The 144,179-nt window shown below is 36.7% G+C and overlaps 8 protein-coding genes and 1 pseudogene across 10 annotated transcripts; 1 reads left to right on the top strand and 8 right to left on the bottom strand.

The window, feature by feature from the left end:
* The first annotated feature begins 36,015 nt into the window (after nt 1–36,015).
* Nucleotides 36,016–47,923, top strand: LOC145582947 (uncharacterized). Its single transcript, XM_081640015.1, has 15 exons — nt 36,016–36,154; nt 38,009–38,651; nt 38,793–39,105; nt 40,398–40,544; nt 40,632–40,720; nt 40,873–40,965; nt 42,339–42,465; nt 44,037–44,101; nt 44,228–44,402; nt 44,679–44,870; nt 44,968–45,015; nt 46,537–46,683; nt 46,775–46,857; nt 47,236–47,351; nt 47,539–47,923. Exons 2-15 carry the CDS (start codon nt 38,062–38,064, stop codon nt 47,622–47,624), a joined length of 2,271 nt encoding a protein of 756 aa, XP_081496141.1. The 5' UTR covers nt 36,016–36,154; nt 38,009–38,061; the 3' UTR covers nt 47,625–47,923.
* A 1,138-nt stretch (nt 47,924–49,061) lies between these two features.
* LOC145582948 (mogroside I-E synthase-like) lies at nt 49,062–53,250 on the bottom strand. 2 transcript variants are annotated; one of them, XM_081640017.1, is made up of 2 exons: nt 52,449–53,250; nt 49,062–49,943 (listed from the first exon to the last, which is right to left on the bottom strand). In XM_081640017.1, exons 1-2 carry the CDS (start codon nt 53,094–53,096, stop codon nt 49,221–49,223), a joined length of 1,371 nt encoding a protein of 456 aa, XP_081496143.1. In that variant the 5' UTR covers nt 53,097–53,250; the 3' UTR covers nt 49,062–49,220. The 2 variants fall into 2 exon arrangements, with proteins under 2 accessions (XP_081496143.1, XP_081496142.1); XM_081640016.1 differs by lacking the exon at nt 52,449–53,250 and adding an exon at nt 50,884–51,695.
* A 5,792-nt stretch (nt 53,251–59,042) lies between these two features.
* On the bottom strand, nt 59,043–61,210 carry LOC145580797 (peptidyl-prolyl cis-trans isomerase, chloroplastic-like). The gene is made up of 4 exons (XM_081637898.1): nt 61,180–61,210; nt 60,699–60,752; nt 60,414–60,499; nt 59,043–59,419 (listed from the first exon to the last, which is right to left on the bottom strand). Exons 1-4 carry the CDS (start codon nt 61,208–61,210, stop codon nt 59,264–59,266), a joined length of 327 nt encoding a protein of 108 aa, XP_081494024.1. The 3' UTR covers nt 59,043–59,263.
* Nucleotides 61,211–65,469: 4,259 nt separating this feature from the next.
* Nucleotides 65,470–76,423, bottom strand: LOC145581898 (disease resistance protein RGA2-like). 2 transcript variants are annotated; one of them, XM_081638934.1, is made up of 2 exons: nt 76,389–76,423; nt 65,470–69,435 (listed from the first exon to the last, which is right to left on the bottom strand). In XM_081638934.1, exon 2 carries the CDS (start codon nt 68,824–68,826, stop codon nt 66,202–66,204), a length of 2,625 nt encoding a protein of 874 aa, XP_081495060.1. In that variant the 5' UTR covers nt 68,827–69,435; nt 76,389–76,423; the 3' UTR covers nt 65,470–66,201. The 2 variants fall into 2 exon arrangements, with proteins under 2 accessions (XP_081495060.1, XP_081495059.1); XM_081638933.1 differs by lacking the exon at nt 76,389–76,423 and adding an exon at nt 69,663–69,866 and having other exon boundaries at nt 65,470–69,493.
* A 179-nt stretch (nt 76,424–76,602) lies between these two features.
* On the bottom strand, nt 76,603–80,772 carry LOC145582946 (uncharacterized). The gene is made up of 7 exons (XM_081640014.1): nt 80,619–80,772; nt 79,735–79,950; nt 78,850–78,991; nt 78,297–78,385; nt 78,149–78,203; nt 77,863–77,948; nt 76,603–76,982 (listed from the first exon to the last, which is right to left on the bottom strand). The coding sequence occupies exons 1-7, from the start codon at nt 80,655–80,657 to the stop codon at nt 76,827–76,829; spliced, it is 783 nt and encodes a 260-aa protein (XP_081496140.1). The 5' UTR covers nt 80,658–80,772; the 3' UTR covers nt 76,603–76,826.
* Nucleotides 80,773–82,102: 1,330 nt separating this feature from the next.
* LOC145581896 (protein POLYCHOME-like) lies at nt 82,103–85,722 on the bottom strand. Its single transcript, XM_081638932.1, has 3 exons — nt 85,383–85,722; nt 84,080–84,440; nt 82,103–82,791 (listed from the first exon to the last, which is right to left on the bottom strand). Exons 2-3 carry the CDS (start codon nt 84,419–84,421, stop codon nt 82,465–82,467), a joined length of 669 nt encoding a protein of 222 aa, XP_081495058.1. The 5' UTR covers nt 84,422–84,440; nt 85,383–85,722; the 3' UTR covers nt 82,103–82,464.
* Nucleotides 85,723–119,646: 33,924 nt separating this feature from the next.
* On the bottom strand, nt 119,647–122,849 carry LOC145580795 (UDP-glycosyltransferase 74G1-like). Its single transcript, XM_081637896.1, has 3 exons — nt 122,208–122,849; nt 120,049–120,140; nt 119,647–119,749 (listed from the first exon to the last, which is right to left on the bottom strand). Exons 1-3 carry the CDS (start codon nt 122,847–122,849, stop codon nt 119,647–119,649), a joined length of 837 nt encoding a protein of 278 aa, XP_081494022.1.
* A 4,020-nt stretch (nt 122,850–126,869) lies between these two features.
* On the bottom strand, nt 126,870–127,436 carry LOC145580794 (UDP-glycosyltransferase 74E1 pseudogene; annotated as a pseudogene).
* A 5,851-nt stretch (nt 127,437–133,287) lies between these two features.
* On the bottom strand, nt 133,288–133,800 carry LOC145580793 (uncharacterized). Its single transcript, XM_081637895.1, has one exon. The coding sequence runs from the start codon at nt 133,798–133,800 to the stop codon at nt 133,288–133,290; it is 513 nt and encodes a 170-aa protein (XP_081494021.1).
* Nucleotides 133,801–144,179: the final 10,379 nt, after the last annotated feature.

The raw sequence follows: 144,179 nt of genomic DNA, 5'->3' as shown, positions 1-144,179 counted from the left end.
TTGATTAATAATTAGGGAGGAATCTCCAAATATCCGGAGTTTCTTTACGCCTAAGGCTAAAGCGGTTTCGAGGCCTACCACACATGCTTCATATTCGGCTGCGTTATTGGTGACGTCGAAATCCAATTTAATGGATATAGGGACATGTTCTTCTTTAGGTGATACTAACAAGACTCCTACGCCGCATCCCTTTTGGTTTGAGGCTCCATCAAAATATAGAGTCCATGTATCATCCTCTGTCATCATTAAACTTTCATCTGGGAATTCATTCTCTTCTAAGGGTGCCGAATCTTCTATTGGGAAATCTGCTAGAAAATCCGAGACCACTAATCCTTTAATCGCCTTTTGAGGCATAAACCTTATATCGAACTGGGCCAAATTTACTATCCATCTTGAGATACGCCCGTTAAGTGTAGATTTTTCGAATAGGTATTTAAGGGGGTCCATTCGTGAGACTACGTAAACGGTATGTACGAGCATGTAATGTCTTAATTTAGTTGTGGCCCACACCAGTGCGAGGCACAGCTTTTCCAATGGTGTGTAGCGTGTTTCATACTCGAGCATCTTCTTACTTAGGTAATAAATAGCATTTTCTTTGCTTTCTACCTCTTGTGCAAGCATAGCTCCCATTGTTTCCTTTGTGACGGTTAAGTATAGTCTTAAGGGTATTCTGGGGAGTGCTGGAGCTAATACAGGAGGATTCGAGAGATAGGCTTTGATCTTTTCAAAGGCTTTTTGACACTCATCGTCCCATATGATTGGTACATTTTTCTTAAGCTTCTTGAATATTGGTTCGCATATCGTGGTTAACTTGGATATGAACCTACTTATGTATTGCAACCGGCCAATAAATCCTCGAATTTGCTTTTCGGTTTTGGGCGGTGGCATGGACATGATTGCCTTAATTTTGGTGGGATCTATCTCTATTCCTCTAGAGCTTATGACATATCCCAAGAGTTTCCCTAAGGTAACTCCAAAAGCACATTTGGAGGGGTTTAATCTCATGTTGTATTTTCTTAGTCTTTCAAAGAACTTTTTTAAGGCTATTGGGTGTCCTTGGCGGTCTTTTGATTTTACAATCATGTCATCCACATAGACCTCCACTTCTTTATGCATCATATCATGGAGTAGGGCAGTTGCTGCTCGTTGGTAAGTAGCACCCGCGTTTTTTAACCCGAATGGCATTACCGTGTAGCAATAAGTACCCCAAGGTGTTATGAATGTTGTCTTTTCCATATCTTCTTCAGCCATGAGGATTTGATTGTATCCTGCATACCCATCCATAAATGAGAGAAGTGCATGATTTGCTGTGTTATCTACCAAAATATCGATGTGTAGTAAAGGGAAGTCGTCCTTTGGACTTGCCTTGTTTAAATCTCGATAGTCGACACACATTCGAACTCTACCATCTTTTTTCGGAACCGGGACAACATTGGCGACCCATTCGGGGTATTTGGATACCCTGATAAAACCTGCAGTTATTTGTTTTTGTACTTCTTATTTTATTTTAAGAGCCACGTCGGGATTCATTCGACGTAACTTTTGTTTTACAGGTTTCATTCCTGGAATTAATGGTATTGTGTGTTGAGCTATTTCTCTATTAATGCCCGGCATATCTTCGTATGACCAAGCGAATACATCGATAAATTTTTTAAGTAGATTAATTAAATCGGTTCTTTCTTCTTTGTTTAGTGTTAGTCCGATTTTAACTTCTCTTTTAATGGTTGGATCTTTTGAGATATCAACCGTTTCTGTATCCTCAATTATCGGTGTCTTATTTTCAAGTGTTTCCATTGCTTTAATTATTTCTTTATCATTTTCATCATTAGTTAAGCAATGCTCGTCATCTTTAGAAGAACAAGAAGAATACGGGGAAGAAGACATATTATTAAATTCAGAAATCATTATATCAAATAAAGAAATGTCCGTCGGGACTTGATTGCTAACTATCCTAGGAGTAGGAATAGAAGATGAGGGTGTTACAACTAAAGACTTAGAAGACTCGATAGGGGAAGACTCTAACTCGGACTCTGACTCAGACGATTCTTCGAACATTGGTCCTTGTCCTGTAGTTATTGAAATCTTCTTTCCATTTGTAATGGTTACCTTCACCGTCTTGCGCCATCCACGCTCTTGATCTTTTATTGGAGCGATAAATTCGGAGGGGTCAAAACTTTCACTTTGGAGAACCGCTTGGATAAGTGAAGAATCATCCTCCGTGTATCTTGATTCATTCTTTTGTCTTCCAAAGAGGAGTCCCATGAAATTAAAGTCGAAACAAGGAGGTGCTTTCTCCTTATAAATTGGAGCTGGGATCTCGTCTAGGAAGCAACAATCCAAAAAGATTTCGAACCCAGGTTGTCTTATACCATTTACAACGAAGGGTTCGGGAAATTCATGACAAGGATAGTCCTCTCCTTCTCTTATAAATTGTCCATTTAAAGTGAGAGGATATTGATCCATGGGTATCTCCCTTTTTTGTGCGCGGGCATTTCTTCGTGCTCTTGATTTTTCCTGGGCCCGCTTAAGGTCTTCGCGAGTTGGTTCAAAACCAAGTCCGAAAGTATCCAATTTAGGGAGGCCAGTTAAGCCCATGTGTTTAGCTATTCCTTTCTTCTTTCCTAGAGTCATTCCAGGAAAATGTCCTTGCTTTCTTAGGATAGCATTCGTTGTCATGTTTGAATGGAGGTCGTAATGAAGAGGGGTCCTTTCATCTTCCTCTATTAAGGAGACCTCTTCGCTAAAGCCCCACAAATCTTCATCATTTTCATCATGTTCCACATTAATTAGTGGATTTTCTACTGTTTTGATTCTCATAGATGAAGCATCAATGGTAATTGGAATGCCTCCAACTATGGCCTTTACTTGTTGATGAAGAGATGAAGGGACGGCCTTTAAATCATGGAGCCAAGGGCGTCCCAATAGCAAGTTAAAAGATGCCTTGATATCTACTACTTGAAATGTAGTGGCATGCTCAATTGCACCCGCCGTTATATTCATGGTAATTGTCCCTAGTGCTTGACGACGTGAGTTATCATAAGTTCTTATGCCCTGGGTTGATGGGGATAAATCCTCATCTCTTATTCCCAACATTCTTGCGGTTCTAAGTGGGCACACATTAATTGCTGAACCGTTATCCACAAGAGTCATGGGGACATTCATTCTTTTGCATATGACTGTGAGGTTTAGAGCTTTATTGTGTTTGTCACCTTCCGGTGGTAGATCTTTATCCGAGAAAGTGACTAAATTGATTGGACTTGGAAGGTCACTCGTGAGGAAGTTAGCAAGTCCCTCAGGAGTAGTGTCCGAATCTATGCCTACTTTAGCCAACGCATCCATGACTGCAACTCTATGTTCTCGAGATGTGGCTAAAAGTTTCCATACATTCATTTCCACTTTAGTCTTTTTTAACTGTTTGACAACATCGTTGTCTTCTATAATAGGCACGGGAATTTGCTGAATAGAAGGTATAGGTTGTGTTGAAATGGGAGGTTGTATTCTCCCGGACCTAGTGAGGACATCTATGGGTGAATCCTCCTCGTCCCAAATGTCACTTACTGGGTATATTGTTGATAAAGGAGTTTCTTCAATGTCTTTAAGGTAAACATCCTCGTCGTCACTGTCCCATACTCCATTAATCATGGCATCTTGTGGAAGTTGAACTAGCTTCTTCTCATCAATTAAACGTTGGACCAAGTCCTTAAACTTGAAGCATTGCTCTATTGTATGTCCCCCTGATTGATGATATGAACAATAATATTTGTCTATTCTTTTCAGTGATTCAAATGGTCTTGGTTCGAGAGGTTGAACTTTTCCATTCTCGAAGAGCATTTTGAACATGTTTGTGTATGACGTCCCAATTGGAGTATATTTTCTATTATTCTTTTTGGGAGTGTCAATTACTTGGAGAGAAAAAGGTTTCTTTTGTTTAGATGGGGGTCTACTTCTAAGTAACTCATTTTTCTCTTTTATAGCCTCAAAGGTTTGTGAGATCAACTTTTTCAATTCTGTCAATATTAATGTCAATGCCACTACTTCTTGCTTGGTTGCAGGTTCCTGGCCATGGAATTCGAGAGCATCTTCGAAGATTTCTTCTTCAATGGTCTCGATAGGCTCTATGAGGCTAGATGGATCCTCTTGGTTTTCTTCGTCGGAAATAGCTAAGGAATCCGACAGCGGTGCGGTATTGATACTTGGTTTCTTACTTGCAGGAGGCAATGGGAGCTTGTTACTATCGATCAAGTCTTGAATGGCTTCCTTTAGTCTCCAACAATTTTCTGTAGGATGACCCCTACCTTGGTGATATTTGCAATGTGCATTTGGGTTCCAGCTAGCCGTTCTCCTTTTGACAGGTGGGTCCCCAAATGGTCCAATAGGAGTTATAAGACCTTTTGCATGTAAGCGATCAAATACGGTGTCATAACTCATACCAATAGGAGTATAATTCTTCCTAAATGGTTTCTTTTGTCCTTGATTATTATTCATTGCCAAAACTTCATTTAGAGGAAAAGTGCTAACATTATTTGAGTGGGTAGATTTGGATGAAGAAGGATTGTCGTTCTTCTTATTTTTCCAGCCACTACTTGAGTTGTTATTAGCAACTTTTTGTTTAGCAAGGTCATCTTCAATACTAATTCCAATATTATATACAGCTTTGAAAGTGTTTAAGTTGCTTTGGTACTTAAGGTGCTTAGAGTATTTTTCTTGGAGGTTCTTAATGAACATCCTAACGGATTCTTTTTCACTAGGCACTTCAACCATTTTTGCAGTAGTTTCCCTCCATTTATTAAAGAAGGAGGTGAAACCCTCATTTTCTTTTTGTTTTAGCATTTCTAATTCTCTATGATCGGTTTCAACTTGTATATTGCATTTATACCTTTCAATGAAAGCGCTCACAATGGATTCCCAACTAGAGGTTTTTTCTTTATCAAGTGAAAAGTACCACTGTTGACATACAGCTTCTAAGGATAATGAAAATACAGAATGAAATGCTTTTCTATCTATCCCCTTAATACTCATTACAGTTTCAAAAGCTCTTAAATGAAAATAAGGATTGTCCATAGCCTTGAACTTAGGGATGTCATTGGGATTGAACTTTTGTGGGAGAAGGTCCTTATCCACCGAGACCCCTTGGGAGCTAATCTCTTGAAATCTAAAGTCGTTGGACAGTTTGCCCAAGCTTTCCTGGATTAGGTCCATTTGTTTTTGTTTTTCAGGATTACTTATTTGCAGCGATAGGTTTTGCAACATTTCAGCCAAGTTGGCTACCTGTCCCTTGACTTCATTAAGTTCTTCTTGACTAGCCATTGCTTTCTTAGCTTTCCTTTTCCTACCGATTGGTTTGTCAAAAAGTAAGACTTGAACAAAAGTGTTGTCCTTGATTAAACGCCCTTCCTTTCTTGACCACGCGCTGTAATTTAAACCATATTTGTTTTAATACTCGACTCTAATTGACTTGACTTTATGTTCAAAAGATTAAAAGAAAAAAAATGAATGGGGGTATATATTTTAAAAATTGGAGGATTAATATCCGACTTACCCCCCTAAAAAAAATGACGGAAAACACGCATTCAAAGACTCTCTAGACATGGTCATAATGTGACAAACATGTTATGTGTGTGCTTTATGTGTATGTGAGTGACATGCTTTGACTACTAGTGTATGACCATGGGACTTTAAGTGCCTAAACTCAGTTAAAGACTTAAACATGGTTTGAACCATTAATAAATTGATTAACCAATTAGTAGACTGTTAATTAGACTCGTCGTGATGACTCGAGCAAAAGAACTGGACTGTCGCTAAAACAACAGGACTGTCGCCACGGTTTAGAGCCTGTCGCCAGGCGACAGACACTAAACTGCAGTGCCACAGTCCAAATTCCTGCGCCATTGCTGGAACATTAATCTGGACTGTTTCCAGTAATTTTACTTTAAATGGATATACCTAAAGTCATACTAAGTCGAAATGATTAATTTATTAACCTTTAATTAATTCAAAATTAATTAATTAATTAGACAAAGTCCTTTTAGTCATTAGTCAATTTATTTAGTCTTTAACACAAGTCAAACAAACGGTTAACACATATATAATACATACAAGCAAGGGTGCACAAGTAGTTCACATAGTCACAAGATGAGTTTGCAACCTAACCATGGCTCTAGTTCTCTAAAGTTCGAGGATATGGGTTAAGTCAAAAAGGTCCATGGTTAAGAATCCATATGCATTGCACACAAGCCTACCGGGAGGGTTGGAGCGAATGGACAGGATTCCGCGAGTTCGTGATGAAATCGAACTCGACGCCATGGTTTGGTGGATTCACAAACATTACACGTACCCAAATCTGAACTTTGCACATGATAGTGGAATATTCCATTGGGCAGGTGAAGCAGGAACCCCCAGAGGGTTATTTCCATATGTAGAACACATATGGGTTCAGAAAAGTGAGAAAAGGACTCAATCAATAAGCAAAATCAAGCCAACAATGCTAGAAATGGTCAAAGCAAGAAGGCAGACCCCTGGCTCGGTATTGGAAGAACTTGGCACCAGATTACAGGGACTGTCCCCGCAAAAAAGCTTCTGTCGCCAAGCGACAGAACTGTCGCCAGGCGACAGAAACTTTTTACGGGCGACAAGCCCTGTTTTCTAGACGCTGGTTCCTACATGCCTTGGCAAGTTTCTGTGTTCTTCGAATTTTCCAGATTTCGCATTATCTTTTCGATTCTAGTCATGAAAGATATTTCTCAAATTTCCTACGTGTAAAATTCCTATGGATTGACTCATGGGGTGCTCCCATGAGGACCTTTTAATGCATATGACAATAATGTTAATCAAATCACGCACATGAAATACTTAGAATTTTTCAAGTCTCATCCGCTCATTCTAAATAATTGCCAAAATTAAATAAATTTCAGGAATATAAATAGAAATCCTCCCCAATGGAGTCGCCAAAAACTGTAGGGAATATTTCAAGCATTACGATAACCCCAAACTTGAACCCCACTGTGATCATACACTAAAGTACGGTGGCGTTCCAAAGGGAAAGACAAAGAGCAAAAAGAGTCGCCAACAATTTTTAGGAACTTGTAAACCCAAAAGACAATCCAAAAGGACCATCAACTACTCCATAAGGTCTTGAACCAAATAGGGTCCGGGGATGAAGGTACGAATCCAATCTACAAAAGAAAGGACCCGCCCTATAAAATAGGCCTCTACTTTGTTCTGCTCGTATTCATGCGCGCTTTTCGAATAACATACAAACATTATATTGAACATAACCTGTTTATCTATGTTGGTTGAATATTAATGCACAAATAAATCTATTATTGGCGATCACTTTAGTTAAAATCACATTAGCCTAAACCAAATTATTAATTATCTTATTAAGCGTGATTTCAAGTACAAATTCCCTTTAACAATCATAAAAGGTGTGATCAAGCAATAACAATATGAAATATAATCAAGCAACATAAGTAACAAGGCAATAAATAATAATAACGATGATAATAGCGTAATAAGGCATAATAAAGCTTGATAATAATAGCAAGATCCTAGGCATGATACTAACAAGGTTAATAACAACTCCTAGCATGTCACTAAACAATAAAGATCAAAGCTTTAAACCTAACATGGCACTAACATGATATTAGAAAAGAGTAAAAGCACCCTAAACATGATACTAGAAAGCATCCTAACATGATACTAGGAATTATAAGACAATAATAAACAAATCTAAACATGCTTTCTACATTGAAAGAGAGTAATAAGATTACATACTTTGAAGCCTCGTACCTCTTTCTAATAACAAAATACACAAGTTAGTAACTTCAATGAAAATCAATAAAGAATAATTAAAGAATTAAATTAAAATCAAATTAAATAAAGTTTAGACTAGTTTTGGACCAAACCCTCAGAAATTATCAACCTTTCACGTCTAGGGCGAAGGCAACTTCGAACTTGGCTAAGAGACTCTAAGTCTTGTGAATGCGGAATATTGTTTGTAAAAAGCTAGTTTAGAAAGAGAGAGAGAGAGAATAAGAGAATAATTGAATGTGAATTGATGATTGTGAACCCCCTTCCTGAAAACAGGGATTCGGACGCTATTTATAATGAAAATAATCTGGAAAAATCATTGAATTTGATAAGGAATAAAACTCCACGCTGTCGCCAGGAATTAACTCTGTCGCGACGCGACAATGTCTGTCGCGAGGCGACAGGGTCTGTCGCGTGGCGACAGACTTGTCGTTTGGCGACAACCTGTATTAGCGCGTTTTTCTTCACGCGGAATCCGATCTTTAATCAACTTGATCTACGGAATCCGTACAGAAGATAAAATATATATTTTTAAGATAATAAAACGATATTTTATTCCAAATAAAAATCTATTAAAAATAATTAATTATTAAATCTAATAATATTAGAATTAAAAAGAACCTTCTAGAAACTTCTAGAAAACTATAATTAATCCTAATAATTTTAGGAATAATAATTAACATTGGGCCCTCCTCTAGATCATTGGGCCGTATTTAAAATAATTAACCAGGCCCAGTTTAGTATTTTGGCCATAACTTCCTCAATATTCATCGGAATCGGGCTTATAATATATCGTTGGAAAGATCTTTTCGAGCCCCATCCAACTACACTATTATTGGACCTTAATTATGGACCAAACTAAACTGGTTCGGCTATTTTCAAATAAACAAAGTCATTTTCAAAAACAGAGAGAAAAGAATTTAATTAAAACTAAACCGCAACACTTGACTTTCAAACCACTTTCACCTAATTCGATAATAACACAACGTGAAAGACATTCATCACTGGGTTTGGTTTTGGGGAGACACAAATGGGTGTCTACAACAACATATACTAAATTATTAGCACAACGTGCGGTGTAAAAATATTAATTACAAATAATAAATCACCTTTATATATAACAAAACTACTTCAATTAAAGTAGATGCTTTTTGTATTATTAGAGACAAGAACAATCCATAATTAGAGTATTTTAAATACTTTTGGTTTATGGGTTGATGTTTGATATACATATATCATATTGTAGCTTTTTGTTATTAAAAAAAAATCGTGTTTGAAGCTATCCATTCAATAATTGTGGTTTGATCATTTTTATTCACCGCTTTAAAAGTTTATAAGTAGATATTTGCGCGCGCGCGCACACAAAAAAAAAAAAGAAGGATGCATTCGGAAATTCCACTTGTCACTATATCAAGTGTGTCTTTTAATGTATATATACTGCTTTAAAAGTTTAACAAGTTTTGACCCGAGCGATGTCCCGGGTCATTGTTTGTAAATAAAAAAGAATAATAAAATAAAGTGCAATATACTGGCGGTTTTATAAAATAAAAAGAAATTAAAAAAAAACACTTGTTTATTTTTGCTAAAATTAATAAACATTAAAATTCATTAGTCTAGCAACCTAAATTTTATGCTTAGTATTAGATTATTTTTCATTTTTCATAAAAATTCCATCAATTAAAGTAAACATATATGTAGTTTTTTAAGAACAAAGTAAACCTATCTTGTAGTTAAAAGAAAAAACCTTTAAAAACTATGCATTTTTGAGTAACATATTTTAAATACATATAACCTATATGAATTGTAAATGAGTAATTGAAAGAAATGGAATTAATTTTGTAATCATATTGTTGTTAAAATATACACATATAAGTTGACAATTAAAATTTAAGAATTTATGAACATGAATAACTCATTTAAATACACCTTTATTACTCCATACCAAGTATCATAAGATGTGTCATTGGTATGCCACATGATTTTTCAAACCATAATGACACATGGCGAGATTGGCGACACATGGCAGAATTACAATCCTTGCCATTGAGTTTTAATATATATACTAGTTTTTGGGCCCGGACGATGCCCCGGATTATTACATGGAACTGATCATTAATATACGTTGTAATTTATGATTAAATTTTCTTTTAATTAAATTTGTTGTTCAAATTGTTATTTGCTATATATTAATATTTTTATATTTAAAAGATTGCATAAAAAATTACATAACTTAGTGGTAAGACACGTAGTTGTAGGATTTGAGGTTGCGCGTTCAAATCTTGGTGGAGAACTTTTTTTTTTTTTTTAATTATGATGAGTGCATGACATGAAATGAAAAACAAATAGAAGGAGAGCCACGTGCTATAATGAGTAGTTGAGTAGGTGACGAGGCGTAGTGAGTGGGGTTTACGTGACACGTCGACGTTCTTAGAAACACCTTTTAATAGATTAGTATAGATTGATGATAGTGGTTGATTAAGATTTTACATTTCCTTGTTGGAGTTATTTTATATAACCGTATCCAATACTCCGTATGTCTCTAATTTGTAATAATATATATGTAGTGAAGTCTCTCAGTAGCTAATTGTCATTTTATACATATTACTTGATTGTATAGTGTAAATAAAAGTTGTTTAAAAGTATTTCAAATAATTTTTAAATTAGCTTATATCTTTATTTTTACTGTATACCAATATTCTAAAAAAAATGTGGTGATTCAATTAGGAATTTTAAGGGAAAAAATATATTAAGAACTGACATGTGTCATTCTTGGTGTATGTTTTAGTTATTTACATTTGAATGACACAAAACCTAAAGCATTGAAGTCCCATGCAATTTTATGAGTATCGTGCCCTAAGTTCAGGTCGGAATAATAAACATCCAATTATTGATCGATCTTCTTATTTATAGGGGTGAAAGTAATTCGGATTAAAATCGAAACAAATTGAAATACGAACAAAATTAGTAATTCAATTTGGTTTATGTTATAATTTGATTTGGATTGGATTGAAAAATTAAATATTTGGATTTTCAGTTTGGATTCAAGCTATTTTGGGCTATTAAAAAAAATCAAAAATCTAATTTTAGGCCCAAATATATAAGTTCATCTCACCTCTTTACATATATAACTTTAGCCAAATATAATTTTAGACTGGTATTTGGATCTGAGGTTTTTTTTTTATTTTTAGAATTATGTTATTCATATGTCAAAATCATTTGTCACAAATTTAATCTTTCTACAATTTAATGCTATATAAATAATGTTAAGACTATTTTCAATTTATGTTTCTTGTTAATTTATCTTCAAAAATTATATAATTTGCTTTTATTTTTTTTCCCTTTCTTTCTTTCTATTAATGTTGTAAATTAGGAATTAGGGTAAAAAAATGGTTGGATATGTTTTGAGTATTAGAAATTTGTTTCGGTTTGAATTGGACCAAATTCCAACTTGGTTTGGTTTCAGTTTTGGGCCATAATTCAAACCGTAAATCGAACTTTTACCTCTACTTATTTAGATTGGTGAACCAAAGTTATAGCTACTGGTAACTTGTTAGTTGCATTACTAGGAATTCAAAAGTGTTAGAAAATAAATTAATTCCTTATTTGAATTTGTTCCACATTTCCCTAATTTGATTATCCTAACTCGTTGAATTATATTTCTAATGACACCAAAAGACGCATCTCTATTGAGTACTTACAAAAAGGTTCCAAAAATAGAATTTAAACGAAAGATCGAGTACATCTATGTTCATGTTCAACCTTATTTATGAAACGAGGTTCAAAACTTGTGCAGCCCAACGCACTCGCTAGTTTTAACCAACTCAATTGTTTATTGAAGGTCTTGACCATTAATATCTCATTATCAATTAATAAGATTAATCTTGATAAAAAGTATATTAACATAGTACTTCCCTTGTTTCTTTTTAGTTGCATTACTTTACTTTTTAGTTAATTAATTATCTCTATTTCTCCTATCACATAGATCCATTATTTTTATTCTCTATCTCTGTTATTTCCAAAAATGGAATTTTTTTTTTTTTAGATTCGAACATGCAACTTCTAATTGTAAAACTTAGTGTCCTACCACCAAGCTATGTCACACTTTATGTTGTGTTTTTTTTAATGTAAAATATTAATATGTGGTGAATGATAATATGAATAACAAATTTAATTACAAAATATTGAGTCATAAATTAAAAGGAAAAATTATTCAGAATAATCCCACCTTTGGGGCGTCCGCTAAAAATAATTCCACATTTGGATTATAAATCCCTTCTTTACCCCGCGATATTTTTTAATGGTCCCATTTTACTTGGAACCAGTTGAGTAGGTAATTTTTGTAAAAGTTTAATTTACATGTGTTGCTACTTGATTGGTTAAAGAAAAGTAGTAAAAAAAAACCCCACCACCACCCACATCCAAACCCTAGAACCACCATCCACCCAAGCCCGAAACCACCGCCACCCAAAAACTAACCTTGCTGACCGGAATTCCACCCAGCCAACCCAACCCCAAAACCCCATTAACCTATCAACTCCAGACCATTCGAAAACGCATTAAACCAAATCTGAAATTGGATTCGACACGGAATCGGGGCAGGGGAGTTCGACGCGACTGAAATCGGGGGACGGGGGAGGTTGGCACAGCCAAAATTGGGGGACGGGGGAGGTTGGCGATGCCAAAATTGGGGGACGGGGGATGAGGGAGGTTAGCATTGGACCGTGGAAGTTTTGTGGAATCGGGGGACTGTGGAAGTTTTGTGGTTAGTGCTGGCCTGGGGTGGGGGTGGTGTGGGAGGAAATTATGGTTCGTTTGGGGTTGTAGTGGTGGTGAGTGGTAGTTGTAAGATTCATGGTGAGTAGAGGTGGTTGGTATGGTGAGGTTCGTGGTGATGTTGGTGGTTGTAGGTGTTGTCGTTGGGTAAGTTGGAGGTGAGGTGAGGTATTATTGGAGGAGTTCGGCGTGGCGGGATCTTGGGACAAGGGAGGTCGGCGTAGCAGGGATCGATGGTAGGGGAGGTGGTTTGGCTGGTGGGTGGTTTTTAAAATTTATTAATTGATTTTTTTTATAACTTTTTTTTTAATTTTGTTATTTGGACCAATCAAGTGCCGACACGTGTCAAGTAACTTGAAGAAGATTGGCACCATTTGAAGAAGATTGGCAATAAAGGTGAGATTATTTAAAAATAATCCAAAGGTGGGATTTTTTTACCGGACACCCCAAAGGTGAGATTATTTCGAGCAATTTTTCCTAAATTAAAACGTATTTTAATGTCAATCTATGCAATAACTCAGGGCATTACCCGAACCCAAATACTAGTTTTATATTGAACCAAAGTGACAGATACATGCTTTCAAAATCTCTACCCTTTCAAAACCCACAAGTAGTGTTACTGTTTCAAATCTACAGTGTAGATCCGTTTTTTGCCCTTGTTGTTGTTGGTTTTTTTTTTTTTATAATATATATATATATAAAACCCGAGTCAACATACTTTTCCCTAGCTAAGCATTTGTGTGTCCACTTGTGTGGTTGTCATTGACGTAGATTGTAATTTGTTCCTTTTTTTTTTCCCTTCATTTCTTTTTTTTGGTTTGCCGATTCAGCATGTGTTCTATTTTTTTTTTGTAAAAATTTGTCTTTTATTTTTCTTCCTTCATTCCTTTTTTTTGGGTTGTTGAGTTGATTATTAGAGTTGAGCACATCTATTTTATGGTTTGGCTACCATATGTGTCTGCTTAATTTAGTTTTTAGCAAATTGTTTTAAAAAATGTGTCTCTACTTCAGTTTAGATTTTTAAAAAACTGTTTTTGGAAAAAAAATTTTTTTAGAGACTGCATTTTTTGAGCTTGGGTTTTAAAGGGTTTATTTTATTTTATTTTATTTTTATACCCGTTAACTAGCTTAATATTGCTTAGCACTTTTAAGCTTGGGTTTTAAAGGCTTTTTTTTTTAAATTACCCATTAATTAGCTTAGTATTGCTTAGCACTTTTAAGAAGAAACAGTAGATGGGTTCACTTTGATTATTATATTATTTATTATAGGTGGGTTAGTGTTGTGAATATCAATTGTTACAGAAGGGGTTAGACTAATGCAGTCAATAAGAATGCTTGCTTGTAGAGATGTGGTCTTCCATATTTTAAGGTTTATTAGAGATGTGACACTTTTTTGTTTCTTTGACTGCCAATAAGGCTTGAATATTTATGTACTTTAATTTATCAACGAAATATTTATTTATTCACTGAATGTGTCCTTATATTAGATGTATATATATTGAATTCATCTTGTTTGTGGTTGTCTAGAGCTTGCATTTTTGCATCTAATTGTTTCTTTCTTTTCGTGTTCTAGAGGCTTACGAAAGAGTGATTAGTTTTAGACAAAGAAAGCTCATGTAACTTAAATCTTATTAGTTGTTTGAGATGGATATGTTTCCTACATATGTATCTTAATGATTATTGCATTGTTATGATTGATGCAAGAGCTGCCAACAAGTTAATGGACCAAGATTATGATTATCCATGACAAATGACAATTCCATGCACTACAGGACTGTGATAAGGACAAACCAAATATTTCATTATGTTTTGTATATTGATAGATATATTGTCTATGCTGTGTATTCTGTTCATGGAATGCAGTTTATATAGTGAATCATGGTTTGGCTTTCTAAATTTGGATATGGAATAAGTTGTTTTACATGAATTTTAGACAATCATGTTCATGTATTACAAGTTAGTAGTTGTTGCAAATAGTGCTCATAGGTAGGATTTTTAGTTTGTTTTGTTAAGTTTTAGGTTCTGATCTTTCTGATTTTGTCTAGAAATGTGCCTTTAGGTTGTCATGGAATGTGGTTGTTAGCTTACATTTTTGGGTTGGTGCTTTATGGCATGTGTTGTGAGGACAGAAATGTATTTCATTTGATTTACTTCTTCTTTGGGGGGGGGGTCTTCTGTTTGGAATATGGGTCATTAGTTAATTGTTATTTCAAGTGAGTTGATGAATAATGATGTGTGATCTTCTCATGTAGTGCAGTTTATGTGATGGCTCATTGTTTGGCTTTTAAAATTTGGTCTATGAAATAGGCTGTCTTTAATGGATTTTAGAGAATCATGTTGATTTATTTCAGGTTAGTAGTTTCCAGTGTCTTCATGTATGGGTTGGATGTTGTAGATAATGGTCATAGGTAGGGATTTTAATTTGTTTTTAGAGTTTTAGGTTCTGAACTTTGTGATTTGTTCATGAAAATGTGGCTTTTAGTTGTCATGGGATGTGGCTGTTAGGCTGGATTTGTGGGTTGCTGAGTTTATGTCATGTGTTGTGAGGAGAGAAGTGTATTTTATTTATTTTGGTTTTTTTTATTGAGGGGGGATAGAGTATTCTGTTTGGAATAAGGGTGATTAGTGGAGTGTTATTTTGAGTGAATTGATGAATAAGCTGGTTGAAGGTCATTTAGTGGAATGAGATATATATTTATACTTGCTTTTTATGCTGATATAAGGTCATTTGTTGGTAAAAGAAATGTGTGTTTTGTTTGATTTCTTGTTTATTGATTTTTTTTTAGATGTGTCTTGTTTTAGGCATCCTGTTTTAGGCATAGAATATGATTGTTTACCTATGCAAATGTATAGATGGTTTTATCATGAAAAAGTGTTCATTACATGTATTTGTTGCTATTGCTTTATGCTTCTTTTTTCGAGCTGTTTGGAAAAATCTTTGATGTTGTTAGAGGCTCGTTTGCTGCTATAGGTTTAAAAACAAATGGAATTCTTAGACTAACTGCATTAGGGTTATAGCGAAATTTTTAGAGTAACTGCATCGTAGTTGTGTTTTATAAGATTCATGTCTTCATCAATAGACTGATTGTCTTATAATTATTTACAGGTCATGGACTTGCCACCCACACAAGTAGTGATGCCTTTCCGTCCTCTTCTGAAGCAAATTACTGGTTACTTGAACTTCCCTGATCTAGATTACCAGTTTGTTGATGAACCAGGAAGCATTGCTTGTGTGGTCATAAAGACAGATTATGGCCCCATTGCTTCTGTTTATATAGGTGGCTATACTAAGAGTATAGAAGAGTCTTGTGAAGTGGCTACTAGAAAGGCTGTCTATGATCTTATGAAAAAGTATGACATTGTTGTTGAGGATGTGACCTACTTAAGGAAACAAATGTATGACCGCTATGGTCAATTGATTTGGTTCAAGAAGGAGGAACTAGAATGCATTGAGAGGGAGGAACCTAAAATCTGTATGCATGAAGATTGTAGTAGACTTTGTTGTTATTTTAAGGGCTATCTTTAGAGCTGTTGATATAAGATGCACTCCAATCAAAACCATTGAGCATTCCCCTGGCCAGTTTACTTCATGGTTTACTATCATGCCTCACAAAGAAGGAGTAGGTTTCTGATGTCTATTTAGTGATTATTGCCCAACTGCAGCTACAACAAAGCAGAGTTTAGCTAGAAAGGCTATGGACTATCTTGCTGATGTCTTTAACCTTGTAATAATCGATGCTAATTACAAGGTGACAACAGCTAGGTTTGATGCCATCCTATGTACCTTAGAGAGGGAGAGCTATGTAAGTGTCAAGGGACGAGTGTTAGGCATTAAGGAGTAGCTAGAACCTTCCACAGTTCGTTCTCATTGAGCAGGACTGTGTTACTCCTCTTGGACAGGAGTTTTAGGTTCCCGTATCTATCTTGCATGTTTTGCCTCCTAAAAAGCTCCTTCTGTGACATATCTATGTAAAAACTGCTCCTGTTCCTGATTCTGAATGTGAGATGGTCTCGGTGTTTCCAGTACTAGAAGATTTCAGTGGTTGTTTTAAGCGTGCAAAGTTTGTTAGGGATTAGGAGCTTTTAGTGTGTGTGTAGAAATTAGTACTACTGCGGATGTATTGCTTAGCTCTTTTTGCTTGTTTATTGAGCTAGGGTGCTGGTATGCTACTAGAACTATGTTAGGCCTATTTTATATGCTTTTGTATGATATCAGGGCTAACTTAGGTGCCATTATGTAAGGCTTCTTTTGTGAAAAGCTTTTTACAGCTAAACTTATGTATGATATTTGCTTAAGTAATGTAATGCAGTTGCTAAAATCCTTCCTTGTATGAATTTTGTTGAAATTAATCTTTTGGTCTCTAAAATATTCAGTTTTTAAATATTGCCATTCTTTTATTATTTTGTTACTGAGCTTCTTAGATTGCTATTAGTTACTTACTTATTACATGTTATGTTTCGGAGGCAGGATTGATGTACTGCAGCTTCTTAGCTCTTGGAGTTACAATTAAATACATGCACAATACAGTGCTGTCTGCAATTGATACAAGGCTATTTAAATACGAGTATGTCCTAGAATATATTGTCTATACTTCATAACTAATTTCAAGTTTCAGGCTAATTTTTCTAAACATCTTATTTGAATGAGCATCTTATAGATCGGTTAATACGAGAACCATCATCTTCAAAAGGATATCGCACCAAACGACTTAAAAGTTTAGACACTGCATCTCAAGATGGATTGGAGAGGTGAATATACAGAAAGAACTAAATCTCAGTAAAATTATGCATGCATAGTGATGTTTTATTTAAGTTGCACATCAACTAGCATTAGCAGTATTTGCTTTTTACACTCACAAAAATGACTACAATGACAACTGTATGTTGTATTGCTTTTTCTTTTCTACGATAGAGGCTCAGCCACCACAAAGCGTCCAAAGATACCTAAGACTAGGATCCAATTACAAGTAATTAAATCTATGCTGATTCTTATAGTATTTCATCCCAATTTTATATGTTAATCAGTATATACATACATGAATGTTTTATAAGCATATTGTGGTGACCAGGGGTTCCTGATGCAACAATTAGTAAGAAATTACCTGCAGAACCCTACCAGCTTCCTTCTCATACTGAGTGTTCTAAGTGTAGGGCACGCAAATTTACCTTTGAAACACCCCACTTCTGTTGCTCTAATGGTGAAGTTAGGATTGCTACAAATGAGTACCCTACACAGCTTGTGAGGCTCTTCACTTCTATGGATGAAGATGCAAAGCATTTCAGGCAATACATACGCTTAAATAACAATATGTTTACATTTACGTCATTAGGTGGAAAATATGATGCTAAAACCAAAAAAGGGATCTATGTTTTTAAGCTACATGGTCAGCTATACCATTACATTCCCTATTTACTTCCTGGAAAGGAAGGGCCTAAATACATGCAGCTCTATTTCTATGATGGATAACTTGAAGCTCAAAAACGGTTAGGTTGTTTTCCAGAATTAAGGGAAGATGTGTTAGCTATTCTCATGGAAGTTACTAAGATAAATTCCTTATGCAAGGTTCTTTCGTTCATTAAGAGAGATTCAGGTTACTGAGGCTACACAGATTTTGATAAACAAGACAACTGTCCCAGATCAGTGTGTTTACAATGCTCCTTCCACTAGTGAAATTGCTGTCATATGGCCAGAGAATGTATCTTCCAGTGAGGCAGAAAGTCCCTATATTCTGGTGACAGCAAAAAAGGATCCATCTCAAAAGGATTCAACTCAGAATGAGTCATCTCAAAGTGATTTATCTGAAGAAAAAAAGTCATGTCATAGAATTATGCATTATTACGACTGTTATGATCCTCTGCAGTATCCACTGCTTTTTCCATATGGTGATTGTGGGTGGACTCAGGGCTTAAAAAAATTGTCTCAAGGTGGGATTCAGCAGCTGCAATCACAGCCCGATCCTGTTTCTTCATGCAGTATTCATACTACTGAGGAGTTACTGGAAGAGGAAGCAAGACGTATGTACATTCTCTTACCTTCACCATTTAGAAAAGTCAAACATATATAAAGTACATGGCTTAAAAGAAAATGGAAAAAAAAAACCCCAAAAAAGGAGGGATTAAATAGCTAGATATAGTTATACAAGAGGTTTAGATTTCTTCTGCAACTTAAATAAAATATCTATATGTATTAGTGGTCCTGAGATGAGAATAAAGGATTCTATGGCACCAATATTCTCCTCTCAATCATACTTTCTATCCTCCTTTTCCCGAGTTTCCCATGGTATGTCTAATGCCAATAAGATTTGGGGTTCATGAAGATTTGGTAGATTAATCATCCTTTTTTAATCACATTTTGAACCAGGAACTAATTGTTTAATGTAGCCGAGGCTGAATTTTTTCAAGCCATAGGGTGTTGTTGCTTAAGTATATGTGTCGAAGTGTTTTAACATCAATCTTATGTTGGTTTGTGTGTATGTGGGAGGGATGTCTGTGTCCACACTACAATACATCGTATCATTGGTTATTGTGGGATTACATGAATGATTAGTATTACTGTTGCAGTTTTTTATTAGAAAAAAATATGCATTTGTAGATGCAAATGGAGGCTCCTAAAAAACAGATAGGAACATTTCAGCAAGAGAATACTATGCATACAAGCTTCAATGTAGATCCAATAACATGTTGCTAAGAGCAGGAAGATGCTTTCAGCAGTATATAGTGGACATGTATGTAAAAGTGGAGAATACACGGTAGATTTCTTTCGTAGAAATCAGCAGACTATAAGAGCAGATCTCTATCAAGGAATCCTAGATACTATTGATTATGGAGAAAACTGTGCAGAAAATGTGGGTCGTAAGGTCATCTTGCCTCCAACATTCATTGGCAGTCCTCGAGATCTTAAAAAGAGATACCTAAATGCAATGTCATTAGTTCAGCGGTTTGGTAAGCCCGATCTATTCATTACAATGACTTGCAATGCTAATTGGCCTGAAATTAAACAAGAACTTGCTATTGGGGAAAAGGCACATGACAGGCCAGATATAGTTGTAAGGATCTTTAGAGCAAAAGTTCTTGCTTTAAAGCATTTGATAAAAAAGAAAAAGGTGTTTGGAGAGGTTGCAACAATGATCTATGTGATTGAATTCCAAAAGAGAGGTTTACCTCATGCTCATTTTTTAGTCATTTTAAAGCAAGATTACAAGATCAAGTGCCCTGCTGATTTTGATAGATTCGTATGTGCTGAAATACCATCTGTTGACAATAGTTATCTTAGGAAAGTTATACTCAAGCACATGATGCATGGTCTATGTGGTCATTTGGATCCAGATTGTCCTTGCATGAAGCACAAGGAGAGTCGTGGTCGCTGTAAATATGGCTACCCAAAGCAGTTCTGCGATGAAACCAGGATTAGCAGTGATGGATCCAATGCACCAAAGAAGAAACACAGGAGAAATTGTTACAATTCGAAAAACAATCATGGATAATAAATTGGTGATTCCATATAATCCATATCTCTCATCGTATTTTGACTGTCACTTAAATGTCAAAATTTGCTCTACTATAGAGGCGGTCAAGTATCTATATAAGTATGTTTATAAGGGTCATGACAGAAAATCTTTCAATATTGTTCAGTCCAAAGATGTTGTGCCTGTCCAGGATGAAATAGAACAGTATCAATCACGTCGATGGCTTTCTCCCTGTGAGGCTGCTTGGCGCCTTTTTGGTTTTAATATGTACGAAATGCACCCAGCAGTTTTGCCTCTTCCTGTACACTTACCCAATTCACAATTGATCCAGCTTAGGCCCCATGAACAGCTTACGTCAGTGATTTCAGATGATAGGCATTCTAGAACCTGTCTTATAGAGTTCTTTCGAATGAATTCTAAGCTACCTTCTGGGACAGGATTGTTATACAATGAGTTTTCAGAGCACTATCGTTGGGATGCATTTGACAAGCATTGGTATAAAAGACAACATAAAAAAATAGTCATTGGTAGGTTGGGCCTTCAGAAGGAGAAAGATATTATCTCAGATTATTGCTGCACAATGTTAGGAGTCCAAAGTCATTTGAAGATCTACGTACAGTTAATGGTCATCTATATGGCACCTTTCAACAAGCTGCACTTAAATTAAAGTTGTTAGAAGAAGATGATTAGGTTGATTTATGTTTGAGGGAAGGTTGTGTTGTTCAGATGCCACTTGCAACTCGCAAGCTCTTTACTACTATGCTTATATTTTGTCAGCCTAGTGATCATATCTCTCTTTGGATGAAGTATTTTAGTTTTCTGTCTGAGGATTTTAGACATAAGTACACTTCTGATGCACAAAAAGTCAGACATCTTACTGTTATATCAGTTTAATGGTTTTTAGAATCAATGGGGAGCTCTCTTGCTGTGTATGGATTAGACCATTTAGTACAACCTGATGATGATGAAATATGCATAACAAAAGATATAGAGGATGCATTGGATGCTCCAATACCAGAACAGTGTTTGCAGTGCAAGAATCAGTTGAATCAAGCTCAACGAGAGGCATTTGATGTCATGGATCATGTTACAAGACAAATGCCTGGAGCTTTTTTCATAGATGGTCCTGGTAGAACAGGAAAGACCTTTTTATATAATGCTTTGTATGCAAAAATAAGACTCGTGAATAGGATTGTTTTGCCAACAGCAACATCGGGTATAGCTTCATCTAATATTCCTTCTAGAAGAACTGCACATTCGCGCTTTAAAATTCCACTGGATCCTCTTGAGTCACTTGCCTGTAATGTGCCTAAACAGGGCAGTCTAGTTGCACTGCTAAGAAAAACAACACTCATCATTTGGGATGAGGCTTCGATGGCAAAAAAAGAAAATGTTGAGTCACTTGATCTGTTGCTCAGGGATATATGCAATCATAACTTATTGTTTGGAGGTAAAATTGTTGTCTTTGGAGGAGATTTTAGGCAAGTTCTTCCTCTTGTCCCCAAAAGAACACAACGTGAAGCAGTTGCTGCTAACTTGGTTAGTTCATCTTTATGGCCGCTATTAATTAAATTTAGATTAACAGAAAATATTCGAGCTAGACACGATCCAGCATATGCAGATTTTTTGTGGCACTTGAAAATGGAGAGCTACAGGATAGTGAAAATGCATCAGTTCAGTTGCCAGCAGAAATTATACAGCCTTATGATACTGCTACACCTCAGGATATGCATTTGACTTCAATTGCTTTTCCAAAAATGGACATGCCTCCATTAGTGCAGATATATTTACCACTAGTGCTATACTAACACCAGCCAATGACAATGTTGATGTTATAAATACTATCTTGATAGACAAGTTCCCTGGTGAAGTAGTAGCCTACAAGAGTTATGATTAATGATCGATGATAATTGTTCCATCTATCCCATTCCTGAATAAGCTCTGTCCTGGTGGCATGAGTCCTCATGAGCTCATATTGAAAGCCAATAGTCCAGTTATCCTGCTGCGTAACATCTTACCATAATCTGGTCTTTGCAATGGAACGCGGCTGATATGTAAAAAATTCTTTCCAAATCTCATTGAATGTGTTATTGCTGTTGGCCATCATAAAGTAGAACATGTATTGATACTAAGAATTAATCTAAGATCATCAGAGTCTTCAGCTTATCCTTTTCAGTTTCAGGGGAAATAGTTCCCCTTAAAACTTAGCTTTGCAATGACTATCAACAAAGCTCATGGGCAAACACTGAACAAGGTTGCTGTTTATTTGCCACGATCATGCTTTTCACATGGGCAGCTCTATGTTGCACTTTCTTGGGCTAGACAAGCATCTAATGTCAGTGTTATAACTGATATGAATGCTAATTAGCCAAGTTTGGGTCATGTAAGAAATGTTGTGTCCTATGATATTCTTCGTATAGCTAGCATCATCTAGCTACATCAGTGAGTGATGTCTTTCCATTTCTTGTTACTATAATTTTTTTTAGATGGATTTAGTGCTTTTATTATTCGGTACATAATTTATTGATTTACTTCACTTCGCTTTCCTGCTGCAAGCTATCCTATTCTGCAACAAAGGATCCTTTTTAGACATGCCATCGATCATCAATCAACATAATGATTCTCCTTCAGAGAATGGTATGCTATTTATTTATATTTAAGGCTTTTAAATCTATTATTCTTAGTTTAGGAAAACTCTTACAAGATGTTAACAGCTTCTGCTGTATATTTTTTGGTTATGATCTCTGTAGTGTTGAACACAAATTTTGCTGATCATATGCTTGCAGGGAAACAAAGGTTCAGCTGGTTTTGTTAAGCATATATATGTAGTTCAGTGGATCAACCAATACCTTCTGATTAGTGGGTTATTTATAATTGTAACGATCAAATAATATGCTGTAATGTCTATTATTTGTTTAGATGCCTATATTTGTATTTTGTAGAACCTGTCATATGCTATTAGTATGATTTTCTGACTAAAATTAATCTCATTAGTAGTGTATCCTAATACTCTTTCGCATATGACAGGCTAATAAGCTTCGAAAAGGTAGCTTTAAAAATAATAATACAAAGGAGGATTTCTTTACAAAAAAGGGCCGCACAACATCGGTTTTAAAATTTAGATAGAAAAGGTTTTGCAATGGCTTTAAAAAAAAAAAACAAACACTATATAAGATCCACAATCTTGTAGCTACCCAAGACATTCTAAGTTCATATTAATTACCAAACAACACTCAATTAATGGAACAAAGGAAGAGCAGGGAAAAGAGTGTGGAAAAAAAAAAGCACCACATATACAATAAATTAGTTTTATGCTTACAAATGGATTATATCTCATAGGAACAGTACATTCCATCCTTTTATGATTCAAACTGCTATTTCAAGTTTATTACACACATGGTTAGTAAATAAAAAAAATAAAATGTAAGGCATATAATTTCAACCTAAAGATATCAATGTAGATATGCAACTCCATATTTAAATATTATTCAAGTACATGCTATATCTATAAAATATGATCGAAACAAGCTATTTCTATAGGAGTAAAGCTTACTGATTTTATGGGAAAAAATACAACATAAGACTATTACACCAAACAGTAGCTTTGAATTCTTGCCTTTTCCTTTGATTTCCATTTTTTTTAAAAAATCAATATGTACTATAAAAACACTACTGACATTAGGTCTTTTTATTCCTCATGCAATTCACTATCTTTGCAGTAAACCATAGGAAGGAAAGCAAAGAATAGGCACACAAAAAACATACAAGGAGGAGGCTACAGTCTACACCATCAGCATTAAAACCTCTGCTTCTTGACAGGTATAATCAGTCTACACATCATGATACGTGTCGTTTACCGTATAAAATTAATTAATAATTTACCTCACTTAAACCTTCAAAAATATTAACAACTAGTAAAAGGGTAAGTAAGGGTCGAACCCACGAGGAGATTAACTAACTCTATAAACTCAAAATCAACTCGAAACGTAAATTATATATACATAAAGAATCCTATTTACATTATTTACATGAGATTGGGGGGGGGGGGGGTTAACGTGAACGATCAACTAAACTAAACAAGAATTAAATCATAATCTAAGTGATGACACACTTAACCAATTCCATTCATAACTTTACTCAAACTAAACTATTGATAATAATAATTGACCGATTCTGCAAAATTACTCAATTTAACGATTAGGCTAATTGTAGAGACTTTAGTAACAAAGGCTCCCTACCTCCCTTACTCGAAACCAATTCCGAACTAAGCCGAAATCGACTCTAAACCAACCTATTTAACACAAATATGGTCGCAACTTGTATTAATTAAACTTGGAAGCATTGATATCTAGGAGACCTCATTAGTCCTAACCAATATATACACATAAATGTCAGATTACTTAGATTGAATTTGCTCACTAATTTAAACCAAATCGTAATTGCAGACTCGATATAAAATTAGACACTACTTCACTATATGATGTAAACTAAGCCAAACCATATAGATAGCAATAATTCACAACTAACAACATGAAAGATAACAATCAATGTCGAATTGCAAATTTGATAATCAAGAACAAGCAAATTTCAAACAACCATTAAATCGAAAAATAGTACTATTAAGAATCAATTATAATACCAATAATCCAATAAAAGTATATCATCAAATTAGCAAAGAACATTAAATAAATCAGTAATATGGAACAAATAAGTTAAGAAGAAGACTTATGAAATATACTCCCAAGAACACCCGAGTAAACCCGGCTTCGACCCCGCGATTCACCTTCGTTCTCGCTTTACCTTAGATGCGAGACTAAGCTGCCCTCCAATGGCTATCTTCTCTTCACCAATTGCCCAATTACGAACTCACTCGAACTATCTCGCTCTTTGTATAATTGTTGGCTAAGTTGTCTGTTCTTTTTTTGAAAAAAATACAAGCTAAATTTATAACCAATTGCATGAACTGATTTTGCGAATTTTCCTTGGACAAAACTCTATCTTGTGAATCTGGTATCTTCATCACATTACTCATTGGAGGATTTAGATCGAATTGCGAGATTAATGGGATTTGGATGATTATCTTTTCTTTGTTATTTGGGTCTTCACGCCTAACTCCTTCTTATCTTCTTATTTTTTTTTCTTTTTTTCTTTTTTTGTTTTGCTTCTTTTATTTGATGATGAAAGAGCACGTGAATGTGAGTTAGATAACCACACAATTTGGGCCTTCTTTGATGCTCTATACATTAGCCAAATCCACTTCATACTCCACTTTCTTTCCTACCAAAAACAAACAAAGTATTATTAAGTATCAATTATTATAAAATAGGTATAAAATAAAATACTATCATAATATAGAACTAAAAATATTAAAGTGACTAATTTCATAAAATAACTAATAGAAAACGATTATAGGACTAATATTAGGGACTAAAAATATGGTATATTATGCACTTATCACATCACTTCACTTCATTTATGTTACAATTTCAACTAATTTGATTCGGAATTATAACTAGCTGAACATTCAACTAGCTATTGCATCTATGGTAGCATTTATTCTTCAAAAGACTTAAGCTTCAGTATATGAAAAAAGTCATTATTTGTTATACATAGTTACATGTATATAGGTCTTTCGAAATACTTGCTCATGTTTAGTCTTATTACTGGGTGTTTTGTATGTAAAAAGAGAATATATATATATGAATTTATTGATCATAGTCTAAAAGACCAGACACTTTTAGTAGACCCATAAACCAAATTAGTGACCACCATATAAATTAGTTTAGATTAGTGTTAGAACTATTATATATATTATAAGATTACAAAATTAATTAGCATCTTTGGTTTGATATTTAAGTTAATTGATTAATTTTGTACTCTAAACAAACTAACCATGTTATACACTTATAGATGTTGCACTAACATATATGCCATTAAAATTAATTTCATTTAAGTTTTTCGATAGCAATGTATCATTGCTTGTATTTTGAAACACTTATTATCAGTAACATATAATTAATATCAAAATCTGCTTAAATTTACTACGTTTACTTTATGGGTTTGATTTTAATTTTCTAAATTAAGAGTTTCGTAAAAAAATTGATCATGCTTTTTTTTATTATAGTACTTTTATATATTTATTTTTAAAATTACTAATGAAGTTTACCATGTATAATTGAAGTAATTTATTTTTGGGTATTTTAAATTGAAGTACAAGTTCTGTGTTTTCCTTTCATTTTGATAGCCTTGATTTATTATCGTAATGAATTTTATTTTAGGATTAGAGCTTGTTAAGCTATCCTTTAATTTTGTGTTTTGCTTTGATTTTGATAGCCTTGATTGATTGTCTTAATGAGTTTTATTTTAGGATTAGAGCTTGTTAGTTACCTAGATCTAGCACTCCAAAAACACAAGCAATGATATTATTTTTTACAAAGAAATGATACACTGCTATCGAAAGAGGATAAAAAATTAAGTAATAGCTGATTTCTCAACATTCATATAGAGTTACTTGTTAATTTGTTACAAAGAAATGATCATAATACATGTGTATGTGCAACTAGAACTTATTTAGCTTTCTGGTTATATTATATACAGAATCTTGTTATGGCATCTCAACGAAAGTTTCTAGATGAACTCGATACATCGAGCAAATCATACAAGGTAAAGGTCAACATTGCAGAAAAAGGTCGAACGCAGGAATCTGAGAAGAAAATATTTTACCAGTACATTATATTACAAGATGACAAGGTATAATCCATACATACCATTTACAAACAGACACTTATTTTACAACAAACCATTCTACATGATTATATCATAAAGTATTCTTTTCTTCTTTTACAGAAAAATCGAATGAAGATGACATTATTTAGTGATCAGGTTGATGCATATAAAGATGTCATCTTATTTAGAGGAAATTATGAAATTGCTAATGCCTTGATAAGGCCATTAGATCCACAGTACAGGCTAAGGAAACAGATCTTCCATTTCAGATGACAATCGGTAGTAGGACTCTTATCCAATCTTTGGATCCTGAAGGAGAACAAGTATTTCCTAAATACCAGTCTCTAGCTTCTGTTCCAAGAGTTTCCTTTGATGATGCTCGACATGGTAATAAAACAATTCGTGCTCATATTTTAGGCTATTGATTTTGAATTGTCAGTTTATCCCATTAAATAATTCACTGCCCTTTTCTCTTCTATTTTAGATATCCTGGTGATTGTGTTGTATGTTGCAAAAGAACTAAGGAAAATTGTGACAACTCTTAATAAAGAGTCTTTTGTGCGCGATTTGATAGTCATAGACCATAGGTGAGTGTATTTCCGATTAGATTCTGGCGATTCAGTGCTTATAATAGTTCTACTCTAATATTTATGCTATTACTTTTAGCACTGATTAATCTATGAGAGTATGTACCTGGAATGATTTATCAGGAAGAGAAAATGAGACTCTTGTTTCTGACACTGAAAATTTCAAAGTTATTGGTATCACAGCTCTACGTCTTATCACTCGCAAAGGTAACTCAAAACCAACTTAATAAATACATACCATACTTGATTTGTTTCACTATATATCAATCAGATAATAAATATCTCATAATATCCTAAACACACAGGTTTTCAACTTGAATCGACCATGTCTACTGTAATAATCTAAAATCCTGAAGGCGAAAAAGCAGCTGCATTAACTGAATGGTATGCTCATTAACATTTACATTTAGAGCAACTAGACAGTACATATTTTGCACACTTTTGGACTGATACAGACTGTACTTGTTATTGACAGGGTAAGAAAGCATCGATGTGTTCTGATTGATTATCAGAATAGAGTCACAGCTGCCTGGAATCTGCCTGCAAAGAGAGTTTTAACAACAATAGGCCGCATCAAGACCAAAAAGGTTGAATAATGTGCTATTTCATTCATATCTAGATGTTTTTAGGTCCTCTTTACTCACTATCAACAGTGGTCACTACAACAAAATAAAGCAAAGGTAACAGTGCAAAACCATTGCCTAATATAAAAAAAGTGTTGCCTTGTAGCTAAGGCAACACATATGAGGCGTAGTATATGCCGCCGTTGTCTATTCATAAGGCAACACATTTTTATTCAAAGGCAACAATTTTGAAAGTCAAGGTAAAATGATACATAAGGCAACACTTTTACAAAGACAACAAATGAAAAATGTTGCCATCTAAGGAGACAATTTAAAAATATTTCTAAATGTTGCCACTCCAAAGCATTTAATAGTTGGTAGGGCTCGAACTTGTGACCTCAAAGTCACAAGGTGAGTTCCCCACCAACTCCACCAAACTCGCTTGTTTATATAACACACACACACACACACACACACACACACACACACACATACACACACACACACACACACACACACACACACACACACACACACACACACACACACACACACACACACACACATATATATATATATAACACTCGCCATAAAAGCAACATTTTAAATTATGTTGTCTTTTTAATATAAATGTTGTCATAGATGGCAACATAGATATTAATGTTACATTTTCAAACAATAGTTTTGTTATTGTTGTCTTTTCATGCAACAATTATTATGTTTGTTGTCTTAGACAAGAAAAAGGTAACACTTTAAGCGAATGTTGCCTTATATATTCTAGAGCAACACTTTTTTTTTCTGTTACTTTAGTTCAAGGTAACAAATAAATATGTTGCGTTAGATTATTAACAGTAACATTTCTATAAGTGTTGCAATCTTAAGTGTTGCCTATTCTCATTTTTTTGTAGTGGGTATAGTAGTTATAACATCAATTTATATTGTCAATGTAGGCAACAACAACACTTCCACAAGAAATGTATTGGCTTAGAGTTGTAGCATCTGATATTCAGTATGACAGGCTCAGAGCATATATAAGATGTTCTTATTGTGGAAAGCGAACCCAACTTTCTCTTGGAACAACCTATAATTGCATAGCCTGCGAGAAAAATAAAGTAACCGCTACTCACTGGTAAGTACCACTAACTGTTTACATAGCTAATAGAGATAACGAACCATAGTAGCCACTAAAAACCAACACTAATTCTTCAAATTCTGCAGAGCGACTATTACATTAACTTTCTCTGATGGAACTGGAGCATTACAGCTTACTGCATTGTAGACACCCAAATGTGTCTCCCCAAAACCAAACCCAGTGATGAATACCTTTTGTGTCGAATGATTATCGAATAAAGTGAAATTGTGAAAGGTCAGGTGTTGCGGTTGGTTTTTATTAAAAATTCTTTCTTTCTGTTTTCGAAAAACAACTCTATTTTATGAAAATAGTCAATCCAGTTTAGTTTGGTCCACTACAAGGGTCCAATAATAGTGTATTTGAATGGGGCTTGCAAAGAGCTTTCCAACGATATATTATAAGCCCAATTCCGATGAATAATGAGGAAGTTATGGCCAAAATACTAAACTGGGTCCGGTTTGATCTTTACATGCGGCCCAATGATCTAGGGGAGGGCCCAATGTTAATTATTATTCCTAAAGTTATTAGAATTAATTATAGTCTTCTAGAATTCTCTCGAAAGTTCTTTTAAGTCCTAATAAAATTAGAATTAATAATTACATTTTGATAAGTTTTATTTGGAATAAAATATTATTTTATGAAAATACGATTTCAGTTTTCATACGGACTTTACAAATCGATTTTGATTGATAAGTGGACTCCGTGTTTGAAAGCGCGTAGAAATCCAGGTTGTCGCCAAACGACAGGCCTGTCGCTACGCGACAAGCCTTGTCGCCAAGCGACAAGGTTGGTTTTGCGGCGACAGAGTGGAGTTTTTATTCCTTATCAAATTCTACCTATTTCCGGACTGTTTTCTTATAAATAGGGTCCTGAACCTCCGTTTTTATTCATCAATTATCTACAATCATCTGTTCTCTAAATGCTCTCATCTCTCTAGCTTTTCACAAACAAAATTCCCCATTCACAAGATCTAGAAGCACCTAGCCGATCGAAGTTGCCTTCGCCTTAGACGTGAAAGGTTATAATTTCTGAGGGTTTGGTCCCAAATCTCTATTTCAATTATTTAATTTAATTGTTTGATTTTATATTTTCCTTGAAGTTACTAACGCGTGTATTTTGTTATTAGAAAGAGGTACGAGACATCAAAGTATGTAATCTTATTGCTCTATTCTTGTAGAAAGCATGTTTATTATTTATTAATTCCTAGTATCATGTTAGGATGTTATTATTGCTTTCTAGTATCATGTTTAGGGTGCCTTTTACTCTTTTCTAATATCATGTTAGTATCATGCTAGGGCTAAAGCTTTGATTTTTATGTTTAGTGACATGCTAGGATTTGTTATTAATCTTGTTAGTATCATGCCTAGGATCTTGCTAATATTATTATGCTTTGAGATTGAGAATATTATTATGATGATGATTATTATTATTATGTTGCATGATGCTTATTTATTGTTGTTGCTTGATCACGCCTTTTATGCATGTTTAAAGGGAATTTGTACTTGTAATCACGCTTAATAAGATAATTAATAATCTTGTTTAGGCTAATATTATTTTAATTCAAGTGATGGACAATAATAGTTTTGTTTGTGCATTAATATTCAACCAACATAGATTAAACAGGTTTAGGATTAATCTAATGTTTGCATGTTAGTTAAAAAGCGCACATGAATACGAGTAGAATAAAGTAGAGGCCTATTTAGGGTGAGTTCTTTCTTTTGTAGATTGGATTCGTACCCTCATCCCCGAACCCTATTTGGTTCAAGACCTTTTGGAGTTGACGATCTCTTGGATCGTTAAGGGGTGTAACCTTCACCCTGTGAACGGTTTACAAGTTCCTAAAACTTGTTGGCGACTCTTTTGCTCTAGCTTCCTTCTCTTTGGACGCCACCATGCTTAAGTGTATGATCACAGTGGGGTTCAAGTTTGGGGTAATGCTTGAAATATTCCCTACATGCATTTACTGAGCACTACATCCCACTCTTTAGACTATCAGCTGCAGAATTTATCACATGAAGGCAACGATAAATGATTTACAATCCATATTGCATCCTAACAGTTCTCAATACTCCTTGATTTGCTTTATTAGTTACTAATTTTATTTACACAGACTTGATCTATGTCTCATGATGATATCACTAAGTTTCGTCAGGTAGCTCGTAAGCTATCGACTACATACTTCTTGAAAAAGATTGGCCCTACAGCTGCCTTGGAACAGAACAAAGTTTTGCAATGGGGTTTAAAGGGTGTGGAAATGGAAGACACAATCACACCTAATCCTGTGGGAAGCAGCTCCACAAATGATGCTACAGGATCTGGAGCTAAGAATGCAGAAGCAACAACTGATACTGAAGATGCTGACTCTGAACAAAACACTGAATATGCAACCAAAAACAAAGACACTCTCAGCAAGACCATTAAGAAAGAAACAGTTGATGCATATGACCTATCAATCTTCAGCCAAGAAGAGGAATATGCTTGCTTAGTCGCAGAAGCAATGGATGCAGCAGAAAAAGCCGCTCAGTCTAACGCAGAAGATATTGGTCAGAAAAGAAAGAGGCTTGATTCTGACAGCGGCTTGGATGCTACCACACCAGCAAAGGATGTTATTGACCATGCAACACCTTCAGCAATCAAGAGTGCAGATCTCATCAAGGAAAAGGAGAAAGATCAGGCTATTCAAGCTGCACTGAAAGGAAAGGGAATAGAATATGACATATGAATTACCTCCGTTGAAACAATCAAGTCTATTAAGCAGGAGAAAGAAAGCAAGCGTCGAGCACTCGTGTTTCCTAATGATGACTCAGATGACTCTTAGATAAAGCAACAAAAATAAGACTCATGACAGATCAATTGGGTAATAGCTTCATCTACTAAATCTTTTGCTATGTATATACTATGCTTTAAGAGTAAATATTTTGTGTAATGTGGCTTTTCAAAGGAACAAGGGCTCTTAAATTACATGTTCCTCAATAAAGCCACATATACTAAGAAAGGGTATCGGTTATGGTTAACACTTTTGAGGACTATGGTGTTGAAAAGGAACAGGTCTCATAGAAATACTTGTTCCTAAGAAACACCAACTGTTAGGCTATCTACCTTTGCTACCTAATTGCTTCTACATGGTTTGAAAAACAATCCAGCGTTGTGGTTTTATATTGGAACAAGCCTCTTACAAGTATTTGTTCCTATGTAACACTACTTTTAAATGTGTGGCACACACTGTAATTAGTGCATCTAGCCTTTGCTGTCTGATTACTTAGCCATGCTTTGTAAGATCATCAGACATTATCTATATAGTCTATAAGAAAGACGTAACTTGATGTAGATGCTATTGTAACCGAAAATCATCTACTTATTATGTAAATCTTTATATATATATATATATATATATAGTACTTCGACTGTTTGCTTTATTTTCATTCTCTTAGCATGCATCTTTCGAATTAGTTCCTTTCTAATACATTTGCATAGGCATTTTGAAATCAACAAACTCTACATTGCCATTATATTATTACATTAATTCATGGCATATGAACTCATCATCTTTTAGCTTATATAAAGCATAACTATGAACAACATAATACAACGAATAAACAACCATACCAAACAAAAATTATATAATCAAGTTCAGCTATTCTTTATATATAAAACAAGGTCTTATTTTGCAGTAATTACAACCGACTATCCTGCTTTGCTAATTACACTAACTATAGGTTCACCATCAGCTAATTAGTTACCTAGATCTAGCACTCCAAAAACATAGCAACAGACCTAAGACTGCCAAGATACACCTAGATAATTTGCTACCATAACCTAACAGCCAAAAAAACCCCTAACAAACCTTTAGTTCATCCTACCACTTCTACAGTTTAGCCCAAAAAAAAAACCTCCAAGAATAGACAGGATACAATCAGTCAGAGATTCTCATAGCAAACATGGAAGAATCTTCACTTGTTTCTTGATTTGCTTCATGATGGTTTCCAAAATCAGAATCCGAACCGCTGTCATCATCATCCTCATCATAGCTATCGCTGCTTGATTCAAATGATTCATCTAAATTGGCAACAACTTCTTTCTCAGTCTCGGTTTCTAAATCAGAGTTCACATCACTTACAGAATTCTCATCAGTCTCCTCGTCTTCCTCAGTCTCATCTTCTTCTTCACTTTCCTCCCTTTCCTCTTTTGCACCAACTCCCTCCTTAGGTTTAGTTTCAGCTTCATCATTGTCTGATTTGACAATAATAATTGGCCATTCTTGACAACCATCCCTCTCAACTTCCCGTTTTCTTTTATTACTTGTTTCTCCTTTTTCTTTTTTGCTCTCGGCCTTTGAAATCCCTTGTTCCAGAAATTCCAAATGGCTATTCATCTGTTTCTTCATTTCTGTAACATACAAACGAAAACTTGCAACATTTCTTCTTGTGATTTCGATTCATTCGGCCTCTAGATTGGTGGCATAAATACTTTCCTAGAGGTGGCGGTGCTATCAGTGCTTGCCATTTAAAACTCAAACAGAAGAAAAGATAAACTTTGAAACAAAAAGAAAGAAAAAAAAATGGAAGATGAAAGACAGAACACACCAACAGAGCAAGTGCTATACACCACGCAATATAAGTACACAAATTGACCAATCAAAACCAAGTGAAACAATCATGACAAAATCTTAAAAGAATAAAGACTTTATGACTTCCAAAGTACAACCATTCAACATCTTTACATATTCTAGCACTGTACTTGCATTTAAAAAAAATCCAAAAATAGAAAGTAGCTTTTCGTAAATTTCCTTATATGCACAATATCTAAACACACGTGTGTTAGCTGTTTTTTCTATTTTTTGGCAGCGATTTGTCACACAACATAACATTTCTTTAAAACAATACGACGAAATTATTAAGATTAATATTTAATTAAGATTAGACCATACATCACAAATTTATGACATTCTACAATAAAGTCGTATCTCCTAATCTTAAACAATAATAAGATTCGAATTTTTAAAAATTTTATGACCTCACATTAAATACCTTACTACATCTATTTTAACACAAAATCAAATTATATTGTAACGCCCTTTACATACAATAGCTAAATTAGATTAGTACGACACATCTATTTAGCGGTAGCATTAACTACACTCATTCCGTATTTATTGGGCTATTGCGCGCATCACGCGCGATGACTTTACTTGTAAAAATAAAAATGACGAATACATTAATGGTTAAAAATCTTTGTTATAAAAACCATGAAAAAACATATAATGCCACGAGTCATATAAACATGAGAGAATGAATTTTTCACAAGCAGCATTCTCAGCAAGGACAGTGACCGTCTAAACTCAAAACTTAAACCCTCTTTTTTTAATTTTAATTTTTATTTAATAAAATTAAACTAAAACCCGAGAAAATTCTTGTTAATATGCCATATTAACATGGAATGTTTATATGGGAGCAGGATTGTCAATTCGTATGCTTGAGTAAGGGTATAGATGTCAACAAAAAGTTTGGCAGATATCAGTTTCCCCTTCCAACTTCATCTCCTCAACTTCAACTTCCCTCATCCTCCATTCGCAAACAATCCAACATCCCCATATCAGTTTATCACCCCTTCATCACTTTTAAAATTGAAACCTTCAATGGTCAGTTACAATGGAGATATTGAAGATAAGGACAAATCCCTACCATTTAGGGTTAACTATACCCTATGTTTCACACTTTATTCTTAGGGTTTTCGTAAATTTCGACGGCAAAGTCGTCGGAAATATGGTGGCGGTGGATCTTCAATGGAGGACGAAAGCTTGAGGGTCTTTAATGGAGGATGAAAGCTAAAGCTTGAGGATCTTTAATGGAGGATGAAAGCTTGAGAAGATGAAAGCTGAGTTTTTTATTCCCAAATTTCAGACCAAACGGATTGTGACACATCACCTGCAAAAAATAAAAACATTAAAATAACACAAACCCCCTCTCATATTTACAAAAATGCCAACATATTAACATTGTAATGTTAATATACCATATTAACTAGAGTTGTCAATTTGGGTATTCAAGTCGAGTTCGGATCGGATGAAATCAGGTCTCGGGTCAAATTAGAATCAGGTTATGTCGGGTCAATCTAGCCTCAGAACAGGTTCAGGTTCGGGTCTAGTCAATTTTGGTTCAAGTTATTCCAGGTTATTCGCCCTTTCGGGTGTAGGTCGGGTTCGATTCGAGTCAAATTCAAATCCGGTTTAATTTCAGGTTCGGGTTGTATTGAGACGGGTTTGGGCGGGTTAATACATGGTACATTCGGGTTCGGGTTAGGGTTGAGTCAGATAATTATTTGGTCGGAATCTTAAAGTTGGATCATTCTTCGTTTTGGTTCAAGTTCAATTCGTATAAATATCGATGTGGTCAAGTTGAACCTATATAATTACGCCTTCTATAATTTGATCAGGCATTATCAAGATTTTATTCAACCTATATACGAAGTAATAGAGAACAAAAGGTATATAATTAAATGGACAAATTGTACCAATATGTTGTTAAGGATTGAAGGTTTACAAAATTGTCCAATATATAAGCTGAACCAATTAAAAGGCATATAAAATTTATTAAACCTTCCATTACTCGGGTCAATAACAGGTTATGTTGGGTTATAACTGTTTTCAGGTTCTAATTGGGTTGGGTACTAGTTCGGGTTTAGATTGTAGTTGAGTCGGATTAAATCGGTTAACGAAAACTATCAGGTCGGGTGCAGGTTTAGGTTCAGGTCTTAAACTATTGGATCAAATCGGTTGTCGGTTAACATCAGGTCGGGGTCAAGTCGGGTTATACGTCACTAGTGTCACCCCATTATTCGGGTGCAAGTCAGGTTCAATTCATTGTCGTTTCAGGTCACGTTCTCGAATCGGGTTAGTTTTTAACAGCTCTAATATTAACCGGGCACCGCTCCTAAAACCCTCCCTCTCTTTCTCTCCACTCTCCACTCTCCAAACTCCACGCTTCATACTCAAGTATTTTCTCACTCTTCTCAATCTTCCTCTCTCTCTCTTCATTTTATTTTACTATCACTTTCTCATTTTTTGTGCAGTTCATCCCACCATTTTTCATTTCTAATCCCGTAAGTTCATCTTAATTTGTTTAATTTATTTGCTAATTTCGATTATTTGATTTTTAATTTGCTGTTAGTTTCACATTTTGTGCTAATTTTGTTTAACAATCATTTTCCTTGTCGCTGTTGTATAGTTTTCTGATGAATTTGTATGTAATTTTAGGAGAAATTTATTTAAGTGCTATATTAATTTATTAATTTGATCAAAGATTTATTAATGGCTATGAAATTATGAGCTGCAATTGAATTTTCAATTTTGGAGAATATTGAATTCCAAGTAGAATTCGTTTTTAACTTTGTTGAAGAAAAATGATTGAGACTTAATAATGTGGCCTCTGTTACTAATGCTCCGTACTCTAACTGTATTTTACTGGTGTTCGGCTTGATTCGATGAATTTGCGAAAAGTATAAAAATACAAATATATGATTTTGATTGTAATTGGACGGGCGGAAGTGGCCGTACTGATGTCGGAGTGTGTGGCATGGGTACTTGAGGTGAAATGAAGAGTTTGAGCTATTAAAAGTGAATTAAAACCACTTTGTTATTGATCTAAATGTAACTAAGTTTGGAATGAAGGAAGCGATACTATATTGAATTTACTGATTGTGATTCAATATTATAGTACAATACATTTTATTGGGATTTTAGAGTGATTATGTTGAGAAAAACACTTATATATCAGTACTTTTAACCCTTCTCTTGGAAAATAGATTATCAATCACTAAAATATGATGCTGAATTGATACAATACAGCATATTTTCGAGAAATGAATGAGGGAAAAAGCGACTAAAATCTAGTGCATAGAAATCAAAAGCAACTCCTAATCATGATGGGTAATTAGCCATTATGTCCTTAGAAAATTGCATAAAGGATTGAGGTAACAGTGGCAATCTAAGGGCTTTTTACATAAGAAAACAACTTGTTCCATGTTTATTTTCATTTTATTTTTGCCAACAATTCCTTCTAAGACATGTTTGGTAAAGAAACATTAACTTTTCTATTAAAAATGTTCTAATTTGACCCTCGATCGATCATTGTATAATTATGTCCTTAAATTGCCACCGAGGGATAGTACAGCCATCATTTTGCCTTTGGTTGACTAAATTGTGAGAATTCTATGGTCAAAGTAAGTATTTTTTTTTTTTTAGAGAGTTAAGAGGTACTGTCTTATAAGATAGAGTTATGCAATAATAAATACCTGGGAAATTTATATAGTGGCCCTATGCTTGCTTTTGCAAATACCATTTGGTGGAAGTTCTTTTTTTTTTTTTTTTGCCAATTTCTTTAGCAATCCCCCGATTTTGCTTATGTACATAGTGTATACTAATTGTGATTGAATCGGACCCATGCATAAATGGCTAATTTTCTAACATAAATAAGTATAATGACTAACCTACCCCTAATTTTAACAATTTGCCCTGCTATATCCATTGCCTGACAAAAAAATTCCACCAAGTGGAATTTGCTCAAGTAAAGGTCCAAAATCTTTGTAGTTGCTGCTTTCAAAAAGTGATATATTCTGTATTTCTTGACAATTGTCCTTTTTTTTTTGTTTGTTATTGCTGTTTTCTATACTCTATATTCTATGTGAATGACTGCACAACACGAACAGTATTTATATATCAAATATGATTGTTTTAAAGGGTTATTATCTCTTTGGAAAGACAAACAAAGAAAAGAATCTAAATGGTGGAGGACATGTCTTATTAAGCATAACTAAGAAATGAATGCATCATATGGAGCTTTATAATTTCTTTCTTTTCATTATCAGTGAACAAAATTACTCTTTCACCTCTCTGTGTTGGTATACTTTTGCTGGACCTTCATAATGGCAATAGTGACCAAATTGCTTTGTATGCAGGCTTGGAAAGCGTGAATGAGGTTTTTTCTGGGTGAAGGCAGGATATCTTGCTAATGGCAGCTAGAATTCTAGTGAGAAGGAAAAAATGTCTTGTAGATTATTTAAATGTCCGGTCTATCCAGATTTACCAGAATGCTAGCCCTGAACAGTCCAGTCAGTATTTTAATTTTCGAAGTTTAAGCTCTACTGCAAACAATGTTTCTTCAAAGACAAATCATGTGAATGAGGGAAATGCATTTACACTTTCTAATGCTAAAAGCCATGTTACAGACTTTTCTGCACAAGAAGTGTATAGGTCTACATACTATGTAATTAGGTCACCTGCTTATAAATATGATAGACAGAAAAATGGGATGCCAACGTCTATTGCATTGAAGTTACAATCCATACGTCATGCTTCCACTGCCACAGCTGGACAACCAGAGTATGATGATGATGAAAATGAAGAAGTTGCTGCTAAGAAGAGAAAGGATGCATCTCCAGAGGAATGTGATCAAGCTGTAGTTGGCTTGAGTAGTGCCAAAGCAAAAGTAAAATCTAAGTTGCAGGATTCACAAAAGAGTGCAAAGAGTGTTCTACATAGAGTTTGGGCAACACTTTTGGGAATAGGTCCTGCTATGAAAGCTGTAGCTTCCATGAGCAGGTTAGTTGGCTTTTGTAATAATTAGGTGGTGCTCTTGCCATCCCTATGGGGCTGTAGATATTATTGGTTGATATTTGATGGGTCATCCCTATGGTTATTGAAACGCATGAATGCTCATCTTTTATATGATTCTGGATGCAGAGAGGATTGGGCTAAAAAAATGGTTCATTGGAATGATGTTGTCAAATCAACCGCGCGCCATTATTGGTTGGGCTGCAAATTGTTGTGGGCAGATGTGCGAATTAGTTCAAGGTTGCTCCTTAAACTTGCTGGTGGAAAAAGTCTCTCTCGAAGGGAAAGACAACAGCTTACAAGGACAACAGCAGACATTTTTCGACTTGTTCCCCTTGCAGTTTTTGTCATTGTCCCATTCATGGAGTTTTTACTGCCAGTATTTTTAAAGTTTTTTCCAAACATGCTTCCATCCACCTTCCAAGACAAGATGAGAGAGCAGGTTTGCTGTTCAGAATTAATTTTAAATATTAAACTTTTCCTTTTATGTTTCGAATACAATGAAATTGTATTTATGTCTTATGATTTTAAATGACTGATAAAGATGGATAGTCAGTCTACTGGGTTTATATCTTTCCTTGATCATGTTATGTACTAATATAAATTAACTCCGCTTCATACGTTTGTGATGATTTATACAACTCCATATGGACAAAAAGGCTTGAAAATTTTGATCATGCACCTTTCACTTCTTTTTCTGCAGCACATCATGAAATACCATTTCCCCAATGTCTGGAAACAAGTCTCCAGCTTAGGGTTATTGGAAGGAGAAGAAGAGAAGGAGGGGGGGGGGGGGGGGGGTCAAATGAACAATACACCTTTAGTTGCTATTTGCAATTTTGCAAAAAGGTTATTTCATAAGGTCCTTGATCTGACGCCAACTGCTTTTTACTCTTAACGGATAGGAGTGCAAATTAAATGAATTCATCTTTTGTAGAGAAAGGGTTATTATTATAATTATTTATTTATTTATGCACTGCCATCCCTAAAAAAGGGTATATGCACTTGACCAAACCCTATCCTTTTTAGCTGGCTATTACTTGAAATGTGTTGCTTATGCAGATTAGATCCAGTCCTGTTCTTGTTATAGTATTATCTTTGTTGGAAGCTATATGATGTGTTGATGTAAGATTTAGGTTTCATGCTTATTGAAGAGATTTCTATCAAATCAATACTTGTCTGAGTTAATCAAACCATGTCCAAGAAAACTTGATTCTACTGCCAGATATTAGATAGGTGGTGTTCTGCAAATGATGACATACCTGGGTGGTTATTTTATTCATACCTGGGGTGTTCTTGTCAGGGATAGTGATTGTGCAAGGAATCAATATTTAGGGGAAGGGCACATTAGTCATAGTCTATTAGTAGTAACTTGGGGAATAAGCTAGAGGTTTGTTAGGGGGTATTTTCTATAAATAGACCTCCTTAGGAGGAATAATCATCATGTTGAATATTGTTGAGGTTATCTTGAGGTTATCTTATTGGGAGAGAGTGAGCCTCTCAAAAGCTCATACTTGGGAGAGAATCCACCTCTTGAAAGTGGAATTATCATTCAATTAGTTGTAATTCTCATCTTAATCCTATAATCATCTTCTTCTTCATCTTAATTTCTGCCATTAATAGTGTTGTAACCAAGCTAATTCCTAGCAGATTGTGTAAATATCTATGTGGTATCTCATAATGCACTTTATTACTAGCATAATATCTTCATTAACAATGGATTCCATCTTATAGGAAGCCTTAAAGCGAAGACTAACTGCAAGAATAGAATATGCAAAGTTTCTTCAGGACACTGTCACGCAAATGTCCAAAGAAGTGCAAAATTCACGCAGTGGAGAGATGAAGAAAACTGCTGAAGACCTTGATGAGTTTTTGAACAAAGTAGGTTGATATTATTTTGAGTTTTTTTATTTTATTTCTTTGCTCTTGGTGTTCATCTTGCATTGAGGCAAATAAATGCTGTTTTAGGTTAGAAAAGGTGATAGTGTCTCAAATGAAGAAATATTGGGCTTTGCAAAGCTATTCAATGATGAACTCACCCTTGATAATATCAGCAGGTTCATTTCTTTCCTCTGGTGCAATCTGTGTAGCTGTTATCAGTATTGACAGTCTTTTTTTGCGCAACCCCTGCCTAGTGTTGTTTCCTTCCTCACTATTGATGCAATTATACAAAAAAGGCTATTAATGCATTTCTGATTTTCTGTTTCAGGCCACGATTAGTGAACATGTGTAAATATATGGGAATCAGTCCTTTTGGTACAGATGCATATTTGCGTTACAATCTTCGTGATAAGCTGAAGCGGTAAGTTTAATTTTCATCACTGTCATGGCTGAAGTGATCTATTAGATGGACTTGCATGGGGACAATAACTTTCAAAAACGCTACTCCATCCGTTTCGTAATAATCGCGATAGTAGGGCTTGCACAAGGTTTTAGGAAATTTATAGAGTAGAAATCATAGGGTGAATTTTATAATATAAAGTATAGTTGATGGAGATACATTTAATTGTTAGTTGGAGAGAGAAATAATAAAAAAAGGTAGTATAAGTGGGGTAAGAAGCATAGAGATGTATTAAAATATTTATGCAAGTGGGGTTAATGGGAGAGAGAAATAATATAATAGTGGTGGATCCTTACCAAATTAGGAAGTGTTACAATTATTATACAACAGTATCTAAATATTTGAAGTATAGTTGAGCACTATTGAAAATAGGATAAAAAAAAAAAAAAAAAAAAAATCCTTGACATTACTTCATATTAAAAAATACATGAACAAATGGTGATCTTCTCTTACGTACGTATGAGAAGGGCATCGCCAAGAATAAAGAGCAAAATGTAAAAATAAATATACAGTAACTGGAAGTATAAGACGCATTTGGAACCATTCTTTGATGATTTCACTATATGAGGTTTTACATCATTCACGCATTCCCCTTGACCATCTTTTGTGATTTATACATAAGGAAAACTTTAATCCTTTGACAGAATTTTTTATATTCATCTCAATATATACTTTCAAAATATCAAAATTTTTATTAAAAGATTATAAAATATACTTTTTCCGTTTTTATTTCGTCATATTTTGATTGTGCATGTTTGCTAATGCATATCTGTGACTGTTGATATCTTTAATTGCGTTATAGTAAAAATTATAAAAATTAATATTCTTATGATCTTATCATTCATTGAGAGGAATCAAACAAGACCCTACTTAACTATATTTTTTTCCTATTTGTTGGGAATAATTTATAGCATTAATGAAATGAACTATGTTACTCGAACTCTTCATTTTACCTCAAGTAGCCGTATCGGATCCTCGACACACCGACATGTCACTTGATTTTGGGCAAAAATCATGGAAACTTTCACAGTTTAGTCGGGTCAGACACTTGGACAGATACCTGTTAGGCTGTGACAGGCACTAGTATCCAAACATAGGATATGAATTGTGCATTGACAAGCAAAAAATTCCAAATGGTGCATTTGTAAAAAAAAAACGTAGGCAGTCTCACTGTCCAATGTAATTAAAAAATGAAAAAAAAGGTGCAAAACTAGTATGCAGATTTATAGATTATGTCTAATTATAGAATGCATTGTGTATTATGTAGTGAAGGGGTTTTTACTTGTACTCATGTTTTCTGTTTTCCTTGTTTGCTGGTTAAATTGAAACCACAGAATTAAAGCTGATGATAGGTTGATTCAAGCAGAGGGTATTGAGTCACTTTCAGAAGCTGAACTTCGTGAAGAATGCAGAGAACGTGGCATGCTTGGAATAGTTTCAGTGGAGGAAATGCGCCAGCTGGTATGCTTTTTCTCACAAATATTTTTCTCATATCACTTCCAAATGTTTCTTTATACATCATTTTGTAAGTGATTGACTTGGTGTGAGTAATGTAGTTGTTTGGTGGTTTGGCTCCGAAAATAACATTATTTGATATTGTGAATGAATAATGTTCCTTAATAGGCCTCACTCTGTGGGCATATCTGAGCAATTCTTCCTGTTATGTTTACAGAATTTTACTCATGGAGTGGTTTTTGATAAATAAAAGCTTTTTCTTTGTTTAGTGAGATTCCATTATACTGCTTTGATATTGTGGGTGACGCTCTTTTCGAAGAGAAGCTGACCAGAAGATATATTTTCATTCGAAAATTCAATCTTTATCTCAATATTGTACCTGTGACTCTTTGACTTCACACTAATCAACCTTTGTCATAATTCATTGCATCACATATAAATCTTATATTTTTAGCCGGGACAGAAATTTCATCTAATAGCGACCTCAATGGTTGGGAAAATGTTGCTTGCAAACATATAAAAATCTTAAGCTAGTAGCTACACTATTGTTACACGTATTGTTAATAAGCTTTGGCAAACAAATTTGTTTTGTGGAGCAAACTAAGTTGGTAATTTAATTGACATTATTTAAATTTAAAAACAAAAGTTTAATTGACAAATTGTCCATTAGAGCAAAAAGTAGCACAAGGCATACTAAAGCAATGGAGTTCCTGCTGCACCTGGGTGCTCCTTTTTGAAGGGCGCTGTGTATAAACATCTAAAAAAGTTGAGTGAAGTGTGCCGCATGTATGCCCCTTTGAATGCATCGCCTAGTGCAAATAAAGTGTTCTGCCTTAAATTCCTAATTGCCTGGCGCCTAGGCGCGCTATTTTTATACACAAATACTATGTGGCCAATGTATAAAAAAACACAAGGTGTTAAAGCAAGGTCCTGCTGCACCTAGGTGCGCCTTGGCTTAGTACCTTAGGCACTCTTTATATACAATGAACATGGCAAGCTATAATGTGAATCACCCAACCACTGGAGTTGCTCTAAGAGCATTTCCAACCTTGGTAAAAGATTTTATACCATCCTTCTTTCTCTACCACTTTCTGACTCCTCCACATCATCTATATCATCCCATGATTTCCTTGCATCAAACTTCATCCCACTCATGAATATTAAAGAAAGTTACCTATCTTTCTCTTTCCTATGTTCCTTCTCTCATACAATAGATTAGTTTTTGTTTCAAAATATGTCAAATGGGTGTCTATTTAAAGCTCCAAAAAATCATTAAGTATTGTGTTTATTTTTTATTTTTTTTTTATAATATTTATTTTTAAAAAATACTGTAGCTGTTAAAAGTAAAATACAATAGTAATTTTTTTGTGGATCAAGGCATGGTATATACCATCTTGTGGTATAATTGCATTTATGCCTTCGGTGGAGTTACATGGTAGGGATTTTTACCATTTTTCCATCCCATGTTGCTCAATTGTGCTGCTGACTTTTTAGTAGAAATTACCCCAAAAATAATGATTATAATAAGAGACTACGATTTGTACTGAATATAAAGGGTTATTAACTTCTGTCTGCAGCTTCGCGACTGGCTGGATCTGTCCCTCAATCACTCTGTCCCGTCTTCCTTGTTAATCCTTTCCAGGTAGCGTATACTAACATATGGATGTGTGTGAAGTATGATTAGAAAGCTTTGTGAAACTCAAAGGTACATGAAATCATCATCCTCTTTTTATTTTTTTATTTTTTATTTTTTTTTGGGTGCTAGCAGGGCTTTTATGGTGTCCGGAAAGCTGAAGCCTGAAGAGGTCGTGCAGGCAACTTTGTCTTCTCTTCCAGATGAGGTTGTAGATACCATTGGTGTCACATCTTTGCCCTCTGAAGATTCTGTTTCAGAGAGGAGGAGGAAATTGGAATACCTGGAGATGCAAGAGGAGCTAATTAAGGTGTTGACTCCTATTCTGTTATGCTCATTTAATCCCTCCTCCCTCTAAGTCCTGCATATCATTTTGCAAAAACTTGCTTTGTACGACTTCTGGTAACTTTCTTAAAGACCTATGGTTATACTGAAACCGTATGTAAGGAACTTCTGGTTCCTTTTTTTTGGGGGGGGTTTTTTTTTTTGGTGGGGGGGGGGGGGGTGCTGTGGAGATTATGACCGTTCTCTTTCTTTTCACCTTGGTATTTGATGATAGATTTTGCTTTATCTGATTAACTCACAGGATGAAGAAGAGAGGAACGAAGAAGATGCCGAGACCAAAGGCTCTGCAAAGGATGATAGAGATGTTGCATTGAAAGAGATGAACATCGCAACAGCAAGAGAATCACAAGAACAAGCAAGAATAAGAGCAGCCGAAAAACAAGAACAGCTCTGTGAACTCAGTCGTGCATTGGCTGTTTTGGCTTCTGCTTCTGTATGATAATTCTAGAAACTTTGTTTTCTTCTGTCATGTAACCTGTTGAATTGACTAATCTGAATTGATACTGAGTACATTTGTATTAACTTTGCAGTCAGTGAGTGGGGAACGTGAGGAGTTCCTGAGGCTTGTCAACAAAGAGGTATGCACTATAGTATTAATATACACTGATCATATATATCCTAAAGGTGCTAATTCTAATTTTGGGTTTTCTTCGTTTATCATTAGCTTTTTCATGCGAAAATTATTTTTCCTTGATATTTTATTTTGGAGGAGGGAGGGTGGGTCAAAGAACGGCATAGTACTCTCTATCCTTTTCGGTTCGTCGCTGCCACTTGCTTCACACTCACGTCAGAAGACACATAAAGTCTTGCTAATTAAAAGAGAGTAGAATGCTTATCATTATAAGGATTACTTTGTAGTGCTTGAGAGAAGGACAGGTGAATTTTCTTGGATGTATGTACAGATGCTTATAATTCCTAGAGGTTTCTCTGCACTTCCTTACAAATTCTGGTCTAGGCTCTCCTAGGTACATGCTTCCGGAATTCCCCATACAATTCCTAGCCTCTAAGTATTTACAGTTGGGCTGCCAAGGACTCTAGAACCTAACGGAGAGCATCGATGCACTTAGGGCCTGTTCACTTCAGCTTAATTTCAGTTCAGTTCAGTTCAGCTCCAATCAGTTCAGTTCAGCTTCAATCAGTTCAGCTCCTAATTTTCTTCTCTCATAAAATATTCATTTCAGTTCAGCTCAACTCCAATCACTTCAGTTCAGCTCAGCTCAGTTCAGTAGATGTGAACAGTCCCTTAGTCATTTATCCGGGATTCGGCAAAATAGTAGCTCAACCATTATCCTCATTGGCCCAAAAAATGGTGGAACCTCAAGTTTTAGCCCAATCGAAGCTCGTCTAGGCCCATTATAATGTTGCCGTCATTTTGAGTGTTCAGAAGAAATATATGCGAATTCCAAAATATAATTTCCCCCTATCGAAGGAAGTCAATAGTGCTCCCTATGTTGCTATACCCACACACCCAATGATACACGGGGACTATGAGTCAGACCATGATATCTCACTCTGTATTTATTTTATGTTTGTGTGACTGAGCTCCGCAATCATTTTTCGTTGGGGTTCTTTATGTTTCTTTGGCTTGATTTTGGTATTTTAAAATCATCGTATGTATATATCATGTACATAGTCTGGGTTATGTTTGAGATTTATTTCATTACTCAAAGTTGGAACTTTGATATCTCGTGATTAACTTGACAGCTGAATTTAGCTGCCTAATTTTTACTAGCTATCGTGAAGATTATTTGGGTCAGATTTATACTGCTTGCATATTGATTTGGGAGCATGTTTATTTACCCTAAACACATGCTCTCTGGTGGTGGCATCTATGCTTTCCCTTTCCCCCAATCTGCCATCAAAAAGAGTGGAAAAGGAGCATTGCTAGAAATAAATGACATTATATGCTTCTATGTTCTATTACTGGGTTTTAGTGTGACCAAGTAGCTGCTACAGAATTGTACTTTAAACATATTCTTGGAAATAGAGCAAACTGAATATGGAAAATCACCTCTAAGAAATTGTACACTTCTGTGCAAAATTTTCGTTTTTATGATCTTGCTTCAATTTTGGTGTTTGGTATTCGCTGATCCTTTCAGATAGATCTGTATAATACCATGGTTGAGAAAGAGGGTACTGATGGTGAAGCTGATGCTCTGAAAGCGTATAAAGCTGCTCGAGAAGAAAGTGACCATGCTGCTGAAGTAGCTGTTCGGGACAAGGCTTCATCAGCTCTCATAGAACAGGTAAGTTTGGATTTTCTATAGATTCATGATCCAATGCTGATAACTTTTAGCATTAACCCACTTTTTAAGTTTGTCTTGTTCATGCTGGTAGGTTGATGAGATGCTTCAGAAACTGGAAAAAGAAATTGATGATGTGGATGCCAAAATAGGTGATCGCTGGCAGCTTCTTGACAGGTGAATTAGTTGCTAAATAAATGCTTTGAATATTATTTCAACTTATCTTGAGACCTATAACTTGTAAGTAGATAACAAAAAGTTTATGTAAATAATATATATATTTAAACTCTTACGTTATCTACTTACATGACCTTCTGGAGTCTCTTAAAAGCAGTGAATGTAAATGAAGCTAAGATGCTTGGTAGCCATAATGAAATAAGTGGATGAATGTAATGTCTCGTTGGCTTCTTTCTATGTAAGTTGTTTGAAGATTCTAAAAATGAGTACAGGATTACATTTCAAGGTTTGCAAGCTAGTAACTTGATAGTTGGAGATGGATATATTTTGATGCCATTATCTGCAAGTGTCACTATAACTAACACTTCTTCTGCACAGGGACTTCGACGGGAAAGTGACACCTGAGGAAGTGGCTGCTGCTGCTATGTACTTGAAGCACAGATTTGACAAGGAGGGTGTTGAAGAGTTAATTAGCAACCTTGCAAAAGATAGAGGTAAATTATTAAAGCGAGACAATCTATTTTAATACACATCGTCTTTAATTATTAGGCGGGTAATGTGTGATGATTTGTGCCCTGAATTTTTTCTGATGGCTCATGCACTGTCTCATGTTACATATCTGTACTTGCTAAACAATGATCAAGCTAATGAAAAAAATTTGTATAACTGATGTTGCACCAGATGGAAAGATTCTCGTTGAAGACATTGTCAGATTGGGGCGCCGAGCTGAGGATGACAACACACCTGAGCTAGAGAGACGAGACTGATATCAAGGCTTGCCTTTACCTTTTTATATTGATGCTCTAGTTTCCCCCAGCCTATAGGTTTCCATTTAAACCACAAGTATTAGTAGTATATCAACCCCTGATATAGAATTGAAATTGGAGCTCCCGCATCTGTTTTTTAATGGTGCTGGTGTTGCTCTGTTTATATAGGCACTACACCTGGTCTTACAATCCCAGTAGTTTGTAAGAATTGTAACTCTCAACTCTAATATGATCCTTAAATTTATTTCCTGGTTTTTTTAAGTTATTATATCTACTGTCTGTCAATCTTTTGAGAGTACCTCTGATGGTTTCATTGCAGCAATTACCGATAATTAATTAGTACTCTATTTTTTTTTAGGGTATTTTGTTTTTTACCACCTCACAAAAACACGAAAATCTCTTTTACCACCTCCCAAAAAAAGTATTTTACTTTACCACCTCATAAAAAACACGAAAATAGGTTTTACCACCATTGAACTGATTCCGTTTAGGAATCCGTTAAGTGGGCCCATAAAGCCACGTGTCGTGTTATTATTGGCCAAAAAAAGAAAAAAATAAAAAAAAAAGAAAAAAAATAAAAAAAATAAAAAAAAGAAAAACCTAAAACTACCCAGCCACCACCACAGCGCCACCATCGCGCCACCACCCCCTTCCCCCCAATTCACCACAACCCTCCCCGAAACCACCACCCGCGTCGCACCACCAGCCCCAACCCACCTAAACCCTCCCCCTCCCTTTCCCACAACCGCGTCGCCCCCAAAACAACCAAACCCAAAACCCTAGATCCCCACCACGGCCACGAATCTGGCCACAAATGGCCGAAATCGGCCGGTTTTGGGGCTCAGTGGCCTTGATCGGCCGATTTCAGCCTTTTAAGGTCAAATTCGTGGTCGTTTTTGGGGGGATGAGTTTTGGGTTTGGTGGTTTTTGGAGGCGATACGGTTGTGGGGAAGGGAGGGGGAGGATTTAGGTGGGTTGGGGCTAGTGGTGCGACGCGGGTGGTGGTTTCGGGGAGGGGTGCGGTGAGTTGGGGGGAAGGCGGCGGTGGCGCGGGGGTGGTGCTGCGGTGTTGGCTGGAGTAGTTTTAGGATTTTTGTTTTTTTTTTTTTAATTTCTCTTTTTTTTTAACAAATAAAATGCTGACACGTGTTACTGTGGGCCACACTTAACGGAATTTTTGGATGGAAACCGTTAAGTGGTGGTAAAACCTATTTTCGTGTTTTTTATGAGGTGGTAAAGTAAAATACTTTTTTTGGGAGGTGGTAAAAGAGATTTTCGTGTTTTTGTGAGGTGGTAAAAAACAAAATTTCCTTTTTTTTAATCACTGTAACCTACTCGTATCATTTTTTTTTTCTTTGTAAACTTTTTCATGTTACCTTAATTAATTGATAATGTAAATGTCTGTTTTGGTGTGACAAATATGTAGTTTACTAAAAAATGAGTGATGACCCGAGAAATTAAATTTACTCTATTGTATTATTAAAGGCCGGAAGGAGTACAATGAGTCAAATACGACTGAAGGTAACAAACAGCAAGTTGCTACAAGTCCAAGCAGCTTAACAATTCATAAACAGGCTACTGAGCTATCAAAAAATCCTACATGTTTTTCAGTTTAGCAGCAAATTCCTCAATGTTCCTGTCAGAACTACCACCTTCATCCATAGCCTCTTGAGCCAATTTCTTCCATTTTGCGACGTTGCTTCTGATTTCGCTTGCACGCTCTCCTTCCATCACTTCTAGTATGCAGGCTTTCAGTTCATCCCTTGTTACAAAACCCATTTCATCAACCTTTAATCTAACACCGTTTCTCCAAACATCGTTTATGTACTTGGCATTGGTGGGTTGGTCTACCCACTGAGGCATTGCCACCAAGGGAACCCCGATACTTATAGCTTCTAAAGTCGAGTTCCACCCACAATGTGTCACGAAACACCCTATTGCTCGGTGAGCCAAAACGGCTAACTGAGGGCACCAATTGACAACTAAACCTTTCCCTGATATTTCCTCTTTGAAATTTGGAGGAAGCTTATCTTCTTCTGAAGCTCTAACAACCCATAAGAAATGCTTTTTGGTATTTAGTACACCCTTGGCTATTTCTTCCATTTCCTCTGCTCCAAGAGAAGCCAAGCTTCCCATTGCTATGTAGACAACAGAACTACTTTCCCTTGCATCAAGCCATTGGAGGCAAGCATTGGTTTCGGGCTTGAAGAAACTTAGGCCATATTCATTGTCATCTTCCAAGCGTTTGTCCAAGTACATTGAGGGGATGGCTGGTCCTATTGTTTTTATAGGCCATTGGCTTCTCATCCAGTCTAGTACCTGATCACAAATGTTCCTTAGCAACGGTTGATATAATTTCAAAATTAAAAGGATGCTCCCCTCGTTCTTAAATAATTGTGTGACTTTTTGCTATGTTATCCCAAAATAATAGGTCACCTTATACTATACCTGCGTATGGTAAATTAAACAACAATAGATTTTCCTATACTACCTTTATGACATGTTTAGCTAAGATTTTCAAAGTTATGTTGCTTGTTATGAAATGAAATCAATGCTTGATAAGGACAACTTTGGACAATAGTATTAACTAAATTCTGTTAAAATGATCCTAAAATCAAACGTGGGCTATTACATAGGGACGAGCTTGTAATAAGTTGTAAAGTTAACTAAAGATGTGGAGAGTTCCAAATTTTTTTTCCTGATAGGAGTACAAGATCATAACTAATAAAATGGGCCTACTATTGGATTTGATCAAGAAATTTTGGTCCATTTAATGACTCTAGAAAAATCTAGTCTGGATCGGCTCATTTTGTGTGCGGCTGGCCACACCACGTGGCCACTTGTAAAAGAACAAAGTAGCTCCTATAACACTAACCAAGTAATCCCTATGATACTAATCGAGTAACTCCTTTAACACCGACTAAATAATTCCTATAACACTGACTGAGTAACCCCTATAATACTAATGAAGTAACCTCTTTGATGGTTGGTCATACTGTGTGACTAGGTACACTATAAAAGTTTGTGTATACCTTATTAAAATTTTTAAAATTAAATAAATAAACCATTGGCCATATATTGAAACAAGACAAATTTATCATCTAGTGATGTGATTCATGCGGTTGAAACTACTTTAGTATAAACTACATCAAAAGCTTCCAATTAACAAACATATTTATATAAGAACTTTAGGCAACTTAGTCATAAAATAATACAAGTAAAACATAAACATTTTTTTAAAAAAAATAATAGAATTTACCTGAGATTCCAATTTGTCAAAAGTATTGAAGAACAACAAAGTAGCCTTGTGGAAGTTCAAAGATTGATTAATATTAAGGTCATTGAGAGAAGGATATATTCCTGGATTAACTAGCAAAGAAGGCATTTCATTAACCCTTAACAAAGGAATTGAAGGCATTGAAATCAATGAACTTTTAAAGGGAAACTTTAATGATCCTTCATATACATGGTAGTGTATGGAATGAACGGTTGCTGATTGAGTGAAAAACGGGGCCCCATCGATCCCAACCGTCCGTGCCAAGTCTAAGACCCAAGTGATCAAACAATCATACACTATGAACTTCACAGGGTGGCTTGTTACTTTGTACTCTTCTATTAGGTTAGCTAGGCTTGTAGGGACTACTCTTTGGAAAAGCTCTAAGTAGCCCTCATGATCAAGTTTTTCACCGTCTTTGAGGCCATCATAAATGGTTCGGATTTGGATCAGACTGTACTCGGACTGAGGGGGAAGTAATTTGGATAGTGATTGGGTTGTGACTAAGGTGACTTTAAGGCCTTTGGAAGCTAAGCGTTTTGAGAATTGGAGCATTGGATTTATGTGGCCTTGTATAGGAAATGGGAATACCAACACATGAGGTTGTATTGATGTCTTGGTTTCTTCCTCCATTTTTCACTCCTAGCTAGCTTAATGTTCTTCTTTGTTGAATTCTCAATTCTTTGAGAAGATAAGATATGATGGATGGTGTATTTGGTGTAGGTTGAGAAGTGAAATAGTAGTGCATGATTGGGGGAAGTCATAGGTTGGTTATTTATAATTGTGGGACACATTACTATCGGTGGCAAAAATCAAGTAATATTGTGTAGTTGGTGTCTTCAAAGTTTGACTAGGATTGACCAACAAAAGGGTCAAGGAAAATTATTTATTTATTGTTATCATCGAATCCATTGTTGTCACCTAAATTCATTCATCGCGGTTGTCCCAAAATAATTGATACATTAAAATTTATTTTCATTACTTATATATTAACTTTTACAATAGTTTTTTTAATAATATAATAAAAACATATTTTATCATAAAATATATTGTTAGATGGGTATTAATATGCTCTGCACAAAGTTTCGTATGTGGCTGTCACATCTTGTTGACGTGGTTACTTAGCTTGGTCAGGGGTTACTCAATCGGTCAAATGTTACTTAGCCGAGGATTAATCGATCGGTCAGGGGTTACTTAATCAAGGGCTACTTGGTTGGTCAAGGGTTACTCGGTTAGTTATGGGTTACTCTGTCAATCAGGGATTACTCGGTCGGTCATGGACTACTCGGTCGATCAGGAGTTACCCGATTGATGTTTTTATATATGTCAGCCGACAGAAAACGCGCTATATAAAGTTTCATAATATTTTTTTTATAACTTTCATTAATATTTCACCACATAAAAATAAAATATAATAAAGCAATATTAATAGAATAAAATATAATGGCCAAATTGGGATAAAAAATAACGAGGGAATACATATTTAGGCAAGTTAGTTACACTAATAATAAAGCATATAAAATTATAAATTTCGTAAAAATAAAAATTACCTTAGATTCCAACTTGTCAATAGTGTTGAAGAGCAATAAACTGGCCTTGTGGAAGTTCAATGACTGATTGATACTAAGGTCATTTAGAGAAGGATAACACCTTGGATTAACTATCAAAGAAGGCATTTCCTCAACCCTTAACAAAGGTATTGAAGGCATTGAAATAAGTGAACTTCTGAAGGGAAACTTTAATGCTCCTTCATATACATGGTAATGTATGGAATGAACGGCTGCTGATTGAGTGAAAAACGGGGCCCCATCGATCCCAGCCGTCCGTGCCAAGTCTAAGACCCAAGTGAACAAACAATCATACACTATGAACTTCACAGGGTGGCTAGTTACTTTGTACTCTTCAATAAGTTTAGCTAGGCTTATAGGGACTACTCTTTGGAAAAGCTCGATGTAGGCCTCAGTGTCAAGTTTTTCGCCGTCTTTGAGGCCGTCATAAATGGATTGGATTTGGATCAAACTGGATTGGGACTGTGAGGGAAGTAATTTGGATAGTGATGGGGTTGTAATTAAGGTGATTTTAAGGCCTTTGGAAGCTAAGTGTTTTGAGAATTGGAGCATCGGGTTTATGTGGCCTTGTATGGGACATGGGAATACCAAAATATGTGGTGGTATTGATGTCGGTGTTTCTTCCTCCATTTCTTTACTCCTAACTAGCTTAATGTTCTCCTTAAGTTGTTGAATATCCCAATTCTTTAAGAAGATAAGATATGGTGGATGGTGTGGTGTTCGTTAAGGAGTAAAAAAAATAGTGTATGATTGGGGAAGTACATAAGTATGTTAATCATTTATAGTAATATAATTTTTGTGTATATACAATGAAAAAAAACGCTGCTAAATCAATCCCTCTCACAGATTATTTAGCTACACTACAAGTCAACGTTTAAGAATAAAGGGGGAAGGTAATTAAAGGAATCCCTCTAATCGCAAGCATAAGGGTATAGTGGGAGGAGGTAAGAGAATCCCTCTAATCCAAGCACAAGCACATTTGGGAGCTTGAACTTGAGATCTCAACATCACATTGAAATTTCCCATGATCACCATTCACCACTAAGCAAGCTTGGTATGTTGAACACAATATTAGTGGCAAAAGACCAAAAAAAGCAAGTAATATTGTGATATGGCACTAAGGGTGTCAATTCGGATAATCAGATTGAGTTTGGCTTGATCCACGACAGATCAGATCTGTTCGGGTTGGGCAAGTTCATTTACTAACTTTATGACACTTTTAGCTAATATTTCCAAAGGTATTATGAAATTTTGGTTTATAATACGGCTCTTGAAAAACTTTACTGATTCATCCAAACATTAAAAAAAAAAAAAAAAAAAAAAAAATTAGTATAGAGTAAAGCCCTGTTCACTTCACCTTATAAAAATTATGTCCAATAAAAATAATTTCAGTTTAGCAAAAAAATAGTTTCTTTGAAGAAGAAATATAACAGAGAATCCGTAAAAATAATTTCAGTTTAGCAAAAATAATTTCAATTCAGTAAAAATAATTTAAGTTTAGCAAAACTAATTTCAATTCAGTAACAATATTTTCTTTTCAGCAAAAATAAGGTGAAGTGAACAGGGCCTACAAGTTTACATTAAAACATGTGCATTTCTACTATCCATTTAGGTGAAATGAAATATAAATATGCTAATCAGCGTGTTTTTTGTATGACTAACTACACCGTGGGATTGGCTGACACACACCAAAACATTAACTGAATAATCCCTAATCAACCGAGTAACCCTCGACTGATCGAATAACCCCTGACCAAATAACTCTTACCACACGGTGTGACTGACATATGAAACTGTGTTTGATGTGTTTTGTGTGCGGCTGGCTACACCATGTGGTGGCCACTTATTAAAAAATAAAATAAAATAAAATAAAAAGTAACCCTTATAACAGTGATTGAGTAACTAATGTAATACTAACCGAGTAACCCCTATAACATTGAATGATTAACCCATATAGCATTGACAAAGTAATCCATGTAACACTAACCGAAAACCCCTATAGCACTAACAAAGTAACCCCTATAAAAGCTGACCACATATAAAAGTTTGTGTATATCTAATCAAGACGTCAATTTTTTCCTAAAAAAATAAAAGACAAATTTATTCGATAGAAAAACAAAAAATTATCATATGTGAAAATATGGATTTTTTTTTTTAAGTTATCTTTTTTCTCATCATCACATGTATCACAATCTTTTTCTTTTCATTTAACACTCATAATTAAATTTTGCATAGGAGTTCGTGCAAGCTAATTTGTTGCAATTAATATAAAACAGATATAGTAGTTATATGTGTAGGACAGTGGGAAAGGAGTGATAAAAGTGGAAAAATTATTTAACATAAAAGGAGAAAAGCAAAAGTAGGAAGATGAAAATTACCTGAGATTCCAGCTTGTCAAAAGTATTGAAGAACAACAAACTGGCCTAGTGGAAGTTCAAAGATTGATTGATACTAAGGTCATTGAGAGAAGGATATACCCCAGGATTATCTATCAAAGGAAGGCATTTCATTTACCCTTAACAAAGGAATTGAAGGCATTGAAATGAATGAACTTTTAAAGGGAAACTTCAATGCTCCTTCATATACATGGTAGTGTATGGCATGAGCGGCTGCTGTTTGAGTGAAAAACGGAGCCCCGTCGATCCCAACCGCCCGTGCCAAGTCTAAGACCCAAGTGATCACACTATCATACACTATAAACTTCACAGGGTGGCTTGTTACTTTGTACTCTTCAAGGAGGTTAGCTAGGCTTTTAGGAACTACTCTTTGGAAAAGCTCCAAGTAAGCCACATGATCAAGTTTTTCGCGGTCATTGAGGCATGGATCGGATTTGGATCAGACTAGACTCGGACTGAGGGGGAAGTAACTTGGATAGTGATTGGGTTGTGACTAAGGTGACTTTAAGGCCTTTGAAAGCTAAGCGTTTTGAGAATTGGAGCATTGGGTTTATGTGGCCTTGTAAGGGAAATGGGAATACTAAAACATGAGGTGGTATTGATGTCTTTGCTTCGATCTCCCTCCATTTTTTCACTTGTAGTTAGCTATCTTAATGTTCTTCTATGTTGATTTTCCCAATTCCTTGAGAAAATAAGGTATGATGTATGGTGTATTGGTGTAGGTTGAGTAAAATAGTAGTGCATGTATGCATGATTGGGGAAGTCATAAGGTGATCATTTATAATTGTGGGACGCATTATTGGTGGCAAAAATGAAGTAGTATAGTGTAATTAGTACCTTTAAATGTTTTACTTATTATTATTTGGCTTGACCTACTAAAAGGTCAAGTAATATTTATTAATTAATTATTTATTAAAAAGTTGTTATTCATCTTATACGATTGACTTATTTAAGACAAATAGTTGTACATGTTAAATCTTATAGCTAACCATTAACTTATAGTTGCATATGAGTCGTCTTATATTGAAGAAAGAGGAGATAAAAATCACTTCATAAGTTAAGATATTCCCATCTGTTATTACCAATTGATCGATTTTAGTTGGGAACCTCATGGCTCATGCTATATACCCATGTTCTTTTGAGGAGGCAACTGCTTTGCTCTAGTAATTAGTAATCAATTATTACTGAAATAATTAGCACAATATCTTATACTTCGTAGTATAATAATAATAATAATAATAATAATAATAATAATAATAATAATAATATAAACAACCAACAACAATAATAATGATAATAATAATAACAAATGACCAACAACAACAAAAATAATCATAATTAAAACGATAATAGTAATAATACTTTGTAATTAAGGTCTGACAAATACGATTGTTAAATAAATTTGAATCTTGATATTAAGAACATCTTTTCACTATTATTGCTATTCATACGTAATTGTATCTTGATTTTTTATTTTTTATTTTTTATTGAAAAGTTTAAGAAGACAAGACAGGTTCAGTGTCATGATGAGAGGATTTCCCGATGGATGGTGTCTAAAATTTTGCCTCAGTAACTAGATACAAGTGAGTCAAAACGTTAGTAATATGTCAAAAAGTATACATGAGCTCGAACGATTATGAAGGGAAATTTTACAATCCACACAAGTAGAAATTTTATCATTTCCAAGAGAATCCATCTACACACAAGTAGATTTAATTTTATTTGGGAGATTAATTAGTACTAGACTAATATTAACACTAATACTAATAGTATATATACTTTCAAGTTTCAAATATTCACAATCTCTTTTATTGAGAGCATTATAACATATTCTCCCCATTTCTCCTCACCCTAATTTCTCACTCAATAATCTTGGTTTGGCTTTGACTCCCCAAAATCCTAGTAAAAAAAAACAAGCAATACTTTTTCGTTCATTTTGAGCTGCACCTGTTTGATCAGAAAGCTCATACCCATTTAGTCAAGGAAAAATTGTCCGGAATAATCCCACCTTTGGCTCATCCGCCCGAAATAATCCCACCTTTTGATTATTTTTAAATAATCCGACCTTTGTATACAATCCGCTTCCAATGGTCCCAAATGACTTGAAACCTACTAAACAAGTTACTATTTGTGAGTTGGAATTATTTTCACACGTGTCACTACGTGAGTGGTCTAATCCAAAAAAAATAAAAAAATAATAATAACAAATTATTGAAAAATTAAAAAAAAAAAAACCAACGGCCACCCTCGATCTCTCCGGCAGACCCGCCGCCGAAACCACCTTCCCTACCCATCCCACCAATCGAACCACCTCTTCTGCCAGCCCACCAACCGAAACCACCGGCCTCTAGGTATGATAGGTTTACGATTTAGGGGTTGATTTGTGGGCATTCGAAGCGCGCGGCTACTTTAGTTTGTGGTGTTTGCCGGTGATTGCTGGTGCAGTTGTGGTGGGTGGCGACTAATTGTGATGGTAGGTCGTTTGGTGTTTGCTTCGGGGAGAGTGGCTATGATGTTGTTGCAGGTTTGTGGTGGCGCGTTTGCGAAGGAGAAGTAGCAGCAATAGTGCTGCTTTTCTGGTGGTTTTGAGAAGCAGCAGCGATGTTGCAGGTTTGGGTGCAGAGCTGGGTTCGGATCGGGCGGAAACGGGGAGGGAGAGGGAGGGGGTGGCCAGAATCGAGAAGGGGAAGGGAGTTGGTGGTCTGAATCGGGGAGAGGAAGGGGAAGGTCGGATTATTTAAAAATAATCGAAAGGTGGGATTATTTTGGGCGGATGAGCCAAAGCCCAAAGGTGGGATTATTGCGGGCAATTTTTCCTTGAACACCAAAAGTACTGAAGTAAAATTTAACACAAATTGTGGCATCTCTTCCCCAGCATAAGAATAAACAGGGCCCATCAAATTCTATAATTAAAAATTTTCGTTTTCTTCGAATAATCTCCCAAGATCTATGGACCAAACACACCCCACTAAGGCCCTGTTCTTTTGAGATTCTGGGCAGAGCAGAGCAGGGGTCAGTAGAGCAGAGCAGATTAAATTTCAACAAAGCATAGCAGATTTCAGGATAGCAGAGTCGAGCCAAGCAGAGCAGATTTCAACATTATTAATGTTATTATTATTAATGTTGTTGTTATTATTATTATTATTATTAATTATTATTATTATTATTATTACTATATTATTATTATTATTAATACTATTATTAATGTTGTTATTATTATTATTATTACTATTATTATTAATACTATTATTAATGTTATTATTATTAATGTTGTTGTTGTTATTATTATTATTACTATTACTATTACTATTACTAAGTGCATATACCATTGATTTAGGTGAGTGAAAACATAAATATATGTATACCATATTTAACATATGTTAATAGTAGAAAGATAAAAGACAACGGTTTACTTATATTTATTTCACAAAAATTTTAAAATAAAATGATTTAATGAGTAATAGTGATTTTACTTAAAAATTTGTCTTAATCATATATTTTATACCCTAAATATAATAATGATATACAAAGTACTACTTGAAAACCTCTTTTTTTAATTCTTAAATTATATGGAAAGATTTGAAAAATAATTCAACTCAATGAACTAACAATCAATACCCACATACATATAATGTTTCTACACATTGTGATTCTAATATCAAGTGTTTATAAAAGGAATTGTTATTAATTGTTATTATTATTATTTATTTTTTTGAAAGAATTGTTATAATTATTAGAAATTATTAATTAATAATATTATTAAATATTAATTCTTAAAAGTTTGAATTATTAAATATTAATAATGATAACTATTATTATTAATTATTATTATGATTAATAAATATTAATTATCATTAATATTAATAATTATTATAATTATTCAAAATAATAAATTATTATCATCAATACAATATTAATTATTATTATTATTATTGAATATTAATTATTATTATTATTGTTATTACTAATTATTATTTGAAAATAGAATAGAGCAGAGCAGTACAGAGCAGAGCAGATTTCTTTTGAGCAGAGCAGAGCAAAGCAAAGTAGAGTAGAGCAGCTCTAAAGAACGGGGCCTAAGAATATTTGACCTTACGATAAGAAGATTAAAAACTCCTGCAAGAATTGAAGAAATTCTGGCTTTTCTATGTTCTAATTTATAGTAAAACACAGCCCATTTTCAATATTAGGCGATTAAAATTAGCATGAATCACCATGTATATAATCTTTATTTCTAGTTTTCTACAAAGTGACAGCCTTCATACGGTACTTGATAGAGAGTACAATACAAGTATCTCCATACCAAAAAGTACTATTGCCTAAACAACAAACATTGAAGCTTCGGAAGTAAAAGACTCAATTAGTAGACGCAATCACTCAGGGGTGGTCTTAACAAAACCATTAGGCCTCCAGTGGAAGCTCTCCACTGTTGATGATTCTGCATTGCTTGCGAGGACAATCTGATCTGCTTGTTTCCGTGGATTCAAGCTTTCGAACAACATCCATCCCATCGATAACATGTCCAAATACAACATGGTGGTAATCCAGCCATGGGATCTGCAAAAAGGTGAATGCACAGGAATCAGAAATCTAGCTAATGCGTTCACTTTGATCCTTAAGGTGTTAGCTTAATATGACTTGACTTTTGCCAATGTAGAAATGACTTGACTTTTATTTTTGACTAAAAACACTGGTTGAGCAGCAGCTAAAAAGCTAGTTTTACAGACAATTGAAAAGCCATACACAACACACATTATTGGCCACTTTACCACAATTATAAGCTAAAAACACGGAAAGAGGGAAAATTCACAAGGGTTGTGCACTTGTGCATAGGAAGCATGGTTTATCCTACTTAAGTCCCAACTCCCAAAGTCCCAATCCAATTTTTATTGCTTTCACATATTTGTCCTCGTGAATTTTAAAATCATAAAATGACTTTCTTCAAAAATATTTTCTCAGACGTAAAAAATTGGGATATGAGCTGGAATTCAAGAGCTATTCGTTAAAACAAGGCCATTTTTGCAGTTTGTAAAACTACTAGAAATTTTTTGTTCCAAAAAATCAGATTTTAAGAGGGTGTTTGAAATTCTTCATGTCTTCTACCTTTCAAGTTAGTATCCTCATTAAGAAACAAAAGTTCCACTATCATAGCCAGGAATATAGGGGAAGGTTACCCTTTCTTAAACAAATAATGGAAACCTTCATTCAACAATGAGAATGGAAGGCTTTCTCAGCATGGAGAAGCAGATGTAAAAGACTGCAAATTTATTTAACTCTATAAAAATGCAAGCTTCTAAGCTTCATTCCATCCCTCATTTGAACACAGTATTGGTATATAAGTCACAACATTCAAATCTAAGGGCAAGTCAATATCAGCATCATCAAGTTGTTACGGCCCTCTACTAGCACGATTAGCTAGTTGATACTAGACATTGTAGCTACAGCTGTGAGTTCATAAAGTCTATACATATGAAAGTATATATTAACCAGGTTTTAATCTGTTCATTTGTAATAAACTGAAACAAGATTTAGATATGATCTTTCAACTCACTTTTACAGTGCAAATGAAGAATTGGCTTCCATCAGTACCAGGACCCACATTTGCCATGCTCAACCCACCAAGTCCAACATGTTTCACTGCAAAAAATAAAATAAAATAAAATAATGTTTAAAAAATCAGATTACAAACTCAGAGATGCAAAAACTTTCAGAAATCATAATCTACAAATGGGGGTGGAGCAATCTCACACCAACACATTAACGTCTCAACCCACTTTAAGCAAATCAACTGAATAATTGTATCATATATTCATTATTCCCTTTGTGCTACACTTACATGTAAAGTTTTCATCTTCAAATTCGGCATCATAGATGCTTATTGCTCCAGTTCCTTGAAAGAAGCAGGATTATTAACTCAGTCACTTAATGTTACTGATCCTGAAACAAAGCCACAAGGTAAAAAGATGGGGATAACAACTCACATCCCCTTCAGTGAAGTCCCCTCCTTGAATCGTGAAAACTTTAATTATGAGGTGAAAGTGGCTCCCCTTGTAACCATAGCCTTTCTCACCTAGAAATAAAAAATATATATCAGGCGTCAACCATTAAGATAGCCTAATCCTCATCTGTTGCTAGGATTAAATATCAGAAGAACGATCTTACTTCTAAAATTATTAAGTCTTGTTTAAGTAAGAAAGGAAAAGAATATTCTGTGAGTAAAGTTCAAGAATGGTCTTTCTCCTGTTTTGTTGTAAATTTTATTTCGGATAAATTTCTATCCGACAATCTGTTTCTTTTAAACATGGTGGAACTACAACCTCTCGTGCCATAAGCCCCGCAGCAATACATTGTAACTGACTTAATTGGATTAAAATGCCTTTCAAATTTTTTTCAATACACCAAATTATCCTGAAAAAAGTTCACAAAAGGTTCTTTCACTTAGTTGAAAAGGTAATCTTCATCACATTACATCTTAGACCAGATTACAGCAGATACACATAGCAGATAGATAGGGATCACAAGATGCGGGACAAAATAACAGATAAAATCTACCTGTACACAGGGCACGGAAGTTCTCAGCAGTCTTGGGACCACATCTCTAAATAAGTTCATAACAAATCTTCCCGCTGGCTTTCCACCAATGTCTACATCAAAGAAGACTTTTGTCGTCACTTTTGACAGCAAATCTTGAACCTGATCACAAAGTAAATGTTATATCACGAATCTTAAGTAAAGGACCATGAAAGAAAATTTAATCTGCACACCAATTGGAGTTGCATAACGTAATCAAATAAAGCACAAAGTTATGAAGGTTTGATCCAGAAAATTAATGTCCAAAACATGAAATAATTATTGTTGGCCACCAACACTCGCAAGTCATAGACCTAATCTCAATGGGGCTATTTAAACCAAATTTCCAAATTTTAGAGACATTACTTTTTCCCAAACTGTTATAGCTACCAACCGGGATGGCGGGAAATTTACTTCACAAATTTATGCATACAGTCACACACAAGTAGCAAAAGTAGCAGGATGTTTGATATTGTAGTAAATGACTTTTCAAATAAACAATTTATCACATATAAGCATAACCAAGTTATACTTAAATATTACTTGATCGTACATTTGGTAAATTTAACCGAAGTGTTAAATTAATACCAGTTTAATGGGTCTAGAAGAAACTAGATTCATTCCGTAATTTAAAATTCCATTTAGAAACCCCTAGTTCAATTGATAATTATGACTGACCTCAACATTCCACAGTCACACATCATATGCACCATATACAGTCTTATGATATTATAACTGGAGGATTGACTTACCCCAATGTCAGCCGTTATTAGCCCCGACCACAAAATTATAACTGCTTTAAGACTTGGTTGTTCGTCCTGTTGAAGACTATACAGAGCAGACATAAGTCAAAGCCGTCTCCGGCGATTTAGAGGCATGTGCTAATGACAACAATTAGGCTCCTTAAATTTATAAACGACAAATTTTAAATGGTAAAAAGTTTATTAATTATTATATAATGACTTTGGGTTCTTTTACAGTAAATTTATCAATCGCTCCTCTTTGAGACTGGTCAGCTTTTTTTTTTTTTTTTTTTTTTTTTTTATAACCAGAATCATATTTCTTAAACTTAGTAATAATACAATGCCAATGTTAATAAAAATTATATCAATACAACCTCTAATCTAATTGCCGAATTAAACTCCCTCAAAAAAACAAAAAAAAAATTGCCGAATTAAACATGCAAATAACCACTGCACTCTTCGCTAGTTCGCTTGACTTTTCTGGGTATTGAAAGATCTTTATAGTTGGTATACATAGTAAATAGAAAAATTAAGAATAAATGGTTCCTTCAAATTTGCCTTAAAAATAGTATAGTTAAGTAAATTGAAGATTTTTAGCTGTTTAGGATATAGATAATTAAGGGAGTTTAATTGGTTTTGGAAATTTGAAATTAAAAGTCAAAAGTATTAATTTTTGGAGATAATGGAAGAATATAAAGAGTTTTGGTGCTTTTTCTGTGTGTGACTGGCTACTCCGTGTGGACGGAATTACTTATTCGTGGGGGCTATTTATTCAAGGGTGGTTACTTATAAGAGTTACTCAATTGGTTAAGAGAACTTATGTAAGTAACCCCGGCCACACCCACATATAAAAATTTTTCAAAGAGTTTGGGGTTTGCTGGAAATGAAGGTAAATACGGAAAGTTGAAATGGTGAGTTTTTATTTTTCTTTTCCCAGTGAATTTTATAAATTGGGGGCCCTAGATCCTACGAAACCGGGTCCTAGCCAAAATATGTGCAACGATTAACAAAAATTGGCCAGATGCTATGCCATCAAGTTTAGTTTCAAATTCGGAGTAGAAGAAAGTGTGCATTACACTGTCTACATCGAGTATCACTTTTGATTTATTTTTTAACAGGAAATATTGATATTAAATTTTAAAAAAATACTAAGTTATTATTTTATTTTTTTATTTTTTTTTTTATTTTTTTTGTTGGAACAAGTAACTGGGTTAATCTTGAGTGAGTTACATTATGGAAAAAAAATTGTGAAATGTACTTTGTAAATTGTTTTAGTCGAAATGTAATTACTTTTTTTTATTAATGTATATCAGTATATTGTATACGGAGTATTTGCATATGCCAAGTCTTTGTACTAATTTCTACGGGGATAAAAACATTAAGTATTTAAGATAAGATGCATATCATATACTCCGTATTTGCACAATAACTAGTTCTTGGCCGGGCATGCCCCGTGTTATTATATGTATATTATAAATGAGGTTTTATAATACTCCCTCCGTCCCCAAATGATAGCCCCTTATGGGCTATTTTTAGTCCCAAATTGATAGTCCCATTTGCTTTTATCAAGTACCATTAATATCAATTTTTTATCAAAATTCTCTCTAATTACAACAATATTTGTGCAAATTTATCTTTCCTATATAAATTTTGTTTTTCAATGTACTTTTATTACTTTCTCTCTCTATTATTTTACATACCCAATGTAAATTTATCTTTCCAATGTAATTTTACTACTTTTATTTAAGTTTCTTAATTCCCGTGATTTTTGCCCATAAGGGACTATCAAAAGGGGACGGAGGGAGTAAAAATTACGTGATAAAATACAAAAAAAATTTCCCTCCGTCCCCTTTTGTTTGTCACTTTGAAGGAAAATCACATGAATTTAGGTAAAGAATGTGAAGTAATGAAAATATATAGGAAAGTGAAATTCCCAACTAATAAAGTAATAAAAGTGCATGGAAAAAAGATATTTCTAATTAAAAAAAAAAAAAGTAATTAAAGTACATGGGAAAGAGAAATTGAGAGATTCAAGAGTGTGAAACATTAAATTAGTCAAAAGTTGGCACAATTTTTATGGCAAATGTTAGAGTAAAATAGGAAGAGGACTTAATAAGGACAAAAAAAAATGGGGGTACAAAAGTATTTTTATGTATCTCAATAATTATGAAAATATAAAATATGACAAACATTCAGGGACACCCAAAATGACAAAATTGGCAAACTAAAGGAGACGGAGGGAGTATTAAATTAGTTACATTTGTTGTAAATAAATCTAGTACATATAGTATAAAAATATTTAAGATCAAAAATATAATCACACAAACAATGAAATAATATTGGTGTGTCGTGATACAAATCACTAACTTGAAAATGAATTTCAGCGCAACCAAGGTACTCAATTGTATTCGCTAGCACATTTCCTAAAAGGTTAACACACCACTTTCTCAAAAAGACACTTTTGAGTGGAAGCTTTGAGTCAAGTAACTTATACCCAATAAAGAATGTGTTTAGACTATTGTGCTTGATGTATTTTCAAGTATAAAATCTAAAAAAGGGCTTCTTTTATTTATAGAGAAACATGAAAGAACATATAAAAAGAATCGGCAGCATCAAGTGAGGTAAATAATCACCTTTAACATCTTCTTAAATGGGGATTATGAGAGTTACTTATCAAGAGAATAATGGTGGTGATTAATCACCTTAAACCGAGGTTATAAGAATTACTCAAGAAATTAAGTGAGGGAATCCAAAGATCAAACCGTTGGAGTCCAACGGGCCAACACGCCTCCAATCGGGCGATTGAACCTGATGCCTTGAATTCCCTTACTTTATTCCACTTCAACAACATTTACTTCAATACTCGTACTATTTAATATATTTTTCCAATTGTTATTGAACATCAAAATATATTATCCAATATGTAGTATTTAAAATTATTAATATACTTCGTTTGACTTCAAGTTTATAAATATGATTAACTCTTTTTTTAACAAAATATTGCAGATATGAGATGTGTCATTGGAGTAGTAGTTCAAGTTAAAGTATAATAAACATTAAGACTGACAATTCATTATTTTTTTTTAATGAATTATAGTAATTGTATGATATGGCGCCACATCATCTGCCTAGTCATAATGACACGTGACGAGCTCATGTCTTCCAATTAGGTTTTAATATAAATATATATATATATATATAGATTACAATTATTAAAGAGGGTGAATTGAAAAAGACAGTGATGAATAAATAAATAAATAAATAAGAAGATAAAATATGTCAAGTTACCTTCACTTGTTTTGTATGTCTGTGGTGATCGTTCGTATCCCAGATTTGGGATGTGGCATATATTAGGCCAGTCTTCCCCGTCTGGATTCCGGCATCTATCCCTGAGCTCAGGGCTGGGGTTTATTAATTTAAGTGTAGTGAGGGAGGTGAGTTGTCGCATTGCTTCTGGCAATGATTTCAGTTTTTTGCAGTCTTTAATTTGAAGAAATTGCAGAGATTTAAGGGAGGTGACGCATTCCCCCAAGTCCTCCAATTTAGTGCAAGAATCAAGAATGAGGGAAAGAAGGGACGTCAAGTACTGAATCCCCTTTGGCAGTATTACATCCTCTAGGCAAAAAAGTATTTCAATGGAAGAAAGAGAGTGAAGAGATTTCCAGGGTATGTCTTTTAAAATAATTGTTGATAATTTGAGGAATTTTAGGTTGGTGAGATGCTCCATTCCAAGATTCTCCAATCCCCTGCAGTTTTCAAGATCGAGTTTTTCAACGGAATAGGCACAGCCTTGAAACCCCTCCCTAATTGTTCCCAAATTTTCTATGTTGATCAACTGCAATAAAACAATGCTTCCCGCAAACTCCTTAAAAACGGAATTGGGAACGCATGAATTATCTATATACAATCTCTCCAAAGCGATTGGATTGCTTTCAACACCACCACCTCCTTTCTTACACAATTCCAGTGCCTCATTGACTTCCCAAAGAATCAGTTCTTCAACATGTGGACATGGAGGAATGTATGTCAATCTCTTGCAATCCCGAATATCCAACATACCGAGCCTAGAAATGATGGAATGAAAACAGTTTCCTTCTCCATCCATCTTATATCTCTCCACCATCCCTTTAATTTTGGCATTACAAATAGCTCTAAATTCTCAAGAGACGGGAAGAATTTCATTGATGGAGATGGTGCACCACCCTCTATGTACTCTAAATTCTTACACATCCCAAGTTTAATATCTTTGAGATGACAAAGCTGACTCAGTGATGATGGCAGATACTGCAACTCATCACACAATATCAAGGTGATACTCACAAGCCCAGACGCCAAACTTGGCAATTTTGTACCACCATAACAGAACATACCAAACTCGCTAAATTGATGGTTAAAGAATAGGCACTCCAGCACTGACTCCAGATATTCTACATTAAGTGCTTCTAAGCTACACTTCAGCTGCAAAGACGCTAGTTCAACTTGTACAACCACACAATCCCGACTTTGCTTACTGTCGATTTTTTTACCAAGGATAACGTCGAGTGTACCTCTGAGGTTATTGATGAGTGCTTTTAAGTCTATGAGCTTTCCTTTTTTATCTTGCTTCAGTTCATCATCATCCCTAACCACTATAAACATCGGTAGTTTGTTCAGATTTGTTAATTTACCCATCCCTGCTGGCATATAAGTCAAGCTCTCACATCCATATATATCCAACACCCTAAGATTTACTAGTCTACTTGTGTTCTTAGGCAACTCCTTTAGACTGCTACAACCACACAAATTCAAAGTTTCCAAATTGTAAAGATTGGTGATTGATTGAGGAAGCATCTCTAAATAAGTATTATATGACAGATCAAGGTACCTCAAGTGCAATAATTTACCTAGTGTGTCAGGTATATATATGTTTCTAGTCCTAAAAGAATCCGGCAAATATAATACCCTCAAACGGCTACACTTGGAAATAATTGTGTCCACAACACTCATCGGAATATTATACCCATTATTCAAAAAGGTACGCAGTGTCTTACTTGGACTATTAATTGAACTTAACCAATTAGTCAGACATTCATTATTAATATCATCAATAAACATATGACGAACTTTCCAGCCTTCAACTTCATGTGAACTAGAAGCAGTCGATGTAAAGGTTTCCTTCCCAGCTACTTTTTGAGCAAGGCCATGTATGAGATCATGCATTTTGACTGACTCAACTTCACCAAATTCATTATGCTCAACGTCTTGGAAAAAACACCTATGCAATAAAACTGAAAAATATCTTTCACCTACATCTTCCATGTTCTCTATTTCAGAACTTGGAACAACAAGATATCCTTGGGCCATCCAAAGCCTAATTAACATTTCTTTTTTAATGCGGTAATCCTCAGGAAAGACTGAACAAAAGCTAAAGCAACATTTTAGCTCAGGAGCAAGATGATAATAGCTAAACATCAATGTTGGCATAATGCCGTCCACACCATCGGCACCATCATACATGTTAGCCAAATCAATTCTTTTCAAAGACTGCCAAGTTGATATCTCTTGATTACGCAACAAACTGGCTATGACCCTTATGGAGAGAGGCACATTTGCACACTTTCTAACAATATCTTTACCGATCTCAACTAGACTAGTAACGACTTTGTCTTCCCTTTGTCCAAGAGAAATTTCCTTGAACAATTCCCAAGATTCCTCTTCAGAGAGACCTTTTAACTCATACATTGGATAATTCCCATTCCCAATAGCTCTTGCCACCCTTTGGCTGCGGCTGGAAACCAAGATTCTACTTCCCTTACCACCTAAATTCAAGAAGTTTCTCAACTCATCCCATTCTCTACCATTCTCAGACCATACATCATCTAAAACAAGGAGAAATTTATTCCCTTCAATCTGTTCTCGAAATTTTTTGTGCAGGCCCTCAAATCCTAGCTCCTCATTCACCCCAAGCATCTTACCTAGGATATATTTCGTGTCAAAATTTACAGACACACAAACCCAGTACCTATTTCCTTGAAATGCCTCTCTAATCCGAAGATCATTAAACACGAGTTGGGCAAGAGTTGTTTTCCCTAATCCTCCAATCCCCACAATAGTCACAAAAGAAATCTTCATCTCCGAGTCATCTTGTAACAAGAGATCCACAATAACCTCCTTGTCATCATCTCTCCCAATTATACTCTCTTCATACACATAAGAACAAGTTTCCTTTTTACTTTTGACAGGCTTATACAACTCACTAAACCCAAAGTTACTATGGTTTTCAGCTAAGCTATCCAACTTTACCCTAAGCTTCTTAATCTCTCGAGACATATTAACAGCAAATAACAGTTGATTTTTAGGAGAGAAGAAATCGCGTACCTTTTTGGAGATTTTAGTACCAGGCTTGTTAGCGATGGTATTAAATTCATCCAACAGATCATCCGCATCATAGACAGCATACTTAAGATTCTCGACCCAGTTTTGGCCTTCGTTGCTGAGCTCTTGGGACTTGGAGTCGGCATCCATGAGGAAAGTCTTGATGGTTTTGACAGTGTCGAGCAACTTCTGAAGTTCAGATTCATACTTATAGATGGAGCATAGCTTTCGCACTTCAGCACACTGCAGTGTTGCAAACAGCGTCTGAGCAGCAGTGAGTGCCAATGCGACATCCATTTGTAGGTAAGACAGAATAAGCAGTGAAAAGGGTGAAAGTACAATAAGAATGATGTTAACTCTTTTTTTTTGTTGGCGAGAAATGCGTGCTGTAATATCGTCTTTATATAACGAGTGAGCCTTAGCTTAGTCAATTGCATCACTTCAATCATAAGATGCTCAACGACTTCGTACAAATGATACAATATTTTACCCTACATTCACATGCTGTTAAATTAATAATTTACATTTCCCAATAATAAAAAAAATGTACCCTTTAATCACTTCAAAAGAAGCTTGACAACTCCATTTGTTCCCCTTAAGTACTTCATAATATGCTTCACGACTCCGCACAATATTTTAGCTACATTCACATGCAGTCTTAATTCCTCCCCTCCCATCTTATTATAAAAGACAAATTTTGTTAAAAACCATCCCATGAAAATAAAAAATTTTAAAAAAATTCCGTAACCACCACTCCCCGAATTCCGACCTTCGATTGCATCACGTGACCCACTATCTTCGCATTGCTTCATTAACTTCTCTCTGCAACCTGTTTGCCATGGTAGGACGAAATTGATTGCTTCTCATCAATTTGGGGGTTGAATTCCACAGAAGCATTTTTGGTCCCTTCTTGGTGAATTAACAAAACACCTCCTAATCAATCATACATCGCAAAACACAAACCCTAAATTTGCACACAACTAATCAGTTCAATTGGTGTACTGCAAATTCTAATTAATAAGGAAAGCCTAATCAACTTCATAAAATTCGTTTGCATACAAACCCTAATTTTCGAAAACCTTTAATTACTCGTTCAAACTTTTAAAAATAAAGAAATTCGTATAAAAACTTGCCTGAATTGCGTCTGGCATTTGCGTCAATTGCTATTTTGATGTGCAAGATCTGAGCTTCAATGGTGAAGTTGAAGTCGTTGTGTGCTTCAATTGGGGTGGAGGAAGAGATGCGAAGCACAGAGAGAGGAAAGATTGGAGGGAAAAGGAAAAGGAAAAAAAGGGTCACGTGACTTGTACGTGCAAGTCAATGCCGGAAAATGCAATCAAAGGTCGGAATCGAAGAGTGATGGGAATTAAAAAAAAAAAAAAAAAAAAAAAAAAAAACGGGTGTACTTTGACAAAGAAAAATTAAAAAATGTTATAAGATGGTTTATAAGAACATCTCCAATAACAAGCTAATTTGACAATTAGTTTATCATGCCACGTAAGTTTTCAAGCAAATTATCATTTTAACTACTTTTTGCTCCAATGACTAGCTATTAGCTCAGTAATAGTTGTTAGATAGAAAATACATGGAAATACCTTAATTGGTGCAATGAGCATTTTATTTTGTAAAGTTTAATTACTAAGCTAATTTGCTTAGCCAAACTTATTGAGTTTTATAGCTCCAATGGTCAAACTAGTAGCTAGGGATTATTAAAATTGCAAGCTAGTCCCTAATTACAACCATTGGAGTTGTTCTAACAAAATTTGATTTTTTACCAGCGATTTTATACATAATGTTTTTATTTTTTTTCTATTTTTTCGACAAAATCATAGATAATGTTAGAAGAGAAAAAAAAAATCCATAAATACGCTACATTTTAATGGCAAATGTAATTATAAAAATATTTTTTTGCCCGATTTAAAACAAAATTCCTTAGCGGTTTCCTATATTATAAAACCTTTCATATATCATAAAACTACTAATTGAATTAGAAGTTTGAAGTAATTAGTACTCGTAACAAAAAAAAAACAAACAAACAAATCGATACTAATTAGTAATTATGAATGAAGTATAACAATGTCACACAGACCTAAACTAACATCAATTTTCAATAAAATAAGTAATTACATTAATTATACACTCATTATTAAAAAATAATAATAATAAATAAAATAAAATTAGGGCAAACTAACCTTTTTATTTACATCAATTATACTATACGAACGAGTACATTTATTAACAATATTTCTGTTCTCATGACCCTTTTTTTTTTTTTTTTTTTTTTTTGCTAAATGAAACAACTAAGCAGTTAACATTACCAACAAAGCGGCATGATTCACGAAATCGTGGGTCTATGATCCTTTTTGATTTTTGTCTGCCATTTTAGCTCAATTATGACATGCTTAGCTTAATTATTTAAGTTTAATTATTGTGAATTCATTTTTTAAAGCTAAGACGGTAAGAACCTATTGACTTCACTTTTAAAAAATACGAGTAATATCCAGTAAAATAATTTCAATTTAGTAAAAATAAGTTTAGTTCAATAAAAATAATTTCACTTTATAAAAAATTGGTAATTTTAAAGAATTAATATAATAGAGAATTTCAATATCAAGGTTTTAATTAAGTGAACTTCTTAAAAGAGGATAAATCAAGCAGTGCAAGGGTTAACCAATTTGTGAGTATTCTATGGGCAATTTGGAAGCATAGGAATGATGTGATCTTTAGAGGGAGCAACATTAATCCTATTAGCATCTTGGAGATGGCAAAAGTGCACAGAACAAAATTGAAAAGAGAGAAGCCAGAACCAATTCTAAGTCAGCACAGAGCAGAGGAGGATATAAAAAGGCAAGTGAGAATCTGAAAGATCACTCGAGTGTTTTGTGGAAAAAAAAAAAAAAAAAAAAAAAAAAAAAAAAAAAGGACAGCAGCAGTGGCATATGCAGAGGAGAAGGATGGGCTTGATAGCAAACGGTCATTCAGGGTTTGGGCAAGTTCAGCACTTCAAGTAAACATGGGCACGGGCCGTGCTCGTGCCGCCGCGGGCCGTGCCGGGGTGGTGCCCGTGCCGTGCCGTGCCGGCTCCGCGGCGTGCCGTGCCGTGCCGTGCCTGGAATTGGCACACCCCAGCCCACGGCACGGCACGGCCCACGTGCCTAGCGGGCCGTGCCGTGCCGGGCCGCGGGCCAAACCGTGCCGTTTTTATTATTTATTTTTTTAAAAAAAAAAAAATAAATGTTAAAAAAAAACGAATTAAAAACAAAAATGCATATAATAAAAAAAAAATACTAGTGCGATAATCCGAAAATACAAAAAATTGAAGAATAACTTATTTTATTATATGACGGTAGCCGACTAGCCGGTACGAATATACGATAATTCAATAATACAAAATTACAAAATAAGTAATGATAATTAAAAATCGTACAATAGTGTATGAATACTGAATAACTTCATTTATTATACGGAATACGAAGTTCGATAATACAAAAAGAATACAATAGTGTATAATGTAAATATGTAATCATGTAATTATTATTGGTCGTCTTCGTCTTCGCCTTCGTCTTCATCTTCGTCTTCGTCTCCTAGAGGTTCAAGTTCATCCGCCAATTGAGTGGATTGAGAACTAAAAGAAGTCGACGTTCCTTCATCGTCGTCGTTTTGTGCATAAGTACGATCTTGAGAACGAGTTTCGGCATCCAACCAATCCTTGAAGCAAACACACATTTCAAGTGTTTCGGGTTTTAGTCTTGTTCTTCTATCGTCTAGAACTCTTCCCGACGCACTAAAAGCTCTTTCGGAAGCAACGGAGGAGACTTGGATAGCAAAAATATCACGAGACATTGCCGACAAAATTGGATGTTTCACGGCTTGTGATTTCCACCAATCGAGGATGTCGAGGCCAAACTTCTCTTCATCGTCCATGTCTTTCATGAAGTCGTAACTTAAGTACATTTGCAACTCCGAAACATCGCTTTGAGTTCTCCTAGATGATGATGATTCTGTACCTGAATACTTAGACATCAAGTTAGCAGCTTGTGCAAATAAACCTTTGGTCCGTTTACTTACATTTTTGGATGTTTGAGAAGGGGCAAATCGAGACACGGTTCCATATTTACTTTCATAAACATTATATAAATTAAAAAACTCATCTGTCACCTTATTCTTAAAAGTTTCAACATCATCTTCAAAATTCATGTTACTATAATAAATATCAATTAATAAAAAGGTGCCATCATATTTTTGTCTAGGATCTAAAATGGAAGCAAAAATATAAATCATAGGAATATCGGTGTAATATTTACGCCATTTATCCTCCATGGATGGAAGATATCCACGATAAACATGTTGTGATCGGTGTTCCGCAAAAAGTTGTGCAAGTAAACATGCATTGCTAAGAAAAGAATGAGCACAAGGATTATATACAGAAGAAAAACAATGTGTCATACCATATAGTAATTGTAAAAACTGCATATATTTTTCACAATTAGCCCAATCATCTTCAAGTAAAGCATTTTGTGGATATTTCATATTATAAAAAAGTGTTAAATGAACATTGTACTCGATTGCCCGACTCAACATTTCATAGGTGGAGTTCCACCTAGTTGGACAATCCGGTGCTATTTTTATGGTTTTAATCCGTTGTTGCCTGCAAAAACCTTTCCATTCTTGATATCTCATGTTAGAGCTATTAATAGTGCAAATAGCACTCCGTATTTTGTGATAAAATGGACCAATTGCTTGTGTTCCATCCTTCACACACAAGTTAAGAACATGACAAATGCATCTAACATGAAGTGCATCTCCATCTAATATAACATCGTTCAATTGGGATTTGACCAAATTCGCATTATATGTCATAGAAGTTGCATTATCGAAAGTCATAGACATGATTTTATCCCTAAGACTATATGCAACAATGGCTTCCATTAAATGATGTGAAATGTTAAGACCGGTATGAGGGTATTCAAGCATTTTGAAATGAATGATGCGTTTTTGTAACATCCACTCATTATCTAACTAATGACAAGTAACACATAAATAGTGAAGTTCGTACCCACTATCCCATGCATCGGCGGTTAAAGAAACTCTACTAGGAAGATTAGCTAATTCATTTACTAATCTCAATTTGTACTCTAGATAAGTCTTCATGGTAGCAGATCGAACGGTTTTTCGGGAGATTTTTTTGTGTTTTGGTTGTAGTGCTCGGTTAATATAGTTGTTGAAGGCATCATTTTCGGCGAAAAGAAAAGGTTGTTCTGCATGTACAATCATTCTCCCAAGTTCATCCCTATCTCTCTCGTAATTGTAAATGAAACCTTGTGGATGGAATTGAGAAATTTTAGGTTGGGTTGGATCACTAGATGGTCCACCACATTTTTTTGTATGTCTACTAAGGTGTCCCGTCCCTCCCTTGGTATCGGCCGAGAAAATTTTACCACAAGTCCGACACTTGCATTTTTTTCCATCTTTACTTAATTGATAATGTGCCCAAACTTCACTCTTTCTTTTGGTTTGAGCAAAATCCTCTTCGGTACACCACTCTAATATGTTAGGATTTTGGGTGTTGGGCATGTGAGTGGATGGTTCACTCGACCCGGAAGCTTGTGTTTGGCTACCTTGGGAAGGAGGAGGAGGAGGAGGAGGAAAAGGAAATTCATATTGTTGATATTGGGTTTGTTGAAATTGGGTCCAAGGAGCCATATCATCCATTTGTTCTTGCCCTCCCATGTTTTGGGGATGAAAGAAAGGGGTGGAAGTGTTTGGAAAGGGCATGTTAGAAGAGGGAAAGGGCATGTTAGGGGGGGGGCATAGACATTGAAGTGTTTGGGTTTGGTGGTTCCCTACGTGTTGACTTGGCTTTTCTAGAGGAGGAGGAAACGTTCGGGTTTGATGCCATGATTAATTAATGATAATAACACAACTAACAATAACAAAGTAACAATTAACAACAATGAGATCAATGAGAATTAATAAGTAAGTAGTTTTTATATAAAATAAATTTTCAAAAATAATTATAATAATAGTAGATTATCTAAATCAATGAGATCCCAGGTAGGAGAGGTTAGGAGCGACGTTGTCCAGAGCCCAAATCCCGCCTTAGACAGATTTCAACAATCCAAATAACCCACAATTAAAATAGAAAGTAGTTTTTATATAATTAAGTAGTTCCAAGTATACAATAATAATAATAATAATAATAATAATAATAATAATAATAATAATAATAATAATAATAATAAAAAATTAATAATAATAATAAATTATTAATAATAATAATAATAATAACAATAATAATAACAATAACAATAACAATAACAAATTAAAAAAAAGTTGAGTTAGATCTTACAATGACGCTTCAATGCTTTCCCAAATTTATAATTTCTCGAATTTATAATTTCCCGAAATTTTAATTTCCCGAATGTAAATATAACAATTTTTTTTTTTTTGGTAGTAGACTAATAATATTAAAAATGTAAAATTTATAAGAGAGTAGGAATTTTTTTTATCTTTTTCACAAAAGAGAGGAAGATTGTATGATTTGTAGGAATTTGAGAATTGAGAATTTGGGAGTAAGAAAATTAGAGAATAAGAGAGAAGAGATGAGTTGATGAATTGTGAAAATTTTGGAGGAAAATATGAGGTATTTATAGGGGATTTGGGTGGGAAATTGGGTGGAAATTGGAGGAAAATATGGCCGTTTATAGCTGTTGGAAAACGGCCATAAACGGTCATATTTCCAACGGCTAGTAAAAGGCACGGGCCGTGCCTTGCCGGGCCGTGCCTGGCCGTGCCACGTGCCGTGCCGGCGGGTCGTGCCAGCGTGCCGGCCACCGTGCCGCCCACCGTGCCGCCCGCCGTGCCACGGGCCCTGCCCGTGCCAGAGCTGGAACTTTTGTTCACGGCACGGCCCACGGCCCACGGGCGTGCCACCGTGCCGTGCCGTGCCGGTGGCCGTGCCCGTGCCGGGCCGTGCCGGAGTCGTGCCGGGCCCGTGCCGGCACGGCCCGTGCCCACCTTTAACTTCAAGCAGAATGCTATGTAGTGTGGTGTACTTTTTTTTTTTTTTAAAAAAAAAAAAAATAGATTTAGATATTACTTCATACTTTCTTCGTTTTTTAATACTTACTACACTTCAATAAAATAGAAATTTCACGATACTTATAACATACTATAATTGGAAAGATATTTGAGAAAGTTCTAGTATTCCCCTAATTTAAAGTGCATGCCCATTAAATTATACGAAGTTGTACTTCTAACAACCACTCACACGGTCACACCCATTTTAAAGTATATTAAAAATCGGAAGAAGTAGTATTTAAGGTCAGTATTATGCAACCTTGCTCTTGTAGTTCCTTAACTAAAATGAAAATTACCTTTTTAATCATAAAATAAAGAGTGGAACAATTTTATACTTTCTTTGTTCTCTTTTACTTGAAACAATTGACTTCAATCATTAATACAACATATATCTAATTGTCAAAAACTAATAATTATTTTTAAAACATATTAACATTCCTAAACACCTAATGTTGCCATTATTACAAAATAAATGGAGTAGTGGAGTACCATGTTAATTGTCTAAGCTCCTAAACTTTGCTTTAAAAAATAATCAAAAATGCCATGTCATTTGTTCAGTATCTAAAGTTTGCCAAATCAGCTAAATATTTAATAATGACTGCCTGAATTTATTATTTATGGTTGTTGAGGATTAAAATGTCATACTTTGAAGTTGAAGGACTAAAATACCACACTTTGAAGTTAAGGGACTAAAAGCACACAAATATCAAAATTTAGGACCGTATTCTACCTTAACTCTTTAAATACACCTTTTTTATATGAAAAGTGGCGCAACTAACCTGAAATGGATTGAGTATACGGATATCATTTGCTTCTAATAATTCCCCTTGAGGCCATGGACCATAATCTACTTAGGAGTAGAAAGAATGGACAAGAGACTCCCTGCAAGATGGAAACTATGAAGTAAAACCAATCCTGCAAGAATTGAGGAGAATTTTGTTTTTCTATGTTTTAAAGTAAAACACAGCCTTATTCAAAGTCAGGCGATTGAAATAAGCATAAATCACATCATATATAATCTTCATTAAGTGAGCTTCAGTCTGTTTAAAAAACACAAGCATTTCTAATTTTCTACAACTGACAGCCTTCATAGAGAGTACAACACAAATATCTCCATACCAAAAAGTACTATCGCCTAAACAATAAACATTGAAGCCTCAGAAGTAAAAAACTCAATCAGTAGACGCAATTACTCAGTGGTGGTCTTAATAAAACCATTAAGCCTCCAGTGGAAGCTCTCCACAGTTGATAATTCTGCATGGCTTGCGAGGACAATCTGATCTGCTTGTTTCCGTGGATTCAAGCTTTCGAACAACATCCATCCCATCAATAACATGTCCAAATACAACATGGCGGTTGTCCAGCCATGGGGTCTGCAAAAATGTGAATGCAAAGGAATCACAAATCTGGATAATGCTTTCACTTTGATCCTTAAGGTATCAGCCTAATATGAAATGACTTTGCCAGTGTAGAAATGACTTGACTTTCATTTTTGGCTAAGAACACTGGTTGAGCAGCAGCTAAAAAGCTAGTTTTACAGACAATTGAAAAGCCATTTACAAAACACATTATTGGCCACTTTACCACATTAATAAGCTAAAAACACGGAATAGAGGGTAAAAATTCACGAGGAAGCATGGTTTATATTAAGTCCCAAACTCCCAATCCAATTTTTCTTGCCTTCACGTATTTATCCTCGTGTATATTAAAATGTCCTTCAAAAATAATTTCTCAGACATTAAAACAATCGGATATGAGCTGAAACTCAAGAGCTAGCCGTTAAAACAAGGCAATTTTTGCAGTTTGTAAAACTACTTGAAATTTTTGTTCTGAGATCTCAGATTTTGAGAGGGTGTTTGAAATTCCCCATGTCTTCTACCTTCAAATTAGTATCCTCATTAAGAAACAAAAGTTCCACTATCATAGCAAGGAATATAGGGGAAGGTTACCCAACATGGAGAAGCAGATGTAAGAAACTGCAAATTTAATTCTATAATAAATGCAAGCTTCTAAGCCTTCATTTCATCCCTCATTTGAACACAGAAAGTGTTGGTTTATAAGTCCACAACACTCAAATGTAAGGGCAAGTCAACATCAGCATCATCAAGTTGTTCCGGCCCTCTACAGCTAGCATGACTAGCTAGTTGATACTAGACATTGTAGCTACAGGTGTGAGTTCAAAGAGTATATACATATAAAAGAGTATATTTGTAATAAACTGAAACAAAATTGAGATAAGATCTTTCAACTCACTTTCACAGTGCAAATGAAGAATTGGCTTCCATTGGTACCAGGACCAGCATTTGCCATGCTCAACACACCAGGTCCAACATGTGTCACTGCAATATTAAATAAATAATTTTTATTTAAAAAAAAATAAAAAAATAAAAAAACATAATTCAGAGATACGAAACTTTCAGATGTCATAATTTACGAATGGGGGTGGAGCAATCTCTCACTGAGTAACAGAATACCATCTCAACCCACTTTTAGCAAATTAACTGAATAATGTATCATTTTCCCTGTGTGCTACACTTACATGTAAAGTTTTCATCTTCAAATTTGGCACCGTAGATGCTTATTCCTCCGGTTCCCTGAAAGAAGCAGGATTACCCAAACTCAGTCACTTAATGTTACAAATCCTGAAACAAAGCCACCAAGGTAAAAAGATGGGGATAACTACTCACATCTCCTTCAGTGAAATCCCCTCCTTGAATCATGAAATCTTTAATTATGCGGTGAAAGTGGCTCCCCTTGTAACCATAACCTTTCTCACCTGTAAAAATAAAAATATCAGGCATCAACCTTTTAAAGATAGCCTAATCCTCATTTGTTGCTAATATTAAATATCAGAAGAACAATCTTACTTCTAGAATTATTAAATCCCGAAGAAAGGAGAAGAATTTTCTGAGTAAAGTTCAAAATGGTCTTCCTCCTGTTTTGTTGTAAATTTTACTTTGGAAGATTTTCTATCCTAGACAATCTGTTTCTTTAAAACACAGTGGAACAAAAGCCTTTAGTGCCACAGGCCCCACAGCAATACATTGTAATTGTCTTACTTGGATTAAAACACCTTTCATTCAATACACCAAATAATGCTGAATAAAGTAAAGAAACGGTTCTTTCACTTAGTTGAGAAGGTAATCTTCATCACATTACGTCTTAGACCAGATGAGCAGAAACACGTAGCAGAAAGATAGGAATCACAGGATGCGGGACAAAATAAAAAATAGAATTTACCTGTGCATAAGGCACGGAAGTTCTCTGCAGTTTTTGGAACCACATCTCCAAATAAACCCATAACAATTCTTCCTGCGGGCTCTCCACCAATGTCTACATCAAAGAAGACTTTTGTCGTCACTTTTGCCTGCAAGTCTTGAACCTAATCACAAAGTAAATTTTATATCAAAAATCTTACGTAAAGAACCATGAAAGAAAATTTAATCTGCATACCAATTTAAGTTGCATAAAGTAATTAAATAAAGCACAAACTTATGAAATATTTGATGCAGAAAATTAATGTCTGGAACATGACATATAATTGTTGGCCACCAACACTCCCAACTTCACAAGTCACGGATGTATCTCTATGGGGCTATTTAACCCAAATTTCCAAATTTTAAAGACACTACTCTTTCCCAAACTATTATAGAAACCTACTGGGAAATTTACTTTATATAAGTAGCTATCAAACTCACACAAAGATAAACCAGTTATGCATACAGTCACACACAAGTAGCAGTGGTAGCAGGATGTTTGATAGAGGAGTAAATGACTCTTTTCAAATAAATAATTTATCACATATAGGCATAATCAAGTTATACTTAAATATAACTTGATCGTGCATTTGGTAAATTTAACGAAAGTATTACATTAATACCAGTTTAATGGGTCTAGAAGAACCTAGATTCATTCCATGATTTAAAAGTCCTTTTTTTTTCTTATTTGCATCAAAGAAAATTATCATGACAATCAGCCTTGTTTTCTCGATGAAACCCCTAGTTCAAGTGATAATGATGACTGACTTCAACATTCCAGTCACACATCATATGCACCACAGTCACACATCATATGCACCCAAAAATATCCAACTAATACATAAAAGTAAATAAAGAGGAAACTCACATCAGTCGCAGAGCTCATACAGCGAATACTACGTCGTGGGATTGAAGATGCCTTTGAAACTTTACACGCAAAGGCTGATGCAGAAAGATTAGTTGATGACAACCTACTTTCTGAGTAGCTTGCTGATGCAGGTAGACAGTAAGATTGTCGCAGATTGGTAATGCCAGTAGAGATAGGCAATCTTTGAACATGAAATTGAGTTTTGCAGAAGCTACCCTGGAAATTCCACCAAATTAACACCATTTTTCGCACTACTTATTTCTCAAAATGAAATTAAGAACTAACATAGATTTCTTTAAACCCTTATCCCTCCCCTAAACCAGCAGCTCCCAAACCCCATCTCCCACATGAATGACTGTTCCTAGTCTAACCTTTTTCAACCTTCAATCAATATTTTCTTACTTGAACAATCTTTTTAATTTTATCATCATCATCATTTTTCACAGGAAAACAAACTTCCCCAATGGGGGTCTGTGACATTTGTTACTCTCTCACTGTCCTCACTCAAACTGCTTGAAACTTGAAACAACTCCCGCTACCCGGGTTTAGTCATAACATTACTAGTTAAAATTACACTATCAACGAGACTATTAATTCCAGACAGTAAAGATGAAAAAAGGGTAAACAAAATTTGAAAATTGCTGATACTTATAGATGAAATGGATTAATAACAATTATATATCCTACCTAAAGATAGAAAATGCAATTCAAGAATTAACTAATTGATAATGAACAATACATTACAATATTGTATAGGGTTTAATACATGAAATTAACCAGAATAACCCTCAAAATTGATTCTTGGAAGCAGAAATTAAAAGGGAAGAAAACTGACCCAATAAAATTGAAATTGAAACTGGAAAGTGAAGAACAAGGGCAATTACCATTTGTGACTGCAAGTTAAGAGCTGAGCAAGACGCCATTGTTGTAAATTGTAACAGACTTTGGAGCTAAAGAGAGAAAATGGGTTTGCAAAATACTGCTTAGAAATGGATAATATTTGGAGGGCTATTTTTCTATAGTTGTACCGTTTGCACTCTCTAAACGCCAAACTACATTCTAGATTTTTCCTTTTTTTTAATTTACAAAAACTACTAGTAATACTTGTATTAATCCTGCATTTGTGGGTGTTTGTTAAGGGTAATTAAGATTATAGAGATTAGGGGCCTATTCGGCAAAATGTAGCTATTAGTTGTATGTGTATCTGTCAGCTGTCAACCGGTTGTTAGCTTTAAAAATAAATAATTAAATATGAGTGTTTGATTAAGTAGTTGTTGACTGGCTGTTTAGTTATAATATAGAAGAAAAATTCCAACTACCAAGCTTTTCACAAAAGTTAATAATATTAACTTTTCACAAAAGGTAGTCCAACCACTAAACTCTACTCCCACCACAACACTTGTATTTTTTACTAAGTAATGGTTTGAATAATTCAAACCACTAAAAGCTACCTAAAAACTATCATCGAACACGTCCTAAAATGTACCTGTAAAAAATAAATAAATAAATAATTATTGGAATGCAAAAACGACAAGAAAATAGCCTTTTGGACATAAAACCCTAACTTTTAATTAGTCACTAGAGATATCATAACCCTATAAACTTGCTATTCCGTAAGTTAGTTGCACAAAATCTCATTGTATATTAGGGATTTCATCTAACAGGGACAAGATATAGTCTTATAGAGTTATAGGAGGCGGCTCAACCTAATTGTTCTTGAGAGTTTAGGATAGAACCCATCAATATGGCAACAAAGTGAACCATCCCAAAGAGGAAGACAAAGTTACAATGGAAAACTCAAGAACGAAGATAAAAATCCACCTATGCACCATAGAGTAGTACTGATTAGTAGCAATCATTTGATTTACAAACATTCAATGCTCTCTCTAAGTGACTTAACTCTTCCACGACTTTTCTTAAACATAAGAATGTTTAACTATAGTAAAAATATGTATATCATACAAAGTAAATGTTCATCGTTATTAAGGGTTTTTCGAAATAGTAATGAATATAGAAATGTCTAAAGTTAGAGCAACACAAACATGTTATTGTGACCAACAAGTTAGTGCCGAACAATTTGCCACTTCCCCTTGCTTTTAATCTTCATGGGGCACGCCCAACTAAGCCCAGCCTACGTTCATGCTCACTAACCTAGCTAAACTAACTTGTGTCATAAGTTTGGACGGGTGCCCAAAATCCACATCCAAAATTTCACTCAATTAATCTTTATTTAATGTCAAGGCCATTGTACGCGAGGCTGTCTTGGTCTTGCTTTTCCAAAACAAGTCTCACGACATACAATAACGAGTCATCCTTATATAGTCATATTTATGTTAAGACCTGCAGCAAAGTACTATATTTAATCAAGGAAAGTAACGCCAATATAATTAGGTAGCTGTCAGTATTAAACAAAAACATAATAATATACATGCATATGCAATAAAAGCCTAAGAAAAGGCATTGTTTTTACCAGTTATGTACATGAAGAGTGAGCTAATAGTCCTACACTAAAACCATAAATTAGCGTATGGTCTTGATAAGTTAAAAGTATAGCCTGAATGTACCAAAATTGTTAGCAGAGGCTAACCAGTAACCAGGTCTCCTATTTGCAGCAATGAATTCTGCACTCTAAATCTGTGCATATAACTTAGCCAGGCAATGATCATCACCGATTGCCAGAAGTCTCTTGCTAACATCCCATGTCCCTGAATCTCCTTGAGTGTTGTAATTTCATCGCATTGACATTAGAACGCGTACCATTTTCTGCCTCTCTGCCTTTTTAGCTGCCGGTGTCTTCTCTAGTTTCCGCTGATCTTCCAACCAAATATGCCTCACCTTGTCAATTGAGCCGAGTAATCTCTTCCGAGGAGTGAAGATGTCAGCGGTTTCTTTCCCTTTATGATCAGCATTTCTATCCCTAACTTTACATGCTTCAGGAATGGGTGTTGAGATGCTCTTCTCATCAGGCTGACTGTTGGATGTTGAAGCCTCGGCTTCTTGTTGAGGAGTTTCCAACGTCTGATGGTCACGTAGTTCAGCCCTTTTCCTCTCAATAGCCTGTGTAAGCATCAGAATAGATTTATGCTGTCAGACAACATAAGCATGCCATGATACTCAAGTCACTTCATTTCAATTGCTTTACTTAACTCCAAAAAAACGTAATATTTACACAAAAAAACACAAATCCAACACTTCGACACAAACCCATGTCCGACATGAATTCCCAACTCTAAGCTATGTAGCAAAACTGAAAGAAACACAAGCAAAAGAAATTTGAAAACCAATCGTTGGCGTTGATTCTTTTCCATACGGTCAAGATCCAACATAAGCTAAGCTAAAAAAAGGTTGACTGAGAATACATGTCAAAACCACAAAAACAGTAGTCGTGGCAATGGAGGTGGCTGGAATTAAATAATCCAAAATCAAGTATCTTGTAACAACAGATCATACCCCTAAAATTTAAATATAACAGAAGTTAGTACACCAAACAAATAATGTTACACAGGTACTGTAATTTTTACAAGAATGACTTGTCATTTTTTTTAGGTCAACGGTTAGGATCAGATCATTAGATATGATACCCGTACGAGGGAACCAAATCAATGTTTGATCCTCCTAAATTGCATTCAAGCATATTCCAAAGTTTCAGCCGACCTAAACAACAATATTATAACCTAAACACAACTTGCAATCTATCACATGTAACTTCAGCGAGTTTACAGCCTACTTATGAGACTTGGACTCGTGAAGACTCATTTGGTATGCAATACTCCCTCCGTCCCACTAAGATTGCCTCATTTGATCCATAAATCTAATGAGGCAATTTTAGCGGGGCGGAGGGAGTAATGAATATCAACAATGTTATTGGATTTGACTGTATTTTGTGATATCAATATCCACAAAAATGCAACTTATCTCAAGTATAAGTCTCTATTGTAAAATTTTTATTATCACCCATTACCATATTAAATATGGTATCGAGCCCAACAAAAAAATACAAAGAAGAACATATACTTGGAGATAGTATAGTACCCCAGTACCAGTACAATAGACTTTTGCTTAAGGTGATCCTCGCAAATTTACAAACAAATTCATTACCATTGTCACCCATCAAATAAACCACAAAGAAACAATCTTGTTAATAAAAAATTTAAACCCATGATTCCCTGACACAAATTCGGAATATACTCTAATCCTGATGATGAAGGAAGCATGCTTAACAACAAAATCATAACCAAACACCTCATCAAATCATTAACTAACTAGTAGTCATTAAGTATACCAAATGCCAACAAATTAACACAAAAATGTACCAAAAGTAAATCACAAAGAAGAGAGTAATTACCCTAACAATAGCAGTAATATCCCTTAAAGGTACCCTTGGGTACCAAGAAGGCAAAATACTGCTTCCATGGCCTTTTTTCACACTTCTTGGCCTTTGATTCTCTTTACCAACCAATGATCTATTCATATACCGACGACGGTGTCGTATTCTTTGTAGTCCAGCCCTTTGCTTATTTGATTTAATATTGTCACCACTACTTTGTCCTGTTGATACATTTTGTGTTGATAATCCCATCCAACGTAACCCCGGTTCGTCTACTACGAGATCAACTTGGCGTTCAGCATTTTGCAGTAATGAGGATATGTCAACAGGTCTTGGTAATCTATCTCTTGATGGATGCATAATGTGTAGCTCCAAATACCTTGATCATTTCAAATGAATCACATAAATATATAAGTTAGACTATCAAAATGTGATTGCAATATGATTTTCTTACAAAATAAAAGTGTAATTTTAACTATTAAAAACATAGTTTAAAGTTCAAATTTATAACATAAAGTGCTACATTAATGTTTGAAGTACTTGTTAAGCTTACTATATAGGAAAAAACAATCCCAGAAAAATGTATATATGATTGTAGCAAATTCAATCAATCTAAGAGACAAATGTGAACTATATTGTTTAAACTCTTCGATTTACCTAAGAACCCGTGTTGGACTCTCGATACTCTGACATGGGTTTGAATACTATGACCATTAATTTTGAATCAAAAACATTGAAAATTAAAAATTTTATTAAAATAAAAGCCACTTGGACACATTCATGTGTCTGGTATGAATTTTCGATTCCGAGTATCATAAAAAGTGAAAAAAATCAACTTCCATATTTCTAATTTAAGACAAGAGTAAAATCAGCAAAATACAACCCAAAAATTCCCTCAAAAAATACCAAAAATATTAAAGTTATTGAGCAAATTAGTTAAATTTAGTTACAGATGAAAGGAAAAATACCCATTTTAAAAAGAAATCCAAAAAAAATTTGAAAAATTATTAAGATTTACAACAACCCAGAAAAAATTAATAAATAAAAACACACTCATGACTAAAAATTATTTCACTTCAATTAAAAAAATTTCTCAATAACAACCCTAAAAAAAACTTTTACAAAAATTGAATAAAAATCCAAAAATGAAATAAACTTATAACAAAATTAAATACACCCATCATTAAATGATGCAGGAATACAAGTAAATTAAGAAAGAAAATGGCAGAAATTGAAGCTATAAATACTAAATCTTGACCAATTTTTTAAGAAAAAAATAGTGGAATCATAAGAAATAAAAAGGGAGGCAGAGAAATAATACCCAGATTTGAAATTGTTGAGTCTTCTTTACTTCAAAACTTGGCAAAATGATTGGGTTTAGTAGCTCTGTAAGTCAATGAATATGGAGAAAGTAGGAGAGAGAAAACCAAAAACAAAAAAATTAAAAAAAAAAAAAGAAATTAAAAAGCAGAGAAAAAAAGTAGCCAAGTAGAGAGTGGGGAAGTAATGGATAGCGGTAGTTCAGAAATCACATGCTAAAATATGATTTTGGGGTTAAAAATTGATTTTGAATTTGAAATTAGAGAAAAAATTTGGATTAAAATTTGGGGTTTGAAATTTACAGTATGAAGGGCGGGATTTTGAATTGGTTTTGAAATGGAGATCTGAAATTTACAGTTTTGTTGTTCATAAAGTGAAGGTTAGGGTTAGCCAAAACCTAAACGGGGTTGGTGTTGGATGGACCAAGAAAAGAGGCATTAGAACATGAGGTAGTGGGGTCGCCGGGCTCCACTGCCCTATGGTGCTAGTCTTACACTCTTACGGAGTAATTTTTAAATACTACCTTCGTTAAATGTTAATGTGCTACTTTATGATACTCCTTTCATTTTTTTTATTTGCATCATTTGTGTTTGTACGGAGTTTTAGGATAATAAATTTGGTATAATATAATAATGTGAGTTGATGAATAATTTATTATGGTAAAAGTAATGTGGGGACCATAAAAGTAAAAATATGTGAGAGTAAGTAGTGGGGACTATGAAAGAGAGAGAAAGAACTATTTGCCAATGTGGTGTTGAAAAATAAAAAATTACTAAAATAGTGTTCACCTAAAGATATTTCTCAATTTAGTGTGCATGTAGGTTTGAAAATTACGAACCTAGGTTATGGTTAAAAAATCATTGAAGATAACTTTTTTCTAATAAAATCCTAATAAATATGTATACCATCAAATTAATTTTTTTTTTTAATTTTTTTATTGACACAAAGAGGGTTTTTTTCTATTAGTTACTTAAACCTTAATCAAGGAGAATATCAGAGATTACGGTAGGTAGGATTTCTTCAAACCAAACTTTCATTTATGCAAATAAGATATATCGTTATCAAGTCAAACATCAAATTTTTTATCTTAAATAATACTTACGATATCTTAATTTTCTTTAGCATTGAGTCTTATCATTAATGCTTTTTTATTTTATTAATAGTAAAAATGGATATAAGCACTAGGTATTATGAATATGATGCAGTAATATAAATGTTTAAAAATTTTCTAGCATTTTTTTTTGTTTGACAGTAGTAACCAAGAATATTGTTAAGCTAAGCTAGAAATATCTAGCAAAATAGTAGAGCTAGTAACCAAGAATTTTATTAAGTTAAACTAAAAATATCTAGCAAAATAGCAGAGCTAATACAAGAAGGATAGTCTTCCACCCAGACTCTCAAATTCTCATAGTTTCTACTATTTTGAGCAAGTTTGTGGGCAGCCACATTCCCACATCAGCTGACTTGCGACTTTGCGAATAATCAATAAAGAAGCACAAAGCAGCTAGCTTAAGGATGTCCCTAACAATAATGATACGACCAAAGTTAGACATTTTATGCTTCCCCTGCTTCAAATAAGTGAATTGATTGTTGCAGTTCGTTTCTAGCATATTTGTTATGGATATAAATTGTCAAAAATATATGTAACATGAAACATCAATATTTGGAACAATGGTGAATTAAAACCCTAAGAGAATACGGAGTAGTATTGAGACTCCAATGATTTTTTTATTTAACCTTTAAATACGAAGCAATAAATATTAGGTTTAGAGTTTTCCAATCCTACATGAACACTACTTTGAGAAATATTTTAAAGTGAACACTATTTTAGTAATTTCTTTATTTTTTAGCACCAATTTAGCAAATCGTTCAGAGAGAAATGATAAATTATTTGAGTGGGGTTTAAGTAAGAGAGAGAAATAATAAAATATAGTATAAATTTACTATATATAGAAATGATGCAAATAAAAAAAACATTCATAAAAGGAAAGTGATGCAAATAAAAAAAACGGAGGGAGTATTATTTGTGAGATATAAAATATTTCAAAGTTGCACATAATATTTAACAGAGGTAGTACGTAGTATTTTTAAGGAAAATTTACTAATTGCAGCCATTTAAAGCTTGTATTTTGTAAATTGTAGTCATTTAAAAAAAATTGCAAATTGCAGTCCAAAAGTTCTTATAAATTGTAAAATGTAACCCAATTTAACTTTTTTTGTTTGCGTGTCGAAAAATATTCGGGTAAAAAGTTTTAGGGGTCATTTTTGTCCTTAATGATTCGAATTAAGCTCGAAATTAGCAAAAAAAAATAACGTAAGCGCCTCGTTTTGCGTAACAAAAATGTATCGATTTGTGTGCAATTATTTTTTGCTGTAAAAACGAGACATTTACGTTAATTTTAATTTCGAGCTCAATTTAGACCCTTAAGAGCTAAAATGGTGCTAAAACCTTAACCGAACATTTTTTCAACATCCAAAACAATGAAAAAATTGGATTGGGTTGCAATTTACAATTTATAACAACTTTTGGACTTCAATTTGCAATTTTTTTTGTAAATGACTACAATTTGCAAAATATAAAGTTTAAATGGCTGCAATTGGCAATTTTTTTTTTTTAAAATAGGGTAATGTTATACTCCGTATGTAGTCAAATAAATGTAATTTAATATGAGTATTAATTTAGAAATACATGGCAAAATCAAGCGCAAACCAGGGTAATTAATGTTATATTTCTATTTTATTTTTCCATTTTTAGCTTTTTATATGTAGCTCTTAGGGTTATGTATAACATTTTCCTTTTAAATATATTATTTGGATTTTTTTTAAGCTGGTTTATTTTGATTTAACACGTTTGTCAATGTATGATTTAACACGTTTGTCAATGTATATATATGGGAGTATTCAGCACTAGCTTTTGAGTAGCTTTTAAGTAGGTTTTAGTGGTTTGACTTATTCAAACCATTACTTTGTAAAAAAATATTACTCCTTCTGTTTTTAAATACTTGCTCTACTTTCTATTTTCGGACGTTTTTAAATACTTGCTCCATTTCCTTATTTGGAAAGTTTTTACAATATTTAATTCATTTCTCTTGTCTAGTAGACCCAACATAAATCATCTTTTATTAATTTCATATTCTTTCTCCTCCCATTATCTCCACTACTTTTGTTTTTTATAATTTTTTTTTTCTACCATCTACCCCACTACCTCTATATTTTATTACTTTCTCTAATTTCTCATAGAATTCCACACATGGAGAAATGGAGCACGTATTTAAAAACGGATAAAGTAGTGTTTGGCAAGTATTTAAAAACGGATGATGATAATTTCAAAATTTATTTTAAGATAAATCTAACAACACCCCGCATGATAAGATTTTGATCTTTATAATACATAGTAATATATTCAAAGTTTTTAAAAGTTCACCATCTAAGTCAAAATGTAACTATAGACTAGAGAGAAAAAGGAGTATAAAAGTATATTCTTTATTATATTGTTTTGTAATGTAACATTTGGATTTTCATGTTCACAAATGTACATTATATATATATGTTTATCCCATTAAAATCTTTAATTATCTTCGAGTGTACACGTTTGTCAATACACTACTTTGACTATAAATATTTATAATTCTAATTAGTAAAAAAAAAATAAAAATTTTTATTTAGGTATAGTAAAAAAATACATAACAAGTCAATATCATTAAACCGATTATCAAGACGAATCAAATAATATCAAACATGAATTTGTTTATGTTTTACATATTGAAAGCATTTTAGAAGATATTGTTGACACCAAAATTTTGTTAATTATTAGGTGTCAGATATATGTAAATTAGGAGATAATGTCAAAAAATATAAAATATTATTTTCAAGATCTTGTAGAATATTTAGCTATCTTATAAGCTACTCTAAGACTCTCTATATAAAGAGGGTCGTTTCTAGGGTTTATTAGGCTCAGATGGAATATTTTATTGGAATATTTCGATGATAGTAAAAACCGTCGAAAATGTACTATTTTTCGACGGTTTTATTAGCTGTACTGCGTCGGTGCAGAACCGTCAGTATAAACCTAGTTTCTTGTAATGGTTGTCATGACATGTGGCAGCCCCTTAATACTTAAATGATAAAAGGCTGGTGGCGAGGAGAACAATGAGATGGCTTTGTGAGGGTGGTTAGATGGTTAAGGCTAAGGTGGGGGTATTGTTGGTAAGGAGATGAAGGTGCATGCTAGGAGATGGAGGAAGTTAGAGTGGTGTAGGCTAGGGCAATGATGTGGTGAAGGTTAGGACTGGGAGGTGTTGACGGCTAGATCGAAGATGGAAACAAGGATTATGTTAGTGTTGTGCTACTACTTGTTGCTTGGTTGAAGACATGAGGGAGGAGGTCTAAATAGTAGTGGCCTTGGTTATTGCTTTGAGTAGGATGAGCTGAGGTTGCTACGAGTATTTGTGGGGTGTTATTGCTTGTTGGAGGCTAGGAGATAGAGGTCGTTGGAGTGGTGTAGGATAGGGAAATGGCTTGATGTGGTGTAACTGTGTAAGAGAGGACTGGGAGGTGTTGACAACAGGATTGAAGGTGGAAACGAGGGTTATGTAAGTGTTGTGCTACTGCTTGTTGCTTGGGTTGAAGAGACGAGGGAGGAGGTCTAAACAATGGTGGCCTTGGTTATTGCTTTGGGTAGGATGAGCCGGGGTTTCTGCAACAAGGATTTGTGGGGAGTTGTTGCTTGTTGGAGGGTGGTGTGGGTAAGAGGAAAGATGCGATGAAGGGTAAGATTAACCACAGTTATAAGTGAAAACAAAACTATATAGGCCTTTTTAATGTCGTCATTTATAATACATAAAATTTAATCAGGGTCATTTTGTGAATATGAAAAATAAATAAGATTATCACTTTAGTGTAACAAAAATTAGGGGCTTTCATCAAATTTTTCTAAAGAATAGTGTATAGTAGTGAGCCTATGACAACGAATGTGCAATGGCTCAAGAGTGGTCAAGAGTGTCTATATAAAGTCATTTGCTTCTTCACTCAGCGGGATAATACCGTAACCTTTGAATGGAGTACATGATTAAGCATGAATCTCTAGGTTGTTAAAAAATAAACAAATGAAATTTTCTTCTTAGAAACCTAAAAAAAAAACCAAAAAAAGGTAAAAATATTTGTTTTAACGAATCAATCATAGTGATAGTGATAACACAAACTATTAGGTCAGTCAAGCCTCCTGACCAATAGTTTCGTCAGTCTACCCATAGTTTCGTGCGCTAGCGTTTTGGTGGTGCACGGCTATCCTACTTCTCTTCCCTTCTCTTTCTCTCTCCTTTTTTTCCCTTCTATGTCTCTCTCCTGCGATTTGGTGGTGCGGCTGCTGGTGTGGAGTTCGCAACTTACGAGATTCGGTAAATTTCCATTTGAATCCACCAACGTTAACCCTAATTGAGGTCGCAAGGGAGTTTGCTGGTTCAATAGCTGCTTCAATTGCTGGAGTTTGTTGCTTCAATTGCTGAACTTCGCTGCTTTAATCACTAGAGTTAGCTGGTTGCTGTGATCTCCGTCCTTCGTTGCGTTCATTCTCTTTTGCAAACTTCTCCTGTTCTCCTCCCGTCCACGTGGCAGCTGCGGCGGAGGTGAGAAGAGGTTTGATTTAATGGCGGAGATGAGGTTCAATTTGCAGCCAAGTGATATCTTTTCATGTGTGGAGGTAAAAATGCAAATGGTACAATGATTAATTGGATATATGACATGGTTAATTGTATAGATGATACAATTTATTTCTTGGCTGATATTATTTATAAGTTAGATGATATCATCTATTTGGCTGGATGACATCCTCTATTTGCTATATGATATCATGACTGGATGATATCCTTTATTGGCTATATGATATCATTTATGATTGTATTTATGATATCATTTATTGGATGGATGATATCCTTTATTGGCTGGATGATATCCTCTATTGGCTATATGATATCATTTATGATTGTGTCTATGATTTTTTTATTGTCTGGATGATATTCTCTATTGGTATATGCATGATATCATCCATGATATAGCCAATAGAGGATATCATCTAGTCAATAAAGGATATCATCCAGCCAGTAGAAATATCATCCAGCCAGTAGAAATATCATCCAGCTAATAAAGGATATCATATAGCCAATAAAGAATATCATCCAACCAATAGAAGATATCATCCAGCCAATAAAGGATATCATCCCGCCAATTGAGGATATCAAAAATCTGCATTTCGTTAATCCGGACTGACGAAACATTTCGTCAGTTCGGATTGATGCAATATCTTCTCTATTGATAATGCATGTATGGAGTTAATGGTATTTCATAACTAATTGATTGGGTATGCAATAGCCCATAAACCACCTATTAAACAGGAATATTTGCCATATGGAAATCTTGTAGTAATCATAATTTTTCGGTAGATTAGAAAAATGCAATGTATGTATACTTAAAGATTAAAGCCTTTAGAGGTATTATTTCTTCTTAGTTTAAATAGCTAAAGAGATTTAACTTTTTCATAATAAAAACTATAGACCATCATTTTTTCTTTTGTTCATAAAAGTGGTGAGAATGTGAGATGCTTCAGAGTCCACTATTCCATGATTCCGTCGACCGTCATTAGTGTTTAAATTGTACGGAATGCATAGTATTAATTATCCTAATTTAGGCCAATCTTCTTACAATAATCAAATTTGTCGGATTAGGTGTAGAATATATGGAATGTAGAGTAAATTTATCTTAGTTTAGACAACTTGAGGGGGGAATTTTAGCTTAGTAAAAAAAATAGCTAAATAAATACTTGGCATTCTTTATATCTCATGATTGTTCACGTCTCTTTTGGGACTGTCATCAACTTTCAACAATAGTTAAATTAATGATAAGCATTTTTGTAAGTACATTTTGAAGGTTAATTTATGAAAATAATGTTACTTATTATATGGAGTATTGGACGATGTGAGAGTCTTCTTTTCAAAATATTTGAAGGGATTAAGACCCCGTTTTCTTCACCTTATTTTTGCTGAACTGAAATTATTTTTACTGAAACAAAATTATATTTGTTGAACTTAAATTAATTTTACTGAACTGAAATTATTTTTGCCGAACTGAAATTATTTTTACAGATTTTCTATTATAATTCTTCTTTAAGAAAAACTGATTTTATTGACTGAACTTATTTTTACTGAACTGAAATTATTTTTACTGAACTGAAATTAATTTTACTTAACTGAACTTATTTTTACTGAACTGAAATTATTTTTACTTAATATTATTTTTTTTGAGGTGAAGAGAATAGGGCCTAAGGAAGTGTTTATAATTTAGGAAAAATTGGTTTTTAATTATCTCTATTTTGAGCCATTTATTTTAAATAATCCAATTTTTGAATATTCTGGAATACTTTCAACTTTGGGGGCAAAGGGAGGGGGTGTATTTGTGTAACAGGTCATGATCGATCAACAAAAGTCAACAACTTATTACTTCGTATAATAGGTTACTTGATATGTGTCAAGTCCTGATTGTTCCAAAAAATAAAAACAATATCTAAAAAAGAAAATAAAAAAATAATTAAATTACCAACCCCTACCCCCTTCCCTGCCGGAAAAGTTAGCCCCCACCTCGAAACCTCTCCCTACCTCGAAAAACGTTGATTTGTCCTCCTCACCCTCGAAACCTCCCTGTCCCTTAAAATGCCCCCTCCTCTTCCCCAACCCTCAAAATCGCCCTGGTCAATTTCGGGGGTAGGGGAAGGGAGGGGGTAGTTTTGAGGGTTAGGGAAGGGGAGGTTGACGTTTTACGAGCGAGCTAGGGGGACGTTTCAGGTGCGGCGAGGGCTCGGGATGGATTCAGGGGTGGGGTATGGGGTTTTAGGGTGGGGGATGGGTTTTCCGATAAAGGAAGGGGAGGGGGTTGGGCTTTCTGATGATGGGAAGGGATTTGAATTGAATTTGTCTTACTTGAAATAATATTAAAAAATTATTTCAGTATATTTAATATAAATGAATTTTTTTACTCTTTAAGACTCTGCATGCATCTTAGGTTTAGTTGAAGTAAGACAAGTTCAATTCAAATCAAGTTTTGATAAAAATAATATAAGAAAAATATAGCCAACCCAAGCTAAAACAAATTTTAATTAGTTCATAATAATAATAAAAGAAAAAAAAATTAAATTTAGATATGTTTATATAAATTCAGACAAGTTTAAATAATGAATTATGATGATTGAAAACTAAGTAAACAAACTTAATACTTCGTATATTAAGAGTTAAGACCATACTTCGTAATCAACTATCCAATTAACATTGTGAACTAACAACAAAGAAATTAAGAAACTCACATACATCAAAGAAAAAACACCCACTATGAGGGGAAAGTTACTGAGATTTTAAATTGAAAACTATTAGGAAAGATATGATATATTATTTGATTACAAGATATATTTTCTTATAGTTTATCTTAGGAAAAGATAATTAGTTTCCTAAGTTAGATAAGTTTTGGTTTCCTTGTTGCTCAAGGAGAGATCTTGTATAAATATGGATGTTGGGTGGAATATTATGATCAAGAAATACAATTCTAAATTCTTCTAATTCTCTTAATATTATCATGGTATCGGAGCTAAGGTTGCTTCAATAAACAAATCTTGAAATTTTTTTTAATTCACCATGGGTAATTCATCCCCACCAACCAACCGTGTGAATGGAAAGTGGATCGTGGATACCGGTTGCTCCCATCATGTAACCGGCGATCTTTCTTGCTTGGTTGACGTTCATGATGTCCCGTCTTGCAATGTTGGTCTTCCAGATGGCCAAAGTGTTGTGGCCATGAAAGAAGGAGTTGTAAAATTGACGGACAAAATCACTCTTTATAATGTTCTTTTTGTCCCAAAATTAAATTGTAACTTGATTTCGGTTTCACAATTATGCTCTACAAACAATTGTGAAGTCATAACTAACTATATCACTTGTACTATACAGGACCAACGCACGAGGGAGGTGATTGGCACGAGTGATCTAAAAGATGGACTATACTATTTTCAAGAGGAGGCATCCATAGCGGCCGTTTCTATTGAAGACTCATCCAACTTGAGGCTTTGGCACAAAAGATTGGGGCACCCTTCCGAGAAAGTTGTAAAACTCCTACCTTTTCTTAGTAGTTCTAGAGGTCATTTAAATAAAGATTGTAAAGTGTGTCATCGTTCTAAACACACTAGAGACAAATTTCCTTTAAGTGATAATAAAGCTTCTCGTATTTTTGAAATAGTTCATTGTGATTTATGGGGGCCATATGACGAACCCTCTTCTTGTGGTGCTCACTATTTTTTGACTTTGGTGGATGATTATTCTCGTGCCGTTTGGATATATTTATTGATTGATAAAACTAAGGTGTTTAAGATGTTTATGTCTTTTATAGCCATGATTGATAGACAATTTTCTCAGAAAATAAAAATAGTACGAAGTGATAATGGTACCGAATTTTTTTCTTTGAAAAATTATTTTTTGGCTCAAGGCATTATTTTTCAGACCTCTTGTGTGGGTACTCCTCAACAAAACGGGAGGGTTGAGAGAAAACATCAACATATCCTTAATGTTGCTCGTGCCCTTCGATTTCAGGGGGGTTACCAATTTATTTTTGGGGAGAGTGTGCTGTTGCTGCGGCTCATCTGATAAATAGGACACCTTCAATACTTCTTAATAATAAAACCCCTTATGAGTTGTTATTTGGCACCCCACCTTCGTTTAGTGAGTTACGTGTGTTTGGGTCCTTGTGTTTTGCTCATAATCAAAAGGCAAAAGGTGATAAATTTGCAAGTCCTAGTCGTAAATGTGTCTTTGTTGGTTATCCTTTTGGGAAGAAAGGATGGTATTTATATGACTTAGATAAAAAGGTTTTTTTTACCTCACGGGATGTTCGATTTTTTGAGGATGTGTATCCCTACTTGGATGTTGAGAGTACGAACATTGATATTTCGACACCAAATTTTGAGTCAAGTATTGATATGGGAGGTGACTTGGTTTTCCCATATAACCCCGAGGAGAGTTGCACCACTCTCGAGGCTCCCACTCAGCAGCAGCCGGCTGTGGTCAGTGCGCCATCACCACAGTCGGCCGAGGCTCTTGCACAAGAGCAGCCGCATATGGCAGCCACGGACCCCGATGCTATGGGTCGTGGGCATCGTCAGAAATTTGCAAATAGCAAATACAAGGATTTTGTCACTCATACTCGGATTTCTCGAAATAGTCCATCTTCTTCACCTACTCCAAGCATCCCACCTCCCTCAGGTATGCCGTATCCTATAGCACATTATGTTAGTTGTGATAAGTTTTCTGCAAAACATCGAAATTTTGTTGCAGCAATAACAGCAGGTAGAGAGCCTCGTTCCTTCAAAGAGGCAATGCAGGATGAAGATTGGAAATTAGCAATGAGTGAAGAAATGTGTGCTCTTGAAAATAATGGTACTTGGACCTTGGAGAAATTGCCCCCCGGGAAGAAAGCCCTTGGTAGCCAATGGTTGTACAAAATTAAGTACAAATCTGATGGAAGCATTGAGCGACTCAAAGCTCGCTTGGTTGTGTATGGTAATCATCAAACCGAAGGCATTGATTATGATGAAAATTTTGCCCCGGTAGTCAAGATGACAACTGTTCATGCTTTTCTTGCTATAGCCGCCTCGAAAAATTGGGAACTACATCAAATGGATGTTCACAATGCGTTCCTTCATGGTGATTTACACGAGGAAGTTTATATGAAACTCCCTCCGGGTTTTACTGCGGATGACCCTGATCTTGTTTGTCGTCTTCGAAAATCCTTATATGGACTTAAACAGGCGCCTCGGTGTTGGTTTGCCAAGCTCACAAATGCTTTGAAGAAATATGGTTTTGTACAATCATACCCGGACTACTCTCTTTTTACTTACACTAATGGGTCCATTCAACTAAACGTACTTGTTTATTTTGATGATTTAATTGTGGCCGGAAATAATTCGAATGCTATACAATTATTCAAAAATTATTTGAGCTCTTGTTTTCACATGAAAGACTTGGGTGTGCTCAAGTATTTTCTCGGCATTGAAGTGGCTAGGAGTTCTAAGGGGCTATTTTTGTGTCAACGTAAGTACGCTCTTGACATTATTTCGGAGACGGGACTCTTGGGGTCGAAACCTGCTAACACCCCAATGGAACAAAACCATCGTTTGGCACGTGCCACCGGGCCACTGCTCACGGACCCAGCAACATATAGGAGGCTAGTTGGACGCTTGGTTTATTTGGGTGTTACACGCCCAGACCTCACATACTCGGTGCACGTTTTGTCACAATTCATGAAAGCACCGAAGCAAGAACACTGGGAGGCTGCCCTTAGAGTTGTTCGTTACCTCAAATGTACCCCGAATCAAGGCATTTTACTAAGGTCGGATAGTGAACTTGCTTTGCAAGGGTGGTGTGACTCCGATTGGGCAGCATGCCCTCTTACTCGGAGGTCCCTGTCGGGGTGGCTTGTCTTCTTAGGCCACTCTCCAATTGCTTGGAAAAAACATTGTGAACTATCCAATTAACATTGTGAACTAACAACCGCAAAACTTGACTGGTCCAAGATTCTGATGCCCCAGAGGCAGCCCCGGCAACCCCAGCCGGAGGCCAACAAGGCGTCTACCTTCGATGCTAGACAAGTCATCAATCGAAGGAGGCAACAACAGTCTGAGTCAGCTTCTACCTCAAGCTTTCCAGACAGCTTCAAGGAAGCTTTTGCAAGGAACTCTATGTCCTTGCATGAGAGTCGGACAGGCGGTAAATCCGTCAACACCGAACCTCAACTCATGATAGGGTCTATGCCATACGCACCCCAGGCGCAGTATGGGCAATATGGCCTCCAGTATATGCAGTCACCCCTATTCGGAGGTCAGGCGGCATATACCAATGTCCAGCCACTGGAGTGGCAGCTGCGGTTGATGAGGCTAGGCGAACAGCCGTCTGCCTTTGCAGCCAATATAACCGAGGCGGCTCAGCCGGCCAAGGTTAAGAATGTTTTGGTTGGTGCTTATGATGGCACCACCAACCCAGAAGACCACCTGATGGCATATACCAACCTAATGTGTTTACAAGGTTGGGACGATGCCACCTGGTGTCGCTGTTTCCCGGCTACATTGAAGGGCATTGCCCAGCAATGGTTTGGCAACTTGCCAGCCGGATCTATTGATTGCTTCAAGAAGCTAGCCTTCTTGTTTGCCACCAACTTCTCAATGAACATCCCTGCTAAGAAAACAAGTTTAGACTTGAGCACCATTAAGCAGGGAGAGAGAGAGAAGGGCTACGCTCATATGTCAGGCGGTTCAACCTGGTCAGGATTCAGATCCAGGGGCTGTCTGACGAGGTAGCATTTACAGACTTCTTCAAGGGTCTGAGAGACGGGTCGACTTTTAAGTTCGACCTTGTCAGAAAAGGGGCATTTACGCTACAGGCGGCCCTGAGGGAGGCGGAAAGCTATATTCAAGCAACCGACCTCTGCACGCCTGGTAGCCAGTCGGACTCCAAAAAGTCCGACAAGCAAAAAGAGAGCCGGTCTGCTCAGCCGGCAAAGAAAAAAGAAGAGAGCAAGAAAAGAAGTCTGGGCGGTCAGTGATTCTGAGCAGCCATCCCAGAAAAAGAAAAAAGAGTTTAAACCGTACGTTCCCCGGTACGAGTTTAACAAAGACTGTAACTCCATCCTCATGGAGGTAAAGGACCGGCTGTCCATTGAGAAGCCGAATCCAATGAAGAGTTCCGTCCAGTCACGGAACAAAAATAAATTTTGCCAGTTCCATGAGGAGGTTGGCCATGACACCAACGACTGCTTCAGTCTACAGCGGATGTTGGACCGCCTGGCTAACAAAGGGCTTCTAAAGTCCTACATTTCTAAGTCCCCAGTCGGGGAAAAAAAGAAAAACAAGGGTCAGCCCTCCAAGGCTACCCCCCAGCCTACTAGTAGTTCGGATACCGACAGGGATCCGGTCTACACCATAGCAGGCGGATTCTCTTGTGGTGGCCCTACCATCCGGGGCACCAAAAGCCATCTTCGAAAGATGGATAAGGATGATGATGAGCAGGCGTCTGCCAGCTCCAGTTTTCCGAATGTCCTCATTACTGAGAAAGACAGGGGCAGCGTCCGCCGCCCGCATGACGACCCGGTTGTCATTGAATGCAAGGTCGCCAACCAGTTAGTTGGGCGCATCCTTATTGACACCGGCAGCTCGTCAGACATCATCAGCCTCCGGTGCTTGTAGAAGCTGAAATATAACTCCAGCAGCATGCATCCGGTCACCCACCCCTTGGTTGGTTTTGGGGGTGAGATGGTCTACCCAGCCGGTAGAATTGACTTACCCATCCGGCTGGGAGAGAAGGGCCAGGGATGACATATTGTCGTCAGATTCTTGGTCGTTGAGGAGTTGACCGCCTATAACATCATTCTTGGGAGGCCAACCCTCAACGAAGCCAAGGCGGTAATCATCCCGTCTCTTATGCTCATCAAGTATGAGAGGATGATGGTTCTGTTGGTTCCCGGGAGTGCTATCTCTCAGCCGTCAAAGATACTGTGGCCTCAGACGGCCAAGGGAAGGAACCAATAGACCTTGACCATGTCAAGGATGCCAATTCACCCCCACTAGCAGCCGGAAAAAAGAGGAAAGCTGCAGAGCTGGTGGAGGTAAAGAAGGAAAAGAAATAGTAATCACTGACCGGTGAACGGTCAGAGGAGCTCCGTCCCCAACCGGCTGGTGAAAGTATTGATCTTGTTCTGGACGACAGCCGTCCAGAACGAACTGTTAAGGTTGGGACGGTTGCTAATGCTGTTCTGGGTGCAGACCTGCACCTTTTGTTGAAAGAATTCAAAGATGTGTTTGCCTTTGAAGTGGAAGAGATGCCAGGCATCAGCCCGGATCTCGCTGTCCACAAACTCGCCGTGGATCCAAAAATGAAGCCCATCCGGCAAAAGAAGAGGAACCACGGTGAGGAAAGAAGTCAGGCGGCAGCTGCCGAAGTAAAAAAGCTGTTGGATGTCAGGTTCATTCGGCCTTGTAATTTCCCCGACTGGGTGGCAAACGTTGTGCTTGTGAAGAAGCCGAATGGTACCTGGCGGATGTGTGTAGACTACACAGATTTCAACAAGGCTTGCCCAAAGGATAGTTATCCACTTCCAAAAATTGACAGCTTGGTTGATTCAACAGCCGGTCATGCCTTGATGAGTTTTATGGATGCCTATTCCGGCTTCCATCAGATACCCCTATGGAAAAAAGATCAAGAAAAGACGGCCTTCGTCACTGATCAGGGGCTATTCTGTTATACTGTGATGCCGTTTGGCTTGAAGAATGTGCCGGCTACGTTCCAACGGATGATTAATACAGTCTTTATTAGTCAAATTGGGAGGAACGTAGAGGCATATATTGATGACATGATAGTCAAATCCAAGCAGCAGGCGGATCACCTTGCTGATCTCCGAGAAACCTTCACCACACTCAGGCGGCATAAGGTTATGTTAAATCCTAAGAAATGCGTCTTTGGTGTTGAGTATGGGAAGTTTCTCGGATTCCTGATTGATCAAAGGGGGATAAAGGCTAACCTTGAGAAGATACAGGCGGTAATTGACATGAAATCACCCCACACTGTTAAGGAAGTACAGAGACTTACCGGTTGCCTGGCCGCATTAGGAAGATTCCTCAGCCGGTCAGGCGACAAATACCTTTACTTCTTCCAAGCAATCAGGAAGAAGACTAGATTTGAATGGGGGGATGATGCTGAGGCGGCCTTCCAAAAATTGAAAGAACACTTGCACTCTTTGCCAAGACTTGTCAGTCCTTTGCCTAGAGAGAAGTTGTACATGTACTTAGCCGTCTCGGACCATGCCCTCAGTGCCGTTCTCCTTGCTGAACGAGACGGTACTCAGCTCCCGGTATATTTCATTAGCCATGTGTTGAAAAATGCTGAACTCCGGTACCCCATGGTGGAAAAATTTGGTCTTGCTTTATATATGGCCTTCAAAAAGTTGAAGCCATACTTTCTGGCACGTCCGGTTGTAATTTATACCGACTAGCCCCTCAAGCGGCCAATGTCTACTCTGGAGTCATCCGGAAGAATGTTGAAGTGGGCTATTGAAATGCAAAGTTTTGAAATCTTCTACTAACCAAGGAAAGCAGTGAAAGGTCAGGCGTTTGCCGACATCATTGTTGAAATGACTCGTCCGGTCCTCCTGGATAATATTGATCAGGTTTGGAAGGTGTATGTAGATGGGAGCTCTACAAAGAACGGATGTGGTGCAGGCATTGTTTGTGAATCTCCAGAAGGAGATAAGTATGAGTATGCACTACGGTTCAAGTTCAGGCCTCAAATAACGAGGCAGAGTATGAAGCCCTGCTAGCCGGAATCCGCATGTGTAAGGCGGCAGGGGCAACAAAGATTGACGCCCATTCTGATTCTCAGTTGGTTGTTAGCCAGTATGAGGGCACTTATGAAGCAACTCATCCGGTTATGATCAAATATCTTTAGGCTGTCAAAGATGAGGCCGGAACACTTGAGGAATTCAGATTGAATCAAGTGGCCCCGGTCAGATAACCACCCGGCGGATGCGCTGTCAAAGTTGGCATCATCCACCTGCCATGATACGCCTCGGTCAGTCTTTTGGGAAGTTCTTGAAAAAAGAAGTATTTATGAAGAGCCCATTGGAATTCTGGATCGAAATTCTACTTGGATGAATGGCATCCGGGCGTATCTTGCAGACGGTACGCTCCCTGATTCACCTCAGGAGGCAGCCGTCATGAAAAAGAGAGCAGCTAACTTCAAGTTGAGAAACGGAGAACTCTTCAAGGCTGGATTTCTCAAGCCCTTGTTGAAGTGTGTTACCCCAGAGAAGGGGAAAGAGGTTCTCGAAGAGCTGCATGCGGGATTTTGCGCCTCCCATATAGGCGGCAAGTCCCTAGCCGTCAGAGCTAGGCGACATTATTTTTGGCCTACCCTTGAGGCAAACGCCAAAGAATTTGTGAAGAAATGTGATAAATGCCAAAGGTTTGGCAAGCTAATACATCGCCCGGCTACTGATCTGACGGCAATCCACAGCCCAGTCCCGTTTGCTAAATGGGGCATGGACATTTTGGGTCCTTATACGCCTGCTCCAGGCGGAAAATGCTATATCTTGGTGGCTGTGGACTATTTCACCAAATGGGTGGAGGCGGAGGCAGTTAAGAATATCAAGACAAAGGATGTCATCTCTTTCATCTGGAAGAATATCATCACCCAGTTTGGGGTACCTATGTCTATGGTATTTGACAACGGCCCTCAGTTTGAGACGCCTCAGCTCAAGACTTGGTTAGGAGATCAAGGTATCTCAAGTTACTTTGCCTCAGTCGGCCGTCCTCAAGCAAATGGTCAGGTTGAGGCATTCAACAAACTCATCTCAGACGGCATCAAAAAGAAAATTGAAAGAGCCGGTGGTTTATGGGCTGAAGAGTTAATTCATGTCCTATGGGCCATCCGGACAACTACCAAGGGGTTAACCGGAGAAACCCCATTTCTCATGGTATACGGAGCTGAAGCCGTTTTGCCCATTGAACACTATGAGCCTACGCTCAGAGTGATGCTCTATGATGAAGAGGCAAATTGGGAGGCCATGCGGCTGGCATTGGACTCCCTCCCGGAACGCAGGGGCAATGCTGCCCTGCGACATGAGATATATCGTCTGAGAATGACGAGAGCTTACAACAAAAGAGTGCACAAACGCCCTTTGAAAGTGGACGATTTTGTGTTATGGAAAATGGAGGCAACCGGTAGGGCCAATGAGCTTGGAAAGCTAACTCCTAATTAGGAAGGCCCCTACCGGATTTATGAAGAAGTTAGGGATGGCACATACCGCCTGGAAACCCCAGACGGTAGACGTCTGCCTAGAACTTGGAATGTAGATAACTTAAAAAAGTACTACTTCTAAGTATTGTAAAAGTTTTTTGTAACAAGAAGTGTTAAGGAGAAATGCTTTTGTTTCATTTATTGTCTTTTTATTTCCGTCTAGGTTTACCCATACTAGCATTGTAAAGTTTAGTTACAAAATTACTATGTGAATAACTTGAGGCCAATGGCCAGATAAAAAACTAAGTTTGACACTTAGTATTCAAAATCAAAAGTCTATAGTGACAAGAGGCCAATGGTCGGATCCTTAAGCTAAGCACAAAACCGCCTAGTGGCTATGCAACTGGTCTCCAACTAGACCAGAGGCCAAAGGCCAGATGGTTGTCTTTTTTACAAATTCGTCTATCCTGTTATGATGTAGGCGTCCGGCGACACCCCTCCGGGTGTAATCGTCGTAGAGAACAGCCACCTTGCTCGTTCTATATACCCACTCAGGCGGCAAAGATTGAACGGCTAAATTAGCCAACTCATAGCTGTCTGACTAAACTTTTTCTTCTAAAGTAATTTTTGGTCGTGAAAACTCCGGATGTTCTCAAGCATCAGTCGGAGTACCATCATAAGCTCTTACTTAGGATAATTTTATCTTCAAGTTGCGCACTCCCCTTATTGGGGCAAAACCTCTTTGCGTAATGACTATAAAAGAATATCCAGGCGGTTTGATACCGACTGGGGCAGAGGTTGTATGCCTGTCATTTGACCGGCTGTGTACTTGGTTAGGGGCAATCACTATTGTGATTGATTGTCTTACAAACATCCCATACTCTTTTAAGTATGAGAAGTTTCCAAGACAATCAATCCCTTTTCAGATTAAACCAACCACACAGCCGTCCAGGGGCAAGGACAGCCGGATTGGTACCTGTTGCATACTTTTCATAAGGCAGGCAAGATCACAAGTATATATTGAGTATATATGCAAGATCGAAAAACTGAAAAACTTGAAAAATAGTGCAAGTGTAAGAAAAACCGACTGAGTCGGAATACTTAATCAAATAAACTGGCTCAAGGCCAAGCATGAATGTTAGCCGGATCTACATCCGGTGTACAGAAAAACAACAAAAATTACACAAGTACTCGGCACACAGGCCGGAAAAGAAAATGATTGGCATACTGCCGCAGAAATGGAGGAGAGCTACTCTTGGGGCTGGTCCGGTTGGGCCTGGGATGTAGAAGGAACTTCCTCCGGAACCACAGCCTCTTCAGGCTGGCTGTCCTTGGTGCCCAATTCCTTCATTATCTCATCAAGGTCCGGCTCCTCAGTGTCCGAGACCTCAGCGCCATTCTCCGCTGCCCAGGGCTTGAACCGAGGCGGAGCAGGATCCCCAAGAACCTTGGCATCATAAGCCGCAGTGGCGTAGTCATACCTCAGCTTGTAGACATCAAAGTCTACCTAAAGGTAGAGAAGCCCCCAGGCCATCCGGAGGCGGATCTCATTATCCCGCTCATTCTCCTTGATGAGCCGCTCCTGCTCAGCCTTGAGCTCTTCTTGGTGCTGATTTTTCAAGCTGACCATCTCGGCAACCAGCCGGGATTTATCCTGCCTGAGTTCAGCATTCTCCTTGTCTGCTCCCTCCAAGGCCTTGAGGTCTGAGTTGGCATTTTGCAGCTGGAGCTCCAGTTCGTTGATCCGGTTATCGGCCGCATCATTAGCAGCCGTTAAACTCTTGACCAGCTCCTCCTGTTTCAACTCCAGTGCTTTAATCTCAAGATCAAACATATTATATGCATATTCAGCAGAGTTGGGATTTTGTTGAGCCCTTCTCTTGGCATCAGTTACCTCTTCATGCTTCTTCCGGAATGGCACTCGGAGCCCATCCACCTGGACCATAACCTGTGCAAGGTCATCCGGGAAATTAAACACTTAGCAACAAAAAAGAAAAATGAAATGAAAAGACAAGGGGCAAGTTCTACTTACCTCCGCCAGCTGCCCCAGAATTTGGTCGAAGTCGACCTCGTGGCAGTTGGGCACGGAGTTCTTCTCCGTCTGGGTGAGAGTCCTCACCATTCTTTTGCCAAACCCCGCCAAGTTCGGGGGCCCAGAAGTAGCATCTGCACCATAAGAAGGACTCGGTGAGAGACTAGCAGCATATTTGGCATTCATTCTTTGCCGGCTACTCATGGAACCCCCGAAAGGGTCGGTCATAGTCTTGACGCGCATAAAATCAAGCGGCCAAGGAATCTCTATCTTACATTTAGAGTCGGCCCTCGCCGGCTCCTCTTCTCCGACTGCAGCACCACCTGCAGCCATGGGTGGCTCGCCACCCTTCGATGCTTAAGTAGCATCCGACTTTTTCTTACTTGACTTCTCTGAGTTTTCACTTAGAGTCGCTATAGCCTTGGGGCCTTTTCCCCCGGTTGTTGGGCGGTCTTTGGCATCAGAGCCGGAGACCGTTGAGCTTGCCTTCTTCCCGGATTTGGCAGCCGGCTTTTGAAGTTGCTCATCCCCTGGTCTTTTTAAGACCTTTGTCATTGAGCGGGGGAGGATGTCAGTTGAAGCCTGCAAAAATGCAAGTAAAACATTAGTCATCCGGTTTTGAAAAAACTTGAAAAAATTCAAGAGAAGTTGAAGTTTATCTTACCCCGCCTTTCTTGGCCTCCTTGGCCTCAATAGAAGCCTTCTTGGCCAAAACTTGTTCTTTGCGGAGCTGAGCCGCAGACTTAGCCAAAGTTTTGGCTAGGTCCACCATTTTCCTTGCTTCCGCTGCAGAAAAGCATAAAAGTGTCAGGACGAGAAAAAGTTCAAGGCATGAAAATATTAAAATTGCAGGCGGAAGACCGCCGGGTGGGTGAGTGTATCTACCCTGTGGAATCATAAGACTCAACCCGCAGGCAGACAAGAATCTCTCGTCCGCAAAGAAATCCGGATGGGGGATCCAGTTTTTTGGAACAACTATATGAGACCCATCCCCCAAGGGCTCAGTTGTTGTCTTGAAGAACTCCAGCTCTATTATCTGCTCCCGGGCTTTGGTAGTGAGAGCGGGGCGTACACACTTTTGGCCCACCAAAGCCGGCTCCTTATTGTAGCGCCGGAGAATCTTGTTCATTCTCAGATGAGGGGAGGAGACTAGATACCACTTGTCTTTCCAACCTCCCCACTTGGACACCTTGTCCAACGTCATTAAGTATTCTGGGAGCATGGTAATAGTGTACCACGCCCCGTATCCGCCTGGGGCACTCTTGAGGTAGTGCATATGGGCGAATGCAGTGAAACTGGGCTCAATGTCCTGGAACTCGCAGGCGGCAATGTAGCTCATGATATTGACCCAGGAGTTGGGTGTCAACTGCCACACCCCCAAGTCGTACCCCTTCAGAATTTTCCGGATGCTGCGGTGGAGGGGGAAGCGGAGGCCGGCTTCTATCACCGCCTCATAGCAGACAAAGTAATTGTCCGCATTGTCAATGTCGTCCCCCCAAGCTAGTACAGCATCAGGCGGAGGGACGATAATATCCCAATCTTCCCCGAATGGGTGTTGTTGTTTGAAGGCCTCAAAGCCACTTTTCAGAAGAGAGATGTCTCCTGGCTTCATCCGGGTTTTCGTAGGGTCCGAATTTATTTCTTTCTTTGCTGTTTGGCGATAAGCCTCAGCAAGGTCCTCTTTATCAGAGCCGGATTCCTCTGACTCTTCAGCAGCCTTCTCGGCTGAGTTATTTGGTTCGTCTGGAGAGGAGGCGGTCTCCTTACCGTCTCCCCTTGAATCGTTACTGCTGGAGGTAGACGGGGTGTCCTCATCTGAGTTACTTTGCTCAGCCGCCTCGTAATCCTCCTCCCTCACGACTTCATTTGTGGGCACTTCCCTAGTGCGCCGCCTGCTGGGCTTGGTAGCCGTCTGTTTGGTTCTAGCCATTGTGTCCTGCACAGACACAGAGAGGGAAGAAGCCGGAGATGAGCAAAGCACTCCAGAAACTCCAGGCAAGGCACCCCCGGTTCTAGACTCAGCCGTCGGCTGAGCGTCCTAGGCAGTGCCGTGTGTGCAAATGGAGAGTTCATTTTATTTTTGAAAATCAATGTATACAGCCGGAAACGAGTGTATACAGGCTAAAGAAAAAGAAAAAGAAGAAAACTTAAAGAAGGAAACGGATAGTTACCTTACTTTGAGTTCTGAAAATCTGAAAACGGCAAAGTAACCGGTGACCAGGTGACTTCGAAAGAGCATACGGAAATCTTGAACTTGCTTAAACGCAACCGGGATCAGAGCACCTCTCTCTAGAAAACTCTCTTTCTCTCTCTAAAAAGTCAAGGAATGTAAAAATGAAGAGGAGAGAAGGGGGGTAAATCCCTATTTATAGGGGGTGAAACGGTGGAAATCCCCGTCACCTCCGTCAAAACTAGCCGTTTTTACTGTTCTCCTCTCACGGGCTGACATGTGTCACAGGCGCCACGTGGCCTGCCAAGTGCTGCCTGTGAGGGGCAAATGTTTAGGGTATTTTTACCCTAGACAAGTGGACCAATGAGGAGGTGCCACGTGTCAGAGGCTGGCAGGTCACCCTTGACCAATCTCCAGCTAACACGTGGCCTCTCCAGATATTCTCGTAGAATTGCGTCCTTCAAGGGCCCAATTCCCCAAAATCCGCTATTTGGCGACGCAACCCATCAGTCCTAGGTCAGAATGACCTAGGGAGGGGCACTTTTCCCAATGACCCTATAAATAGGGAGATATTCCCCCAATTTGGGGGACATTCAGAAATTTACTATCATTTATTACATCCTACTTTCTCTGTCATCAGAGAACTCCTGAGCTTGGAATCTAAGCAGATCCCCACCTAAATTTCCGCACTTTTTATTCTCCTTCAAGTTACTAACTTGAGCGTTGGAGGCGGAGCACCACCCAATCGGTGTCTTCGTTAATTTTGCAGGTACATAGCCCGCAGGACCAGCTTCGAGTTGTAACTCTCCCAAGGGACAAAAACACCCAAAACATGGGGGGTACTATAGTCTTTTCAAGTACCATTGAAGGGGTATATGCGTCTTTTCATGTACTACTTGAGGGGTACATGTGTAATTTCCTCACCAAATAGTAAATGCAAGTTGCAAATAGTAATTAGACAGCTCACCAAAAGTACTGAATAAATGACCATGTTTTTTCAATATTTTTTATAGAAATGCCACCAGATTAACAAAAATTCGTTTATGTGGCAGATAAACTTGTATTTGCCCGTTAAATTATACTATTTCGTTTCATAATATAGTGCACATATTGTCAAGGCTATTTCTATATACTACCTCCGTTAAATATTATGTATAACTTTGAAATATTTTATATCTCAAAAAAATACTTTTAAGTTGCACATAATAATTAACGGAGGTAGTAATATAAATAAAATGTGCGTATAATGCTTTGTTAGTCGTCAATTATAGTAGCAAATATGGCCTAAAATCCTGGAAAGCTACGCATGACATTATTAAATAAATTGATGGACGATGTCAGCCTTGATGGTTGATATCAAGGTCCAAAGAACGACAAAAATATTGGGCAATTGTCGTTGCTAAAATTGAAGGACTAATCCACAAGCTAAAATTGAGTAAGCATATAATGACAAATCATATTTGGCCACATATAAATGTTGGGTATTGAATTAGGTTTAGTGCCATATTAATTTTTTTAGTCATTTAAAGTGGTTGCCAATATAAATCATTGTGATAGCATTGATTTATAATTTATCTACATTAGTTAGTTTACTACTACATCTATAACATCTGTTTTTATATGTGTTTTTGTGGTATTTTTATAAATCGGCAAGATTAAGAGTGTCAGAATGAAATTGGTACAGTAATAAAATTAAGTACAAAATGATAAATAATGGGATAGATGTGTGATGAAGGTACGAGTTGGAATCCTGAATTGAATTATTGATGAAGAAGGATGACCAAACTAATATTGTCAATGTATGAGATGATATCTAGGTAGGACCGATATCTTGTAGAAGCACGTGACCAAACCCTGAGTAATTGTGAAAAGGCGCCGATAAGTACCAGAAAGCAGACATATCGGCTTGTCGGAATATGGCACGTGGCAGCAGAAGCTTGACACTTGGCGTAGGAGGCTTTGCATGGATGAGAGCCACCTGTCAAGTTGGATCATTATAAATAGTAGGTAAGACCTCATTAATGAGGACATTAATTACACACTCTCTCTCTCTCTCTTTACTTTCTCTCTCATATTTATCTTCTCTTCTCAAACACTTTCTGACTTTATCATCGGAGTGGTTATCCCCGGATCATCCCGGGGTTAGCTAACTTCTTCTCATTGTGTAGGTTCCCAGCTTGCCGATAGGAGTATCAGGATCTCAGGTCCGAGTTCTTGGGGAATCAGATCCAAACAGAAACAATTTGGCGCTAGAAGGAGGGGGACTTTGATCACTTCTATCGCCTAAGAACCTCACACAAAATATATATATATATATATATATATATATATATATATATATATATATATATATATATATATATATATATATATATAACAACAACAATCATGGCCGGAAACAATGAAACACCAGTAGAACAGCCTCAGGTGGAGATAGTGGATGAAACCCATACCTTAGAGGGTAACCAGTTTCACATACCGATAACCTCCCCTGCAGGTGGAGGAGAGGCAGAGGATCCTATGGCGGCATTCACGCCAGATGAATTGGAGACGGCAGCAAGGGTGATGAGTGCAATCAGTAGGAAGAGAAAGGAGGCTGAGGCGGCACAGGCTGAAAGGGGGGCCGCTCAGGCCGATAGAGGAACACCGCACCGTAACCAGGAAGAGCAACACAATCAGTTGATGAACTCAACGAGGAGATCCCGACATGAATCGCTGATAAGATCGCACACAATGTCACGACGGGTTGAGCAATCCTCAAGTCACACCGTGAGTACAAGAACCCAACAGCAGAGAAGTTCGCAAGTAGATGGGCAGGTAGTGCGAACGGTGGTGCAGTTAAGGGCGTCTCCTTTTGCCCAGCATATTTTGGACCAGCCGATGGAAAAGGTGAAAATGCCGACTTGTAGGTATGACGGAAGAGGGGATCCGGCAAGGTTCATAACGTCCTATGAGGGACACATGATGTTGTATACCAATTCAGATGCAGTCTGGTGTAAGGTCTTTCCGACTACTTTGATTGGGGCTGCAGCCGATTGGTTCAACAACCTTGAAGTTGGGTCAGTAGATAATTTTGGAAGATTGACCGAGATGTTTGTGGGTCAATATGTCAGCAATAGTGTGAGGCAGAGAACCTCTGGAGAATTGATGGCTATAGAGCAGAAACCAGATGAATCCTTGAGGGATTACATTAGGCGATTTAACAATGAGGCAAACACAATCCCGAAACTGCAACAAGAAATAGCTGTGATGGCTTTGATGAATGGCTTGGTTGATTCTGATTTCAAGCGTTATCTTACAAGGAAAAATCTGCCGACATTAGTAGCAGCGTTTAGCAAAGCTCATGATTACATTAAGAGTGAAGAATTGATGAAGACAAATAGTAGACATGTCGTTGTCGGAAGAGGTCAAAGTCAGCATGAAGGGACATCGTCAGGAGGAAGTAGGCCGAGAGCTCCTGCCTCAGGAAGGGGAGGAGGAAGCCGGCAAGATTCAAGACCAACAAGGCTGCCAATGAGATACAACACTTACACTCCCCTAAATACACCAAGGGCAGCAATCTACTCAGTGAATCAGAATAGAGAGGATTGGTCTAGGCCGATTCCCATGAAGGCAAGGCCAAGGGATGTGAAGAAGTATTGTATGTTCCATAGGGATGTGGGACATTATACAGAGGAGTGTACGCAGTTGAAGGATAACATTGAGGAGTTGATCAGAAAAGGGCATTTGACACAATACCGGTTGAACACAGGCAGGAATCAACAACCGGCACAAACAGTTGAAAGGCAACGGATAGAGGCAAGGCCTGAAAGAGTGCAATGGGGAATAGTCCGACAAGGGGATGTAGGAATACCGCCGTTATCTACTGGAAGGGTAGATGTGATAACGGGGGGACCGATTCGTGGAGGAACGATTAGTGGAGCAAAGAAGCACTTGGCTGAGCACCGGCACCTAGTTTGTGCTCTGGATGTGGATAATCGTCCTCGGCCAGCTGCGATACCTGAGGTGGTGTTCACAGAAGAAGATGCAAGGGGTGTAGTGTTCCCGCATGATGACCCGTTAGTTTTAATAACTAAAATAAACGGTGCTGACATCAAAAGAGTGCTGGTGGATGGCGGTAGTTCAGCAAATGTGTGCAAGCTTTTAATGAGATGAATATAGGAAGGCAGTACCTGAAGCCGGTATCATATCCTGTAATTGGGTTTAATGGGTCAACTGTAAGGCCAGAAGGAAGCATAGTATTACCAGTTAAGCTGGGTGATGGGCCACAGACAAGAGATGTGATGGCAGAATTTCTGGTGGTGAATGTTAAGTCAGCCTACAATGATATGCACGCCGTTGTATCAACTTACCATCTAGAAATAGCTTATGTGTCAAATTTAGGAGCTGTGGAGAAGGTGTATGGAGGTCAGGTGATGTCAAAAGCTTGCTATGTGACGGCTTTGAAAAATCCAGTTGGCAGTGATCCAATACCGTGCAATCCGACAAGGGAAGATGAGCCAACAGTTCAAGATTTAACCATGAAAAACTTTGATGCAAGGCCTGAGGAAACACCAAGGCCGTTACCGGGGGGAGAAACTGTCCAGGTTGAGTTGCAACCAGGTGATCCGAGTAGAACAGTGAAGGTTGGGGCCGATATGGATGTGGATACAAGGTATCATCTGATAAGCCTGTTGCGTGAGAATGCAGATGTCTTTGCGTTTTCGGCAAGTGAGATGCCGGGGATACATCCGGAGGTGATGGAGCATAAGTTGAATGTTGATAGAAAATTCAGACCGATAAGGCAAAAGAAGCGCAATTTCTCAACTGAAAAAATAGAAGAAATTCAGGCTGAGGTAAATAAGCTCTTAGCGGCAGGGTTCATTGAGCCTTGCACGTATCCGGAATGGTTGGCGAATGTAGTAATGGTGAGAAAGCCGACAGGGAAGTGGCGAATGTGTGTGGATTTTACAGATCTAAATAAGGCTTGCCCTAAGGACTGCTACCCATTACCCCGGATAGATAGGCTGGTAGACTCAACCTCTGGTCATGCTATGCTCAATTTCCTGGATGCGTTTTCGGGATATCATCAGGTCAGCATGCATAAGGCCGACAGGAATAAAACGGCTTTTATAACAGATGTCGGTGTGTACTGTTATAAGGCAATGGCGTTTGGGTTGAAAAATGCAGGGGCAACGTATCAGAAGTTGGTGGACAAGATATTTGAGAAGCAGAAAGGCCGGAATGTTGAGGTGTATGTGGATGATAAGATAGTAAAGAGTAAAGAAAAAGAGGACCATATAGCGGATCTGAGGGAAACATTTGAGACGTTAAGGAGATATCAGATGAAGTTGAATCCGGAGAAGTGTGTGTTTGGGGTCAGATCAGGGAAATTTTTGGGCTTTATGGTCAGTGAGCGGGGGATAGATGCGAATCCAGATAAGGTGAATGCATTACTCCAAATGAAACAACCAAAAACCATTCGTGATATACAAAGATTGACCGGTAGGATGGCAGGATTGACCAGATTTATCAGCAAGTCAGCTGACAAGGCGCTTCCGTTTTTCATGGTACTGAGAAAGAACAAGGCATTCGAATGGGGAAAGGAACAGAGTGATGCCTTGGAAGTAGTAAGGAATCATCTCAGATCTCTTCCCACGATTGCCAGGCCCGAGAAGGGAGAAGTGTTGCAGTTGTATATTTCAGCATCGCCAAAGACGGTAGCAGCCGTTTTGTTAGTGGAAAGGAAGAAGCAACAGAAGCCGATATACTTTGTCAGTCATGTATTGAATGCGGCAGAACGCAGATCCAGTGATAGAGAAGATGGCGTTAGCAGTAGTAGTGGCGGCTAGAAAGTTGAGGCCTTACTTTGATGCACATCCAATAGAGGTGTTAACCAATCACCCTTTGGAGAAATCATTGCACAAAATGGATACATATGGTAGATTATTGGCATGGGCAGTTGAGTTGTCGGAGTATGAAATAAGCTACAGGCCTAGAACGTCAATTAAGGCTCAAGCATTGTCAGATTTCATTGTTGAAACCACATACACCGATGAAGAGGAAGAATTGGGGACATGGCAGGTATCAGTTGATGGTTCAGCTACAGCAACGGGGGCAGGGGCTGGAATTGTGATAACGGCTCCAGACGGAAAAACGTTTGAGTATGCCATGAAGTTTAAGTTCAAGGCAACAAATAATGAAGCCGAGTACGAAGCTGCAATAGCTGGAATGCAATTGTCAATAGCAGTAGAAGCAAAACGGTTGGTGTTAACAACTGACTCCCAGCTGGTATCAAGTCAATATAGCGGAGAATATGAAACTCGAGAGCCAGTAATGGTGAAGTATTTGGGTAAGATGAAATAGTTAGCAGCGCAATTGCAATACGTTGAGATAAAACTGGTTCCAAGACTGAAAAATGCTCAAGCAGATGCGTTGGCAAGATTGGCAAGTTCAAGTTTTAATGACTTGGAAAGGACGGTTATGGTGGAAATTTTAAAGCAGAGAAGCATAGACGAGATGTCGGCAGAGGTGCTATGTACTGATGTCGGGAACCAGTGGTATGATAAAATATTGGCATACCTCGTTCATGGTGCAGGGCCGACTGATAAGGGGGAGTTGAAAAGATTAAGAAAAGATAGCGTATGGTTTGTCATGTACCAGGGTCAGTTATACAAAAGGGGGTTTTCACTGCCGTTACAGAGGTGCATAACGGATTTCGATTCAGCAAGATTGATGAAAGAGTTGCATGAGGGTAGCTGTGGTAATCATCTCGGAGCAAGAGCCTTATCTAGAGAAGCAATGAGAAGGGGATATTACTGGCCAACAATGAATGCAGATGCAGTGGCCTATGTTAAAAAATGTGAAAAATGCCAAAAGTTAGCCCCACTTATTAACTTGCCTCCTAACGATCTGACTCCGATATTGAATCCAATCCCTTTTGCACAATGGGGGATGGATATAGTCGGCCCATTCCCATCGGCCACGGGTGGAAGGAAATTTCTGATAGTGGGGATAGATTACTTCACAAAATGGATTGAGGCAGAACCAGTAGCGAAGATAACGGCATTAGAGGTGAAGAAGTTTATATGGAAGAATATCTTCACAAGATTTGGACTACCGATGGCAATGGTTTTTGATCATGGAACTCAATTTGATTGCAAGCCAGTCAAAGATCTCTTAATGATGTACAAAGTTAAATTTGCCTATGCAGCAGTATGCCATCCGCAGTCTAACGGCCAGGCAGAAGCAGCAAATAAGCAAATTATAACGGCAATTAAAAAGAAGATCGAAGATGCAAAGGGTTTGTGGGCAGATATGATACCGGAGATATTATGGGCAAACAGGACGACAATCAGGGAAGCTACGGGTGAATCACCTTTCACTTTGGTATTTGGTACAGAAGCAGTCATACCGGCAGAGGTTGGGCTGCTGACATTTAGAATTCAGCATTACTGCGAAGACCAAAATGATTTACTCCTACGCCAACAGTTAGACTTTCTGCCAGAACTTAGAGAGAAAGCAGCAGTTAAGTCAGCAGCATATAAGGAAAGAATGTCGAGGGCCTACAACAGAAGAGTGTCTCATCGGCCGTTAAGTGTGGGGGAATTAGTACTACGAAGAACTGCGGCAACCAGTAAGGGAAGTGAAGATGGAAAGCTGACGACAAGTTGGGAAGGACCTTATCGGATTAGAGATGTCGTCATCCAGGGATCGTTTTATCTGGAAACTTTGGATGGAACACCCCTAAAGAATGTATGGAACTCGGCTGTGCTGAAGAAATACTATGTATAATGTACAATTTTCATGTGAAGTTGATATCAAAAAAGGGTATCAGTGATGAATGAAGAAGTATTCAGACAACGTGTATTGGAAATAGGCATCCTCCATTTAACAAAACACCGTTAAATGGGACGGACAACTCAAAACCGCTTCCGTGAAGTTATTAGATATACAACCTGATCAGTTGTATACGTTAACTCGCGAGGTTGCTGGTTCAAAATATAATATCGGCCAAATCAATTCGAGTATACGCCGATATGAGGCGTAGCTCAGAAAGTGATTGCCGAGAGGGTACCTAACTGGCTGAAACAGCAAAGCAGTAGGTGACCAATGTTATAATCTGGACCAGCAACATGTAATTACTACCTAGTATATATAGTTCTAGCTCGAACTATATACACTGGGGGGAGTAAAGAGTGAGATAGTATATTGTGCGTTGATAATTTTTAAAATGACAGTTTGTTAAGGCTGTTATGATATGATATCTTCATGATTCGATAATTATTGAAAGTTGTCAGATATCAGATAAATCATCAGGTAAATCTCTGTTTTTTGCAAACTGTTTTTTGCAAATTGTAAATTTCAAGGCAACGTAGTTACGATAAAAGATGTCTAAATTTACAAACAATTGATAAACAACAAAATATAATGAAAATAAGTTAGGTTTACACGACAGTAAAGTTGACAATCGACAGGCATCACCACAAAAAGGGGTATATGCCGATAAAACAACATTGTCGAAATAAATGTTAAGACACACAAAAGGCAATAAAAAGAGAGTTATAGCTGATAAGGCCCAATGATATAAGACCCACAAGAAGTTGCCGGTGATGACTGCCCGCCCCTTCAAGCTTGTGCATTCTCAGGCACTGGGGAGTTCAAGATGCTGGGATCTTTGGGGCCGTCATCAGCACTTGGCACCAGGTTGTACAAGTCTTCCTCAGAGAATTGCTGTGCCTCGAAGCCGGAAGGGATCTTGTAAGCTTCTTCGTTGAAAGCTTTTTCAACCTTGGCCCAATCTTCCTTCTTCCAACCAGCAGCATGGGCAACACATCTCTGAGCAGCAGTCCAACCTCCATCAAAACGATCTTGGAGCTTGGAGCAGAACTCGTTAGAAGCTATACAACGGCCAACTGCTCTCTGGCGGATACCAGGCTTGTCGTTTTCCATTTGCTGAACCTTCTCCTCGAGGTTTCTTATTTTAGCCCTGGCGTCGCCGAGATCCTTTTTAACTGAAGGAAGGCGCTCAATGGCCTTGTCTTTTTCAATAATTTGAGTCTTCAGACTCTGCACTTCCAGCTCTAGACCAGCAACCTTCTCAGCCTTAACCTTCAGCTCCGACATCTCCTTGTCGTCTCTTTCTTTAATTTTCTTCAGATCGTCTAAGGCTCTTTCAGCGTTATTGATGATTTCTTGCATAGCGCTTTGGCTGGAAGAGGCTTGATGATGCTTCTCTTGATAGTAGCGGTTAGGGGTGAGCATGGGACGGGTACCCGTACCGTTAGTACTAACGGTTCGGGTACCCGATAACCAAAATCACTAAAAGTGATACCCATAACCGGAACCGATAAGTTCGGGTACCCGGACTTCGGGTACCCGGATTTTCGGATCGGTTATCGGGTACCCAATAAGATATCCAATAATGATAATTATACTTAATTACGTAGTTATTATGATATAATTTACAACTAATTAACAACAATACCATATGATCTTGACTAAATTATTAATAATATTACTAATCATTGATATAATAAAGTGATTATGAAGTAAAGTAAAAATTTAGATTTATATTAATAGATTTAAGTAGGGAAAAAAAGCAAAAAAAATGCTTATCGGATCGGATCGGGTAACCGTTAATTTTAAAATGATACCCATAACCATACCCGATAACAAATTATCGGAACGGGTACCCGAACCGTTATGGTTATTGAATCGGGTACCCTAATTTTCGGAACGGTTACGGATCGGTTTTTCGGGTTTTCGGTTTTTCGGGTAGTTTTGCTCAGCCCTAGTAGCGGTACATCTCAACAAGCTCTGTACCAGACATGACGGCCTAAAAAAAAAATTTATTTAAAGTTAGGAATAAAATAAACAGGAAAAATACATAGCAAAGATGTGTACAAAGCATAAAGGTATGTAAAAGAAAAGTAAGGGTACCTTCATCATGTTGTGCATGTGAGTAGCAGTAAGGGGGCCGATTGGACCAGAAGGTCTGTCCATCGGCAGAGTAAGGTTGCTCAGAAGCCGATAACCGAGATTCCCACCTTGCATTGGGTCATCGGTGATCATGGATTCATTCCGGCCGACATCCATGATAGGTAGCCAACGGTCTCCGGAATGACCAGCAGGGACGGCGAAGCCCTTCAAAACTTCGTTCAATCCATTGATTGGACCGATAGGTCAGGGCCGGAATGCTTGAATCTGAACCAACCGTAGTAGGGGCAATTGTGGTGGTTGGCTGAAGCTGACGAGGGGACTCAGCAGTAGTGAGATCCTCGATCTCAATCCCCTGAATTACCTTCTTTACAATGGCCTCAGGGCTTTTAGTTTTGGTGGTGGGTGGAGTCTTCTCGGACTCCGATTGGTCCTTTTTATTCCCACCACGCCCTTCAGGCTGTTTGGGGCTGGAGATCACGACACCTCCCCCTCGCCGATTGGCAAAAGATGTCGTCTTTCTCTTTTTTGCATTATCATCAGCCATGATCTCGGCTCTTCTTTTGGCGCTGATAGCTGAAGCACGGCCGCAAACGGTAGCAAGGGTGTCGTAGGGGCTTGAAGCCTTAGGGCAGCGCCTAAGAACACTTTTCCCGTCAGATGATAGGCCAAGTTGCCTGTTATCCAACATATCAATACCTGAGAGCAAAGAATAAAAAGTTCAATCAGTCAAGGGTAAGCAATTTCATATAAAAAAAAGAAGAGAAAGAAGTCGATAAAATAAGCAGTACCATAATGGCCAGTCCAATAGAGACCGACACGAGATAACGGCGCGTTGCCCAGAATGTAACTAACATTCGGCACCCACACCTTAGGAACTATGCGGATCTTGCCGTCACCTTCGTCAAATTCTGAGACGTCAAAATGATTGATGGCTCTCTCTTCGTGTTTACCGAGATCTCTCTCGGGAATTGAGTCAAAACGAGGATGAGGCTGGAAAAAGGTTCTTCTCAAAGGAAAGTCCTCAGGAACCGACATGAAGAAGAACCTGACTTGCCAACCCTTGCAGCTTGTTAGCTTAGGGTGGACGGTATATTTGTGGGGTTGGGTATACAAAGACCACCACCCATCTGACTGACCATCTCTCTTCAGAGTAATTAGTCGTCTAAAAACGTTAAGGGTTAGGGGATAGTTTCGATACAGCATAACCCAGATGGTGGCAATAACGGCCCGAATGGTGGGAGGAGTCACCTGAACTAAACAGACGTTACAGGCCTTCAGGATTTTTGCAACAAAGGGATGTAAAGGAAAGCGGAGGCCAAAGTCTAAATGCTTCATATAAACGGCCACGGAACCTGCCGGGCAATCTAATACTGAGGCTCCAGAAGGGGGAACTGACAGCTCATACCCGTCAGGTAAGTTGAAAAATTTCTTAGCACGACGGCAGTAATCTTTTTCAATTGTCGTTTTCCTAAAATTGTCATTTATTTTTGCCTTAGCCACTTTCCCACCTCTGGCAAGAGTAATAGGTTGTCGGAATTCAGCTCCGTCTGTTTCAGAGTTATAGCCCTCGTCCAGGTTCTCTTCCTGGATAACCTCCGCCGTCATGTCAACAATGTCTTCCCTGCTCTCATTGTTGATACTACCTTCTTGGGTCTCGTCATCTCTTAGGACCGAATTGACGGCAGAATCATGAACGGGAGATGACGGACCTTCCTGGGGGTTTACAAGAATATCAGCTTCTTGTTCTTCTTCAGAAGAGCTCACAACTTGACCTTGCCCAGGTCTTTTGCTGGACTCAGCTGCCTTAGCGGCTTCGGCTGCCTTAGCTGCTTTGGCGGCCTCAGCAGCCTCATGGGCAGCAGCTCGAGGCTGATAACTGGTACTCTTTACCCTTGGCATGGTGTTTATACCTATATTGCCAACGTTAGTGCCGTATTGATTAAAATAGCGTTTCCCAGCAAAGCTGCGTAAGTGATAACGAACACTAACAGGCTCAACGTCAAGGATTTCAGTATCGGCAGGGATATCAGGATTAGTGGGGTAATAAGCACGTTCGCGGTGAGCAATAGTCCTATGTAGCATAAAAGTGTGTTTTTCTTCCTCAGAAGATAACGTCTCAAAGGGATAATCAATATTATCAGAAAGAGAGGATGATTTACCCTGATTACTACCGATTTCTTTGCCTAAGGACTGCCTAATTAAACGACGCCTAGCAGTACTAAGGTTAGGACAGTTCTCTTCAACACTATCTTCAGACATTTAATTAAAAATAGGAAAATAAAAACAACATGCAAAATCAAGGGTAAGGGTGCGACAATACCTTCGACAGAAATCGCTGATTTGATGTCTTTAAGTGATAAGAAACGACGAAGAAGAAAAGCACGCCTGAAGTACTGAAATGCGCAGACCAAATACAAGGAAGAAAAGGAAGGTAAGAACTTTGGTCGAGAAAGTTAGTTCTGGGAGAAAACTTAGGAAAAATGAGAAGTAAAATGAAAAATGGCGGAATTTTGATCTAAAAGAAGAAACTGAAAAGGCAGTTGAAGTGAAAGGCGGTCTAGAGATCCAACGGTCCTGAATCGACAATCAATTTCAAAAAGCAGCGGTAGGATTTGCGACACGTGTACTAATTTTCCCGCTTCAAAAAAAAAAAAAAAAAAACGGTTACGCTTCCATATTATAAAACATAACAAGTAGACCTTGTCTACTATCGGCACACAAGGTCACTTAGGGGGGAAAACGGAGTTTTTCGCTCCCGTGAATTTTGTAACGAGTAGACCTTGTCTGCTATCGGCACACAAGGTCACTTAGGGGGGAAAACGGAGTTTTTCGCTCCCGTGAATTTGTAACAAGTAGACCTTGTCTGCTCGAAAACGGAGTTTTTCGCTCCCGTGAATTTTGTAACAAGTAGACCTTGTCTGCTATCGGCACACAAGGTCACTTAGGGGGGAAAACGGAGTTTTTCGCTCCCGTGAATTTTGTAACAAGTAGACCTTGTCTGCTATCGGCACACAAGGTCACTTAGGGCGGAAAACGGAGTTTTTCGCTCCCGTGAATTTTGTAACAAGTAGACCTTGTCTGCTATCGGCACACAAGGTCACTTAGGGGGGAAAACGGAGTTAATATATAATAGTACGGAGTATAAATTTGGGAGATAACACCAAAGATAATGCAAATGAATATACTACGGGATTATAACACTATACCAAAGTCGTCCTGAAAATTACAAAAAAAAAATATAATAAAAATAAATCTTTTCAGCAAAAGAATATAGAGCTTAAAAGAATATGGAAGCAAATTTTTTCAGCAAAAGATGCAAGTCTCTGAGGTGTCCTCAAACTTCATCCACTGTGACATCTGAGTGGCAGCCAAATTGGCATAGTCTCTGAACTTCATCCGTTGCAGTGTTTGAATATAAGCCAAATGGGTATAACGAACTGCAGCAACAACAGGGATAGCAATAAAGTTTCATTGATACACAGTGCTTGATAGAGTGCAAGAAACGCTGTCATATGAAAACTCCAAAATATGGTAAAATTCGAAGAATGAGAAGTGGAACCCAAAGTTTGTTTAGTTAGGATAAGTTTGTCGGCTACATTAACTAAGAACGATGATGTGTGATCATGCGTCCTCACTTGGGGGGTTAATTGTATGGGATGATATCTAGGCAGGACCGATATCTTGTAGAAGCACGTGACCAAACCCTGAGTAATTGTGAAAAGGCGCCGATAAGTACCAGAAAGCAGACATATCGGCTTGTCGGAATACGGCACGTGGCAGCAGAAGCTTGACACTTGGCGTAGGAGGCTTTGCATGGATGAGAGCCACCTGTCAAGTTGGATCATTATAAATAGTAGGTAAGACCTCATTAATGAGGACATTAATTACACTCTCTCTCTCTCTCTTTACTTTCTCTCTCATACTTATCTTCTCTTCTCAAACACTTTATGACTTTATCATCGGAGTGGTTATCCCCGGATCATCCCGGGGTTAGCTAACTTCTTCTCATTGTGTAGGTTCTCAGCTTGCCGATAGGAGTATCAGGATCTCAGGTCCGAGTTCTTGGGGAATCAGATCCAGACAGAAACATTCAATTTATTTCAAGAGCTTTCATATATAGTGGATGGAAAGAGCTAATCTGGATGAAGGATGGAGATGAATCGAATTGAAATTTATATGGATGGGAAACTTGAATTAAAATGAGTTTTTTAGCTGGGTAAGAGTGAAAACGTCACATAATACATCCGTCTTTCATTCGATACTTTTGAATCTTTTCAATTATAAGTATTAATGTAAGTTTGATGTTTATATTGAAGCTCAAGCATCACAATAATCAAATTTGTCCAAAAAAATTCACAATCAAAAGGTAGTAATAGGTTTTACTATAGTGGGGTACAACCGCACAATTAGTACAAATCAGATAGAGTGTCACGTGATGAACATACATGTTGTATTGCTCTTTTCAATTATAAGTATTAAGTTGAGCAGCTTAATGTTTATATTGAAATTCAAGTGTGCGAGGGAAAACTAGCGATAATAAGTACCTTTTAAGAGTTGAGCTAATACTATTAACCCTAAGATAATTCTTTTTTACATTTGAGAAACGCCATTCAAATATTACCTCTACTATTAACTGCTAAAAATCAATACCTTGTTCAACACCCGTAATTTTTCCAACAAGTATTTTGACCTACTTATGGTATACCACCGAACATGACATTAATATTGTGTTTGGGATATTTTTATTGAAAATTATGGAGAGCGCACTAAAAAATACCTTAATTAAGATCCGCCAATAATGCATGGATTTCCACTCAATTCAAAATTATTGAATCTATCATGATGACTATTCAAGATTAGCCATTCATGTGCAGCCTTATAATGCAACTTCATTCTATTGCACGTTCTGATCTTTGCATGCAATGATGCATTAGAGGCTCAATGTAACACATTTTCGTATATTAATCATAAACTTTTAAAATGAAATGTATCTTCAATGAGTTATGACACACTCATATACTACCTCCATTTTTTATTAGTTGACACGTTTTGACTTTTGCACTATTTACACACTCTTCTTTAACCGTGTTTTGTGCTTTATACGTAATGAAAAATATAGTTATGTGAGATCTTGTTAGATTCGTCACAATATATATTTTCAAAATATTAACTTTTTATAGCTTTTGTTTATAGACAATTAAAGATATTAATGGTTAAATTTGTGAATTGGCAAACTTGACTAAAAAAACGTGTCAACTAAAAAGAAACGGAGGAAGTATAAGTTTAATTACAGTGCAAAATCTAGATAGTATTTATAATTTCTAGGTAAAATAAGTTGTACCAAATAGCTACCTATAGTTATCCCAAAACTAATTAAAAATTACTCCAACTTAGTAAAATATTGTAATTTGTAAAGTCAAATTAATATACAACCAAGACACAACTAAATTTGTGGATCAATTGGGCTTTTGGCTGCATAGAACATTTGAAACACAATATTATCTTCATCACAATGACCCAATTTATTCTGGGTAATCATTACTTAAAATTTAATTAATTAGGTGGAAAATCATATAACTACTCCATACCATCTCCATCCTACTTTATTCATTAATTAAATTAATAGTCCACATAACAGTAGGGTAGGATTAAAAGTCACTTTGCATATAATTGGACATGTAGACTAAATAACACTCTTAACTAAAAACTTTATGATATGGGTTATGTTAACTTAAAATAGCAGCCGTTTAAATGTGACATATTATTTAGAAACTAACAATATTTAAGAACAAAGTTATAAAAATCATTATTCATAGACGGTTTGCCAGAACGAAGTTATACGAATTATTAAAAATCTAGTATCAAGATTCAAGAACCAAAATTGCACAAACATACCTTACTCTCAAGGCCATCAAAAGTGTTGAAAAATCGCCAATTAGCATCTCCACAATTCGAAAATTGATTAATCACAAGCTTCTCTAAACAAGGATGCAAGCCAACACGACGAACAAAAGATGGCACGTCCCGTGCATCAAAAGTCATACCAGGAACACAAATTTCCGGCCCTTCAACTGGTATACTCAAAATACCTTGATGAACTTGATAAAATATCAAGCTAACTAGGCAAGATTGCGTAAAGAAAGACGCCCCTTCGATGTCGAATTTCTTAGCTATATCCAAAGCCCATGGAATGCCAGAGTCATACACAAGACACCTAACATTATGACCAATTCCAATTTTATGTTCAACTAGTTGAGTTAGGCTCTTTGGTGCAACAACATCAAATTTTTTCATGTATTCTTCGACGTTTCCCGGTGTTGCGGCCTCGGTGCTACCATCGGATATGGTCTCTATGGTGATTGAGCTTGATTTTAAGTCATGGGATTTAGAGGAAAAGGAAGAAGTGGTGGCTAATGTAACATTTAGGCCTCTTGAAGCAAGTTGTTTAGAGAATTGTAGCATGGGATTAATGTGACCTTGAATTGGATAAGGGAATACTATAACATGTACTTCACCCACATTTGCTTTGGATTCCATAGTTTTGATTTTGTGTTTTGTATTAACAATAGCTTTTGGTGGTCATATCATACATAGCTATATATTTATGAAGGATGTTGGTTAATGTTGGACACTAGGTTATCTGCCATGTTGAGATTTCATAGGTTGATACGTATTCCATATAAAATACTTTTTTATTTTTTTTTACTTGATACGCTTTGACTTTATGCATTATTAATTCATCACATAGCATATTTTTGAATTGTTTTGTGAATTAGTGCTTTAAAATCATAATCATGTGGTGTTATGTTAAATTCGTTTTAACTTTTATTTTTCAAATATAAAATTTTTATTATTTTTGCTATTACGTATAAAGAAATTTGCATATAATAGTTTGTATTTACAAAGATGTCTAACTGAAACATGTCAACTAATATGAAACGAAGGACGTACGTTATTTCGTGTAAAAATCAAAAAAGCAGTCTTACTTATACTAGTCAGATCAGAGATTATTTGTAGATATTCTAAAAAGTAATTCAACAATAATAGAAATTCCATTCTTGTTTAAAGTTTTTTCTAACTATGATTGTCTATAATGAACAAGTTCCATAAACAAGGATTAAAAGCAAAAGGATGAACATACGTATAAATGATAGTATAATAGTTTCTTTTTCAGTTTTTCTTTCCTATTTTGTATCCGAGTAAAAAAATAATTTCCCGTATTCTTTTACTTCAACATGTTAATATTTACTATTCACAAAGTTCTACTTTATTTTTGAGGGATCACAAGGTTCTATTTGATAAGGCAAAATAGATTCAAATGATGAGATCATATCAAAGTCGTCTCAACATATTGGTAATAAAATACAGGAAATTTTGCAAAATAACACCATAAAAAAGACACGATTTTGATAATAACACCACAAAAAAAATAACTTTTATTATAACACCTTAAAAAAAAACCAAAATTTTGATTTCACCACCACTTAGCGGATTCTTGGATGGAATCCGTTAGTGGGACCCTTGAAGACACGTGTCAATTGTCTACTGGTTTAAATGAATAAAATAATAAGTAATTTTTTTTTAAAAAAAACCCTAACCCCTAACCCAGCCTAACCACCACAACCGGCGATGCTAACACCCACCACCGGCGACCCCAATCCAGATCCCATCCCCACCACCGGCATCTCCAGCCTATCGCCAGCACTCGAACCGACCCTGAAACACCCCAGCCCCAGCCACCACCGCAAAACCGACGCTAAAACCCATGGAAGCCGAAAACAACGATCGAACACCACCAAAATCGATTTGGGAAACTGACCAAGAAAACGGACCATGGGAACCCTTCACCTCAAACGGCCGAAATCGACCATGGAAACCCAGAATGGTTGATTTCCATGGCCGATTTGGCCGTTTCAAGGATGGAGGAAAGGGGGGTTTGCGCGGTGGTCAAGTTGGTTTTACGGTGGTTTGATGGGCTTGGGGTGGTTTTCGGGGAGGGGGAAGGGGAGAAGCAGTGGAGTCGGCAGTTATAGGGGTGGAAGTTGGACTGGTCTGCCGGTTTTAGTGGGGGTAGGAGGTTCCGGCGACGGCTGGGCCAAGTGGTGTCGGTGGTGGGGCTGGCTGGGTTAGGGGTAAGTTTTTTTTTTCTTTTCTTTTTATTAATTTATTCATTTAAACCAATAGACACTTGACCATGTCTTTTAGGGCCCTATTAATGGATTTCATCCAACAATCCGTTATGTGGTGGTAAAATCAAATTTTCGGTTTTTTATGTGGTGTTATAATAAAAGTTTTTGTTTTTGTGGTGTTATAATCAAAATCTTGGCTTTTTTGTGGTGTTATTTTGCAAAATTTCCTAAAATACATTAATCATTGAAGTCAAATTATTTTAATCAAGTAAAAGAGAACATAGGAGGTATAAAACCACTCTATTTTTTTAAGATTAAAAAGGTATTTTATTTCGAATCTTGCTAACGAACACTCCAGGGGCGTTGGATAAGCATTTAAAATATTGCCTAAAATGGTATTTATTTGGGAAAACATGACAAAATTACGGGACAATCGGTGTAGTTAATGTTTATTTTAATTTAATCTTTCGACTTTTAGCTAGCTTATCCAACGCCTCCAGGACGTTCGTTAGTTTTTGCCTTTTATTTCTACAAAAGAAACTATAAGGGCAATGGCCAATAATGGTAAATTTTGGGCCAAAACTTAGGGGGTTAAGGTTTGATACTTAAACTTTTTGCTCAAATATAACACTACTTAACAACTATGCTACTTACACATATTTATTAGATACTAGTATTATATTACTTATAACCAACAATTTAGAAAAAAGTGGGGAGGGAGGAGGGTTTAATCAATTACAAGAGAACATAAATTTTTAAGAAATTTGCATTTTCTACATTTAACTAAACGAGCCCTTAATCTATAATATGAATATATGATGCATCAATGAAAAAAGAAAATTAATACTCCATACACAATAATACAAATTTTATTTTGACAAGAAGACACAATAATAATAATTAAACTACAAAGTACTATAATTAAGCTAATAAGCACATAAGTGAGGTCTAACTTACCAAATGGCCGGCAGACAAAAAGTCAAAAAGGAACATAGACCCATGATTCCATGAAGCATGCCCCCTTTGTTGCTAATGGTAAGTGCTTAGTTGTTTCATTTAGCAAAAAAGTCATGAAAATGATAATAGATTAATAATAAAACGAGATATAATTAATATTATTTATGGCCATTAATTAAGGGGACCAAATCCTCTCCACTAGTGTAATATCATACGTAAAACGTATTCAATAATTGATGCGATCTTGGCCGTAAACTTACGCAATGGCCAATGGGTGATCTACTTTCCATTATTTTGCGTAGTTTCATTTCATTGTTAAAATTTTAAAAATACTTTTAGCTTTTATTTTTAAATCTTTTATTTATTTATTTTTTTTATTTTTATTTTTATTGAGCTAGATCTAAAATAATGTGTTAACATTATCAACCATAGAAGACCTAAGATGAGCTCTATTCAGCTAATGAATTAATCTGAATTTAATGTTTCAAAATTATGTTGAAAAAATACACATGTAATGACATCGATCAATTGCTAGTTTCAAAAGTTTGTTAGATGAATAAAGCTATATTCACTTTACTTGATCCGATTTAATTTTTATTCAATCAAATGTGCTCTAATCTAATTTTCATCAAATTTGATCAAATTTTGATTTTATTTGTACACTAATGTGTGAGATAAGAAATTATCAAATGAGATGATATTTGATTTGTATTAATATGAATATTTCAAATAAGAGAATTTTTTTATATAGTTTTTTTTTTTTTTTTTTTTTTAAAAAAAAAAATCGTTAAAAATTAAAGATATTTAACACAAAATAAGATAAGATAAGCTAAAATCAACGTACCGCTAGTTTAAAAACCCTACTTTAGTTTAAGCAATAGTAACCAAAAGCAGAGTTGATAGAAAAATAGCAATCCTTTTTATATACAGTTGGGTGCACATAGAGATAGTGGGTATACCTAAAGATAGATTTTCCTTATTTGATACTCCCACATAGAGATAGTGGGTACACCTAAAGGTAGATTTTCCTTATTTGATACTCCGTATTTTTTTTTTTTAAAAAAAAAAAAAAAAACCTTTTGTACACCTTGTATATAATTTTTTTTTTAGATAAAATAGTGTTTTAGAAGTTCAAGATCATTTTTCCAACTACATCTCATACTTGTAGTAATTAGCAATTAAGGGTTGAATTTATATAGCATTGAGATTTGAACTTAATTAACCCGTATACGTTAATCTGAATTAATTAATACTCGTATGTACTTGTTTAAGACACGTTATCAAATGATAATTATTAGCACAGACTACTTATTATTTAATCCAAATGTACTATTATGACCTTAAGATTTTAGCTACGATCTCATCTATGTTCCTATCCGAAGATCCACCCTTAGACATTGCTTTTTTCATCAAATCCAACCATTTCTTAGAATTTTCAATGAACTCCACCCTTTTTCTTCCATAACTTCAATTATACGTTCCACGATTTCCTACTTCTTACAAGCCCTTCCTCGTTGGCCTTCACTCTCACTCCTACTTTCCACAAATCCTCAACTAACTTGGCAACCATAGGTTGATCAGTCCATTGTGGCATCCCTATTAAAGGGATGCCCAAAACCAATGCCTTTAGTGTAGAGTTGCAACCACAATGAGTAAAGAAACTCCCAATTGTCTAACTAGAGAGTACCTCTAGTTGCGGACACCATCTTACTATTAGGCCTTTTGCGGCCACCTCCTCAGTAAAGCCCTTTGGAAGCTTGTCCTCCTCGGAAGCTCGAACCACCCACAAGAAGTGGTATTTGCTTTCTTGCAACCCCCATGCTAATTCTTCAACTTGAGCCTTTGTTAAACATGCTATGCTACCAAATGAGACGTAAACCACTGACTGTGGTGACTTCGTGCTTAACCAATTGGTGATAGGAGTAGGGTCAATGGGGTAGACACTTAGGCCGTATTCTTTGTCATGTGGAATCCGTTTGTCCACGTAAAAGGATGGAATTGTTGGGCCAGTTGTTAACAACGGACATTCTTTGGACATAACATCAAGTCATCAACTATCTAACAACAAAAAAAGGTTTAACATAAGTTAATAAACATGTGACAAAGTTAATTCTACATATGTAGTGACCCTAGCTCTACTATTGTGTATTATTCCAACTTCCAAGTTGTGCGTCCTCTTTATAAAAGTTTCATATTATGTTACATTTAATAAATAACTACTATTTCTGTTTTATATTATTTGCAATGATTATACATTTTTCTTCTCTATTTTATATCATATCACTGCAAATAAACAAAACGTAGGTAGTATATTTGTAGTGACCTTGTCGTTATGTAGACATTCATGTTTTTTTTTTATTCTTCCAATCACCACCAGTTGGGCAAACTCGATTTATTACGTGCTATAAAACGTTCTGTTAAAGGGTTTGGGCACCATTTTGTCCTTAAAGACCCAAATTGAACTCGTATTTGGAAAAACTGAAAAACTAACGTAAATGCATCATTTTGTGTATAAAACATGTCTCAATTTGTGTCTTTATTGATTGAGAAAGGTTTTGGGGGTCATTTTAGTCCTTTAAGAACCAAATTGAGGTCAAAATCGAGAAAAAAAAAATGTAATTGCCTGGGTTTAAATTTTTTTTTTGTCAAATATAAGCTCAACTTGGTTCCTTACGATCCAATATGCCCCCCCCCCCAAACAAAACCTTTAATACATAGAACATTTTTCAGCACATACATAATTTGAAAAGTAATTGTTGATAGGTGGAGAGTGGCCCCACCAACGGTAATTAATAGAAAATAGTAACCTTGCTAACGGCTACATGACGGCGGTAAAGTCACCGTATAATTAGTAACTGTACCAGAGGGTTACAATGTGTAACTTCCAAAAAGATGGGGCATAACTGGAAAAACGCTATACTAAAGGGTCACTATGTAGAATCCCCCCCCCCCCAAACGAGTTAATATGTGCAATTGAATTGTATAAAAGTCAAATTATTGTAATTTTAAAGTGTTTTATAACAATAAAAGGTATTGTAGTGTATGTGAGTCTGTTTCACCATGATCCACCACCTAATTAATGTATAATTTCTCCATTTTTATTTACTTGCAAAATAGCCTTGTCAGAGAAGGGGGTTCCCTTGCCTTCCCCAACTCTCCCGAAATGTCTAGCCACCCTTCATCTTACCTAGATATGTCAATTCGAATGTTTGGATCGAGTTTGGTGAGGTCAGGTCAATTTTTTAAGTTGAGTCAAGCTAGATTATTGTATCTGCTCGAGTCGAAATCTGAATAGGATATTTTTTAAGTCGGATCAGGTGTGATTTTGACACATCTAATCCTACATAAGCAAATTAAGTAAAAAAAAAAAAAAAAACCTAATGACACTATCCTCTTATAGCCCCATAATTTTGTTGGTGTATGCTAAAAAATCATGACTCCTATTTATTATTCTTTCAATTTTTAGGGTAAAATAAATTAAATGAATATATCGTAACAAAGTTCACTTCTATCCTATAAATAATTCTTAGTTGTTCTCGAGTAACTCTAAGAGCCCTCTTCGTCCCCCTCATGTTTTTTTTTTTATTCTCATATTATACTTCGTATGAGTTTTGGGTATAATATGAATTTGAACTTCTAAGGGTAGGACAGCCTCAACACCATACACCAACGCGTATGGAGTAGATTGTGTTGCATTCTTATATGTCGTCCTATATGCCCAAAGTGCTTCCCCTATCTTTTCATGCCAGTCATGCTTAGACTTTGCAACGACCTTGCTTAGCAAACTATAAAGCGTTTTGTTAAATGCTTCAGCTAGACCGTTTGCAGGAGCATTGTACATGGATGACTTATGTTGCGTGAACTTGAACTTTTGGCAAAGGCTATCCATCAAGTTGTTGACGAATGGTTTTCCATTGTCAGTGACGATTCTTTGAGGTATTCCATACCTATAAATGATATGGGTGCAAATGAAATCGACAACATTAATATATGAATTTTGGGTAAGAGCCCTCGAGTAATTCATATTAATATAAGAATTTTGGGGGGATTTGTACCCAAAAACTCATGTTTTTTTTTTTATTCTCATATTATACTTCGTAAGAGCCCTCGAGTAATTCATATTAATATATGAATTTTGGGTACAATCTCTGTATAAAAGTTTATAATAAAATAAACTAAGTCCTTTGATTCTGTTCTGCAGCTTGACGATGACATGTATGTGACATCTGTAGGTTGACGTTTGATGACGTCGACTTGAGTTTGAACGCAGGGTAACGTTTGATGATGTCAACCTGTATTTAAGGGTTTTGTTTGAATACACCTGAACGAGGGCTTATGAAGCTTAATCCCGTTCAAATGTGTTTGTATGTATCTGAACAAGTCGGCATGAGTTTAATGTGCTTGTTGACTTACTTCAGAGAGAATTCCGTTTGAGTTTTATGAGCTCTTGGAATAATGATTTCTAGATCCCCTCAATTGATGGAGAAATAGTGTATTTATAGGAGATGAAAACCCCTTGAGTGGACTTAGTAGGTTTGGGCCTGACCCATTTTATGATTTAGAAGTCTTTTAACCTGATCCGTTTGATTTATTTTATAACCCGAATTGTATTGGATTAACTCGGATTATTTATTTTGGTGGGCCAAAAATAATTAAAATGGATTATTCATATGATTTTAACCCAAATTAATTTATTTAATTTAATGTATGACACTTATAAAAATTTCCGTGTCTGCAAATTGCCCCCTCGAGACTGTGTCATATACACGATTTGAAGTGTTTGGCATGACAAGGTCTCGACTCTTTTGCTTGACTTGAGAGTCACTAGTATTTACTTTTTTTTTTTTTTTTTAATACTAAATTTAATTTATGGGAATTCTTGAGCCCAAGATTAGACTCCTAAGTGTACTAGGTTTTGATCTCCTAGAAGATTGTCGTCCACCGTAACTTATAAACCAGTGTAAACCTAATTGTCAACAACCCTCTTCTTCTTGCCGAGTTAACATTCCAACTCTGATCATTGACGCCGGCCACTCGTGTATCACCTACTCATGGGTAGTCAAATCAGGGTAATTCCCTTTCACCCTTAATTTAATCCTTCGAAATTTACGACTAAGGAGTCTCAACTTCTTGATCTTTTTATTTGGGCACCGTCATTCACTTGGTGATTAATTAGGCTACACATTGACTTTGCATTGCTGCCTAACTTCCTTGATGATCTGACTTGCTTTGTCACACAAATTTGATAAATTAATTAATCTTGTTCTTTTCTTTATCATTGACTTTCACCCCGTGACTATACGAACTAATATCACGGACCTTATGGTTATCTAGATTTATCTCATTACACGTCCAAGGAAACTTGAGTATTCTTGTGTATTATTGCGGCATCGTCATTCACAAGTAGCGAAAGGTAATTGTATCGATTACCCAAATTCTTTTTTTTTATTTTATTTTATTTTATTTATTTTTTTTTAATTTTTTAATTTTTTTTTATTTGGTGTGTACACAAGTAACTGCACAAAATATCTAATTAAAGAACTAATCGATTACTCGTCAACTTTGCAGCCCTTAATTTGAGTCAGTTTCGACTATTTGTCAAGCATCCCCAATCTTTGACAAAGTTACCAATATTAGGCCTCTTTACTATACGAAATTGTACCAAATTTAGGTAATTGTACCAAATTTAGGCCTCTTTACTACTCATATTCATGTCAATATAATCACAATCAATCATGATTACTCCTTGTTTTTAATACAGTATGAGAGTGTAATTTTTTTTGTTTGCGGGTTCTCCATCAAGGTCAACCACAATTATATCGTGATACTACCTGCATCTGTGTTGTGCACGTATATAGCATACACCCCCTTTTTCTTTCCTTCTGTTTTTTGTATATTTGTATATGCTGTGTTTGTTTTTTATAGTGTTGTGCAAATATGGCAGATTCACAAGGTAGCCTAACGTTGTTGCCCATGTCGCGATGGGTCAGGACTCTTTGTTGTGAATCTATCGGGGATGTCAAGTCATGTATGTCAATCGTTATGAACTTGACATCTTAAGACTGGTCGGATGACTTGAATATTTGAAGTCGCCCTTGTCGCGATGAGTCAGGACTCTTTGTTATGAACTCATCGGAGACGTCAAGTCATGTATGCCAGTCATTATGAACTTGGCGTCTTTAAGACAGGTCTGATAACTTGAAGATTTGAAGTCGCTCTTGTCGCGATGAGTTAGGACCCTTTGTTATGAACTCATCGAAGACGTCAAGTCATGTATGCCAGTCGTTATGAACTTGGCGTCTTTAAGACAGGTCTGATAACTTGAAGACTTGAGTCGTGCATGTCGCGATGGGTCAGGACTTTTTGTTATGAACTCATCGGAGATATCATGTCATGTATGCCAATCGTTATGAACTTGACATCTTAAGACTGGCCTGCTCAAAATTTCAATACGAAATTGACTTCATGACATACTCATTATACATGTGTCATGTCAAACACACCCTAATGATTTTTTTGTTTGTTTTGCCTTGATGTTCACAGTTCAAACAATGCATTTTATTTTATTTTATTATTTATTATTTTTTTTTAATTTTTTGGTAAGCAGTTTATTCTCTTAATTAGGAGTGGGCAAGGCTTTCACTTCATGAATAGTAGCGCTTTAAAAACTTGCCATTAATTGGACCTACGCGCAACCCCTCAGCATCAACAATTTTGTATGCTCCATTAGTGTAGACTTCTCGTACCACATAAGGACCATCCCATTTTGATGTGAACTTACTCCCAGTTTTGCGCGAAGTAATGATGGGTCTTCTCACTGCCAATACCATGTCTCCCACATGAAAAGAGCGAGGTCTAACCTTCTTGTTGAATGCACATGACATGCGAGCTTGATATCATTGCAATTTTTGTTGAGTTTGTAATCTTTTCTCATTAAGTGCTTCAAGCTCAGCTAATCGAAGCTTGTCATTTTCATCACTAGTTAAACCCTCTTAAATGACAATTCTTAGTGATAGAATTTGAACTTCTATGGGTAGGACAACCTCAACACCATACACCAACGCGTATGGAGTAGATTGTGCTGCATTCTTATATGTCGTCCTATATGCCTAAAGTGCTTCCCCTATCTTTTCATGCTAGTCATGCTTAGACTTTGCAACGACCTTGCTTAGCAAACTACAAAGCGTTTTGTTAAATGCTTTAGTTAGACCGTTTGCGGGAGCATTGTACATGGATGACTTATGTTGCGTGAACTTGAACTTTTGGCAAAGGCTATCCATCAAGTTGTTGACGAATGGTTTTCCATTGTCAGTGACGATTCTTTGAGATATTCCATACCTATAAATGATATGGGTGCAAATGAAATCGACAACATTTTCTTTTTTCACCTCACGAAGGGGAATAGCTTTAGCCCACTTGAAAAAGTAATCTGTGGCAGCCAGGATGTAAGCGTGACCACCAGATGACTTTGGTGTTATCGGACTAACCACGTCAAGACCCCATCCTTCGAATGGCCATGATGTCACAGTTGGATGTAGTGGTTCTGGAGGTTGGTGAATGAAGTTTGCATGAAATTGACATGCTTTACACTTTTTAACGAACTCCATGCAATCTTGAACCATTGAGGGTCAGTAATACCCCGCCCTTTTGATACGATTATGAAGCTTAGGACCAGATTGATAAGCTCCATAAATCCCTGAATGAAAATCCTCAATTGTTTTGGCTGCCTCTTCATCTTCTATACATCTCGACCATAGCTTGTCAAAAAATCGTCTATAAAGAGTTCCTTTGAAGAGAATAAAACGAGAGGCTCGACGGCGGATTTATGTTCGATGTCATGGATCATTAGGCAGCTTTTGGTGATCCAAATAATCAATGATTGGTTGACACTAGTCTTCTTTGTCAATTTGGCAGACAATGATCATGTTAACCTCTTCGACCTCGTCATCTTCAACTTCATATTCTTCAGGTGCAACTACCCAACGATTGCAAACAGGCACAGACATGGTTTCCTCTACCCCTAGTGCCAAAGTGGCTGCAAGACTGGCAAGTGCGTCAGCCATCTTGTTGGCACTCCTTGAAACATGGCTTAGCTTGACAATGTCAAACTTGTCAAGCAATCTTGATGCATGTTTGTGATAAGGAATTAAATCCTCTTTCTTGACTTCATATTCGCCTAAAAGTTGACTTATAACGAGTTGCGAATCTCCATAAACATCAACATCTTGAATTCCCATTTCAACCGCCATTTGAAGACCCAAAATGAGAGCTTGGTACTTAGCCATGTTATTTGAGCACAACTGAGTTAACACAAACGAGTAAGGTAAGACATGCTTTTCTGGAGATACAAAGACTACCTCTGCATCTGCGCCGTCTTGACGAGCAGCCCCGTCAAAATACATTTCTCATGATGGTAGTATTTCAATGTTAAACACATCTTCTCCAGGCAAATCAAAGGAAATCTTCCATTCAGGTGGTACTGGGTGGTCGGCAAAGAAGTCAGCGATGGCTTGTCCTTTGACAGACTTTTGTGGTACGAACACTTTAACAGACTTTTGTGGTACGAACACTATATCGTACTGTTTGATGTGTACAACCCATTTAGTTAGTCTTCCTGATAACACTGGTTTTGAGAGGATGTACTTGATTGGGTCGGCTTTTGAGACGACATGGACTGTATGAGCTTGCATGTAATGCTTCAACTTTTGAATGGCAAAAATTAACGCAAGACAAATATTTCAATTGGTAAATAATTCAACTCAGCACCCACCAATGTTCGACTCAAGTAATAAAGAGTTATCTCCTTGCGATCTTCAATTTCTTGAGCACACATTGCCCCCAATGATTTTTCTTGGGCATCAATGTAGAGGATTAGAGGCTTTCCTTTGACTGGTGCCCCCAAAACCGGCGGAGAGGACATATACTTCTTTATATCGTTGAATGCTTTTTTACATGACTCATCTCATTTGAATGGAGCATCCTTTTTCATGAGATGACTAAATCGGTGACATCTGCCTGCAAGATTGGAGATGAACCTTCGAATATATGCAAGGCGTCCTTGGAGACCGCAAAGTTCTTTGAGATTTCGTGGTACAAGTATTTCTTGAATTACCTTAATTTTGGTCTGATGAGTTTCAATTCCCCTATGTTTTACGATAAAACCTAAAAATTTTTGTGAGGTAACACCGAACGCACATTTGAGAGGGTTCATTTTCAATTGACATTTGCGTAGTCTTTCAAAGATATTGCGAAGGTCACCTATGTGATGCTCCCTCTTTTTAGACTTAACCACTAAATCATCCACATAACACTCCACAATTTTGTGCATCATATCTTCGAAGATCTTTTGCATTGCATGTTGATACGTAGCCCCGGCATTTTTTAAACCGAATGACATAACTTTGTAGCAAAATATCCCTTTTGGGGTGCGAAACACCGTAGCTTCTTGATCTTCAGGCGCCATGTGAATTTGATTATATCCGGCTGTGCAATCCATGAATGATAATGCCTCATGTCTAGTGGTGGCTTCGATCATAATTTCCGTGACTGGAAGTGGGAAGTCATCCTTGGGACATACTTCATTCAAATCGCGGAAATCCACACAAACTCGCAGTTGTCCATTTTTCTTCCTCATAGGGACACTGTTTTCTATCCATGTAGGGTATTTGACTTCACGAATGAACCCTACATCAATGAGTTTGTTCACCTCAGATTCAATTTTTGGGATCAACTCTAGCCTGAATTGTCTTTGTGATTGCTTCTTTGGGATCTGACCCTTTTTGATTGCCAATCGATGGACGGCGACTTTCGGGTTGAGACCTGTCATTTCTTTGTAACTCCATGCAAATACATCTTTGTACTTGGAGAGTAATTTGAAGTACTCTTGTTCTTCTGCTTGGGTAAGAAGAGCACTGATGTATACAGGGCGTGGGTCTTCAAGAGTGCTAAGGTTTAACTCTTTTAGCTCATCTACTGTTGCTTGCCCCCCGTCTTCAAGTGTCTTGGGAGTTTCATCAATTTCTATTTCCTCATCGGGATTTGGCATCTCTTCAGCCGTCATATGGTTCTTGAAAACAATCTCCTTATGTTCCTCTGTAGTATGTTCTCACGACTCATTTTGGTTAGTGAAAACCACAGTGCGAACTCTTTCCTTTAAAGGTTGTTTCTCAGTGATGTCTATGTCTTGCGTTCTCTTCATGCGAGAGGGAACAACACTTTTCGGCTCATCATTTTTCATGACATCGTCTTCCCTTTTCTTTATACGATTAAAAGCTGACTGCCTTTATTCTTTGCTAGAGGCATTTGTCATGTCTACGTGGTTAAAGAAAGACACTTTTCGCCTTAAGGGTTGAGAGCTTGAAGTTTCTTTCACCCTATGGTCACATTCTCCAAGTCTATCGAACGCTGAGATATGATTCCTTGTGGTAGATGGTTGAAATTGATCAAATACAAAAGTTCTGGGAGTGGGAACATCGTTCTCACCTTCACCTTCCTTGAGTTCCTCGGCAGTAATGTATTGTGAGGAAGAAGTGTCTACTTTACGCCATACACCAATTTTGATGGGTTTGGGGCGCTGAAACCCTAGGCCTGCCTTGGATTCTTGATAACTAGAGCCATAGTCAAGTAGTTTTTTTCTGAGTATCATTGAGTACGCTGGGTTTAATGTCAATGACCTAACCCATAGGTGTTGGGTTTTCAAAGTCATATCCCGACTTTGCCAATAGCTTGTATGCATTTTGGCTAAACTTTGCTTTGTTAAGCTCTTTTGCCTTAGATGACTCTGTTGATAACTTAGAAATTTGGCTTTGCGCGCCTTTACCCAATGGTATAGTTATTTTACTCTTCAAGCTTTGAAGAGTAGTTTTATCAATTGGCATTGCTACCTTAGCATCAAGATTAACCTCTCGACACTCAAAGGGTGATTCTCCCTCCTTGCGACGTGATTTTGAGATGTATTGCAAAATAGGAGTTGACAACTTTGGCTTTTCTCTTATGACAAGCTGAGAGTCACTCTTTTCATGCATCCACTTCTACCTTTTTTTGAGGCTTCTCCTCAACAAGAGATGTCTTTTTGGCATTTGAAGCTAAAGCAATGTTCTCTTTCACTTCTCTTTTTCCCGTTGAAAGGACTTGCAAAGGTAATATCTCACTTGACGCCTCTTCTTCCTCAAAAAACTTGGCGTCAGCAAAGTAAGAATCTGCTTTGCTAAAGGGTTTGACATCCCCATTTATCTTCTTTTCGCCCCCACGATAGTACTTGAGACATTGATGGGGGGTCGATGTGACAACACCATTCTCATGTAACCAAGGGCGTCCTAGCAACATTTTTTATGATGTCTTTGTGTCAATCACATGAAAGAGAGTTGATGACGTTAACTCTCCCATTGTGAGTTGTAGGCGTATTATGCCTATCGCACGCTGACTGTAAAGGTTAAATCCTTGGATCACTATGCGACTGTTAGATAGTTCATCCATCTTGATTTCTAACTCTGTCATAGTGGATTTTGGCATGATGTTGGCAGCGGATCCACCATCAACTAAAATGCGACTCACTTTTTGTTCACGGATGTACCCCGACACAAACAAGGGTCTATTGTGGGGTTTTGACCCTATCAACAAGTTATCATCTGTGAAAGCCAAGGCTGCGTTGCACGACACACATTTTGTGGCATCTTCCTCAGGTTCTCCATCATTTTTCACCTTATCGGCATACAACTCTGGGTGTTGAAGTGTAAGAGATAACTATTGACACATTTTTTTAGGCAAATGAAAATTTTGCCTTTATCCCATGCTTGAAGGAAGAGCATCCAAGACAGTAGATATTTTTGGGTTTATTACCACCTCGGATTATTGTAAAGCTGATTTTGTTGATGTTTCATTATCAACTTGTTCCTCCTCACTTTCCACAAAGGAAACCGTATTTCCCGTAACCACAGTAAAGTAGTCTTCTGGGAAATACCCCTCCAAAGTTACGGGACACAACGACTCTTGCTCAAGCAAATCTATAGGGAGGACCTTTTGCTTGCTGGCTTCATTTGCTTTCTTTCTACCCTTCGAATGCTTAGGTTTTCTCTTCCTTTGTTCCTTTCTTCTACGATGTGAAGGTTGTGATTTAGGAGTATGCACTTGTTTCCTTGGCCTTCTCCTTGTCACCAATGTCCACCCTTCATCATCGTCTTCATTCCGGGAGTTAAGATGTATAGGTTGTTCACCCTGGAATGAGACTTCATGTCAAATAGGTTGACTCTCCACAAGTATGATCACAGGCTCTAAACTTCCAAATTGCAAAGTTTGAGCTTGGAATGATGGTGCAAGAGGTACTGTGGCATGATTGGATGTCGCTGGCTCGTCAACATCTAATTCGATTGTCCCATCCTTCCCCAATTGCATTATTTTCTCCTTAAGTGTTATACACTTTTCAATAGGATGACTGATCAACCCATGATATGGACAATAATTGAGATCAAATGTCTTGCTCATCTGCTTAGGGCGCTTTGACTCAGGCAACTCGATGATTTTGTTTTCAAGAAATTTGTCTAACATGTTAGACAAGTTAGAGTCTGGGAAAGGGTACTTCTTAGCTTGAAGCTCTTTCAAAGTAGGTTTATCTTTCTTGACAAATCTTGAAGATGAACCCTTACTTTCTTCTTTATTCTTTCCCGAAATTTTGATGGGTGCAAGAGGTAGTCATAGACAATGTCTCCTTAGTTGAACTTTTGGAGGACTTGTCGTTTTTGTGATACTCCTTCTTTTCTTTCTTGGCTTCCGAAGAAAGCCCCCTCTTCTTCTTGTTGTAGGCGATCGAGAGTTCCATATCATGAGCTCTCGTCGCCAACTCTTGAAACGATCCTGGCTTGATGCCCTTTAGGATGTAATGTAGTTCCCAACTCATCCCATTAATACACATCTCGATGGAAGAGGTTTCAGTCAGGCGATCTTTACATTCCAAACTTAAAGCCCGCCAGCGGTTGATGTAATCAATGACTGGCTCTTCCTCCCATTGCGCAGTTTGGGTTAGCTCAGTCATGCTAACAACACGCTCAGTGCTGAAGAATCGACCTAAAAACTCCATTTTCATTTGATCCCAACTATCAATGGACTCAGCCTCTAAGTTGGTGTACCAGTCAAAAGCAGTTCCCTTAAGAGAACGAACGAATTGTTTAACCAACAAGTCACCCCTGGTACCACTATTGTTGCATGTCTCTATGAAGTGCGCAACATGTTATTTTGGGTTACCCTTTCCATCAAAGATTTGAAATTTTGGAGGTTGGTATCCAAACGACATTTTCAGCTCATCTATTCTCCTAGTGTAAGGCTTCACATAACGTCGGTTATTGTACGAACCCCCCCCCCCCTCCAAGTTGGCTCTTGACAGCATTGGCTATCATAGCTTGAACTTGTTCAACAGTGATTGAATTTTGTGGCCCATTTGGCTTTAATTCCGTCGATTATATACTACCATCCAATGTTATTAGGATCGGGATTCTACTTTGGATCGGAAGATGGAAGTAGGATCGAATCGTAAAATCGGATCGTAAGATCGACCGATCCTACAAAAATTGCAAAAAAAATAAAATTTTACTAAACTGTTTCAAATATTTATTCATATTTAAACTAAATTAAGTATATAATAATAATATTTCAATTTTTTTAAAAGTTATTTCCTTAAATACATTACATGACGATAGTGTATACATACGCAATCTAAATTTATAATACTCTTTGTTAATTTTACATTCTAATTCAAATAAAAAAAATTAACCTCTAAAAAAAAAGAGAAAAAATGGTGCTAGTTGTGGTAGACCTAGTAACATAATTCATACTTGGCTATCATTTTAATTTTTTGTGCTAGAGCTTTACATGTTTATAAAATCCAAAAAAATTAGCTTCCACTCACTAAAGATTATTAAAAGGTTTATATTACATACTTGCACTGAAATTAGATAATTAAATTCATTGTAACATAATCAGCTACATCGATCAAGTGAAATTCGAGTGAAATCAGGCAGGGTTGGATCCACAGTATCTACCAACCAAGAACAATAGTAGGCCCACAGATTTAGCTTATTTTAAACAAAAATAAACAAAATAAATAAAAATTAAGGGGAAAAAATAAAGAAAAAAAATAAATTGGAAAGAAACCAGATGAGCAAGTCTATACTAAGTCCACTAAGATAAAAATGTTCCTTTTAAGCTTATTTTGTAGAATCGGTAGAATCGCCCATAGGATCGTAGAATCGTTATCGATCCTACCGATCCTGTACGATTCTACCGATCCTATGGCCGATCCTACCACAGATCGATTCTATGGACGATCCAGATCGACTGGGTGTATTAGGATCGTAGAATCGCACGATTCCACGATCCGGATCGCGATTTTGATAACTATGCTACCATCTGAGTTGTCATCGCTTTTAGTCTCAATCGGTTGTTTCTCAAGCTTCTTTGTCAAAGCAGCAATTTGTTCATTTTGTTGTTTGATTTGAACATCTTTTTCCTCCTCATCTTTCTTCAGCTGTTCAAGGATACTGCTCATTTCAGCCAGTTGTTGTTTGACCGTCTTAGTATGCGTCACCATAACAGTAACAAAAGTAGGCTTAGGTGAGCTCACACTGAACTCATCGTCATGTCTTTCATTAAAGTGATCGAAAGATGAGTTTGTGTGGATGACAGGCTCGAATGAACCAAACACAAGACTCTAATGTGATTCGTGAGTGGAGGACGTGAGAGACCCCACAGAAGCAGCAAGACGAGCGCGACTTTTTCGTGCTTTGGTTGGGACTGACGCGGCACGCAAGCTTCTTGCGGCAGAGTCAACAACAGTTTTCTTCATCCTTCTAGTAATGATGCCCTCCTCATTTTGGTTGTTAAGCATTTCGGCCAACTCAGCAGCCCTTTTTTAAGCTGTAGTAGATATCCTTTCGGCGACAGGGGTCTTTGAGGCCATTTCAAGTTTTTTTTTCTAAGTTTGAACGTACTGAAACAGAGATGAGAGGAAGAGATAGTCCCACCGAGCGTGCTAAAATTTGTTTACACAAATTTCGAGTCTAAATAAATAAAGACGGGAAATAAAGTAACAAATGAATTTATCTTAATATATGAATTTTGGGTACAATCTCTGTATAAAAGTTTATAATAAAATAAACTAAGTACTCTGATTATGTTCCGCAGCTTGATGATGACACGTATGTGACACCTGTAGGTTGACGTTTGATGACGTCGACTTGAGTTTGAACGCAGGGTAACGTTTGATGATGTCAACCTGTATTCAAGGGTTTTGTTTGAATACACCTGAAAGAGGGCTTACGAAGCTTAATTCAGTTCAAATGTGTTTGTGTGTATCTGAACAAGTCGGCACGAGTTTGATGTGCTTGTTGACTTACTTCAGAGAGAATTCCATTTGAGTTTTATGAGCTCTTGGAATAATGATTTCTAGATCCCCTCAACTGATGGAGGAATAGTGTATTTATAAGAGATGAAAACTCCTTGAGTGGACTTAGTAGGTTTGGACCTGGCCCATTTTATGACTTAGAAGTCTTTTAACCTGGTCCGTTTGATTTATTTTATAACCCGAATTGTATTTGATTAACTCGGATTATTTATTTTGGTAGGCCAAAAATAATTAAAATGGATTATTCATATGATTTTAACCCAAATTAATTTATTTAATTTAATGTATGACACCCATAAAAATTTCCGTGTCTACACCGAGATGCACACTCTTGTGATGTCGCCTTCAATTTTTGTTTCTTCTTTTTCAACAGTGAGAACATTCATCTTTTTGAACTCATCAGTCATCAATCAAGCAGGAACATCATTCTTTTCAAACCTGCAAATATAACAATTTTTAATTTTTCTAGAGCAAAACCAAGCTCCAATCAAATATTGGTTTTTTAGAGTAAACCACACTCAAATCTTTTAATGGTCTTTCAGAATAAACCACACTCAAATCTCTTAATGGTCTTTCAGGGAGAACCAATACATCTTGTCTAACGACAGAAAAAAGCCTTTTATTTTTTAATTTTATTTGAAATAAAAAATCATAGGTCAAATGTTGACCCTTGTTTTCATCTCGTCAACAAACTCACAAAAAAAAATCTCCTTCCTTCACGAATCACGACTAGATTATTGCAACACACACCATAGTCTCAATTGAACAAAAGTCACACATGATCATCAAGTGATCAACATGCACTAAACAAGATCCTTAAATATTTGAAAAAAAATATATTATAGTTGGCTAAAGGTTATCCCACCTGTGGATTTAATTTCTAACCTATCGTCAGGTGGGAAATTTTTATGAATAACCCCAAGATCAAACCTGCTCTTGATACCATGACAAACGGGCCAGGGCCACACCTGACACAATTGTCCACTTTATACGACCAAGGAGGTTCCACCTCAAAACCATATGGCAATAAGGGCAATAAGGGGAGTAGCCCTTTAGCTTTATAAAGGGGACACAACTTTCTTATTTATTGAATGTGGGATACACATCTCAATACAAACTTTCATTTATAAACTCAACCAATGTGGGACAACATATCACTCACATGTGTGTTTTTTCTCATGGGCTTAAAACTCCCCTCACATGTGAGTTGTCCTTAATACTGGCCCAGATCACAACACAACCTGGCTCTGATACTATGACAAATTTAGAGAAAAAGAGAATAGAATGACCTGTTTATTATTCATCGATAGGTAGAGTATTGATAAGTGGTTTATTTGACCACTTATTGTGTTGATTTAAATCCAGTTTTGCAATCTTTTCCCTTATTTATAACCCGTTTTTGAATGAAAATGTTGTATCTCGGCTTTGCCCCCTCTTTGCTTGTGTTTGTCCATGATTTGCAGGTATTTTGACTTCCTTTGGCAAACAATCAAAACTCGTGGGTGAGTTAAGGCATGAATTCAGAGAAAGGAGAGCCCGCTCCTGGAGGAGCGGACGTGTACCTCTTCAGAAGCGGGCGCTCCTACCATTGTCACAACATTCTGCACCTAGTCCAATCCTATGAGGAGCAGGCGTGCTCCCTAGCTGGAGCAAGCACTCCTAGTAGCTCTAACACTTTCTGCCTTAAGTTGAAGCAGGGAGGAGCAGGCGTGCACCCTCCTTCAAGCGGGCGCTCCTCCCCTTGAAGGTTGAATCTGCCACATACTGAAGAATAGGGGAGCGAGCATGCAAAGCCTCTAGAGCGGGCGCTCCTCCCCGATGTTTTGAGTTTTGCCTTTCTCTGAAGCAGGCTGGAGCGAGCGCGTAGCCATTTGGAGCGGGCACTCCTCGCTGGAAATTCGTCTTATTTTGACGGATTAACCTATGTAAATCGGGGAGTATAAATACTTCCCCTTTAGCTCATTTGAAAGAGAGACAACAATAGTCTAGTTTTTAGTAATTCTTCTTAGTTTAAAACATTCCTCTTGATAATTTAGCTTAGTTTTCATTAAATTAATCATTATAATAGTGAATTTCAAGAATCATTCTCAAGGTTTGGCACTTTGTAATCAACATTTGAAGCTTCAATTAGTAATTTCTTCCACCTTCATCTACTTTATTTCTGATTTTATTTGGTATTTGTATGTTACTTGAATCTCTTTAGTTCTTGATAATTTGTTGTTGGATGATAATTTATTCAATTATTAACCACTTTCCCCAATTATTGAAGTATTTAGAATCCTAATCCTTGTTTGCATGTTGATTAATATGAGTTGTGAGTAGTCTTCTTGCTAGGGGTGGGTGAAGCTCAACCTTTTGGGTTAGTTATGTAAATGTGGGAGAAGCATTGATGTTTGTATTGCAATTAAATTGATTGTATGAGATTGCTTGTTGGTTCTTCATGATAGGATTAACTACCCTTGACTTAGGAGCTTGATAGCATGGTATGCTTAGTTTGACATGGAAATGTGAATTGAGTATGTCATTACTTATTGCAATTTGATTATGTATCTTCTATTGCTAAACAATGAGGAATCTAAGTTTGGTAGTGTGACTTGTTTTCTAATTGCATGAGGTTGATCCTATATATAGTCCTTGCTACATCTTGTCTATTTTACTCCCTATTTGCCTAATTACCTTGGTTGAGTTGAACCCATTCCCTAGTATGTTTAATCCATTGAATTAGAATCATAGTTTGTTTGTCTACTTGACGAACCTTAAATCACCAAAGATTTCGAATTAGCTTAAGTGTTAAGATCGTGCAACCATATCCCGTTCTTTGTGGACCGAACTCTTACTTATCATTATGCTTGGTTTGTAGGATGTTTGTTTATAAGTGTGTTTGATTGAGTGTGGAATGTGCGATCGTTCTGACGCCCATCAAGTATTTATACAAAACCTATGCTCATAAGATAGAAAACAATATTCCTAAAAGATATACTAACCTAACCATAAACCTAAAGATATATTCTCTTACTAATATTTTTAACATAAATAAAGATAAATATATTATTCTCGTAATAAGATCAATACGGAAAATATATCACACATATATTTTCCGATATTGATGAGATCATATCTCTAACAGTTCACAATATTGGCCATGTTTGGTATTTCATTCACCAACTATTACAAAATGCCCTAAATATATATATATATATATATATATATATATATATATATATATATATATATATATATATATATATATATATATATATATATATATATATATATATATATATATATATATATTAGTGTAATTATTCATGTCAATTACTTTCAAAGCACCAGTTTTAGATAAAATTAGGCTTTCTAATTTTGCACTGTATTTTTTTTTTTTTTTATATA

The sequence above is a fragment of the Chenopodium album genome, chromosome 15, assembly GCF_948465745.1.
Source record: "Chenopodium album chromosome 15, dcCheAlbu1.1, whole genome shotgun sequence".
Lineage (NCBI taxonomy): Eukaryota > Viridiplantae > Streptophyta > Magnoliopsida > Caryophyllales > Amaranthaceae > Chenopodium > Chenopodium album.
This window is presented reverse-complemented; position numbering and strand designations above follow the sequence as displayed.

Excerpts from the sequence above, each read along its gene's own strand:
- LOC145582947 (XM_081640015.1), top strand. The coding sequence starts at position 38,062 with ATGGCAGCTAGAATTCTAGTGAGAAGGAAAAAATGTCTTGTAGATTAT. Across the intron at positions 39,106-40,397 it reads AAGACAAGATGAGAGAGCAG|GAAGCCTTAAAGCGAAGACT; the intron begins GTTTGCTGTTCA and ends TCCATCTTATAG. Across the intron at positions 44,403-44,678 it reads TGCAAGAGGAGCTAATTAAG|GATGAAGAAGAGAGGAACGA; the intron begins GTGTTGACTCCT and ends ATTAACTCACAG.
- LOC145582948 (XM_081640017.1), bottom strand. The coding sequence starts at position 53,096 with ATGGAGGAAGAAACACCGACATCAATACCACCACATATTTTGGTATTC. Across the intron at positions 49,944-52,448 it reads TTGACAAGTTGGAATCTAAG|GTACTAGACTGGATGAGAAG; the intron begins GTAATTTTTATT and ends ATTTGTGATCAG.
- LOC145580797 (XM_081637898.1), bottom strand. The coding sequence starts at position 61,210 with ATGTATTGCTGCGGGGCTTATGGCACGAGAG. Across the intron at positions 60,753-61,179 it reads CGGGGCTTATGGCACGAGAG|GAACTGGAGCAATAAGCATC; the intron begins GTTGTAGTTCCA and ends GCTTCTTTCAAG. Across the intron at positions 60,500-60,698 it reads TGAAGATGAAAACTTTACAT|TGAAACATGTTGGACTTGGT; the intron begins GTAAGTGTAGCA and ends TATTTTTTGCAG.
- LOC145581898 (XM_081638934.1), bottom strand. The coding sequence starts at position 68,826 with ATGGATGTCGCATTGGCACTCACTGCTGCTCAGACGCTGTTTGCAACA.
- LOC145582946 (XM_081640014.1), bottom strand. The coding sequence starts at position 80,657 with ATGGCGTCTTGCTCAGCTCTTAACTTGCAGTCACAAATG. Across the intron at positions 78,992-79,734 it reads GTATGAGCTCTGCGACTGAT|GTTCAAGACTTGCAGGCAAA; the intron begins GTGAGTTTCCTC and ends CTTTGTGATTAG. Across the intron at positions 77,949-78,148 it reads TGAAGATGAAAACTTTACAT|TGACACATGTTGGACCTGGT; the intron begins GTAAGTGTAGCA and ends TTAATATTGCAG.
- LOC145581896 (XM_081638932.1), bottom strand. The coding sequence starts at position 84,421 with ATGCATCCATCAAGAGATAGATTACCAAGACCTGTTGACATATCCTCA. Across the intron at positions 82,792-84,079 it reads ATATTACTGCTATTGTTAGG|GCTATTGAGAGGAAAAGGGC; the intron begins GTAATTACTCTC and ends ATGCTTACACAG.
- LOC145580795 (XM_081637896.1), bottom strand. The coding sequence starts at position 122,849 with ATGGAATCCAAAGCAAATGTGGGTGAAGTACATGTTATAGTATTCCCT. Across the intron at positions 120,141-122,207 it reads TTGATGGCCTTGAGAGTAAG|GTGGCTCTCATCCATGCAAA; the intron begins GTATGTTTGTGC and ends CCAACTTGACAG. Across the intron at positions 119,750-120,048 it reads GCCGATATGTCTGCTTTCTG|TTCGTTATACCCATTTGGCT; the intron begins GTACTTATCGGC and ends TTGTTGCTGCAG.
- LOC145580793 (XM_081637895.1), bottom strand. The coding sequence starts at position 133,800 with ATGTATTTTGACGGGGCTGCTCGTCAAGACGGCGCAGATGCAGAGGTA.